Here is a 144,179-nt window from a genome sequence, read left to right as displayed (position 1 = left end):
AGACATACAGCGAGAAAGTATCTTAAGTAAAAACAGAGAACAAAGGCTGGCATTGAAAGAGGAACGTGGTAGGGGAGTTGGGAAAGATAAGGAATGTGTGAAGGACAGCGGAGATGGGTACGGAGGCACAGAGATTGGAATGCAAGAAAGGGGGGAGGGCAGGAGCCAGAACGGAGCCCGGAGTAAGGGGCGGAGGGAAAGGTGGGATGGAGGCGGAGTGGAACCAGGGGGGAGGGAACAGCCTGCCCACAGAGGGGTAGGAAGAGCCGGAGCCCAAGAAAAATTCAACCAGCCGGTTTTGACTTTGACGGACCACGAGCGGTTCATCACCCCACCCCCCCACCCCCCCCCCGCATCCCACCCCACTCCCTCTCTGGGAAGAAGCGCTGGGATAATACCGAGTTTGTTACAAAGTCATGATAACAACGCTGTTGCCATGACAACCACCGGTGAAACAAATAACAACAACTTCAGTGAAACCGCAGAAACCAAAGCAACAAAGCAAAAGAAAAACAACAAAAAGCTGGACATTTTAGAGACACATAAAAAAGAGAGAATTTTAATTGGACAATTCAAAAAATTAGAAGCTTTATAAATTGTATTGTTTGTAAATCAGCAAATTGTTGTAATTAAAATTGAGATTTAAAAATAAGTTTCTATTGAATGAAGTGCCTTTAAAAATAGATTAAAAAGTTTAAATGTTGTATTTCTGTATCCCAAGAAACTTAAAAGATTTTTGTTTTGTTTTAGTAATCATATATTACCCATTTGCTGAGTTTTTGACAGTTTTAATAAAGAAATTTTAATGTGAATTTTTTTTGTTATATAAAACACATATAACTGCATATATATCAATTTAAATTTTGGATTTTAGTTTAAAAATTAGACTTGATATTTTTGAAAAGCGCTGCAAAAGCTAAATGACAACTTGCCCAATCTTGTGTTGTTGTGGCTTTTTTAAAAGAAGCTGCATTTTGAAATTTTAACTAATTTGAACATATACTAGGCAAATTCTTGTGAATGAGTGTTTTTGGTAACCTTTGTAGTTATTGTGAGTTATTCTCAAAGCTAGATAACATGGAATTGTGATGTATTTGTTCCATTTTAATAATTTTTATAGTGAATCCATGTTACTGTTGACTTAAATGTTTTTTAGTTAAGCTGTATAACTTAGATATTCTCTTAAAGTTAAGTTTTGTTATTTTTTTTGTTATAAATGATTATTGTTAAGTTTAAATGTTGTTTAATTTGAATTGTTTTATGTTTTATTGGAAACATTTGTTTAAATTGCAAAATATAGTTATTTTTCTAGAGATATGAAGACAGCTACAACTGAAACAACTGTGATAAGACACTGATGAACACCTGCTTGTGGACAGAAATTAATGCAGTCTGTGACACCCTAGACTTCATTGAGAGTTCTATTCAGTTGTTGCAATTTTTGCAGTTTCGTTTGCTATAACTTTCTTATTTTTCAGTATTTCCAGAATTTTAATAAGATGTACCATTGCTAAGGATTAGCTGCCATTGAAGAAGCTTCAAATTAAACCAACTACTGAATGATTTAATTAGTCTGGTACCTAAAGTTTTTAATTATTTGCTTTGTACAAATACATTTTAACAGTTTGCTGTGCTGTAAGCATCTCATAGCTGTTGCTATTGAAAACCTTGTTCTAAAAAAAAGTTAAGAGGCATCTTTCCAGTTTAAAGTCTAAGACCCTGGCCAAGTCTTAACTTTACCTGGACAGAATGTTTATCAATAGATCCAGATGTTCTTGTACCAAATCAGTATTTGAGTCGCTTTTTAACTCAACAATTTGACCCTATTAATATGACAGCAGGATCAATTTTGAAGTGAGCTTGGAGAATCATTTCCGGACTGATTGTCCAATCCTTCACTGATAATTTTTGGTTTTGTTTGTTTATTAACTATGAGATGCTGGTGCAGTGTTTTAATAATTAACAGTACTTTTATATTAATTGATTTTCAACTGTTATAGGTTCTTATTAATTGTATATAAAGTTTGTATTAATGTTGAACAGAAATACATCTCATTTTTATTTTTTTTAAGAAAAGGGGGGAAATTGATACCCTAAAAGCAATTTGATTAGTGTAATTCATTAACCTCAAAGAGAGAAGTGCCTGTATTTTATTAGCAGGTTCAGAAAGGTCACCTGTTCTTCTGACCAGACTGTCTGCCTCTGAACACATGAGATGCAGTGAACAAAAAAGTCATCACACAGCCGTGGTACTCCAGACATGGATCAGAAGTGGACCTGTCAAGACACAGTTGTGTCCGAACACTACACAGACAGTTGCCAACAGAAATTTTATGTTGTTATTATGATGTGGTGTCTCTATCAATTTTTCAGTTATTCTTTGTTTTAAGACTTAGAAGGGTTTGAAGAACAACATGAACATCAAAGCCCTCAGTCACCGATCAGCTGCCAGCTGACATCACGGGAGCAGTGAACATTCCAGGACTGAATCGTGTTGGAGAAATTCTGTAGAAGATTTGGGAAATGTAGAGACTCCATCTAACTATATACAAAGCAAATTGTAATTGTGTGTTTATCTTTTTAGCAAATTGCTTTCACGCTTAAACTACATATATACCAGAACACATGTGTTAAAAGTAGTTAGATAATAGTTTAAGGTAAAGTGTTTAGTTTGTGTAGTAATTGTTATGTTAGTATAAAATATAAGTATTTTCCCTTTAAGAAGCAGTGTAAGTATCTTTAGAAGTTCATTTAACGTTAAAGTTTTAGCTATGAGTTTGCAAGTATAGTGTTATTTACATGGTAAGCTGCTTATAGTAATTGTGCTGTTTATAGTCATAACACCTGAAGCAGTGAGCCCCAACCTTGTGGTACAAGCTGAGAACCCATGATTTAATAGTCTAGCCCTTGCATTTATACCCAAAGCTTTAACTCCTCTGTTGACTTTTGTGTATTAGCTATTATCATTCCCAGAGTCCTATACCACCTGGATGAAGAGTTGAGCCTGCAAGTGGAGAGACTCACCCGACTTCAGAAAAGAGAAGTGGTGACAAGTGTAACCATAGCGATGCTGCTTAACATGAGAGCAACTGGTTCTGCCACAGGTGTCTCTGTCATTGTGACGCAAAAACAGAGACTGTTTTAGCTATAGATGACTGTAAATAAAGATCTACAGAGAACTGAGAAATCCATATCCTTTCTAGAAAAATCAGTCTCCTCACTCTCTGAAGTTGTTTTGCAAAATAGGCGGGGTCTCGACCTTCTATTCATGCAACAAGGAGGCCTCTGCATCGCCCTGAAAGAAGAGTGCTGCTTCTACGCTGACCACACCGGAGTAGTGAGAGACACCATGGCAGAGCTACGAGACAAGCTGTCTCAACGGAGGGCAGAGAGCTCAGCAAAACTGGTTCCAATCCTGGTTCGATCAATCTCCATGGCTAACCACCCTGATGTCTACCCTGATTGGACCAGTTGTGATGATTTTACTCGTGCTAATCTTTGGACACTATTGAGTATGAAAACATATTTTTGTAAAAATTTTTTTACTGTGAAGTCCAGAAAGATAATTTTAACAGCTGAAAATTCTGTTAGAGTCAATCAAATTTTAATTTGTTTTATAAACTAGAATTGTTAAAAATCAGCATACCTGTACTACATATTGACAGGTGGCATGCAATACTCCTATAGCAACTGTTGCTTTATGATATTCAACTAACTCAACTAATACTGAAATATCAGCCATTGCTGCACGACTGGTTTCTTCTTTATTTAGATAAAATGTTTTTGTTTATATTTTAATAAATGAGAAAATGTATTACATCACATCATAAAAGTAGTAGATTTGTAGATAAATGTTTTAGATGAATGAAATAGTGTAGTTAAAGGGAAAAGTAGAAGGGTTCAGAGTCAGGGAGTATAAAGGTAACTGCTACCCTTTATTCACAACTGCCAGCTTGATTTTTTTCTTGATGCACCTTCCAGTTAAACCAATGATTCAGATCTCCAATTTGAAAGCAAAAATGCAGTGCTAATACAAAGGGGTTAGTGATTTGTCTTTTGAAAGTTTATTTTACAGAATGTGAATCTCAAAAGCTAAGGTTCACTTAAAGTATGTAAGTATGTGAGAAAACAATTTTGCAGAACTCGGTTAATAAACATGCCGGTCTGTTCTCATGTCGCAGCTTGCTTTCTTGCAATTAACAGAAAAAAATTTTGTAAATCAAGTAAAAATTTGGTTATAAATATGTCTCAGAATTTAATTTTTACTGAAAAATTACAAATATTGGAAAAAATGCAAATATTTGGTAAAAACCTTTTAGCTGTATACCCTGCATTTTATTTAATGTATTTCTCTTGGTGATGCGCTTCAGTGTTTGAGTAACTATAAAATGGTGTGTTTGGCAAATCAAATTCAAAGGAAAAAAATGCACTCCTAAAGTAAAAGCATTTTTAATATATATTTTTCTCAGTATTCTTCCATTGTGATCTCAAACTACATTATTTTATTTTTATGTCATTCTACATGATTTCGTTCATACATATTATCATTCTACATTATTTTATAATTCCATCATTCTGCAATGCTTATGGCATTAAGACATCTTAGCATTCTCTTGTATCAGTTGAAGGAGAAAGATATGTAATGCTGGGCTGTACCATAAAATGGGTGTTTGCTCTTCATCTGTGAATAAACAATAACAACATGTTGGACATCACTGTATGTGATTTGTATTTGAACATGTAACATATCACTTTATTTGCAACGACCACACAACAGTCTAGAGGAATGAAACTTTTATCACTTTTATCGTCACTTTCAGGAGGACAGCTAGAAACTAAAAATTGTTTTTTATGAAGTTGCTATCAACAGAGACTTGAAGATTGCTCTGTGTGAGAGCAAATTATTTTCAGTTTGTAGGTTAAAAAATAACAATGTTGTCCAATTTGTAATATATTTAAATCTCTTTTTTTCATTTGGGAATGCAGGAAATAGGGTGGCTATTTTGTGGGAAAAGGATACAAGAAAAAGTTAATGATAATATTGCTGTTAATGGGGAAGTGTGGGTTTTTCGTATTTTTTGTCAAACAGGCACAGAGTGAACCAAACAGTGAACAGAATGGTTTATGTCTCTGTTGTGTTCAATTCACAGTTGCTTGCTATGAAATGTAGCTCTAAATCCCACTGGTAATGACTGAAATTTGGATTTTCCTCAACCCAGACCTGTCCTGATGCCTTTTGAGGAGCAAATAAACCTTTCTCTGAATAAACATACACTTCAGACCCCCTCAAATTATGCAGCAGAATTCCTTTCTTTTGGGTGTCTCTTACATTTATAATTCATTTTTTTTCATGGTGGAAAGTTATAGTCATCACTATTTGCATCTATTACGTATGTTTCAGGTAGATTATGACAGGGAAGATATTTGTCTTTTTATTAGAGTCAAAGACCTAGGCTTTGGTCCTTATGTGATAAAATCTTCTTGAAAATACTGTTGAGGTAAAGAAAAGATTGACTAACTGGCACTATCTGATTGGATAAATGGTCTTTGTTCTGGACAGCAAAGAAGCAGTAGACAAACTTTTTCACCTAGCCATTGTGAACTTTGCTCTTCCTCAAGGTATCTGAGGTAGGAGACCAGGAGGTGACAGAAACCTTGGTGAGAGCATCTAGCTGGCATTAGATGGGAAGAGAGTCACAGAGACTGGCCAAGAGCCACATTATCAGTATATGCCTGCTGCCTAACATCCAGTGTGATAGCTAGCAAAAGCAATAGCTCACTAGCAACACACATCCACAGGCATCCAACGCTCTGCTGGGGTGGAGCCAAGAGAGCACAGATGTTGGCAATGCAGCCAGATGCAATACGCTAGTGATTAGCATGAGTGTCCTGCTCCTGGGACTCTAGGGCTGTGTCTGGGTTGGTCACAGCCACTGGGCCTTGGCTTGTGTGAATGTGATGTCTGGGAACTGGCTGTGGAATAGAAATACTAGAAAAGAAACTGCAGTTTACCTGGTGTGAGTGTCCTGCTCAGAAAATTAATGTTTCATCACGTCTCTGAGCAAGCAGTGGTGTTCTGTTCCTACAGTTGTACCACCAACACTCTGAACCATCAAAAAAATATTAGAGACAGACAAAACAGTCTGCTCCTCAAATATGATCAGTTGGTCAATATTTATACTAGAGGTAAATCACACTTATATGAAATGTTTTTCTAATTTTTCTATTACTTGTGTGATTTTTTTTTTTTTAATATTATCATTAAACAATATAAGACAAAGCTGTCTTCTCTGTTCCCTTTTACCAGGTATCTGTAGACACCAGTAAGGGCCCTCCACAATATTATTCCTTCCCAGAATGAACAGACACAGTTCTGGAGCCTCTTATGACCCACACTTGTTCTGGGGTCCACATCCCATTTTGGTGGTCTCCTTGGAAGTCTCTACAGTAGGTCACATGCAAAGGAGCCTTAGGTTGGATACGGCACCCAGGTCTCAGACAGCAGAGCAGGATGTTTCCCAAGATCTGCTGTCTGGTAACTTGGTAGTCCAGCCTGTGATGTGACTGTGGCTTCATTGCTGCCTTGGGGTCTTGCTCCCTGAAGGCCACCCTGCCCTCCCTTCAGTGTTTTCTGCTGCTCCAAAGCTGTTGTGCATGACCTGTTCTGCTCCTATACTTTATCCATTGCAGGGGCTGAGCTTTACATTCACTTTTGTTGAATACTTCCATTAACCCTTTGGGAAATTTAGAAATTAGTGTTTAAGTAGGAAACTGCTGATAAAGCATCATGGAACAGCATAGTTCAGAAAAGAGCCCTAAGTTCACCAAGTCCAACTGTTAGCACTGCCAGGTCCTCAATTAAACTAGCTCCCTAAGCACCACATCTACCCATCTTAGCTACCTTCAGGGATGGTGATTCCATCACTTCACTGAGAAGCCATTTATAATGCTTGACAAGCCTTTCCATGAAAATTTGTTTCCCAATATCAAGTCTAACCTTCCCTGATGAAACTTGAGGCCATTTTGTCTTCTCCTATCACTTGTTACTTGGGAGAAGAGACCAAGTGCCATGCTTCTACAGCTTCCTTTCAGGCATTTGTTTCCTTTCATTTACAGGACAATAAGTTCTTCCCTCAGCATCCTTTTCTGAAGGCCAAACAATATTCGCTTCCCCAGCCCCTACTCATAGGAGTTGTGAACCAGTTTCATTATCCTCTGGACATACTCCTTCACCTCAATGTCTTTCCTGCAGTGAGAGGCCCAAAACTGAGTGTGGCATTTGAGGTTCCACCAGTTCCAAGTACCAGGAGAAGATCACTGCTCTAGTCAGACTGCTGTTGAGACAAGCCAGGATGTCATTGATCTTTTGTGGCTTTTTGTCCACCTGGGCAGACACTGGCTCGTCATCAGCTACTGTCACCACTCTCAAGTCCTTTTCGCTCTGGACTACTCTGCCCCAGCCTGTGGCACTGCCTGGGGCTGTTGTGACCCAAGGGCAGGACCCAGCTCTGGGCCTTGTTGAACCTCACAGCACGGCCTTGGCCCATGATCCAGCCTGTCCAGATCCCCCTGCAGAGCCTGCCTGCCCTCCAGCAGATCAACACTCCCACACAGCTTGGTGTCATCTGCAAACAGATTAAGGCTGCACTCAATTTCCTCATCCAGATCACCAAAAAAAATATTAAACAGGACTGGTCATGATTCTATGTACCTCTTATATTTGATCACCTTATCATTTAAATACCATTCATTACATCTCATAACAGTACTTTACGGATCGTTTCATTTTGTTAAAATTCACCAGCTATCCAACAATAAGTGATGTTCCTTTGTTTTATATCATTCATTTAATTTACTAACTTTCCACTTTTCTAAACCTTTATTAAAACCTTGAATGTTTTCTTTTATTGTTTTCAGACCTAACAGAATTAAATATTAAAGTTTTGTTAAGAGGTAAAGAAAAATAATCCTCATTCTATGTAAAAGGATTATGCAGTCTTCAGATTTTCTGTGGCTCCTGAGAGTAGGGATTCCAATTTTGTTATCTGTAGAAATTTTACCAGCCTTGACTTTAAAATTTGAAATTTAGATGCAAGCTTTTTCCCAGATAATACATTCCAAGGGAATGTGAATCCTAAAGCAAATAGTTGTCTCAGAATACATTCTCCAGCACTATACCATAAGTATTAATGATCAAATGGAAAATAGGTTTATTTTAAAAAGTATTATATATGTAGTTTTTGATATATATTCTTAGAGAGAACAATTGACAGAAAAAGTGGCAAATCCTGTGCTTTTGTCTTTTATGTCAAAACACACATAGAAATCAGTGAAATAAATATGTCTACACTTCAGTTTCATGATTTAGTAATATCTTCATCTGAAGATAGATGAAACCAACAACAGATGTCTGAAAAGTATTTCACACTATCAATCCACAAGTTCTATTGTACCTGTCAAGGAAATATATGGTAATAAACCTTGTATTTGTGTGTGAGCAAGGGTGGGTGGTGACAAAAGAAAGAGAGTGCAGTTACAACACAGTACAACATTACCGTTCACTGGAGGCCAAGACAGCAACTTTTCCATCATAACCCCACAACTAAGTAATGCCAAATCATTCCTAGGTCAAAAGTCAAAGAAAGAATTCAGCGTTCCTGGGGGTCAATAAGGCAAAGCTACTTTGGAATTCTTTCTAGAAATTGTTTGTATACCCCTTTGTTTCCCAGAAATCTTCTAACTCACTTGAAATGCATTTAGGAAAAATGCCTGGAAAGATGGTTCATGATGCTTAACTTGCACCCCTTTTATACACATCGTGTGCCAACTTTGGAGTTATTTATTTTTGAGATTACATAAAAGGAAAAATGCTTCTAAATGTGAACAACAGTGCTCTAAATCTGATTCTGCTGTTTCTGATGCACTGGGTTGTCTGATAGAATTACTTAAAATTTGTACACCAAGCTTCTGACGGATTTACTTTCAGCAGGTAAACAAAAAAATAGTGTGAGTTTTTTCATCAATGAAGTAAAATATTTAAATATCAGTGGGGGCTAATGATGCTAGAATTTGACCATGTCTGAAGTTAGCAGTATGTTCTATTTTAAAATGAACATACTTGTTTTTAATTACAAAAATACTTTTATTTCTTTGTTGAAGTGCTTCAATTAATTTACTCCTTGATATTCTGATAAGAGGGGCAATATGTTCCTGTTATTACAAAACAGGAGAATTGTTCATTTAAATAATTCAAATAATGGTTTTGTCTGTCAGTCTCCTCATTGTCAAACTGGGATTAATGCCTGTTCTGTCACTTCAAAGATGAAGAGCTGTGACATGGTTTCTGTTTATAAGCATTATAAGCATTACAATTATATTTTATTAAATCTGATACATTTTTCCTTCCAAGTTATCTTCATTAGCAAAGGAATAAAAAAAAAAAATCCCCAGACAGTTTAAAGAATAATTTTACATATTTCTGTTGCTCTCGGTTTTGTAGAGAAAGCCCTTAATAAAAAGGTAATGACATGCATGTCTGTCAGCCCACATCATTTTCAGATGGGATAAAGAGACCATGAAGTCTGTCATGGATTACAAATTTGAGACTACAAGTAGTACAACCCTAAGAAAGAAAAGGTAACCTTCTTAGAGGTAACCATAAGAAGAGGCTATAGAAGATGCCAATTTTTTTTTTCTGTGCAGTTGTTTATTAATCTACTGTAACATATTTGTGTAACAAACAGATTCAATCACACAAATTTAGGGCACTTTATGTCTTCTTAATTAAGAGATAGGTCAGTAAAGATAAAGCAAAACAACTGAATATCATACAGAATGCTGCAAGTGGATGAGTCATCATAATCTCAAGAGACAAATATTTATAAAAATACTTAAGATCTTAATTGAATCAAGTACAAGAAAAAAAAAAAAAGAAGAAAATATAATATGTAGAACATGCACATATTAATACTATCCCATCATGCAGGTGAAAAGATTTCTGTAAATATGCTCATTTGACTTCACACAAATGGTACTTGTACAAGTGAAAATGAAAGTTGTCTAATAGAGTTTCAAAACCTACTACTTCTTTTCTTTTTTTTTTTCGTCATAACATTCCACATTTTTACAATAATGAGGTATTTCTCCTGAGTTCACTGTTTAGTAATTCTTTCATTCAACCTGGTTTTGGACATTTTAGTTATATACCTTTAGAATTGCCTATGTTGATTAATTAATAATGATAAATTAATAGATCAGGTCTTCAGACACAACACTTCTTTCATCATGTTTTCCACCACTGACAGGTGTTTCATGAAGTTCCGAATTATTAGTTCCACTACAATTTTTTCAGGAAATGCCACAACATGGAAGATTATAGATGGTCATCTCATTTTAAGTATCAAAGATTCTCTTACCATTTCATCTGATCCTTTCTCAAAATCTTAACCAATTTGGCAAACATTAATTTGTTTGAAGGCTTTCGTTAAGTGAGGGGATTTGGATGTTGCAATTTTTGGGTGAGATAATTTAAATACATAGTTTGTGTATCACATGTTTAGATTTTTACATGGTCTTTCATGTGGTTTTGGCATGCTTTTTTTTTTTTTTTTTTTTGCTTATTGTCAAGCTATTGTAGTGAGATCTCATGTGCATCTCTGCCACCTTTCAAGTTTCCAGAGTATGTCATTTGAATTTTCAAAATTTTTTTAAAACCTTAATTTCTAAAGTAATTCTGAAAATTGGTATAGCCTAAAATGCAAAGTGCCTGCAAAGAGAAACTGTAATACAACATTTTACTTTTTCTCAGGTCTTCTGAATTCCCCTTAATGATGCCCCAGCCCAGAATTCATTTCCTATCCTGTTTAAATGTTGTGCATCAATATTTTTTAGGTATTTGATAAAAACTGATGAAGTTTTTATCTAAGACATAGATGAAGTTTTAAACTAAGACATAACAGCTGGGAATTGAACCCCAGAAAAGCTAAATATAGGAAATTACTGTGTGTGAATTCAAAACCCTGTGATATCAGAGTCACATAAATATAGGTTAACAATTACAACTCAGCCTTTAAAACTAGGTATATGTAGAAGCAGTATCAGACATAAAATCATGGTATCAAAGCACTTCTGTTAGGAACATGAAGAATCACCTGCTTCACAGTATATATCCTGTGCCTTATTTTAATTTATTTTAGGTACTAGGTACACGGACATATATTACTTTTAATGTGTCTTCAAAACATAGAGAAAAGCCCTCCCTTTTTGTGTGTGTTTTTCATCTACAGAGCTGTATTAGAAATATTAACACAACATTAAACAATAAATTCACTTTCAAAGACTTCTGTAACTCTCCTTTTGGACATGAGGCTTAACAACACCAAGTGTGAGGTGCTGCACTTGGCTCACGGCAATCCCCGGTATCAGGGGATTATAATACAGGCTGGGGGATAAATAAATCAAGGACTTAGGGGTAATGGTGGATGAGAAGTTAAACATGACCCAGCGATGCATGCTTGCAGCCTAGAAAGCCAATCATATATTGAGCAGCATCACAAGCAGGGAAGAGTGGAGTGAGAGCAATGAGAGGAACAACTCTGCAGACATCAAGGTAAGTAGAGAAGGAGGGGGAGGAGGTGATCCAGGTGTTGGAGCCCACATTCCCCTGAAGCCCATGGTGCAGTCCATAATGAAACAGCTCTGCCCCTGCAGCCCGTGGAAGACCACAGGGATGCAGAGATCCACCTGCAATCCGTGGAGAAGACCTATGCTGGAGCAGGTGAATGCCTGAAAGAGCTGTGAGCCCGTGGGAAGCCCACACTGGATCAGGCTCCTGGCAGGGACTTGCAGAGCTATGGAGAGATCAGCCCAGGCTGGAGCAGGTTTTCTGGTAGGAATTGCAACCCTTTGTAGGACCCACACTGGAGCAGGCTGTGTCTGAAGAAGTGTAGTGTGAGGATTGAGGACACAGATTGGAGCAGTTTCTGGAGAACCATTCCCTGTGGGATGCACTCACACTGAAGAAGTATGTGCAGGATGGAAAAGATACCACATTGGAGCAGAGGAAGAACTCTCCCTGAGCAGCAACAGAAAAATGTAACCTTGTCTCCCTGAGCTGGAGAAGGGGAAGGAATGGCTTGGGAAGGACTAAGCAGTGGGGGAAAGATGTTCTTAAGATTTATTTTCTTCTCACTCCCCTGCTCTGATTTTGTAAAATTCAAGTTATTAAATTTAATCAATATCCTAAGTTGAGTGTGGTTTGTCTGTGACACTAATTGGTCAGTGACATCTCCCTGTCCTTATCTCAGTGCATGAGCCCATCATTATATTTTTTTCCCTCTCCAGCTGCAAAGGAAAATGATACAGCAGATTTAGTGAGTGCCTGCATCCAGCCATGGTCAACCCATTCCATTCACTCTGCTTCCTGCTGTCTCACACCATTGCTCCTAACGGTACTCCGGTATCACAACTCCTTACTCAGGCCCAAATAAGTAGCAGGACTCCTGAAAATGATGTCAAGCACAAATTGGCAGGTACTTTATTAGTACAAAATTTTGACTAAGAATTAGATTATGCTGTTCAAGTGGAAACTATATGTCGATAGGAGTTCACCTAAAAAATATCACTTTCTGTCCCTCTTCTGCCTCCTTTGTCTGGTTTAAGAAGCAGAGCCTGAGACATATTTCCATATTGTCCTCACATACCTGTTTGCGGTGATCTCTTTCACAACGTGAAAAAAATTTCTTGGAGTTCAACCAGCTGGTTTCATTTTTGCATGGGATATAGTGGATACTTGTATCATATTAAAAAAATAAACACCCAAGAACAATAATGAAAAGTTAGTGGAACTGAAAGCCACAGTTGTGGCACTGGACTGTGTTTTCAGTAGTGAAAGATATTTTAACTAGAATATTATTTTGTTATTAAATTTTACAATTATATTAAATAATTACTCTGCCTACTTCTGTCTTCTATCTAGGGGCTAAATTAGTATAGTATAGTATAGTATAGAACATAATCTAGTATTTTATAAAAATAATACTAATTTTTTTAGCATTATTTTAGGAATTCCTCATATTTCTTCAAGCTTCTTCTATGCACTCCATTTATATAAGAGGTACAATATGAAAAGTGTTTTGCTTTTTTTCTGGAAGGAAGTCAAAGGTTATAGTTAATACACAAGAATGGTTGCTCTTCTCACCCCATCACAGTAATTCCATATATCACTAGTGACTTTTTGCACATTTTCCTTGGAACGGAAAAATGCATGCTGTATGATTGATTTCCAGTTCTCTCAGATGATACAGTGACAAATAAGAAGCCGGAGCAATTTAGTCTGAGGTGTCTGTTAAATATCACAAGATCTAACTTGTTAGAGAATCAGCCCATTCCCACTCGTCTAATACCTAAATTTATCTTCATACAGTATTTGCATGAATAGCAAACAACATGCCACAAATGTGCATTAGCAATTAATAAATGAAGATTCTTTGCATTTTTAGTATCACAGCAAAGCAATATTGTACTGGAATTTTCATTATTATTCATGAACTATATTCTTTACATTTGATAAAGCAGAACTTGGTTGAAATTTCCATTCTTGAGACACTGAATAACAGCATTTCAATCAATAAATATTTCACTGTTTATAAGTAACAGCTTTTTTCTCAATTAAATTCTGTTAATGCAAGTTCTCTTCTCCAGGCTGAGCAGACTAAGAGACCTGAGCCACTCCTCATGGGGATTCTTCTCAAGGCTCTTCTCCACCTTTGTTTCCCTCCTTTGTATGCTTTTCTAATAGCTTAATATCTTTCTTATATTGTGGGGACCAAAACTGCACTCAATACTCAGGGTGACGCTGCCCCAGTGCAGAGCAGCTTTTTATCTAGACTTAAGTGAAGCCTTTGACACCATTTCCTATAGCATTCTCCTGGAGAGGATGGGATGGCTTGGATGGGCACAATATTTTACTGGGTAAAAGACAGACTGGTGGGCAGGCCCAAGGAGTGGTGGTTAATGGGAATATGTCTATTTTGTGGTCAGTCATAAGTGGTGTTCCCCAGGGCTCACTACTGGGGTCAGCCATGTTTGATAACTTTGCCAATGACCTGGATGAGGGCATCAGGTTTCACCTCTGTCAGTTTGCAGAGGGCACTGGGGGGAAGTGATGATGTGCTGGAGGTGACAAGGCTCTGCAGAGGGATCTAGTTGGGCTGGATCAATGGGCTAAGGCCACTGGTTGTACCAGGGTAGGTTTAGACTGAACGATATGAACCACATCTTTACCAAGAGGGAAATCAATCACTGGAACAGGCTTCTAAGAGTGGTGGCCAATGCCCCGAGCCTGTCAATATTTAAGAGGTTTTTGGACAATGCCCTTAGTAATGTGCTTTAACTTCTAGGGATCCCTGAACTGGTCAAATATTTGGATGAGCTGATACTTATAGATCCCTTCCAACTCTGAAATATTTTCTCTTTTCTTTTCTTTTACTTCTCATTTCTTGTTTGCTGGCTATTTTCAGAAAATACTTAATGCTTCTTGACACTTACTGGAATATTCTAGTGTCCTAGTTTAGGGCAAATTAGGGAGGAAAACTCTAAATGGGGATTTCTTCAGGGAAATACCCCCTCCCCACCCCTGGTCCAGAAAAGGGAAGAAAAAAAAAACTAAAAAAAAAAAAAAAACCAAAAAAAAACCCTAAAAAAAAAAATAAGTTCTTGGAGAGAAGTGGAAAAAGCTGTTCATTTAACAGAAATTGAATAATATTAAATAATAAAACCTCTTGCTGTTTGATGGGATGGCAAGTCTAGGAAGAAAAGTCCTTTTCATGTGGTGTAGCTCGGCTCGCTCAGGTTCTTATCAGTCCTTTCGGCACTAGAAAGTGCCGAGGCCCAGGCCCCGGTGGGCCACAGGCGTGAGCTCCCGGGGTTTGGCTGGGTGTTCAGTCCAGAGCAGGCTTGCACAGATCCAAGAGGAAAAAAAGGAGGGAAAAAAACCCAAAGGCCCAGGGAACTCCTCTACCTCAGCTAGCTAGAACTAACTAAAAGCCAGAGAGAAGCTCTGTCCCGCTGTCTGTCCGTGCTGCAGACACCACAGTCCAGGAGCGAGATGTGTGGGAGTGATGTTTTTCTTTAACACAAACTGCACGCTTCTTCTTCCCCCTCTCTTGCTCTCAAAGCCAGTCTTAAAGGTGCAGAACTTAATATATAACATAAACCAGACGATTGGGGATACTAGTATCATAAAGTCACCCCAGGACATCTAGTTTGTGTTTTTCATCTTTTGCTGTGCTGCAGGTGTTAGACTGTCATTCAGTGACCACTGTTGCACATTTTGTCTCACCATACCTAACCTGTTCTACAGTTTTGTTTCCAGAGTTCTAAGATTTTGGGTTTAAGGTTTTGTTTATGCCTCACTAGCATTTCTCATGTGTCTTGTCTCCTGTTTCAACTATCAATTGTTTATTGTCTAGTGTAGAAAATTGTTAATGTTTATTCTTCATGCTCACACTCTAAATTTTTTGGGCAAGTTTACTGAACTCTTCAAAACAAAGAGTGGAAGTCTGTTAGAATAGGGTAATTCAACTTCATATGCTTATCATCTCTCAGTTTAAATATTTAATTACTTAATGCATCAACATTATCATCATCTACAATGTGAAAGACTACTTGCCGGTTTTCACACGAAATTTCAATGTCATTTTAGTCACTAGGCACCACTGAGAGGAGTTTGCTTTGATACTCTTTTTTCTAATTGATATGTTATGGAATTTGCCTGAGTTTTGACTTCACTAGACTAAACTTTCCAATCTTTCTTAGACTCTCTTCATATATCATATACTCCAGTAGCTTAATCATCTTTTTGTCTCTTCACTGGACTTTTTCTAGTATGTCCTGGGAGCCCAGCACTGGACAGAGCACTTAGATATTTTATTTCAGGGCTGAAAATACAGGAAGAATCATCTCCCTTGAGCTGTAGGCAGTGCTCTAACTCAGCACAAGGGGTGTACTTTGCCCCAGAAGCATGTTTCTGGCTTGTGTTCAACTTAGATTCACCTGAGCCCTCCTGTCTGTCTCCACAGATCTGCTTACAGCTCATCAGCCCCTCACCTGAACTGATGCCTGCAGTTATTGTTCCCCAAGGCCAGGGTTTGGCATTTACTCCTTAGTGGAACTTTAAAGGTCACTCAGGGACTATTTCTCCAGTCTGTCCAACTGCCTCTGAATGACACACACCCATCTGTCTTATCAGCCACTCCTCCCATTTGGTATCTTCTGCAAACTTGATGAAGGTACACTCTGTCCCATAGGACAGGTCATTAATGAAGATGTTTAACATCTATCTATTTGGTAAAAGGAGGGATTGTCTCAAAACAAAAGGGGTGGGAAGTCTGCTTGAGTAGAACATTTTAAGATTAATGTGTTTACTTTGTATTTTACTTGATTTAGATGTTAGAGTGCACATCTAGAATAATAACAACTTTACTGTAAATTCAGGATGGTTAAACATCTGATGGTGAGCATGCAAAAATTGTCATACCACAAGAAGTACTATTCTGTTCTGATGGCTAATAGATTAATTAATATCTTTATTATCTAGTATGAATACATATACTCCTGAAAGAGACACTCAAATAGAAATAGTTTTTCTCAAAAACATAAAGTCTCATGGAAAACTATGCAAAAGAGTTAGGATTATAAATACAGTGTTTTATGACTCAAAGAGGATACCAATATACTAAGTAATTCTATCCCAGTAATATAATCTTTTAAGGTTGTAGAAATTGCTATCATATAGCAGAAGCAAGAACATTTAGTAAAGTTAAACATAGAAGAAGCCAAGAAATACTCACAAATATGAAAACTGGTAAGTAAACTTTGCTATTTTCACTAAGTTGAAAACCATCAAATTTATACTAGTTCATCCTTTTAGGTGTTAAATGTATAAATATTATTTTTTTCCTTTCTCTGTATTTCTGGGGTGAAAAAAGGTCAGATTTTCCAAAAGCATTAGTTTGTTCTGGCAATATTTCCAAGCACTATGACAGCAAAAGTGAATCTTACAAGTGGATTTTTTTACATTTTTTCATTTGAACCTGTTTCTCTTATTTTTTCAGCTAAAAGTCTTCTCATTAGGCAAAGAAAATTAAGCTAAGTTTTACCCACCACCCAACATCATACAACATTTGTGGTCATGGGCTGAGTTTCCTCGATTGTGAGTATCGACTTATTTATTTGATTTATTTATACTACTATATTAATAGTAAATATGATTAACTATGGCAGGCTTTTTATCCTACTGAAAATAAAAGAAAACTTGTTTCTGGTCTATTATTGTAATAGGAAAGCAATATAATCACACCCTCTATTTTTAATTTATCATTGTGACACCACCATATGAAGTATCCTTAACATGCAAAGGCAGTCTTCTAAATATGGAGAAACTAAAACTATTTTCTCCACAATGGCACTGTCAGAACCTGAACCCAGGCTCCAGGAAATGTGGCGGAACCTATGCTGAACTTATTTTATAAACGTGATCTGAAGGAAAGAGGAAGGAAAAGAGCATCTCTTAGAAAAAGATTTGGAAGCTGTCATCCTGAATGATGAATCACAATACTTTTAGGAGAGAAAAATCTCTCCCATCATCAGCTTGGCAGGGATGCTGAAACAAATCTAACCCAATATTAATCTTTAATATGTAACTCCTACATGAAATTCCCCTCTCGGTAATTTCAATGGAAATTTGTAACCCCCACGAACATCAAGTTTAGGGCTTTTTTGTGTCACCAGGTCTCCCTCATTTTTCTGCATACATGTATTGGAGTGTACTTGTATTCTTGTTTTGATTTGAGGAGGCACACTATGCTTTGAGACAATGACATCTCATTAAAAATAAGAAATACTTCACTCCTCGGTAGTCTGATAACTTCTCTGTCATTTCACAGCTCTTCCTCTGAACTTTATATGCTGATTATGCTGTTCCAAAATGACTGTCAACAGGGGAAAGGAGTAAGTATTTTGGGATTTGAGCTACCAGCCTTTCTGTTTGAACTTAAATCTGTTGGCAAGGCAACTGGAGGAAAGTTGGAAATTATTTTTTTAAAGAAAACAACAATGATAAGATGGTGACATATATTTTAATTGCATGCATTTCTTTGTAGCACGTTGAAAATGCAAAAATAATCTCTGCTATAACAGCCTTCCTCATGCTGCAAAACAGCAAAATTGTACAACTCAAATGTCCCCGTAATTATTTTTGATTCTTTCCTGCTGTGAGAGGCAGCTTTCCTTAGTCCTTGGCCTGGAGGTCTGTCAGCAGCAGTTCACAGCCTACAAATCAGAAAGTTAAAAGTTCTATACCATTGGCCAGTTGGTTCATGAGGTTGAAATACTCTTAAAAAGGGAGAATATTTTCTCCTTGTCTTTATGTTTCACAGTTTAATTCATAATTTTTTGTTTATTAGTATCTTGTAAACAGTCACCTCATAATTAATCTAGTTCCCTGTCGACTGTTAAATCACAGATATACTGATGATTTGTTGTACACAGTTTCTATGTTGAAACAAAAAAATAATAATTTGATATGAAGAAATAATATTTTTCAGCTAAAAAAGCTGAAGGGGAATTTTTTATATTTTATGATTTCTTATGTTTAGAGATTGCAACTTTTTTCATCTCTATTTGCCGTCTCATTCTTAGCACTGCCTATTCCATTCCTGGTTTTGTTCAAGCAACATAATGCAGATGGTTAGACTAATGTGTCCCCTTTTTCTCATGGATTTCAAAAAATTCAGGAAAAATAAGAAAGAAAATTTTGCTCTTCATTCCTGCATATATCATCCCAGATACTGATAGTTTCCACATCCCTGAAGTATATGGCTTTTGAATGAGGTTGAAAATAGTGAAATTATCTTCATAAAGACTGCTGTAAACTCATGGACACCTCTGGAGATTAAAATAACATCTTTGAATTGCACAAAGAAGCTGAAGGGGAATAAATAAAGGACACAGGCCATATTCTTGGAAGTAAATTTGATATCTAATAATGGGAAAGGAAATTACTTATGATATCGATATTTGAGATTATCTCATTTTGACCACTGTCATGACAAAAAAGACTGAAGAATAATATATATTAGCACCAGTAATACAAAATCAGCCAATGGTTGATAGGGGGAAAAAACCCAAAAACAACATGAAGCTTTTTCCTTTCCTAGGAAGTACTAACAGCTGTCATGGAAGTTTGATTTCTTGCTTAGAGCTTTTTCTAATATTTCTGCCATTGTCATTGCTTTCTAACTTTCTTCACCAAATTAAATTAAAAGGATCTTCCTAGTAGGAGTAACATGAGAAAATTAGAAATATGATAAATAAGTTTTGCTGGTATAATTAATAAAAAAGAAGGATTTCCTTCATTTAATTTCACTGATCAGTTAAGACAGAGATATAAATTACATGTATCTACCTTCATATTTCATTAAGTTTAAATTACAGAACAGCATGCCAATCTGCCTCCTATTCTGTGGACAAAGGGAGATCATTGAACATTTTGTGCTTTTATTTTTCAAAATGTTTGTCATGATGTCCCATAATATCCTTATAGCTACTTTGGTGAAATATGGATTAGAAGGGGAAAAAAGAGTGGCTGGAAAATTAGCAGGCCAAAATCGTTGTGGTGAACCCCACTGTAGACCAATTAGTAGTGTTGTATTTGAAGGTTTGATTCTAAAGGCAAATACTGCTTATTGTCCATCAGTTACATGAATCATAGTGCACTTTCAGCAGTTTCGAGGTTACAGAGTGCAGTGGGTATTCCATGTGTGGATATATTCATGCTAATCAGAAGCAAAGGCTAGAGATGCAAGCAGAGAGGAGTTTCATGACTCTTAGCAAAACTGAACACAGAATCTGGATCCCAGGCTGCACAAAGACCTGTAGTAGAACTCAGACTGTCTATTTCTTCAATTCCTTCAATTGGAAGTATAAAAAAGAATATAACGTGACCCAATTTCTCTTACTGCCATTCCTCATATCCTCTTTGACCATCCTCAGACTATGGGTGGCCACTTCATTGCCCCCTACATGGAAAATCACTAATAGGAAGAAGTTTGAGGGCCACACCAGGCTAGTAAGTTTCCTGTTGATATTCTCAGCTCCAGGAAGGGAGCAAACCTCCCTGTTGATTGGGATTGATTGGATTGCTTTGCTTGTACATGGAGTTTTTTGCTTTACCCGTCTTTACCTCAACCCACATGCTTTCTTACTATTACCCATTCAGTTGCCTTCTCTGTCCTACTGTGGGTGAGTGAGTGAGTAGCTGTGTGGGGCTTAGCTGCCAACTGTGCTTTTATGCAGCAGCATAAAAATTTTTGATGGTTCTGTGATCAACAAAGGTTTTGCACTTTTAAGCTCCGTATCATTTTATGAAATTAAAGATTTTTAAATATATGGCAAGTTGATTTTTCTTTTATTCAGAGAAAAAAATAAATTTCATGTGATTTTTAGGCTTTTTAAATTCCGAACTATAACTTTTTTCTTGCAGTCTCTACCTTTTCACACTTGGAAACTTGTGTATGTTTCTAATCCTCTGCTGAAGTTTCTTCTCTAAACAGTTTCCAGGCAGATTACTTTTAAATTTTGTGAAATGTGGCCAACGCTTCAGATGAACTGCAGTTATTCATATATTACCATTAAGTTCATTCTCAGATGCTTATAGGGTAATTCAGGCTGCTAAGCACCTGGAGATGTCTCCAGCCCTAGCCTGGGCCTCTTTGCAGAGTAGGCTCAGATGTGAGATTAGATTTTACAAGGCCTCACCCAGTCAAGGCAGGAAACCCCCTAAGAAAGAGATGGCCCAAACTCACTGGGCCTTGACTCCATGACTGATCTCTCCATATAGGAAGAAGACTTCTGATTATCTTACTCCAGTCTAACTGTCTCATGTTTCAGCTTGTACTACTGCCTTTTGCTCTCCTATCATGTATCACTGTGAAGAGCCCACCCTCGTTTCTTCCATTCCTCCTTTTGATGCTGGGGATGCTGATGGGTATACACAAAACATTTCCTTCTCCCAGCAAAACATATCCTGGCACTGAATCCTTTCCTCTCAGGGAGATTGTCTAAAGCCCTTCTTGGTAGTTTCTGCTAATTTAATTCTGATTCATCTAGGCCCAGAGCTGGACACCATATCTAGGTGGGACATAACAAATGCTGGTTTTAGGTTTGGCTAGTGGTCTAGCTGGACTTCACAAGTCTCACTTGTGACCTCTTCTAGCTACCCAAGTCCACAGAAGCCCATCTGGCCTTCAAGTTTTCCCCTTTCTGTAATCAGCAAACCTCAGAAGGGTCCTCACATTTTCTCCTTCAGGTCACTGAGAGAGATGTTCTGTAGGGAAAGTCCCAGAATTGACCCTGTACTACTGCACTGGTTGCCAGCCTCCAGGTAATTTGGTAACAGCCAAATTAAACATGGTCCTGTGAGCCTTACCATCCAACTTGTTATTTACTGGTAGTTTTCACATCCCTGCTGTAGTGAAACTGCAAGTTTTCACCTCTGCTCTCCTAATGTGGATTCAGGAGCATTTCAGGAGACAGGGTCATAAAACTTGCTATATCCAGGGTAAATGCCACCTGTGTCCACAGATTTTTATTTTACCGCCAGGGGCAGTCAGATAAAAAATCCCTGTTGGCTGCTACTGATCACTTCCTTCCTGAGTCCTGAAAGGGGATCCCAGGGAACTCTATGATTCTTCTTGGCACCTAAATGAAGGCAGCTCCTGTCTGTAGCTTCTGTAATTGCTCCTGTTGAAATTCATAGATGCGTGCAACATTTTCTTTCCTGCAGTGGTTGAATATTTCACCCAGTCTCTTTGACTCGGAAACAAACACGTTTGTGATAGTTATTTCAAGAAGGTTTTCTCCTCTTTGCTGCTCCGATCAGTGGCCTGGAGAGCACTCCTGCCACAATATTATGCTTAGTGGCCTATCCTCTGTCCCTGAAACACAGTCCCTCATCCTGTCTTTGGTAAACCACAGAGATGAGCTTTAGGCGCCCAAGCTGCTCCCTCACATACTGCAACATTGATAAAGTATTGCAGTTGTACATGGAGCTCTAGTCTGTTCTATTTGCTTCCAGGAATTTGTGTTACCTGCATTTGAGACAGGTGTCTCTTTGTCCTGTTTCCTCACTCCTGAAGTCTCCCTTGTTCCTGTCATCCTGCACTCTCCTTTATGCAACCCAGCTGGATTTTCTTCCTGGACCGTGGGTAATAGTCTTCCTTCCTGATCTCAGTAGTTTGAAGTAATTTTCATCAGTTCAGGCAATTGTACTCTTAACACATTTTATCAGGTGTATCTCGTCCTCCCTTTGCAGTCCTTCATTCTCAGCATAGGTTTTGCTGTGAAACCTGCATTCCTGCCATCAGCACGTGCCATGAAAGCAACTACTGACCCACAAGATTCATGCACTGCTCCCCAGACCCTTCCCCCATCATTTGCAGAACAACAGGGACAATATCCCCCTTCATATCCTGTAGCATAAATCTGGTTTCACTTGCAGCATCAGGTCTTGCTAATGTGCAGGACCACCCTGACACCAGCAAAAGTCCTTCCCAGTAGCAGAGCTGAGAGACTGCTGCACAAACAGTTGCTTGACTTGCACATGGAACAGCAGGAACTGTCTGCTGGAAACAGCTTCTTGTCTCTACATGTGTACATGATGTATGCAGAACAGAGTCACTACTGTCTGCATAAAACACCTCCACTATGAAGTCTAGCCAGCTTCTATGTCTGGATATTTCTTAGGCAGTAATTATTTTTGATTATTGCTAAAAAATAATCCTGTAAAGTTCTGATGTAATAAAAGTAACTCACACTGATAGGGCACCAGGTCTTACTAGTAAATTTTCAGATAGACTGAAGAATGACCAAAAATGTGTCTAATCTCTTGCCTACAATGATATAAAGTGTTCAAAACACTGGAAGTGAAAACATTTTAACACTTCACAAAGAAATAGGAACCTTACATTTACATTTTCTCTTAATAATTGGAGACAGTAGCTTCTTACCTACAGCATCATGGCCTTTATCAGGAAGAGTGTGGTCAGCAGGAGCAGGGAGGTCATTCTCCCCCTGTACTGGGCACTGGTGAGGCCACACCTGGAGTGCTGTGTCCAGTTCTGGGCCCTCAGTTTGGGAAGGACGTTGAGACACTTGAGCACATCCAGAGGAGGCAACGAGGCTGCTGAGGGGCTGGGAACACAAAGCCTGTGAGGAACGGCTGAGGGAGCTGGGGTTGTTTAGCCTGGAGAAAAGGAGACTCAGAGGAGACCTGACCACTCTCTACAGCTCCCTGAAAGGTGTTTGTAGGCAGGTGGGGTTGGTCTCTTTCACCAGGCAGCAACTGACAGAACAAGAGGACACAGTCTCAAGCTGCACCAAGGGAAATATAGGTTGGATATTAGGGACCAGTTCTTCATGTAAAGAGTGATAAAATACTGGAATGGTCTGCCTGGGGAGGTGGTGGAGTCACCATTTTTTGTAGACACAGACCCACACCGATCGATCGATCGATCGATCGATCGATCTGTCTGTCTGTCTGTCTATATATCATCTAGATATCTATATATCTATATATATATCTATATCTATACATCAATCTCACAGAAACACAGAATGTTGGGATTTGAAAGAGACCTCTGGAGATCATTGCAGTTTTGAATATCACCAGAAGGGGAAAGGGAGATTCCACGAACTCTGTGGGCAATCTATTCTAGTGCTCTGTTGCCTGTATAGTAAATAAGTTTTCTTGATATTCAGATGGAATTTCCTGTGTTTCCTATGCCATTTGCCTGTTGTCCTATCACTGGCCACCACTGAAGACAGTCTGGTCCCATCCTCTTGACCCCTGCCCTTAGGATCTTTGTATACATTGATAAGGTGCCCTGTCATACACTTTATATACATATATATTTATATATATAAGAATACATTAATAAATATATAATATATAATAAGAAATATATTTATAAATTTGTATAATTTATATAATAAAGATAATTATAATATAATAAATATATTAATATATTTAATATTATAAAGAAACCCTCAATTGTTGGGTTGTTTTATTAATTTAAAAATAAATTGTTATTTTAGCTTACTAGAAAAAAAAACTCCCTTTGCCTAATTTTATTGGTGGCTGTTCTTAATTTATTCTCACTTTGTTTTTATCCTATGAAAACAGAAACATAACTAGCAGACTAGTGACAGCAATATAAAAAAAGCAACTGACAGAGTAAAATTATATGACCTTGAAAAAGAGACTAGACTAACAATTTCATTTGGGGTTAGAAAAACTGACATCACACAGATAGATTTTCACCACATAGACTTGCAAAGATATGCAATCTGGACAATTTTAGGACAAGTTCTGAGGAAGAAATAGAAGGATGGATATCTCCTTCCTTGTGTAAACCCAATATTCATCATTTTTGAGCTAACCCTGATGTTTCAGCACTTGTAACCTTTTGCTGCATTAGGCCACCTGCAGGTACACCAAACAGCATAATTCCCTGACTAGCCCAGCCTCTTTCAATTTGCTGGCAGAATTCAATTTCAGTGTAGAAACTTCAATCCTGACCAAGATGGAAGCATTAGAAGTAAGAAGATATAAAATTAAATGAAACAACTATTTGAATCAGTCACCTGCAGCTCTACTTGGACAGAATATTTTTGCTATGTACCCTTCAGACTGACGTTCTATAAACTGAAAAATTAATTCTTCTTCCTGTTAAAAGTCAGATATAAATAAGCACTATATTACCCGCTTTTATTCATACGGAGAATCAGTTCTTACACTTACTATTAAATAGCAGCTGTGTAATTATTTCTGCAGATAAACATTTTCAAAAGACTATGAGGAACGGTGTGTGTGGCACTGGATATATTTCAGTAACTTTTTTTTTGCCTTTTAGGGATAAGTAGCATCAGAAGACTGGAGATCAGAATGAGATGCAGACAGCCTCATTAATGGGCCTTGGGTTCAACTCTTCTCTAGGCCAAACATAACTGGAAATTTACACCTGATGGCAGTCACCAAGAAGTGTGAATTTTATTAATTGCCAGTCAATAAGGAGGTTTCAAGATTAAGAAAAAAGTTTGTAAAATTACAGCCACTCGGCAATCTAAAGTACTGTTTGATTATCCTGATGTTTTTTTCCCACAATCTCTCAGATCATCTCACTGAAGACAGATAACAGAAAATTGGTATGGCAGTTTACTTGAATACTACAAAGTTATCCTTTTATGTCTAAGAATTAACAGGCTCATTTTCATCTATTTGAAAGTCTTTCCATCAGTACTGGTTTTAAACATTGTGACGGAGAGATACAAATTTTCAGTATGTACCACTGAATGAAAAGAATTCACAGCTCATAGCTAGATCTCAGAAGTTGTGAGTGTTGCCAAACAAGTTCTATTTATTTAAGAAGAAGTGGGGGAAGATATTGGAAATTATTTTCAGCTTTACTACAGTAGTGTATGATCCCTATATTGATGGTTAGCACTCAGTTTTGTACAGTGTTTAGTACAGGTGCCAGACATTAATGTAGTCACAGATCCCTAGGTCTGTGACTAATAAGTCTTCTGCCAGCTAATTCTTCCATATTTATTTATATCAGTTTTTAATGTATCTTAGCAGAAATCTTACTTTTGAAAACAGGATTGTGTGTCAAGCAAAGAACAATAAGTGAAGTAAATTACAATGTGACTATATATTTCAGATTGTCTCAATGAGAAAAGATTTACTAGACATTCATGCTTTAAGGAGAAATCCCCATGTATCCAGTGCTCCTAATAAAGTAATGTCAGCATTCCAACCTAGTAAGTTGGTTGGAGAACTTATTTCCTGGTGAAAAGAGCACAAACACTCTTTAGTAACTTCAAAAGTAATATAAGTACATTTATTTTTTCACTTGGAAATATAAAATGCTGTAGTTCTATAAAACTGTGGACTTCTATATTTTTGCACAATCCCCAAGAGAACAAAAAATTGTTACAGATATTTAGGGAATGAGTAAAATTTTCCCCTGCTTTCACTTGTCAATCAGCTGTATTAATAGAGAAATGGAAATCTCAGCAGAAAAATATGCTTCTATTGTCCAAACCAGAATTTCCCGTTTATGTTTAAAAATTCATTTGGATTAATATTGAAGTCACTAGAAATGTGAAACATACAGAATTCTGTAGGAAGACACTTATAAAAAACAGGCAAGAGCAAAGTGCATGCTACACTATACTTTTAATAGGATTTAGGTGTAAAATGAAATGTGCGTTAAAAGTGATGTAATTTTTTATATAGCAGACACTATTGACAGCTTAGGGTGGCCTGTCATGACATGATGGAAATGTTGTGTGCATAGCCCAGAGTTTTCTGGGTAGTAATGTTTTTAAAAAACACTATGTTTCTCTTGAGGGTATTGTTAAAATGAGGTTTCAAAAGCCTTTTAGATGAGTTTCTCAAACCCATGATTTTACTTGTATGAAGCAATGCTATAAGCAAAATTCTCTATGACTCTCTAGGATGAAGAGATAGTGGGTGCTGCGGCAGGGCTTGAAATCTTTGAATTATTACTGTTAGGTCTGCTGTATCAAGTTTAATTTCACCTGTTTAGTTCTCATTAAATCCATCATTCAGAGCTACTTTCTGACAAGATAAATATGTTCATTTTCCGTTCTTTATATTTTGTTACAAGAAGATATATATACCACAAAATGAAATAGTATTTTTAAAGTATGTCTCTGGAGATAAAATATTGCAATCTGCATATATCTCTACAAGCCTCATCTGGATCAGTTTTCAGAAGGACTACAGAAGTATAGAGGTCTTACTCACACCATTTTTTTCTTTTACTAAGCAAACTTAGTTTGCTATGAGGAAATAAATATGTTAGAGTCAAGTAAAATATAAAAATTTTCAAAGTTTTAATTTTTTTTTGTTGCATTTTTTTGCTGGGAATAAAGCAGCATTAATGAAATCCCATTGAAGAGCATAGCATGACCATGGTGTGCTGTCAGGTGGGTCTTTGAAAGAAGACTGAAGGAGTGTTTTTTCTCTCTCTTTCTATACTCTACCATATGATCTAAAAGAGATTCAAAAAACTGTGTTTCAGTCATCACAGGTGCAATCATAATATACAATCAGATTAAATATTATCATTTTGTCTGTGGTAAATATGATGTACACATGTTTATTTTACTAGACAGAATATTAGAAGTATTAATAGAAGTGCTTTTTAGGTTTCAATGACTATGAGGTAGAGCAACTTAAACTCTACTTTTTCATAGTGTGGTCTCTTTTCCTCCTGAAAATGGGATATTCCTCACAATCTCCGTGCTTGGAGATATTCAAAAGTCATCTGCCCTTGCTGAACCTGCCTGAGCAGTGTGATTGTACAAGATAACCTTCCAAAGTCCCTTTCAACCTCAGCCACCCTATGGTCCTGTAGAAAAGTATTGACACATTGCCAGTGCAAGGATAGGTACTCTGTCCTAACATTCACTGTTTACTGTTTCTCCCAAAAGAGAAAATGTGATGAAAAAGACAGGAATCTAGGCTAGAAGAAATTTATAGAAAATGAGTAGAACGTGTACATTTCTGTTTCCGACAGCCCCTCACAGGTCTCTTGTGTATGACTTCACAAAAAATTATTTTTAAATCCCTCTTTCTTTTGTCTGAAATCCATGGTTTTCTATGGTAATGAACTGATGACATATCACAGGTTATCTTGAAAAATATCAGTGCAAAACTGATAGTGTTTCCTGAAGCACACTATGAAAATCCTGAATGTTCACACTCTGTAAGAGGTGGTAACTCTTGAGGAAAGTTACCATCATAAAACACTTGATTTATCTTGAGATGTTCAAGAGCTTCAGGAAAATTGACTACCATGCTAGCTGTCACCAAAATAACATTTTGGAAGTTAAGTGCTTTAACATATTGCCTGTACTCTGTCACAAAGCTGAAAGATTTGTTTGCTTCTGGTCCTAAAAGAATAGGTTTAGGCCTCATAGTTCTGAATATTATTGTATTTCAGATCAAGTAAGGGTTCAATTTTGATGGTGTAGATACAGAAATTGTTCCAGGTGGACAGGTACTAGATCCATTTATCAACTGAAATGTAAGAAAATTTGAGACAAATTATTAAAGAAACCCATCAAACATATATTTTGTATTAATACGATGTTTTAAATTTAAATACCTAATGTCAAAAAGTTTGCTTTCATTTTTGATACAAAAAATAGTTTTACTTCTTTCAGTACAACCTTTACTTTTTATTCTAAAATAATGTCTTTTTTAATATGTAACTTTGTTCTTTCTTTGGATATTCTATCCCCCTTTTCTCTTTTTCAGACACTGCCTTAAAGCAGAGGTCTTCATCTTTTTTCTTTTGCTTCATTATCAGTAACTTTGGTAGCTTCTGTCTTAGGGTGCAAACTGTAGATTGAGATCTCTACAGTGACGTTTATTTTGCTCAGGTCTAAGGGCAGATGGTTTGGGAAAGGGCAGACAGTTAAGGGGAAAAAGGTAAGTATTTTAGTTGATTTAAGTCAAGCTCTATATAGGATTGTTGAAGAAACCAGGATGCCCCAAGGAGCCAGAGGGCTCCTAGATAAATGGAAAATTTTTTAGAAGTCATTTTTTGAAGGCTGATAAAAGAGATGTCAAGTATTATGATGAAAATTCTACTGAAAAACTTTGGTGGGCTTAGTTTCTGAATTAATTCTTTCCTTAATTTAATAAACCTTTACAATAATTTACTTTCCCCCCTTAGCAAAAAAACTCTTCAACCAACCAACCAACCAACCAACCATTCAGCCAACCAACCAACCAACCATCCAAATTACCAACCCAAACAAACAAACAGTTAAAACCAATTTAAAAACAAACAAACCATGAACTGTATAAAATAGTCATTGCTTGTAAGTATTTTATATGTCAATAAATTACATGGCTTTCAGCACAAAGAGTGGATGAAAGCAGCTAGGGTTTAAGCCTGTGCTTGAATTATGTACTGAAACCCACAACTAGACTTGTCAATACATAGAATTCAGTCAGAAGGACACAGTCATGCAATTTTAATTGAGCCATAGTGGTTGGAGGTGTATTTCAGTGAGCTCAGTGTTCTACGCTATGTCCACAAATGATTGAGAAATCCCCAAAACTTGATGAAAAGTAATTTTTTATTAAATACCTTCTCCATTTACACTTTCCCAAATATTTTCTGCTTACGTGTCCTCCAGAAGCAATTCATAACATTTTTATATTTATGCCATCCATTTTTTTTCAGGAAACTAGCCATCTGCTTGGTTCTACATAGCTACTGAACACCAATGGCTGCAGACAGCCATTAAAGACAGACAGACAGACACGCACACACACACTCCCCCATGCACCCATCTCCAGCCTCTGGCAGTGCTCAGGTCTCCCTTGAGGGCTTTGCTTTCCACATTCCCTCTGTGGTGAGACTTAGCTACCCTATTTTCTCTTCCTTTTCTCTCCAAGCAAATTTAGTAGTAATGTCACAACAAAGGCAAACAGAAGAAGTGGTTGAAAAGAGTGAGGGAGGGAGCCCCCATCACTCAAACTCAGTGGTGACTTTGTGCAGCCAAGACTTTATTTGAGAGATTTACCCACAAATTTCACAGTTCTTATGCTCATGAGTTCAAAACCCCACAGACCTACACACAAGTTCCAATTTTGAAACAAATTTTGAAACACCCTTTTAATTTTATTAGTCTTGGGTATTATGTTGACCTTTTATTCCTTTTTACTCAAGCTACAATCTAATACTAGGACAGTATTCAGTCTAAGAAGGGTAAGAGGCTGAAAAGAAAGGAGGGGGTGAAACAGACATGAAAAAAAGCATTTTTAGGAAGGACAGAACCAATTTTATTACAGAGGAGTGCAAGGGGTCAGACTTCAGACTGACATTTTAATCTTGGAGCAATTCTGAGTTTATGGCAACATAGGGATTAAAGGGATTCTAAAATTTATTCACTTTTCTTGTCCATTGAGGACTCTTTCCTGGCAAAATATATGGTAACAGCTTGATATCATTCACACCTCATAAGCAACAACAGTCTCATGGTCTCTTATTATTATTCTCTCTCCATATGCCTTTCCCACTCCCTATCAAATAACAAAAATAGAGGGATGGAACATGTGGCACTATGACTATACAAGAACTAAGGCTCTGGATTTGAGTCTCAAAGAATGTCAGTATTTTTTTTAGTGCTTCATTATACAGGTTTCACTTCTAGAAGACTGTCTCACTTCAGCTATTTGTATTACATATTTTTTAACTAAATTAACTCAGACAGCATCCTGGAATATAACTAATGACAACACAGTAGCTTGATTTTGCCATTTCAAAATTATACTGAAAAGCCATACAATGGAAATACAGCCCCACTCTGCCATGACTCATCCACTCATGCAGTGAAGAAGAATGAGGCTTTAGAACACTTGCAGTACATTGACGCATAATTGTACAGGGGAACATGACAGAGGAAGGTTTTGAGAAAGGAGAGAAGATAATCCAAATCCTCCTAAAGACCAGTTTTGCCATAAAACAAAGTAAGTTTAAGGGACCTGTCCAGGAAAATCAGGTTTTAAGAGCAAAATGGCAGGATGGATATTGACAGACTCCAATGGATGTGGTCAACAAAACAGCAGTTATGTCTCCCCCATCCATCATGAAGGAAACTCAGGCTTTCCTGGGAGCTGTGGGATTTGGGAGGATGTATGTTCCAGATTACAGTCAGACTGTGAGCCCTCTCTATCATGTGACACAGAAGAAGAATGGTTTCATGTGGAGTCTTGAACAACAATATATTGAACAAATTCAACAGGAGGTTGTCTATGCAGCAGCCTGTGAGCCAGTCAAGAGAGGAAAAGATGTGAAAAATGTTCTCTATGCTGCAGCCAGTTTCCTGGAATCTCAAGAGCTTCTCAGGAAAAAGTACCTTGGAAGACTTGAGAATGACCCCTGAATGTTGTGAGGTGTCTCAGGGAGGCAGAGATTCAGTTTCAGATAAGCATTTTTAAAGTGAGAGGCGTGGCTGTAAACTCCGCTGGTGTGAATTCTGAACTTCTGCTTTGGGAGCTGGACCCTGTGAGCCCTGGAAGAGCTGCCCCACTCCAGAGCCCTCGTGGGGTGTCAGCCCAGGAGTTCTGGTTGGATTTGAGCCCCTGGGGTTTCTCCCTTGCTGTGTTCCTAGTGGTCCCTGACCCTGAACTCCACCCTGGTTCTGTTCCTCAAAACCCATCACCCTGCCTCCGCTCAGGGCTCTCTGTCTCTGGATCTGAGTTTGTTCCTGTGCTGAATAAATGGTTTCATGAACAGAAGCTCATCTTGTTTGTGTCCCATGCTGGTTCCTGGTAACTGTAGCTTCTCTAGACATGATCCTGCGGCTGTGAACGAAACACCCGAGGATCTGGAGTGAGGAGTACAAAGGATCTCTGGCTCGCTACCCCACCTGAAAAAGAGATGCTGGCAGCTTATGAAGGGGTTTGAACTGCCTCAGAAGTGAGTGGCACTGATGCACAGCTTCTTCTGGCACCCCAACTGTTGGTGCTGGGCTGGATGTTCAAAGTCCCTTGCATATATCACACCACTGATGCTTTGTGGAGTAAATGGATCATGCTAAACATACAGCGAGATTGAACTGGAAACCCCAATCACTCAAGATCTTGGAATTCATCTTGAATGACATGTCCCAAAGGTGAAAATTTTAGCCTATCTTCAAGGAGGAGGAGGAGAAAATTGTAGGCACATATTGGGGAGGGCCCATCCTTTAATCAACTGACAGAAAATGAAAAATAATGCTCTCTCAGTAGATGGTTCAACCACATTGAAAGCAATGGGCAGTGGGACCTTCAAACATCAGATTTAATTTTCCTAAGGCAACCTCATTAGTTAAAACTATAGGCTCTACCTGTCAAGCTGGCCCCTAATCAAAACCTCTATGTACTGTAGAAGAGGATATGAATGGTGCATATGAGTAATGTTTTATTGAAGACATTTGGATTAGTCCTGCCTCAACCGAAGGCAAACCCATCTGTGGGATCCTCTTTGCTCAAGCACCTGGGTATGCTTGGTGGGTAATGCAGAAAGATGGGAAAAAACAAAGCACCTTCCTCAAGAGGATTTGATTTCTGTGTGAGAGCAGCCTGCAATGCTGAATTGTATGTTGTTTGTTACTGAATGACACTGCCACTGTATGCCATGAACACTGCCACTGCATAATTACCATGGACAATGAGGATGGACTGCTCAGGTACACCAGCCATGAGCACCTGATGCAGCTCTCAACCACCCAACAGCAAACCAGCCCTCCTGCCCTGGAAGACATCTAGGATGAATAGAACTCACAGTTATGGGTTTAATGGTTTCAAGACACCTCTTGAGGGGATGGACACTGACTAGGGAAATGAGACCTGTGCTTGTCTATATTTATATCTATTTATCTATCTATCTATCTATCTATCTATCTATCTATCTATCTATCTAATCTAATCTAATCTATCTATCTATCATCTGTCTATCTCTATATCTACTTATATATCTATATCATCTATATCTGCATCTATATCTGTATCTATATCTAACTATATGTATACATTTGGGAGGTGTAGGGTCTGGGCATAAGGTAAATGGTTTAGAATAAGGGATGAATAATGTCCTGGTTCTTGCCAGTACAGGGTTAATTTTTTCCAGTAGCCCAGGCAGGGGCTGTGGACAGGAACCTGTCCTAATATCTAATACCACCTTACCTCACTGAAAGGAGTGGTGAAAAGGGGCTCTGTCCTTTCTGAAGAGAATGGGTTTTTTTGGGTTGAAAAAATGTGGTGGAGGAGAGACAGTCAGTATTTGTTTATCATTATGGCCTTTCCCTGTGAACTGTGTCTTTGTCTTAAACCTTTGGTTATTAATATTGTTGCTGTATTGTTTATCCTCTTATCTAATTGCTGTTTTCACAAAATTGTTCTTATCTCAACCTGTGATCTTTGCCTTCTGTCCTTCCAGCTGGAGCACGAGGAGGGCATGATGACTGATGTGGGCTTTAGTTGGACTTCTAAATTGGATAATGCTATTCCTAAACCACAACAATATTACAGCAAATTCCACATGCAAAGGTACCCTTTACAATTCAAAAGTTCTGTAGGAATGTCTGAAAAATATTTTCTACATAAGCTACTCATGCATGTACTTTATTTAATAGCGTCATACTTAAAATTTCTTTCACACCACAAAATCACTGCAACAACTTGCTTTGTCTTCTTGTCTAGCTAAATGGCATGCTATTTTATTTTCTTTCATAGAATAATTGTCTTACACATAAAAAAATATGTTGTTTTTCCACACCTTTCTGCTCAGACTAAATGAAGTATGACACTATCTGCCACACCCTGCACATAAATGTGGGTCAGCTTAGCTGTTGCTGATTTCAAGAACAGGTGCTGCAGAGGCACTTAACAGAAATTGGCATGCTGTGGCTAATTTTACAGTGTGAAGCACCTTAAGTACTTTAATATACTTTTCTTCTTTAGCTGTATTCATAGAAGAATGGGAGTATCTGAAGAAATTTCAATCAAACTGAAGAGGTCTACTTCTTCAGAAAATGAACCAAACATATTCTTCATTTTATGAATGTCTTGCTTCTATTTGGAGTGCCACTTTGGGTATCTGGCATAAAAAATTATTTTACTTGTGATTCACTAATGCAGATACTATCTTAAATATTAGCATTTCAGGAAATAAATGAACTGAATACTACTTGTGAAAATGTCTTTATTTTCAGCAGTCATATTAAGGAATTAGTTTGGCAACAGTCTTTCCGATTTTAGGTCTCTAGAAGTGCAAAATTTCTATCTGGCCCACAATTGAGTTTTGGTGGAAACTTTACCAGTTCAGATTTTCTATGAAAATAACTGAAAGCAACATTTACACTCAAAAGTTTTACTAATTTTGTATAGAATATCATGTTCTGCAGATAGTATAAACTTTATGTTCTTTGTTCTGAACACTCTTATCAATTGATTCCATCAAAATGTGGTTCTGCCATTTGTTTCATATTATGTTTGGGATTGCATAGGTCACATACTAATACTGAAGAAATCACAGTCTTGCAGAAAATGACAAATTTCACAAAACAAATTTAACAAAAAGTTAAAAACGTTATTTAAAAAGAAATCTGGTATGAATGCTATCTCCATTACTTGTCCTTTTCCCAGCCTTATTTTTCCTTGTAATCCCCCAAAAAGTCTGGATAACCATTCATCATCTGATTTGCTTCCAAATAATTTTCTCCCTCCTTCTCTTTCTTATGCCAGACATCTCAATGTATTCCTGCTTTCCAAACACAAGGGGCCTTTTTATCCCTCTTCCTTGTGACTTGATGCTGTCTAGAAGAGCAAAACAAACGTAAAGAAGCAACACAGCGAAGTAAAAATATGCCAAGAATCAAGGTGCATGAGGCATTTATAGGCATAAGGAAATCACGTAAACAGGGGTAACAAAAGTGTCATCTTCATTTAGCACAACATTTGTAGTTTCAGAGGAAATTTCTTGTTTGGTAGTTTCTCATATGAGAATATATCTCTAACACAACTTGCTGATCAATGAGGAGGGATCAAGAAGTTATAAAATTTGCTTGAGAAATAAGCATGGGTCACACTTCATCAAATTGCAGTAATTAAAACTTTTGAGGACAAAATATGAGTTCTAGGATTCCTTCTGTCTTAACAGCAAGTCACTGGATGAGAGCTGTGAAAGATATTTAGAGAAGAAACTGAAACACTTACTTAAGATGATGCAACATGGTGGCTTTCTTTTTTATTCTGACTCCTAGGGATTTTAAATCACTTGATATGTTTCTTTTCTTGGGAGTCCTTTTGTGCAGAAGCATTGTTTCCACAAAAGAATGCTTTCACTTGACATTACACTTGTATTTGGAACCTGGGCCTTCTCATTTGAAATAAAGAGTCTTATATCACAAGCAAATGATCTAATAATTGGGTTGTTATGTAAAAGTGACAGTAGTTAGTCTCTAACTGAAAGAATATAAAAATTATTATTATTTTTACTGCACCTGCTGATTGTTTATCTTGTCATTCTATTGTCACATGTTGTAAGTGATGTCTTCCTGCTAAATGATAAAATTCCATTATGGTCTGTATTCACAAAATTGTAAAACTTGGACTGCAAAATATATTTGAAACCTTATCCTACAGAATATGTGTAAAACTTGGACTGCAAAATATATTTGAAACCTTATCCTACAGAATATGGACTAAGTTTTAAACTTAGTAAGATTTAAATGTTGTCTTGACAGCACACACATTCATCAGTTTGCATATAAGGCAGTCCTAACTGAAGAAATGAGTTAATTAATTTAGGGGGTCCTAAATTTGAAATATAAAAGACTAAGGTCAAAGAATTCAAATTTTCAAACAACTAGTTTATGACTATTATCAGAATTTGTGCTGTACAAAGTTCTTTACCTTCTGGTAAACGTGTTCCCAGGAGAGGCAATTTAAAACGCACAGTCTACACATAACAGATAGTTCAGGGATAGTGAAGGGGTGGCATAACTCCTTCACCAGCGAGTGGAACTAAAGGTAATCAAAAAAATACTTCCTGTCAGAGGTGTTCAGACATAACCAAAGAAAGTAGTCCTTGTAAAATTATAAAAATAAAAAACTGAAGTTTCTGTTCAGAAATATATCCTGGTTTGTGTTTCTGCAACAGCTGCACTTTCACCCTCTTGAGCGACAAATGTGTTATTTGGTCTCAATGATACATCTGACACTGTAGTTTTAAATATTTTTTAACAACTGAAGCTTGGTTTCATATCCATATTCAAATGATATAAAAGACAGTTTTTTCTCCTTCTATCAGCTCAACAAAAAATTTCCTTGACTGAGCTATAATCTTTTAATTATCAGTTTAAAATATTTTGACATCAGGACAATAGCAAATCTGATAGAATAACTTAATCTGAATATTGAGGGTTTATATCATCTTTCTCTTTATGCTATTTTTCTTTGAAAAACAGGTATGTATTCACATCTCTACTGCTTCTACCCATAGCAGAAGCAATGATGTAGTGTTTATAAAAACATCACTCTGTTGCTATGGAAACCATCGTGAAACCAGAACTCAAGAATGATAGTGTCAGAAAAATCTCTTGCACATACATATTTGTTTTCTGAAGAAGTTATTGGCTGGAATATTAGAAGAATTAGATTAATGTCTCATAAGGATGAACTCTTTTTCGAACAATAGTAAAGTTAAACATCAGACATCAAAGTTTACATTTTCTCTGTTCTGAAACTATTTCTAATTTTATAACTAACAATGGAACAACCTACAAAGTAATATAGTTTTTTTCCTCTGTGCAATTTAATGAATAATTGTTGTAGTGTATCTAAAAATCTTGGTACCTCCCAAGGGTAAAACTCACCTCTGGTTTGTGTAATGTGAGTTCCTACCTGAGAACCTTCTTTCCCTTCCCCCTTCCCATTGGCTGTGACCTCCCTGCATCCCCTAATCACCCCTGCCCCTGGTATAAGAGATGACACCCAGAGCATTTCGGTCTCTCTCTTGCCCCGGATGGACGACAGACAATAAACCCAGGATTACTCCAGCAAGTTTGAGCCTCCTGTGTCTAGATACTTTGAGTCCGTGTTGTATCCACTCCAGGACCCCCTCGGCCGCCTGTGCCTTGAGACGAGCAGGCTCTCACCACGGGGGGTGGAACGGAGGGGGTCCCATCGGGGAGAAGGATTACAACAGAGTGGCGCCGGACCGTAGGGGCTATACAAGCCCACGTTTAAAGGCTTGTCGGAGCCAGGGTGAACCGTTCTTTGGAGACTTTGGATGCAGTTTAAAAAATACAGCAAAAAAAGTTTCTGAAAAGGAGTCGAAAATCCTCCAGCACCAGGGGATCGATTCCAGGGCAATAAGTATCTTTCCACTGCCAGAAAACGGCAGAAAAAGGTAAGATTGAACTCCGACACTGGGCTGGGAGGGGTGGAGAGTGAAACAGGCCCCAGGGGACTGTGTTCTGTGTAACTCCTTCCCAGAGGCAGCGCCCCAAGCGTGTGGGGTTCCCCCAGCCGTGGGCAGAGACGGGGTGGGGGGGGAGAGGGAATTCTCCCTGCTGTCTGTAGAGTGTGAGTTTAATTGTAATCCTTTTGGTGCAACTTTGTTTTCTGTGGTAGGGAAAATAGACAGATTGTGTGCAGAGCTGCTGTGACCTCCAAAATGGGAGCCCGGCTATGCACACAAGAAAGGAGTCATACACAAAAAGTATAGAATTTTTTAAAAACCGCAAACGTAAAAATTTCAAAACATAAGATAAAACAGTTTGTATCATATTTGACTCAGCAAAGTAAACAGATCGAATTGTTGAAATTAGATTCAGTAACTGCCTGGGATGAAATTGGAAATTTATTAACCTTAAAAATAGAAAGAGGAGACAAATCGGCCCTGAAATTCCTCCCGGTTTTTCTTTTAATTCGAAAAGAATTAGTTAACAGAGAAATAAAAACGGAAGACAAACGAACACCGCAGTATCCACCTAACTTTCCTAACTTTTCCCCCAAAACCTCTGTTCCCCCAATGAAAGATACCCGAGACAAACAATACAAGTTCTAGTCCGGTGCGTCTCTCTCAGCCACCCAGTCCTGCCTCACAAGCCATAAAGGCTCCCTCCCTATACCCCTGCAGTGTTAAAGAAAATGTATCTTCCTATCCCCACACGGCTAAGAGCCAAGATGGCACTGGCCACGTGTTACCTGGCCACATGGCGAATTCCCCTGTGTATCCCCTTTCTCCTACCCATGATCCCTCCCACCCACCGGTTCCCACCCATAACCCTTATCACAACCCCTTTGTTCCCCCTGACATTCCACCCTGCACCACCCCCCAGCCCTGCCTGGCCCCACCCTATGACCCTGTCCCCTGAGGCTGTAACCCTATCCCCTATCCCTCCGGCCCCTGTCCCGCGGGGAGGAGGAGGGGGGAGGGAGATAGTTACACCCCTTGCTCCTGCAGAGGGGCAGGGGGAGGGGTGTCCCGGCACTGCTGCCCGATGGGGGGGTGCCTGCCTACCGGGCCTGGAGTGGTGGGGCGTGGGCCCTGTGCCAGCTCCTGCGGGGGTGGGGCTGGGTCTCTCCACAGGCCCGGTGAGGGAATAGGAACCCCGGGGCCCGGCGTGAGGGGGGGCCGCCCCCTGCCCGGCTCCTGCGGGGGAACAGGCACCCTGGAGCCGGGCGTGGGAGTGTGCGGGGCCCCGGGGCCCGGCGTGGGGGGGGGGGTGGAACCCCAGAACCCGGCGTGGGGAGGGGCGGCCCACCGCCCGGCTCCTGCGGGGCAGGAGCTGTGTCTCTCCACAGGTGTGGGGAAAGAACAGGCACCCCGGAGCCCGGCATGGGCGGCGGTGGGCTGAGGAGCCCGGGGAATGCCAGCCCTGGAGAAGATGAAGTTATGCTGACAGCAGCTCCTGTAGTATACAGTAACAGCAGAAGAGCAATGCGATTACAACATCAGCCTTTCAATTATCAAGTAATTAAAGATATTTGTAAAATTAAAAATGATTTTGGTCGTGATAGTGAAGTCTTAAGGGGAATAATAAGAACTACATTGAAATCACAGGATTTAATTCCTGCAGATATTAAAGATTTATTTTGGTGTTTGCTAACTCCCTCTGAATATGATCTTTGGGAAAGCTTATGGAAAAGATCGTTAACAAAACTCCTAGCTGAACTCAAACAAAGTAATCAAAATGCACATGATACAGAGAACAATGAAATCACTTTAGAACATTTATGTGGGGAGGGAAATTGGATTAATCCTGCTGATCAAGTGAGAGTGTTAACAAAGTTTGTTGCAGATAAAGTTTGTGATGTGGCTGAAAACATTTTTAACCAATTACCAACCAGCTGATATTCAAGTCAGTTATGTTAATATTAACCAGTTCCCATGTGAGAGTTTCTTACAGTTTGTAGATCGTCTGAGACTACAGCTACAGAGACAAGTTAAAGAACCCGTGGCCCAGACGGAACTGCTTAAAGAAATGGCCCAAAGAAATGCCAACGAGGCTTGTCGTAGAATAATTCAGAGTCTTCCTATCAACCCTCCACCCACCATAGCAGATATGATTGAAGCGTGTGCCCAGAAAGCAGACTTGTACAGTGTACACGACAAGAAACCAGACAACCCAAGGACAGTAGCAGCAGTGACACCAGGAATGAACAAGCCACAGATGTCACCAGGACAGCTGCAGCACATTGTCTGTTTCCAGTGCAAGAGGCCAGGGCGTTTTGCAAGGAACTGTCCTCAAACCCAGCAACAAGGGAAACAGCAGAAAAAAGACTCTGTTTTAATGGGAAAAGGGGAGGAAAGGGAGCGGGGTGAAAAACTGCAAAAATATAATTGTGAGGAATGTTTGCCTAATAAGGTCTGGCAACCGCAAAAGCGATTCAGACTTGTAACTTCTAAAGCCTTTTGTTTCAGATCTGACCGCTGGACTGTCGTGGGAGTAGATTTGCAGGATAATTCACAAGACCTGGCTGGACTGGACAGTAGGTATTTTGTTATTGGAGACACAGCACACACACCAATAGAGATTGAGGTGGCTCCCATGACAATCACGGGAGACCTAACACACCTCATCCTCTTAGCTAGGTGCCCCCAACCACCTTTCTATGTAGATAAAGGGCAGGTAATAGCCCAGGTAATCCCTGTTCCAACAGAAGTCCCAGTAGATGACAAAGCACCAGGAGTCTACTGGGCAGAAGTAGTGGGTGAAAACAAGCCCATTGTGGGATGCAATTTAACACATAAATCAGAACATCTCCATGTAGAAGGGTTAATTGACACTGGGGCAGATGTGACCATCATACCAGAAAAGGTGTGGCCCTCACATTGGGAACTACAACCAGTGGCAGGGAAAATACAGGTTGTTGGAGGAATGAAACTGGCAAAAATTGCTAAAGATATCGTCCAGATTGAAGGTCCGGACGGTAGGATAGCTAGTGTCCGACCTTTTGTTATTGACTACAAGTGCCCCTTGTGGGGGAGAGATACCATGTCACAGTGGGGGGTAAAACTAACAATCCCTGAGACACCTCAGGATTTTTGATAGAGGCCACTGTAGAGCGTCCTGTCCAAAAATTATCTTGGCTAGATAATGATCCAATTTGGGTGAACCAGTGGCCTCTCAGCAAACAAAAACTTGGGGCGCTAGAAAAATTAGTGGAAGAAGAATTGGCTAAAGGACACATAGTAGAAACAACCAGCCCTTGGAATTCCCCGGTGTTTGTAATAAAAAAGCCAGGGAAAGATAAATGGCGTCTCCTTCAAGATTTAAGAGAAATAAACAAAAACATACAGGACATGGGATCTCTCCAACCAGGAATGCCATCTCCAACCATACTACCGCAAGATTGGCTACTAGCAGTAGTAGATATTAAAGATTGTTTTTTTCAAATTCCCCTGCATCCAGAGGATGCACCAAGGTTTGCCTTTTCCATTCCCACAATTAACCGGGAAGCTCCAATGAAACGGTACCACTGGACAGTTCTACCTCAGGGGATGAAAGCCAGCCCCTTCATCTGCCAGTGGTATGTGGGGTCTTTGCTGTCCTCAGTGCGTGCTGAAAAGAGAGAGGCTATCATTTTGCATTATATGGACGATATTTTAATATGCTATCCCAATAACAACATACTGAAAGACACCCTTGACCTAGTGGTTAAAGTTTTAACCTCTGCTGGATTCCAGTTGCAGGAAGACAAAGTTCAAAGGATGCCACCTTGGAAATACCTGGGCCTGGAAATTACTGCACGGACTGTTGTTCCACAAAAATTGGAAATTATTGGTAATCCTAAAACTCTAGCAGATCTTCATTCTCTATGCGGGTCACTAAACTGGGTCAGACCATGGCTAGGTCTCACAAATGAGGACCTGAGCCCCCTACTCAATTTATTGAAAGGGAAGAGAGAATTACTATCTCCCAGGGATCTGACTCCAGAAGCAAAAACTGTAATAGAAAATGCACAAAAGGCCTTGACAGAAAGACAGGCACACCGCTTCAAACCTGAGCTGCCTTTCAAATTTATTGTCCTGGGGAAATTGCCACACCTGCATGGGTTAATATTCCAATGGGCCGAGGGGCAGAGAGATTCACTCTTAATCATAGAGCGGGTCTTCCTCTCCCATCAAAGACCCAAAACTATCACCAAGCCACAAGAGCTGATGGCTCAGCTGATTCAAAAGGCCAGGGTAAGGCTGCGGGAACTGGCAGGCTGTGATTTTATGTGTATTCACCTCCCAGTCAGGCTCTCTGGAGAAGGCAAAAACTCCCCTGAGAGACTGACCAAAGAGATGTTTGAGCATCTGCTGCAGAGCAATGCTAACCTCCAGTTAGCTCTGGACAGCTATAGTGGGCAAATTTCAGTTCATGCACCATCACACAAATTGTTTCATGAGGAATTCCATCTCATTCCTCGTGAGAAAAGGAGCCGAAGGCCACTCAAAGCGCTCACAGTGTTCACTGATGCATCTGGGACATCCCACAAGTCGGTGATGACTTGGAGAAATCCACAGACTCAGCTTTGGGAAGCTGATGTTGAGTTTGTGGAGGGGTCACCCCAGATAGCTGAACTAGCTGCAGTTGTGAGAGCCTTTGAGAAATTTTCAGAACCAATTAATTTAGTTACTGACTCAGCCTACGTAGCAGGAGTGGTGTCCAGAGCGGAACAGACAGTTCTCAAGGACATTGAGAACAAGCATCTCTTTAGATTGCTTTCAAAACTGATTGATTTGGTTTCAAATCGAGAACAACCTTTCTATGTGATGCACATAAGATCGCACACCCCGTTGCCAGGTGAAATCGCTGAGGGGAACCGGAAGGCTGATTCCCTTACTGTCCCAGCTGAAAACGTATGTCTCCCAGATGTGTTTCAGCAGGCAAAAATAAGTCACCAGCAATACCATCAAAATGTGCCAGGACTGATTCGTCAGTTCCAGCTGACACGGGATCAGGCTAAAGCCATCGTGGCTACCTGTCCCAATTGTCAGCTCCAGGCAGTGCCATCATTGGGCATCGGAGTTAATCCCCGAGGCCTCAAGAGCTGTGAGGTGTGGCAAACAGATATCACTCACATCCCCAGTTTTGGCCGCCTTAAGTATGTACATGTGAGTATTGATACATACTCAGGAGCAGTGTATGCCTCTGCTCATGCAGGAGAATAGTCTGTACATGCTAAACAACACTTAGTGCAGGCCTTTTCCGTCTTGGGAATCCCTAAAGAAATTAAAACAGATAATGGCCTAGCGTATAAATCCAAGGAGTTCCTGGGATTCGTCTAGCAGTGGGGAGTGGAACATAAAACTCCCACTCCCCCACAGGTCAGGCTGTAATCGAGCGTACACACCAGACGCTCAAACAAGTCCTAGCCCGGCAAGGTAGCGAAGCAGTGTGGATGTCTCCCCAACAGAAACTATGTAAAGCTCTGTTTACCATTAACTTCCTAAATTGCTCATTTGAAAACATGAATCCTCCTGTAACTCGGCATTTTAACAGTGGTGATCAGTTTAAATTGTCACAGCATCCACCGGTGTTAATCAGGGACCCTGAAACTTGGCAAACCAAGGGTCCCTATGAACTTGTCACCTGGGGGTGTGGCTACGCGTGTGTATCCACCCCTTCAGGCCCCCGATGGATTCCTCAGAAATGGGTAAAACCTTTTGTTCCAAAGAATCCAGGACCAGCAAGAAGAGAAGAGAAGCAAGTGGCTGTTGCTTCCAAGAGAAGACACCGCTGAAGAGAGCAAGAAGAAACCTCTCTAGCCTCTGACCTGCATACTGTAACTGTGAATATGTTTTAAAAAAAAAAAAAATTTCTGTTTCCTTTTTTTAGAAATAACCTACCTCTTACTCAAATCCATGTTTCTCATTTTTTTATAACAGAAAAGGGTGAGGTGTTGTAGTGTATCTAAAAATCTTGGTACCTCCCAAGGGTAAAACTCACCTCTGGTTTGTGTAATGTGAGTTCCTACCTGAGAACCTTCTTTCCCTTCCCCCTTCCCATTGGCTGTGACCTCCCTGCATCCCCTAATCACCCCTGCCCCCTGGTATAAGAGATGACACCCAGAGCATTTCGGTCTCTCTCTTGCCCCGGATGGACGACAGACAATAAACCCAGGATTACTCCAGCAAGTTTGAGCCTCCTGTGTCTAGATACTTTGAGTCCGTGTTGTATCCACTCCAGGACCCCCTCGGCCGCCTGTGCCTTGAGACGAGCAGGCTCTCACCACGGGGGGTGGAACAAAGGGGTCCCATCGGGGAGAAGGATTACAACAAATAATAAGGGAAGATCAGGCATTTTTAAAGTGCATGAAAAGTAGTATATTACTTACACAGACTTTTTGCACTACTTACTAAATATTGACAGAGAAATAGGACCAGCTTGTGTTGTTAGACAGTTATTTCCTTATTTTGACTGTTGCAGTTTTACGTTTTCTAGGACTCCAAATATTCATCCACAGTACTTATCAAATTGATTGATACACACATGGAAGGAATATAGTATTCTTTCCTACCTGCTAAACTGGAATTGATTTTTTTTCTTGATCATTATAGGAAATAACTATTTTTTTTGCATATGAAATCACTGCCCTATTTTTTTACACAATGTAGATTTCAGTATGAGAGGATGTTGTCAATTTATTTGTGCTATTATTTAATTTTATAGAAGCCAATTGGCTTAAGTTCAAGAAAGCAGCCTAATCTGAGTCCTAAAATTGGCTGACCTGACTACAATAAATGTAGTGCTGTTTTTAATGTCTGACAAAACATTTTTGTGAGGACAAATTTAAACACAGTACCTTCAGCAAAATGATAGATGCTTCTCTTTCAGATAACATGGTTAATATATAAAGAGGAAAAGGAGTTGCAGTGTCATCGCTAAGCTGCTGATGTTACTGAGAAAAATACAGCTTATTGAGTTGTTTTTGTTTTATAAAAATCATGACAGCCAGGAGTCTTGGAAAGAAAATATGAGGTAAAAAGGATGCAGTGAATATGTTTCTCATCACCTGAAAATCTTTAATTGTAATTGCAGTATATAATGGTGTAATTAGTTGCCTAAGTGACAGGATAGGCTTGAATCTTTCCAATTGCATTGTAAAACGACCATTTAGCTCACAGAAATCTTTCTTTAGACTACATGCGTGACAGTGAAAGATTAAAGGAGGTTTTTTTAATCCTGAAGTGTCTAAAGTAAAGTAGGGACTTTACTTCATGGTACCTCTAGAAAAGCTGTGAAGACACAATGAGTTATATAACAGTACTTGCTTACCAAAATATTTCAAAAATGTAGTGAGAAACATTAATTTGTATCAAGAAAAGTAACACAAAAAAAGGAGTATGTGAGTATATTTGTGGGAAGCAGCAGTGAGGAGGTGTTTGGAAATTGATCTCTGATACTTAGGAGTAGACAAGACTGATTAATCTTGACTGTCATGGGTATATGTTCAGAAATATGATCCATACTGAGGATATTGAAGGGGGGTATTTTTCTTTAAATTTATTTAAGGAGCAAATAAATACCACTGATTCATTTAGAAATGTACTGCTGTAGTGACAATGTAGCTTCAGCCAGTTTTCTGCCCTCTGAATTTAAATTTAGGGTTCAGTCAGACATATTGATGTGTCTCAAAAACAGAAAAAGGATTTATCCTTTACTATATAGTTCTTCATTTAATTGAAGAGTAAGTAATCCAAGTGGGACATTCATCAGAACTTCCACTTCCCCATTCACTGTAAATCCATTGCCCTCTTTCAGATGGATTTCAGGAAGAACTGAAGAGAAGAATGGGACAAAAACCATGGCTGAAATTTTTGCAAAACAAGCAAGATCTGTGTGTAATTTATTGTTGCTGCTGCTTATTTAGGAAACTTCCTGAGAAATCATTGAAAATTTAAGAATGGCATCTCTGTGGGTATCACACACATACATAAAATGATAGGCTTTGCAGCATGTAGCATGAAGGCACATCAATATCTGTAGGGTATTAACATTTAGTTTTATAAAATAGCAAATGAACCTCTGCATACAATTAAAAACCTTGAAGAAAGGGAGTCAAGCTTTTGTATGTATTGAACAGTGTTTAACATAAAAAGCTATGCATTTTAGAGCTGTAGAAAAATGTTTAATTAGAACATTTCCTTAGTCCTAGCTTACTGCACTTCTAAATCAAAGTCAGAATTTTAATTTCTTAATTAGAATTTGGCTAGCAGCTTTATTGTTGTGTTGTCACACTTTCCACCAACTGCCTTTGAGATAATTTTCATATCATATTATAGGTTATAGCAGAGATAAAAAAAACCTCCAAAAACATTATCCGTACAAACAAAGTGTGAAATTTCCAAGTTATACTAAATCCAGAATGTAACTTCTTCCTCTGGCCTTCTCTTTTTGTACAAGCAGAAAATTAGTATCGGTCTCAACATATTTTGGCAGGTACTCATTGAAAGAACAGTTCTGGAAACAAATCCTCTCTTCAACAATTAATAGCTCAAAAGTCTTAGCAAACCATTTTCATTTATTTCATAATATTGTATTTCACATATGCACGACTTCAAATTTCTGTATTTTCCAATATTTCCTAATTAGATTAGAAGTTAAGAAATAAGCATACTACTATTTTAAAAAATAAATATTTTTAGCTAATACATTTCCTTTTTAATAAGAAAATTATGTCTGAATATAATATTATTCCATATTCAGAAACTAACATTTTTTTGCATATACTGCTAGAAGGGTTAACCTCTAGAAGGTTGTGGCAAAAGTCTTTAATAGATATACTTGTATGTCACAAAAAAATTATTTTTAAAGTTTCCTTTCATAGGGCTTTTTTCCCTTCTTGATAGTAGAAACACAGTTTTAACTATATATTTTAAACTTCTATTTTGGTTATTGAATATCATTAAGGATAATTGCACCTTATTTCTCTCTCTGTTGGGGAAGATTTGCTGTAATATTTTGAAACCTTTCACCTAACTAGTTACCTGCTAATTTTTTCATTGTTTTATAATGGTATATGAGCAAGGATTAAGTTTAAATTTCTCTTTAAGTACTCCATTTCAATACTCATTCCTGAAAATAACAAAGTGACAAAAAATTTTAAAGGTTTTAAAGAAGATTAGGCAATTTTTATGTCAAAGGTTTTTGATGCAAAAAGAAGGTACCCTTAGATGATTACTATTGTACTATTTAAATGTAAAGGCTGAATGTGAACCCCAATTTCCAATAAATAGAGGAAATATATAATATATGCATATATAACTATGAATGTATATATGGATAACTATTTCAGAGTCTGGTATTTACATATCCTTTGTAACAAAACTTGTAGTATAGGGATGTTCTTTTCCATCTTTCAAAAATCCAGGCCCTTAAATTGCATAAAAGATAGCAGTTTTACCAGATGATTAATCTGTTTAGTAAAAAAAAAAAATCAGACTGTCATTTTGTGAATAAAAAGCCAAATTCACATTTACCTAATTTCTCTCCAGGAACAATTCTTCATTTTTCTTCTCACCCAAGAGTTCTTCTTTGTGCATTAGGTATACTGATACAACTTTATCATTGGTATCAGCTAAATCTCTCTTGAAAAATGTACCATATACTGCATTTCAGGAAATTCTATAGACATAAAGAAAATTCCTATAGCTAGTTTTGTGCAAAACTGGGAGATACAAAATTGCTTTTCTGAAATCTGCTCCAGAGAAAACCTATTCTCAATCAGTTACTAGTGCTTTCCATATGAAGTGTAATTGCAGCTGTTCTGCACTATTTGCATATTGCATTACACCACTGCTTAGAAAAAAGTGGTCTGCTGACCAGTAGTTGACAAAGGTAAGGCTGGGAATAAGAAAATGGAGACTAAACTGAAAGGATGAGCTAATAATTGTAACGACACTTCCTTGTATAGTTTCAAAAATTAAAAAACCCTGTTTACCTCATTTGGGAGTCTCTCAATAACTTCTTTCAAAACAAGTTAAAATCTTAGAAGTTGTTCAGAAATGAACTGAAAATATATCTATGAATGTGCATAAAACTTTGGAGGCAAATACCTTATTATAATTTTTGCAACAGTCTGATACTTGTTATTCAAGTTTTCTCCAAAAGGAAAAATAAATAACCATTGTATTGAAGCTCAGGTTTATTTTCCAGTAACAGAATACTAAGCTTGTGTCAACACAAGAGTTGCAACTATAGCTGCTACTGTCCAGTTATTTCAGATTCAGCTGAAATGTCAAGCTAACTTGAATGACCCTGTACTACAATATGAAACTATCTAGCTCTTCCTTTGTCCCTGATGTAGTAATTCCCCCATAGAAGGCCAATAGGTTGATTAAACAGGACTTGCCCTTGGTGTAGCTGTGCTGGCTGTCTCAAATCAACTTTCTTTTGTATACCTTAGCATGGCTTCTAGGAGGATCTGCTCCATGATATTCCCAGACAGAGAGGTGGGGCTGACAGGTTGGCACTTCCCAGGGTCCTCCTTTCTTCACATTTTAAAAACAGACACTATGCTTTCTTTTTTCCAGTCACTGTGGATCTCACATGACTGCCAGGACTTTTCAAATGTCATGGAAAGAGACTTCAGTAATTTCCCTCAGGACTACATACCAAGAGAGATGTGATGAGAGATGGGGGTTTGCAAAGCCAGTGCCAAGAGCTCACCTGGAGCACTGCCTGTCCCCACTACAAACACAAAAAATCCAAGCCTAAAAGCCTGAACCAAGACAAGCAAAAAACCAGGCTGCAAGGTGCTTTGAGCAACCTAGTCTAGTGAATGAACTGAAACTGTTCTATGGTTCTATGGCAATGCTATAAACCTTGTCAGGTCCCATAGACTCATCTACATTCAAGCTCCTCAGATTGACATGAACCTGATCTTCCTCCAGTTCCTGCCTTGAGGTTAATCTATTCAAGAGATTAAAAAAGAAAATTGACAAAAGAAAATTTGTGAAAACTAAGGCAAAAAAAAAAAACTAAGGCTACTGTTGAGTAGCTCAGCTTTCCCCTTGTTTATTATCCAAGCTGGTATACCTGTAGAAGTGTTCTTGTTATTCCTTACATCCCTTGCCAAGTTCAGCTCCAGATATACCTCGGCCTTTCTGACCCCATCCCTACATAACTGGGTAGTGTCCCTATGCTCTCCCCAGGATACTTGTCCCTCCTTTCACTTTGTAGTCATTGCATTTCATTCTTTCCTTTTACTTTGATTAGCAGGTCTCAACTCAGCAATGCCAGTACTCTCTCATTCCTTTCCTGATTTCTTACATATATGGATTGAAAGCTCTTGAGCTCCACGGAAAATGTTGCAAAGACCTGCCAGCTCTGTTCTTGCTTCCTTGGTCCTGAGGAGAGTTTCCAAGAGGGTTCTCTGGACTATTTGGGTATCTTGGAGTTCACTTTCCCAAAATTCAGGGCCTTCTCTTTACTTATTGCCTGGCCCATTTGCCATAGGACTGCAGGTTATTTAATCCTGTGACAGGGCTCTCTCTAAATTGGCTCCAGATATTTTACTTCATGCTCTCCACGAGTCTCCTGGACCACCTGCAGCTCTCTGTGGTACTTTTCCAGCAGGTGTTGGGGTTGTTGAAGTCCCCCAGCAGGACAAGAGCCTGACAGAGTGATGCCTCCTGCAGCTGGAGGAGGAAAGCTTCATCATAGACTACCCTTGATCAGGCTCTAAACACCAACCACAAAGTTCCCTTTGCTTCCTCATCTCTTATTCTTAACCATAAATCTCTTGAGCATTCTGTGTTAGGTCATTTTCATATTGGTTTGACAAAAACAAAAAATAAAGGAAAAAAACCAATAAAAATAATTTAGAAAATGTAATATCAAAATAATTTGGATAAATTCTACCTGAAAATACAAATTGAATGAAACATTTCCTATAATAGAAACTTATAGAATAGGTGAGGTTGGCAGTCATGTCTGGAGCTTGCCTAACTTCAATCACGCTGAAGCAGAATCAGCTACAGCAGGCTACCCATAGCTGTGACCAGAAAATTTTGATTTTTATATCTGCAAGTGAAAAGCTTCAACAATCTTTCTGAAAACCTTTTTCATTGTCAAAGCGCCAGTACCTCCTAAAAAAGGAGGGTAGAAAATCCCTTACAGGTGAAGAAAACCCCAAACCACCTGTAATTATTCTTATTCTTATTCTTATTCTTATTCTTATTCTTATTCTTATTCTTATTCTTATTCTTATTCTTATTCTTATTCTTATTCTTATTCTTATTCTTATTCTTATTCTTATTCTTATTCTTATTCTTATTCTTATCCTTAATAATGTTAATATTATTCTAACGGTCAGTAATTATTCTCCTGTTCTTGAATCAAAGCCAAAGTCTTATTCTCCAATAATTGAGTTTCTCATGTGACTGGGTCATATCTGAATCATCAAGTGTTCTGGGCAGAAATAGGGTAGGCAAAGGAGCCACAAGTGTGCATTGGATTATTTTTCTTATGCATGTTACTGAAGGGAACAAAGAAATTCACCATGCAGATGTTTGTTCCAAATTCCTTATTTCTTCAAATGCTCTTTAAAGGACCATGATATGTTTGAATATGCAGGATTTAGACAAGAAGTTCAAAAAATTTCTCTTCAATTTGCCTTTCAGTGTCTTCATATTTCTAGACATGGACCAGCTAGCTCACACCCACATGCCACTTTTTATATCACATCTCCCAGGTCCATGAATACCTTAGATATCCCAAGATGTCCAAAGCTGCACTAAGAATTTATGATTGAGCAAATGAATTCAAATCTATTCCATATGATAATCAATTTATGATTCAAGAAAAACTCTAAGCCAGATCTAGAGAGATATGGACAGTAATGACTTCTGAAAGATCAAAGCAGCAGCTTTGTAGATTTCTGTAGGGTTATGCCTCCCTGGCATGGTAGGGCCTTGAAGAATATGAGATGAGAAACTGCAGGTCTCTTGCTACAGAAAGGTAATGTTTCAAAATATAATTTTATGTTTTCATTTCAAACCTTGGTGTTATGTTTGGGAACTTTGAATACTGTTTTTATGCAACAAGGAAATCAATTTAAGACATAAGACATAGGGCTCTCTTCTGGTATAAAAAGGAATAAGTACCTGCATGGTCATTGGCTGATTAGGCACATGGCTGGGCAGATAAGGTAACATTTAGAAGATATTTGGGAAGATTCCTAACTACTGAAAAGGTACAGTAAAATATCTGAATAAAAGCACCTTCCTACAGTATGGAATGGAGTGTTTGAATGGGTCTATTTAGGATTTACTTTAGGGTTACAGGACTGATACCTGTAATATTTTTCTCCTGACCTAGAAATCTTGTGACTAAAATGGTAAAAATCACTATCATCATGATAACATATTCAATGGCCACAGTTTGTGTGAAATACGACCTTTCCTCATAATTCATTCAGGCAGGAAAGTTTGGTAACCCACCTTTAAATTCTGGGTTTGGGAAGGTTTCTGAAGACTGGAACTAACAATGTGGGTTATTTATTCTGATCTGTCCCTTGGTGCTAAAAAATTTTCTAAGTAACTTGTTTTTTATCAGCATGATAATTCTGCATTTTCTCATGATTCATGTAAAGCACTGTCAAAACCCAAACAAAACTGTGTCACTACTCTTGGTCTTACACTATCAATACTGAGGCTAGATTTGAAAACTACTTTTAATAAAAAAATATAGTGAATTGTGCGTAAGTTTTTATTTTTTTCATGCAAAGGAAATCATAAAATCAGAACACTTATTGAATTACTATCTCAACCGCAATCAATTAAATTTTATGAGAAACTAATCCTGTACATCTGTCTTTGTTACATTTTACAATCACAATTGAGATTTCATATTGCCACAGAATATTTATGCATTTCCAAGCTTACAGTGAATTAGGATGCTTATTACTAATGATTATTCATTTTCTCCCATGTAAAATTACAAAAGGATAAATGGGTTATGATAAAAATTATATTTGAGACTGGTTTGTATCTAACTGAAAGAAGGATTGATATCCACATCTAGATGCTATGCTACTGCTAAATTTATGAAGAATAAAAACATGTAATTAGAGAGTAGCAATGGTTCAGTCATTGAGATGATGACCTTAAGCGCCCACATAAAAGATGTTATCTATGTTTGTAGTAGCTTTTCTCCTTGCACTAGCTAATGGTGTAAATTATATAAACAGGGGAAAAGAGTAGCACAAACCATTTCTTTTATGAAATCTTGATTAATGAAAATGCAATTTATCAGAAAACAAAATGTTCTTTTAGAAAATGGCTCACGTACTTTCAAAGACTTCAATCCTGGCTGAGAGAGTTTTAAGTCTATATTTTTCTTTGGATTATACATCTTTCAGCTTCCCCAAAAAATTCCTGACTTACACAAGAGATTACCACACAAGCTTTGCTGATAATTTTCTCTTAACTTTTTCCAGATTCCCTGGTAATATGGTTCATATACTTCTTCCAAAAGAACCAAAACACAATAAATTTAATTCTTCTTGCACTTTTGCTGATAAATAACCTTGGATAATCTTCTCACTTCTTCCTTTCATGATCGGAACAGACAAGAATGCAGTTCTTTGACTGTTCTGTGGTTTCAGTCAGAAGTATTACATCTTCTATTCTTGTCCTTTCTCTCGAACCTGTCACTTTAAATTATGTTTTCCCTTTTCTTTTTTTTTTGTTGTTTGTTTGTTTGTTTATTAATCATTCTTTATTTCCTCTTTGTTACACTTTCTTCCAATCAAGGTTCTTTTTTTTTTAAGCCCAAAAGGCTGAAAAGCCTTTCTCTTCCTCATTTCAGATATTGCAAACTGGTTAAGCAGCAGGGAATATTTGGGTTTATTTTCTGTTTTCAGCATGGTTAGGTTTCTTGCTAAACAAGCCTGGTTTTCTAAATCAGTGCCAGCCATTCCTTTTTCATCTTCTGTTCTTTCTTCTTTACCTCCATTTTTTCTTCACCAAAGGACTGCTTAACTTACTTCAAGAAAACAAATGAAAAAGTACAGAACTATATTGTTATTTCCTTAATGTGATTTATTTTTCCATAAGTCTCTCCTTTTCTCCTCTTCTCCTTCTCCTTCTCCTTCTCCTTCTCCTTCTCCTTCTCCTTCTCCTTCTCCTTCTCCTTCTCCTTCTCCTTCTCCTTCTCCTTCTCCTTCTCCTTCTCCTTCTCTTCCTTCTAATTTTTTTCTATTTCTTTTTGCTATTTCCTTGTACATAGATAGGTTCTTCAGACTAAAGAATGTCTTTCTTTTAACCCCATTTAATGTTCCACCTACCATCTCTTTTGTTTCCTTTTTATGCTCTTGTTTTTGACAACATGTGAGTCCCCCCAAGAAGATCTCATAGTCTCATTAAACACTTCTGTATCCAAATCTGAGAGACAGGATGACACTCTTGTCTTCTTTATCTAATACTTTATCTAATACTTATCTAATACTTTATCAGAATAGACAGGCAAGTCCTTTTTTTCCTTTTTCCCCCTATTTTTTCAATGAATTTTTTTTAATTTTCTTTTTTTTTCTTTTTTTTTTTTTTTAATTTTCTTTTCCTCTGAGAATTTTTCTCAGTCTTTCTGTTCACAGCAGTTCCAAAATGCTTTCCAAGCCTGGTTAAGCTCTTTTTTCCCAACTTTTAATTTAGATAATTTTACCCAAAATTCAACTATTTTAGGCAAAAAAAGCATAAATTTATTTCTATATTTCAGACCTCTCTAATCAGGCCCAAATGCAATCTTCTAGCCCACAGAAAATAACTATCACATCATGCTAACAGAATGTAAGGTTCAACCATCTAGTGTATGGTTAACAGACACATCTTGGTTTCTTGCTGTAATTGAGCCCTGCAGATGCCTCATTTTCTCATGTACTGTGAATACCAGTATTATGCCTATTGATCCTTCCTTACCTCACATACTCAAACATTTTAACCTGTAAGTTTTTACCTATAAGATCTCCTTTCCATTTATACGCAAGTGCTTTGATCCAGGTTCTCATAATCTCGTGTTCTGTATTACCCTTTATCTTGAATGTTTCTAAAGTCTCCTCTTTATTTTCATCATACCAAAAATTAACGACTTGCCGTCACTTTCAAAATTCCAAACTTATGTTTATGTCTGTGTAGTATCAAGAGGACTTGGGAAATTCTATGTAAATATCTTCAAACCTGTTCCTTTGTCTGTTTTTAAATTCATCATTAAAACTCTACTTATCTAACTAAAATTTAGAGAAGTAGACTAAAACTACTTGTAGAAATGCTTATGCTCTTGAAGGTCTGTATGCCATCTGTCATGGTGCCTCATTGCTTCCTTGAGTTTTCCAGTATATCTTTATTCATGTTGTCCTTTTTTTAATGGCAAATGCTCTAAAATGCACTTCCCACCTTCTGGTTCTGTTCTTGCACAAGTCCTGCTGTCATGGCATTTTGAGACAATATTTGCTTTCTGGTGATTAATAAATATTTGGTAAGTATTCACTGAACAAAAACAAGAAAACAAGAAAATTAGCGAAGTTAATTGTCATCTACTTATACACAAGGAGCATGATAGAACCCTGCACTCATTCCAAGAAATATCTAATGATGTACAGGGATAGTAAGTGTGAACAAATGGAATTAATTTTTTTTACTCCATCTAAAATAAATTCATTTTTAGTTTTTAAATTTCATAGAATATGAGAACTTACTTCTCTTTTTTTTGTAGGAAAAAGGCTTCTTAAGTGTTTTGATAAAGTTGTCTGATTTTATCAGGAACTTCTGTGGGATTTTAAAAATATCTTAATAATTCATGTTTTAAAAAATAGCCACTTATTACCTGATAATATTTATTTTGCTAAAGCTTTAATATGCTCTTTTACTATTTTTCCACTCGTATATTTTTTCTCCCTACTAAGAAATGCCGTATTCAAGTACCCCAGGAACAGAGATGTAATATGGGTTTTAAGACTAAATATACTGTTATATTGTGGATTTAACTTTGTGCTATTGGATTTTTATAATGAAAATACAACTTTCATTGTTGAAATTGGAAGTCCAAGCCATTTTTGCGTTTTTTTTTTTTAAATTTCTGAATTTGAGCAAGTAATATGAAACTTATATCCCTCCTTTTTATGGAAATAAGTATTACACTTGACTATATTTAGGATGTGTTGTTCAGAGATCTTAGGATGTCATTGTTCATAGATATTTTTGATTAAAAAAAACCTGTCCTCCTATAAACCAGCATAGCTTAACATGGAAGAAAGAAAATACAAAAATATATTTTCTTCTTTAAATACCATTGTATTGTAATTAATATATTGTAATTAAAAAGTACAAATTTTCACAATGACCAAAATCATTCATGCAACTTGGAATAATGTTCACTTGTAGAATTTGAAATTAAGAGGTTAATTTACTCTGATGCATGTACATTTCTATAAACACATGACAACAGAAGAATCCTCTGCTAGATGTAGTGAAACATAAACCAAATTTTATGTAGTGTGTAGGGTGCAGATATGGAATTTTTATGACAGATCCTAGAATATGATATTTTTCACCAGATTCTCTTTGTTATATTCAAGCTTTCATCAAAGGGAAACTACTTGCTTCCATAGCAGCTATAAAATTCTCTCTGAGGGTGTTGCATTTCCACTGTCTGTCTTGCTCTACTGAGATTCCTCTTCGTTTTGACTCACCCTTGTTCATGCAAAGGGCACCTATTTATAGCCTGATTTTAAAAACCCATTTCTCATGAAATTATGATGTGTTTCTAATTCTGCTTTCTAATTCCATATTTTAAAAATAAGGATTTTTAAGTATTTCCATTTCTTTAATGTAAAGGTGGTCTATTTTAAAAAAATAAACCTCCTCTATTTTATCTTCCTTCAAAGCAGGGCAAGTTATACCATATTTTTTTACAAATAGCTGTAGTGCAGAAGCTTATGTGGAGCACACAGATGTTGTTAGCACTATGCTCTAACTATAAAAACATTCCTCAAATTACCACTGTTTTTTAGACTTCAAATCCAAACATCAAGAGCTATTTTAGTGCCACACAACATTAAAAATGTTTCAATAAATATTTTTTTAGAAGCCAAAGTAATTTAGAAAACTACATACAAAATTAATATAAAAGCAAAATAAAGTTTTCCTTTAAAATCCCCATACTTTTGTCTAGCATATAACTCATTTCATAAAGAGATTAATTAGGTATAGAAAATATATTGGCTTTGCCTTTCATTCCATAGTTAGCATTTAATTCAGATGTAATCAACCACCAGATCTACCATTTTCTCAAAGAGTTATAATTTCATGGGAACACATAATGTCTATTCTATTATAAAACCTTCCTCTGTCCATCAAGTGACTTTTTTTAAAGCAGTAGCTTAAAATAAACACAAGTCTAGAAGCTGCTCTTTCTCCTAATAGATGGATTATTATTTTAAGACAGAAACTTGATGCAGTGAAGTTAGAAATATTTTTTTTTGTCTTCTTTGGTATATATTTTATATATTGATGGTTTTTCAATATTAGTGCTTCAGTTGTCATTCTATACGAAAAATATTTTCAGAGAGGTATAGTATAGTATAGTCATAGGTTATCTCATCTTGGATTCATCATTTTGCAATGAAATTCAGCAAATTACTTTCAGTAGAGCCAAAGGACCAAAATGGACAAAAGTCTTTAATTCCTTCTTCTGACCAGATCTCACTTAGCTCATAAATCCTGGGCAAGTGATATTTCACATATTTGCAAAATATTCTTGGTTAGGATGTTGTTAAGTAGTTTATTTTAACTTTCACTGTTTATAATCTAAATAAATATGAAAGGTAAAAGAGTCTTTATTTAGCACTGGAAGAATTTTAATCTAGTGAGCACAGCAACAGCTTCCCTGAATTATTCCTTATTAAAGATACAGAGGAAGATGTGCTTTTTCAGAGGACCAGTGATCATAGTGTTCAGTGTTCACAGCTTTTATAATAATAATTCCAACAACATACAGAAGTGAACAAGGAATGGGAAAAGAGATGCTTGCCCTATACAATTAGCATTCTACCCAATTCATTGACCAAAGCGATTGAATTGCAACAATTACTTCTTTAAAATTGTGTTTTAATCTCCATCATCATCTTGGTCAAGTACCTTAAGAAAAATCATAGAATATACTGATTAAGGGTCATCATGCAAATTAGTAGAGATTGATGTCCAGAATTATAATGGTTAATTAAAAATTCATAAATATTTTATATGTTGATTTTGATTTTGAAATTTTCCATCTTTGTGTGGATGTGTTGACAGAGAGAAGAAAATCTTTTTACAGACTACCTTACAGTATTTTCCAATATTAGGATTGGAGTTGCTACTTCTAAGGATGGAAAGTATTTCCCTAATTATTATTTAGAATTACATTTTGGTGTTCAAATGTAGTAATCTTTCCCTCAAAATATAAGTTTTGAAGGCAGTAACTTTTTTTTTGTTCCTTTTTGCATATTTTTCTCAGTTATAATTAGATGTACAGTCTTCCCATTCTCCAACTTCTGGAATAGCGGACATATTTGAGTATAGGTATGTGAAGGTAAATATTTAATATATTACAGCAAAGCAAGGGAATGAATCAAAAAAATAAATTTTGCACCTTAATTAATCTAAATAAACAAGACAAGTACATATCACCAAATTCTGAGACCATCGCTTCTTTTTTCCTTCTCCTCTCTGTGTCTTAAATAAAACAGAAAACTGGCCAGCATGAACAGTCAGGGTATCTTACTCATGATGACAGCTCACAGTGAGAGCTGCACTCCTTTCACTATCGCCTTGAATTTATTGCTGCTTTTACTGTCAACATCTCCTGCCACCTGCACCAGAAAATTGCCTACCCTCTGGGACAAAGAAAATTTTTATTTCATAGGATTACAGAACTGAGTGATCCATGTTACCCAGCAGAAATCTCTGACTAAATGGTCCCAAGCTTCACATTTCAAACTTTTAAGATTTACTCACTTATGTCTGTACTACAAAATTTTTATTTTGTACTACAATTTTTATTTCTGTACTACAAAATCTTTATTTTGGTCCTGATTTCATTCAAACCTAAGGTTTAGTGGCAAAGTTATAATCTCATGTTTCATAGATTATCACTGGACGCCTATCTCTAAATGGTTGTCAATCAGTCATGATACCATTTGCACTAAATTGGAATCCAAACCATGTTTGCAGAATTAATAAGAAAATTCAAAGTGGACTTTCCTTCATGGTATTTGTCATATATCAGTAGAACTGTGCTAGGTCTGAATAATGAAGGAGTTAGACATACAACATACTGCAATCAACTCCTATGGGTCTCAGTGTACATTTCAGGAGAAACTTACATGCTGTAGGAGGATGCCTTTTACATTTTTTCAAACAAAAATTGTTTTTAACATGCATCTAAACTATAATCTCTGCCAGTTCAATTCAGTAAACAACATCATTGAACACTTTAACTAAAATTTTGGCAATTTATTTTACTGAGGAGACAACTAAACAGTAAAACACAAAAATGTATTCATAAGGCACAGTCTTGTCACTGGAACGGTCAGCGGTAAAACAGACTCTCCTGTTCAACAGGTCTTGCAGTTCGTTACCTAAATTGATTAAAACCAAGAAAACAATTAAATATTTAAATTTATTTTCTCAGTGTAGTACTTAATGCAATTATTTACATGTTTATTCCTAGTAGAACGGGTTTAAAATTAAATTTAATTGATTAATCAGTCTTTCTGAATTTCTTCTACTTCCCTGGTCTTTTTCTAAGTGTTCTTATATATAGCTAGTCAGAAATATAGGAACTTTTGCTACAATAAATCAAGTTATTTTCATAATTTTATCAAATCCTCTTACTCTTTTGGAAATTTCCAAGCAGGACCTTAAAAGAAGAAATTAATTTTCATTCTTCCTCCTTTGTCCAGTTGCTTGGGAAACAGGGAGAACATATGTAATGTGTAAATATGTAGCATTTGGAAAATAATATGAATTATTATTGACATTTTATTCTTTAATAGAGATTTTATGTGTGTTCACAGAATCAGAGAACATGTTGAGCTGGAAGAGATCCACAAGGACTATCAAATCTAACTCCTGGCCCAGTACAGGACCACTCCCAAGAATTACACCATGTGCCTGAGAGATTTGTCCAAATGCTTCTCAAACTCTGTCAGGCTGGTGCTGTGACCACTTTCCTGGGGAACTGTGATAGATTAACATTTAAGAAAACAAAGGAAAACAGCTAAAGAAGTTAAAACTGCCGGAGGCTGATGGGAGTTTTTCTCCTAGCCAACAGCTGGCTGTTTCTAAGAATTGACAGCAGTTTTAACCACTGAAAAGTGAGATCAACCTGTGAACACCACCTTAAGACCTAAGCCTGGGAATTTCTTTGTCTCTTTGTTTCCTGGCTGTGAAAGGTAACAGAGCTCCAGCTGGCCTCCCGTTCCCTGCCAGGCCATGCGGCCCGGGCTGGGGCTGGGCTGGGCCCAGCGGCTCCCGGCCGGGAGATGGGGCCTGCGGGGCTTGCCCCGGGCTCTGGCCGGGCCAGGCTGGTCCCTGGCTCGGCTGCAGTTTTTGCTGTGACTGAATTCACCAGAGACTGCCGAGTAAAGAAAGGAAAAAAAAGCTCTTGACCTGCGGTGGGCTGAGACAGTGACCACACTCTCCAGGGCATGAAGAATCTTCCATCGTGGACAACTCCAGCTCCTGCTCCGGCAGAGATCACAGAACCATCTACAAAAGCCTGGGCAAGATTTTAACCTTTTCATTACCCAGGTGAGACTTGAAGATTAATCCTTTTATCCAGAGAGAGAAAAAGAGAGTAATCAACATGTAAAGAGACTTTATAAACTATCAGAGACAGTAAAGAAAAGAATTAAGCTTCAGAAAAGGTAGAGAATAAGGAGGTGCTTTATAAGCTGAAATATTTTTCTGTTAAAGCTATGGAGATGGACAATAAGGTCTTGAAAAAACTCCTTTAATTCATGTCAGAGTATATATGGAGGAATGGACTGTTCAAAGTTTGGATTTTGAGCAAAAGGTAGAGTAATTATGATACAGTGAGGTGCTGGAACAGAAGGAGAGAAGTAATAGTTGAAGATTTGGGGCCGCTTGAGGCAAAGAGAAAACTTCTGTTTTCCAGCAAAGCTCACAGAGACAGATGAAGAGAACTTTTGCCTTTGAATAACTCATCCTCAAAATGACATCCCTAATCTCATTGACCTATACACACCTCAGAGTGATGTGAAATGGGAGGAGTGAACTGATGACAAGAGTTCTGGGTAACTGGCATCAGAGAAATAGAAAGCTATAACAGAAATAGTTTTCTTGTGAGAAACTCCATAGATTAGCAGAAGAAGACTTCTGTTTCTCTACAAAGACTGATGAAAAGACTCTAGCAGGAATTGGGACTGTTTTAAACACCAAAGTTCCAAAGCTTTTTGTCTCTATGTTGTCATGTGAACGAGAGAATGGTTAAGTAGTGGGGGATAAAGGGGTTTTCTGGAGGTTTATTCTGGTGTTCTTATTCTTGTAGTTTTGTTAATAAACTTTCTTTATTCCTTTAAAGTTTTAAGCCTGTTTTGCTCTTGTTCTAATCCATATCTCACAGCAAGAAATAAGTAAGTTTTCTAGTAATTTTTTTAGTTACTGCTTTAAAACCACAACAGGAACCCATTCCTGTGCCAAGCCACCCTCTGGGGATAGAATCTTTTTCTAATATCCAACCTGACACAGCTTCAGGGCCCTTTCCTCTGCTCCTGTCACTGTCACCAGAGAGGAGAGATGAATGCCTGCCCCTCCTCTTCCCCTTGTGATGAAGTTATAATTGCAGTGACGAAGTTATAACTGCAGTGACGTCTCTCCTCCGTCTCTTCCTCTCCAGGCTGAACAGAACAAGAGCTGCTCCTCATAAGTCTTTCCCTCAAGTCCCTTCACCTCTTTGGGTGCTACCCAATAGCTTAATATCTTATGTTGGAGTCACTAAGACTGCGCACAGTTTGGGGGAAAAGGACTCTCTTCTGGGAAGAAGGGGTTCCTGCTGGTCAGGAAAACATGATGAAGGAAGCCATACAGATTGTTCATTGTTGTAGGATCCATGGTGAGCATTTTTGCATATAGATTTCCCTCTCTTGCATACCTTTTGTTATTAATATTGCTGTTGCTACTATTCCTTTTCTTATCATTGTTTCCAGTAAATTGTTCTTACATTACCCTGTGATCTTCACCATTTGTGCCTCTGACTGGAGGAGAGGGAGGCAGAGCAAATATGTGTGTGGTTTTTTTGGTGAGCATACTTAATTGGAGAATACCATTCCTAAGCCCTGAGAGGCCATGACCTGCATTTCAAGACATGGCTTTGATAAGAAAACCTCTCATTGCTATAAATGGCACATTAGCAAAAATTTTTTTTTTCTGTCACATATAGATATCACTGTTATTTCATGAATGGAAATTAAAAAATTCTGTGCCTCAGAACTCAATGAGTAATGTGTGTTCCATTAGGTTTCCTAAAAATGTAAGAAAGTAACTTCCAATTAATTTACTTATCATGGTTCAGAAGTACCAAAAAATATTAGTTCCTTTACAAGCTGAAATTCTCCCCAGCATAACATCTACTACACCTGAAAGGAGTAGTCACCTAAGCAATCAATAAAACAAAAGAGATGACTAATAAAGATGTCTGCTTGCTTTAATAGAGTGTATGGAATCAAACAGTCATAAGGTCTCTTCTGAAATGCAACATGTTAACTTCAAAATCAGTCCTTGAACTTGGAGTTTTTCTGGGTTTTTTTGTGAAAGAAATCACATTTCCTTTTGATCTGAAGAATTCCAAAACTACTCAGTCTTTGGAAACATGAAAAATTTAGTAAAATATTGAGAAATATCAGATTCTTGTCTCATTTAAAGACATGGATTCCTTTTTATACTATAAGCAATCTTCAACTGTATGACCACGGTTAATCTTTCATCACAACTTTTCTAGTTAAATTTTGGAAAGATACATTCAATGACAAACAAAATCAAATAGATCAGACTATAACAAATTCTACACTGAGATTTTTTTTTAATCTCTCCTTTCACAAGCATCATTAAATATCTGTTCCAGTGTTTTTAGTGAAATTAAGTGATAAAAGCCATGGACCTTCAAAAGCTCAAATACGTTATTTTATTCATTATCATTCAAAATCCCTTAAGTGCAAGGTCATCACAACAAATTCAGGATCAGTAAGAAAATGTTAAAGTAGTTTCAACAAGTCTCTAGAAATAAAATCAATCTGTTCATCTTCATGTATTTGTGTGGAATAAACAACATAAATTAGTAAACTATTTTAAACTCCATAATACATAATTATTTTGAATAAACGTGATAATAAATTTAAGAAGTTAATACCATAAAATCTGACAAGCTAGATTTATATTTGTGCATGTAAATGATAACTCTTTTTATTGTCCTGTCTCTTCAAGGATGATACACTATTAAGCAATATTTAGAAATTTTAGACCTCCATGAGAGTAGTTCTTTATTCCCTTAGGTCTTTATTACCTATAATATCAATCTCCTGAAGTGAAGGATTCTGATGAATCTGTGCTTTTATTCTAGAGAGTTTAGTGGAAGTCCAGGAGCTGTAATTACAGGCAGAGTGCAGTGTTTTTCATAATTTTGTTTCTTGTGGAAAATGTAATTTAGAGAGTCACAATTTAAAAACTTTTAAACTTTTGTTGTTTTGCTTGGAAACTAACTCTTGATTGTAGCAACAGATATTTTAGGGGAGCAGTGTACAGGAAAAGAGAACTATAATGTTGTTTTGTGTTAATCTATGCTGTATGTATATAAGAGCTTCTGTCAGTGAGCCGTTTTGTACAGAATTGAAACATCTCACCCTATTTCCACTTCATGATTTTAATAATCCCTTAAATAACATTTGCAAATTTCAGTTTGGAAATGTGCCAGACTTCATCAAGACAATTTTAGGCCATGGTTCCAATACCTCTTTGAGATTTATTTCCTCACATTCAGGTCTAGTATTGCCATGATTATTTTGTCGCTGGAAGCTTACTTGAGTTAAATTAGAATAAAATCAGTAATCTTCAAGATAAAAGAACATATCCTTAGACAAGGATATCTACAAGAAATACTAATTTTTATCAGCAAAGCAAGACCAAGATTTCTATCATTATGATCAAGAACCAGATCACTTTATCTCTGCTGAAAGAGATTTATACATTTCTCAAGAAATTGTAGTCTTTAAGTAAAGCGTGTTCATTACTACGGTAGTTAAAAACTGTAACCTTATGCAACTCCTAACAAATAATTATAATAAAATAAACAAAATTATGGTGTGACCATGAGTAAGTAGGCAATACCTTCATCTATAACTTCTCATCTGTATATTTGGAAAACTTCAGAGCCCAACTGCCTTTTCCAGCAGTAGTCAAAAATGTTTTGCAGTGTATCTGAAATCTGAACTTGGGTTCTGGTTATTCATGAGGTGAATTTTCACTGTGCATGCTGGCCAAATGTATGTGTACACATGTACATGTAAACATAGATAAATACTTATAAAAATATACTCAGAAGTATCATGCATCAGTGTGTACATAAACCCCCAAGACAAAATCACTGTTAATGCTGTATTACTGCAAAACCTGTTGGCTTCTATTGGAACTGTGCAGTTTCATAGAAGGCAGACAAAAGTAATGACTAATATAAGTTGGCATTTTAAAGCACAATAAACTAAAACCATAATAATTTACATTACTATGTAATGTAATAATTACATTACTATGCCTACTTTTACTGGGAGTGAAAAGGAGATAGTTATGACACTGAAGGTTAATTTCATCACGCCATATGAAACTAACATCTGAAATGTCTATGTGTCTGTTTGTGACAAGAAATATGTGTTCTTGTCTAACAACAATCTGAAATGTCAGAAAGATTGTTTCCTCTACAGGTGTAACATATTGCTAACTTTTATGCTCTAGCTGATACATTGGAAGGCTTGATTTTTTTTTTTTTTAATTTATTTCCATCATTTTCTTTTGTTAATCTGTTTTTTTCCTAACACCACAAGCAGTGAAAATGAGGAGACAAAGAAGAACCAGTTGAAAAGTCATGCTGAACTGCCGTATTGAATAAAGATAATAAAGAGAAGAATAAGTATTTAAAAAGTGTGCGAGATCATTTGACTTTAAGGAAACATGTCATCTTGTACCAATAAAGAATCAGTTCCAATCATTTTACTGTTTTATATTGCCTTTCATTTCACAGGCTGCCCAGTGCTGTGCAAACTTCAGAATGGTACTTACATTATCTTTTGTAGTAAAATACAGAGGAATGTTAAGATTTTGATTTTGAACTGATGATAAGTAGATTGCATGAAAAAAGAAAAACCTCTTTTCATAGACAACTACTGCATAATTATGCAAGAGTTAGTAAAAGTTGCTTAAGTGGTCTAATACGTTTCATACATGATGAAAATGTGTAAATCATACATAAACAAGTCAATCTGAATTGTCATTACTTTCAGTCACGTGCCTAATAAAATACACAGATTTCAGTGTTAATTTTAATAGACAGTTATATGTACTTGTACTCAAGGAACTCACAATATCAGTCAAAAACTCCCTAGCACTAACACAAAAATTATTTGATTTTGAAATTTTAATTAGAGAGAAGGCAGAATCCAAACAAAAAAAAGGGAACCAATGGTCACAGAAAGCAAGTAGAGTTTTTAAAATTTATCAGTAAAAACAATAATTACCAAATCTACGGTAATCTGGCAAAAATGTTAAAAGTCAATCATATTGAAAATTCACATGGAAAAAAAGAATAAAATTGATCAGCTGAATTCTGACTCTTTTGTTTTGTAAAGTCAGTGCTAATCTGCTTAACAATATTTCCTTGTTGTGTATACAAGCTTTCATGCAGCATAGCTGATAAAATCATAATTTTTATAGCTAAAAAGTAAAAGAGTTAACTCAGAAGATCAAATTTTTATCTCATGGTAGATAAACTTAAACAGGGATCTTTTTTTTTCTTTTTTCTCTGATGGCTTTGTTTCACAGTGTTTGAACATTGTAGATATCTGTAGGTTGCAAACAAAAAAACAATAAACTGAAAAATGCTTACTGCTTGGAATTGCAACTCCAGAAGAAAGAATTTGGGTTATCATGTATCCTGTAACATAGTCTACCCAGGAAAGAAAGAGACTCTCTCTTTGACAGATTTTTTAATCCCTCTGTATGAGAGGAGATTGCCATACAAGGTAGTGAGTGTTTGCTTTTCCCTCTTTTCAGGGAAAAAGTTTAGTTTCAGAGGAAACTAATAATTTCTGTGTTATCCTTGGGTGAAAAAAGTTACCTTAATAACAGAAGATACATGTCGAGTTTAACAGCTAATGTAGCAGTTAATTATAAAGGTGTTCACAAGAGGGTTGGTTTTTCTCAGCTGTATGGGGTTCAATGCTGAAATAATTGGCACACAACAGCCAGCAGAGGGAAGCCAGTGGGCGGTGTTAGCTGTACTATGAGGCACAGAGAAAAAGATTTATAATTTTCACACAGAGGTTGTTCATATTCACACTTATTTGATATTAGCATTCTACACCTTAGCAAAGACATCACCTTGAACTTTCTTCCTGATGATTATCCATTTTCTGTACTTGACAATTGACAAGCTTGACAGACTCATTCAGCTGCTGAATTTGTAATTTATAGAGAACCTTCCTCAATAGCACCTGCGTAACAGCAAAAAGTGCTATAATGTGAACCTAGAATGCATTTTAATGCAAATCTTATCTTAAGCCAACTTCTGGCATAGTAACTGAGTTTTTTTCACCAGTTACAGAATAAAAATAATGTAACAAGACACAAGAAATTCCTGTACTGTGATTCCGATGCCTTTTAAAACTTTTAAAAACTTTTGTTTTAAAATTCTGTAAATTAACAAAAGATAATAAAACCTTCAACCTTAACACAGAGTCATGGAAACACAGAATGGGTAAGGTTGGAAGGCACCAGAGCCGATATTCTGGTCCAACCTTCTTCAACCTTCAGAGTCGTCCCAGAGCACATTGCACAGTAATGTGTCCAGACAGTTCTTGAATATCTCCAGTGAGGGGGACTCCACAACCTCTCTGGGAAATCTGTTCCAGGGCTCAGTCACCTGCACAGTAAAGAAGTTCTTCCTCATGTTCAGGTGGAACTTTCTGTGTATCAGTTTCTGCCCCTTGCCTCTTGTCTTATTGCTTGGCATCAAGGAGAAGAGACTTCCCCTTTATACTTCCTCTTTATACCCTCCCTGCAGATATTTACAAACATTGATGAGGTCTTCTCTCTGTGGTCTCTTCTCCAGGCTGAACAGGGCAAGTTCCCTCACCCTTTCCTCATACTTTCCTCATAAGAGAGATGCTCCAGTCCCTTAATCACCTTTTTTTCCCCTTCCCTGGACCTATTCCAGCAGCTCCTTGACTCTGGTGTCCTGAGGAGCCCAGAACTGGACACAGCACCCCAGATGTGGCCTCATCAGAGCTGAGCAGAAGGACAGGATCACCTCCCTAGAGCTGCTGTCCATGGTCTTCCTGTTGCACTGCAGGATACCATTGGAAATGCCAGGAGTGCTCAGAATGCTCTTCCTAAAGCATCTCAGAATATCCTCTTGGCCACAACGGTACACTTCTGGCTTGGACAGCTTTTTTTCCACTTTCATCCTGAATGCTGAGCCCTGGCCTCCTCATCTGTATGAACTCTGTTCTTATATGTTCATGGTTACAGTTAAGAGTTTAAATTAAAATTAATACACGAGTCAACCTGATCCCCTTATCAGTGTTATTGTTAGAATTTTATATAGGTTGCAGGCAAAAAAAATATGTGTTCTTGGCTAAAAACACCACTATTTTAACAATTCTTCAAAATCCACATAGGGAAGTTTTTCAAAGATTGTCCTCTCTTATGCAGCAGTGCTGCATGTAAAGATTGAGAATTTGAGGGATAGGGACTTATAATTCAGGTGGAAAACAAATCATACTGGAATTGCATTTTTCTTGTGCTAATTTCTCCAATATATAATTTAAATACTTCACAGTGCATCTTTTAATATCATGATGCTTTTAGTGTTATTGATTTCCAAAAAGGAAAGTATGAGTAAACACAAGATCCAGTATTAATATGTTGACATGATTAGTGTAATTTGGCATATAATTGCATCTTTTCCACAAAAAAGGAAAGTAACCAACAGTCTAAAGAAATTGCAAATTGCATGTGATTGACATGCAGGTGTTGTTTCTGGAACTTATCCACCAGACAGTAAAAAGATTACCCTGGGCATGAGAAAGCAACACAACCGGAGAAAAAAAGAAAATAAAGTCAAAGTAATTTCCTACATCAAATTTTCACAAATACAAACCCTGTTTTCTCCATTTGCTAACCAATTCTATATATTCCACACTCTTGGAACACAGAGGTTGAAAAGTAATAGAAATAACTATTGAAACCAAAAAGATGCAGATAAATTAAAAAAACTTTCAGGGCCTCAACATTTTTTTTAGTGACTCTCTGTATGCATCATTTTGATTTGTTTTCATAAGGCACACTCTAATTAATTTGAGGCCACAACTTCTTTTTCTTGCCAGAGTTGTAGGTTGCAGAACCTGAATGCAACCTTGACCAGAGGGCCATGTTCATGTCTGTTTCATGATAGAAAGGATATAATTAGGGAATATCAAACAAATGCTGAAGTTCAAAAAGGATACAAGAGGATAAAGGGGCACAGTAACTATTCACAAAGATTACCATTTTAAAGCTTTAATATTAATATTCATATCCATAAGGACACATTGCCCATGAACACAAGCCAGGCCTGATCTGCAAGTTACAGATGGAGTACTCCAGCTTTTTAGACATTTCCTTTGATTATAATGACACATGTTAGTAAGGGCAGAGGTGATCAACTTTAACGTTGCTGAATTCAATATATGAACATTTAAAATGACAGGAAGTGTCTCTGCTTTGTAGGTTAATGGGAGCATAATAGACCTCAATAAACCTGTTTTCCTCTTCTTCCCGTCAGCAAAGGCCAAGCTTACTAATGCAGCACATGAATCAAGTTAGCAGGAGCTTGACTTAACCAAAGTTGGACAGGCTAAAGTCATCTCTGTTGTGCCAATGAAAAGCTAGAATATTTATGATTTTTAGAGGTTAAAGATTGCAGGCTCTTTTCTAAACAGCTTAACTTGTTCAGTGGCCAAATCTACAGGTAACTAAATTGTTGAAATATGATCTATTTTGATAGCTCTATAATGCACTATTTAAAACTGTATTTCACAAAGCAATACTTTAAAATTAATCACTACATTTTCATTGCAGCTCTAAAGTCGTAGTCCATAGAATAAGTCTCCTTAACAATAGTAAAGTGTGATTGCAGCCTGCTAATGATATTCTTATACAAGTTCAGTCTACCTGATCAAGGCAGATTGACTCTGTGATAAGCTGAGCTCTAGCACAATGTAGAACCATGGCCTTTTCACCAGATGGAGTGTTCTTTTCCTTGCAAAGGTTGGAATGTAATAACAATTTTGTCACTGCAATGTTCCTGCTGATTTTATGCTTTCCAGGGGACTGCAGTAAGCATGTTGCAATAACATTTCTGTTTTGCATTGAAGGCTCACACCCAGGCTACAACTGTCTGACTGGAGACCAGAGCACAAAATGTGCATGTTGGGAGTTAGTGCCAATGTAAAGTGATAAAAACAGCCTGTCAGTTAATGCAGTAAGCCTGTCTACCTATAGAAACTGCAAATCAGAAAGAAAATTTGAGAAATTAATCTGAAAATATTTGCACAAAGGCTGAAAGATACAGAAAAGGTATTGGAAATATCAGCTTCAAAATTTGCTTGTAATTGGGGGAGTTTGTAACAAGAATGACTCATGAATTGTCAAAGATAAGATGTTACACATATTTACAGTTTTGGGGGGAACTGCATATTTATAAAAAGAATAGATAAAAATCTGAAAAAGGCACCTTTCAGAATCAGTTAGTTACTTTTGCATTTGTGGGGTTTTTTTATGTTTTGTTGTTTTGGGTTTTTTTGCAAATAGTTCACCAATATAATCCTGTACACTTAAAATAATTCTAAAAAACCCATGAGGTCTTAACAACTTTTCTAGCTGTGTTTCTAGTAACAGTTTCAAGTAATCCTCATCTCTAAGAATGGAAATTTAATTGTAATCTACTTTCTGTTTTATCTTGTAACTATGTATGAAATTTGGATAACTTTATTAAAAAACACTTCAATAGTCATCCACTTCTTCTATCATTTCTGCATGATCTCTGACCTCTTCTCTGACCTCTTCTACTTCATGAATATTATTTAATGTACCATAAAGTACTTGTGTAATTATTTTTTCAAAAAAAATTATTTCATATTTGTCTTTTTACTGCCATGACTCTTGCAACAATACCTACTTTTATAAACCAATATTCTTCTGTAATCCATTTTTTCTTCATTATTCATAGCATGAGTAGAAGAGCTTCTATAAAAGAACCATACCCAGTGTTCACACAATCACTGAAATGACATAGCAAAGCGATGGATTCTCCATGTTTTTATCTCAAAATTTTCACACCAAGATTTTATGGATCTTTGACAGGAATTAATTAGTCAAAATCACTACCTAAATACTATTTATAGAACTGTGTTTTTGTATTACATAGTGACAAGGTATAAATAATCAAATTATGTAAAAAATCTTATGCCCTGAATAATGTCAACTAGTCTTATATGAGACAGTTTTAAAATAATATAGTCTTACACTAAAGACAAGTTTTGTATAATTTTAATCATGATCATTACTACATACATTGCCTAACATTCTTATTTCAGAGATCCTATGAAATTTTGTATTTTACAAAAACACCCCAGCCAAAAGCCAACCAACAGGAACCAAAAAAACCAAACCAAAAAACAACCCGAAACAATTACAATTTCCATTTCTAACACAAAAAAGGTCATAAAACCAAAGCCTCTATTTACCAACAACCATGTTTCCTCTACTCCTTGAACACCAAGGAACAATTAATGTTGCAGCAGTAAAAAATTATCCATTAATTAGAGCTGGAAGCAAGCACCCATGAAATACAGGTGATAACCATAAATCAGAACAATTAGTCTGTCTAAAAAAGCAACATGATCAAATCAGAAACTCTCTACCACCTGCTCATTTAATCTTAGGTTGCAGTGTTTTTTTCTGTTCTGAGGAGACAAATCTGTACAGAATGAAGTGAGATTTTACAGCTATGCATCCCTCAAGGTTATTCTTTGAAAGAAATTCTCTGCAGCTAAGATTTTTTGCATTTAATCATCTTGAAAACTGCCAGTAGTTTCAAAAAGGCATGAATAAATTAGGAAGAAATATGAATGAAATTAGGTATGTCTTTGTAAGTTTGAGTGAAATAAGTTGATACAGTCCACTTCCCAAAATCATTTCAATACATATCAGTATTAAATGCTGTGATGAAATCTATTATAATCATTAGAAAGAATTGAGTGAAAGCTACAAATCCTGCCATATTAATGCAAAAGAGAAAGAAAAAAAGAAAAAGACACCTTATGTAGACCTTCAATACTCCTGCAGGGACTTGGAGAGAAACATAAACAGGTAGAGACAAAACTAAAGAGGCAAAGAGACATATGTCATTTTTCTCTTCACCCTAAGTGCTCTGCCTACTATGCAAGGACAATTAGTGGTGTGACTCAGATTCTATTGGCTCATAAATTTTATTAAATATAATTTCAGCTTTATTTCAGAGTAATTAATTATTTTGGGTCTCCTAAATAATAAAGATCTTCAAGGAATATGAAAATATGTCTTTGCTTCCCAGGAGGGGAAAAAAAAAGAAAAGCAGCAAGGACAAACAGGAATTTCTCACAAAAAATGGAAAATATGCTTGGTCATGGAGGCCTTTGGGGTGTACATTTATTATTTCAAGACAAGAAAGAACACATGTTTATTTGGGTAACAGTTTTTCTAATTAATACCATGACAAATTTTGTTACTCTGCTCTCACTAATTTGTATGGGTTTCACAGCAGTTCAGTGAAAAAGAGAGATGTTATGCCAGACCACAACAGTTGCTGCTATAGCCCACACGCATTAGTGTTTTCTCTCCAATCCTTAGCAAAGTAAGAATGATTGAAGACAAACTTCTGTTGTGTGTAAGAAACCAGAAGGACACTGCAATCGCTATTCATTAGAAGTGCTCTGAAATGAAAAATAACAACACTAAGTGGGTGGGTTTTTTTTTCTCTCAGCAAGACTCCATGGTAACAATACTGCAGAATAGCCACTGGCCAACACACTGCTAAGACATTATTAGTCAGGGTTACTAGAAACTGTTCCTGAAAGGAGTAAGAAATGATCAAAAAATTCTAGATGGTGAAATTAGCAACTGTAAACCTACTCAAATTATATAAGCTTACAGAAAGGTGTAAACATGAAAAATTCAGTATGATTTGGATAGAAACAGTAAGAAAGTAATTGAGAAAAGCTGTGATTTGATGACTGTAATTTTCTTCACCCTCTTTATAAGGTGGGACACCATCGCAGCTAAAAATATCCCCTTCTACAACCATATTCCAGTCTTCAACTGTAAAATTACAATTGAAATAATCCTTTTTTTTATTGTGATGAGACCAATTGTTTCTTTCAGCTACTTCTGTTCAAACAGCAGAATGTCAAATCATTGCTAGTAATGAGATTAGTTTTTGACACCAAAATGAAGAAACCTGAAAGTCATCTATCAGAAGATCAAAAATACTTAACTATTCTTTATCTGGAAACAGAAATGTAAATACAGTCAACACATTCACACTAAAATTGTACCAATATCTGCATTTCTTCTGGTTTGCTTTATTAATAGATCATACACAAGAATGTTATGCCACATACTTTAAAAGTATGTTACTCAAAAGCAAAAGCTTTTCAAAGAAGGCACGTTGAAATCACAGTAATGAAATGGGATCTGTGAATACAGAAGGACAATAAATAGAGACAGAAAATTCTAAATAATGGTTTTCTACTGCTTTTTTTTTTGTTGTTTTTTTCTTCTCCTAGGAATGAGCCTGAACATCTATTTTTCATGCTACAGAGAGACCTTGTAAAAAGCTGGAAATCCATCTTACATATACAGCTGTAACTTAGGTCAAGTACTGCTCAGTAAACATCCACAGAATTACATATGACAGGTAATATGTCATAATGGCTTCTTCACTCCTAAGCTGCCCATTCCTTAATGCTGGACTACCATAACTGAATTAATATTCAGCTGGAATTGGAAATGTATCATTAACTCTTTTCTATAAAAATTAATTTAATTATGGGAGGAATTGAGTAGATGAGCCTAGGTTTGGAAGTTCATGCTTTAAATTGAAGAGAAAGGTATAATTAGAGATTATTTCAGAAAAAGCAATGCAGTCCTGTTATATTTCTCCCACATTCCCAGTTCTAGAATGTGCTTCAGTTTTAATATTGCCATCAGTACACATGATGCTGTTCAGTAGCTGATTACTTGTTGTGCCATACAAATAATAGCTCTCTACATGTAGCAATCAGAGTCCCAAAGTGATATAATTTGCTACAGTAAATCTCAAATTATGTGTTCCTTTTCAGGAGAAGGGAACACAATGCAACCTGAGTATCGTGGCTTGCATAGCACATGGTAACACAATACACTTGATTCTGTATTACAGCTACACGTTGTACCATCACTTACCGCTGAGAAAACAGAGGTATCAAATGCTGCCAGACCATAAGTGTAGCTTTTTCCAACTACTTTGTAGGAAAAATGATACATAGGGTGCAATTGTGGTAATCAAGTTCATGATTACTTTTCATTGCAGGAAACTATTGTGGGAAGTGAACAGTTACTCAGGGTGTAGTTTCAGGATAAATTTCAGTCAGAGAGAAAGCAGTTTAAGAAGCTCCTCTGAAATGGAGGCAGCCTTCTGTACTGAACCAAAACTATTGCTTTCAGGGCAAGACTTCATTGGTAGCACCAATACATGAATGCAAGAAGGGTTAGAAAAAGGAACCACTGGTTTTTACTCCAATCATGTGAGCTTTCTGGTTTACATCACAGTCTCACATAAATCTCTGTTGTACTAATGTAGGAAGAAGCAAACAATTGTGGAAATTAAAGCTGATAAACAGAAGAAGAAGAAGAAGAAGAAGAAGGAGAAACACACTGAAAAAGATCTACTCTCTACTCAGCTGCAAAATCATTAACATGGACGCATCAGGGTCAGCGATAAAACTCAGGTTAAGTGTCCTTGTGAATCATGATCTCATATTTTTCCTAGCAGAATCCTTTTAGCAATTTAAGACTTGTCTAATGGAAAATACTAAAATAATGTGTCTAATATAAGAATGAGGTGTAATAAAGCAGATGTATCAGATATTCTAAAGTAAGGCAGTAATAGTCCATAATTTTCACCATGCAAAATCAGGCACATCAATTCTTGCCACTTAAAAATAAGATAACTAGTGAAAAACCATTTTTTTCTGATGTTTGCAAATATTACAGATTTTCTAATCTGTCCCTGAAAAAAATGTATTTTCTTAGAGCTTTCCAATATGCTTTGGGCTAGAAATATAAGATAGAGAGGAAAAAAATCCTTGATTAAAAATGGATGTGGTTAACAGCTTTGTTTTACTATATAATCTAAAGCAGAATATAGATAAAGTTTCAGTCACATGATTTCTTATATTCTGATCTGAAATTTTTAAGTTGAGGACACATGCAAAAAGAAAAAAGAGGAAGGGAAAGGAACACTAAATGAGAAGGCATCTTTAAAGAACAAACAGAAGTGCTGACTAAAGACTTTTTCCCTATCTATTTTTGTCAGTGATTTCACAAGGAGTTTCAAATTTCACAGTGTAATGCAATTTAAAATGGAGGTTTCAGTCTTTGACCATTCTTGCCTTTTCCTTGATCTCTTCAAATGAGCACATTCAAATGAGCACCCAATACAGAAAAAACATTTCGTGATTATTTTTAACCTCCTTATAATGGATCTAATACTAGATTGTAGTTTCCATGTAGTGATCATTTTTCATTCTTCCTAGAATAAAATACACATCTACAAGCATGTAAGTGTGGGTAAAATTAAGCAAAAAATATGACCTTGAAAAAAAATTTTCCAAAGAAATTACATGATGAAAGCATTCATTTGGTGATCATCTTTTATCCCTGTTGCTGAACTGGTAGTATTTCCTAGATTAATCTTTCACTAATAAACAATATAAATTTAATTTTCTGTTTTTTAAAGAAATCTAAATCCTCTGTACAAATGGAAAAAAATGAAATCCAGAACTATGGCACATACCTCAGCAAAGTAATCTGGAAATATTTCCAGACATAAATCTCTGATTTATTTAAAATTACAGTGAAGTATTCAAAGAATAAATCTAAAGTTGCAGAGTACTGCTACAAAAAGAATACCATTAATCTCTGTCTATACTACACTCTATAGACAATCACTTTCTCTCCAAAAATACAGACAGTCCAAAGATTCAGATAATCCAAGCAGTTAATTTATTTCTAAATTAATTGTTATGATTGTCATGCAAAATTCACCTCCCAACCATATTTTTCCATTGGCAATAATTTACAAAATATCATTGCATTTAGAAGTCCTTAGCTTCTCTTACAGTTAGCTTATGTTATTCATAGGGTATAACACTTAGTGTTTCAATGTTTAAGTCCCTTTGCTTGACTAGGTGATATATGGTGAGCAAATGAAGATTAATTTTCTTTTTTTTTTTTCCTGTTAATAGACATTTTTAATATTATTAAGATAGGATTAAAAACCAAATTTAGTACTGGAGTATCCTTGTAATTTAAATTGTAACAATCATTATATAACTTTTGCACCTTGTCTTGACACATATAAATATAGGAACCTGTATAAATTAAACACAGAGCAGCATGGATATAAAGCTTGACTAGCTGTCTAAACCACACTGCAATTCTATTACAAGTCTTTGATAAAAAAGTGAGTTTTTTCTCATGGGAAAACCCCTAAATTGTCATGCATCATTTGTTACTATAAGAATGAAGCTCATTCCTATATGGAAATCTGACACCAACAGTGTATTAAATGTATTATTGAAACAACCAAAGAGCAAACAGGAATTAAATGTACAAAATATTACTGCCTATAAATGTATGCATATATATCTGCCTGAAGACATATATATTTTAAAAAACTAAAGCCAACAGAAGCAAAATAAAACAAAGTAGCAGCAACAAGAACAGCAACAAAAAATGGCACTTCCAAAACCCAGAAAAACTTTTTGAATTATGATTTTCCTTTAGGAAAATTGTACCTCTTATTATTTTTTGAGTTTTGATTTTTTTTTGATTTTTGACTTGCACCTACCAAAAACAATGCTATCCTGGAAATTTTCAAGTTTTCTCCACCTATTTTTTCCAAAGAGATTTTAGAAGCTTTGCTTTTAATTTTTTATTATTTTTTTTAAAAATTCAATTTTTTGGTTTTAATATTTTTGGTTTTTTATTGTAATATTTTTCATATTAAAAATAATCTGGAAATTAAGTGATTGTTTAAGCCATTTTCTGGAGGCAACATTCTCACTAGGGCTACTGAGGAATGCTTTTGCTTGTATAAGCCTGCTGTCATGAAGGAGAGAAGGACATACATTTAGAAATATTGCTTTGATTTGTAGAGAAAATTTTTTATACCAAAAATTTTGAAGTGTAAAAAGATAAGCAATATAACCTAGATATGGAACAGCAAAAAATAAAACCAAAACTCAAAAATTACTGTAAACTAAAGGAACTTATCCTGAATTATTTTGATTTATGGTCTCTATTTTCACTTTACAAAAGTAATCTATATTAATACAAACAGAAAGCTTCGCCTCTGCTCTATTAAGTAGTACATGTCACATTTCATGCCTTTAAAAATGGAAAAAAGTAACAATATTTGGTTAATGTAGCAAATCATTTGCTTAAGACTAGCACAAGGTGAAACATAATGACTTTCAAGGAGGGAGATATACCACTATTTTTTCTCCACCCTATTTAGCCTTGGCTTGAGTGTTCTGATGTTGAAAATTCTAGCAGAGAGGTATAACTGGTAGTCTTATAAATATGACATAAAACAGCTATTATTTTCTAACCTGTAGATAATAAGCAAAGTAAAAATTTCAGATAGATTATATCAGAATAAATAAATGTGGCTTTGTGTTGACTAAGGTCTTTGAGCTGAGTGTACAGAGCAGTTCAATTTTTACTTTGAGAGTTCAGCTTTATTTGATTGTGTAAAGAATATGTTACATGCATAAAATATTCTTTCCAGGTGGAAAGAATGGCTGAAGATTATTTGTTCACTGTGGTTTAATAAGCCACTTTTATTCCAGAGAGTGCTGATCTCTCAGTGAGGCAATTGGCTGAATTCTTTTAAGATAAGGTTCAATTAGGCCTGCTCTAATGCCTACACACTGAAGAGAGCTAGGCAGAGAAAGCCAGGGGCCCTAAATATAAGAGATGCTGGCTAGCACAAACCCAGAGAAGACAAGAGAAGGACCAAAATGCTCTCTCACAAACTAGCACACAAGGATGTCAAAGTAGAACAATTCAGTTGTTAAGAAGAAACAGAAAAATCCAAAGCTATATAAAATAAGAAAGAAACTTATTTTTAGGAACTGTGTAGGCTACCCATCTCATCATATATTCACCCCTATAAAATAAAATCAGTATCTGAATGCAAAATGTCATTTGTGATAAACCCTGCATAACCATGAGTTATGTAAAGACTATTAAACTTTGGGGATATGTGTACCCAAATCACCAAATGAGAGAGACACCAGCACAGTACATTAATAAATGTTGAACATGTCTTTATGAAGCTGGTGGTGACTTAATTGAAGTCTTCCTAGAGGGTAAAAAAAAAAAGGTCATATCTTTGACTTAGTAAAGATTTCCAAACTGAATTAAAATAGCATCTACGGCATGGGAAAGGGGGAGATATCTTAGAAAAACTAACATATAAGTTTAGAGAAGATTTTTGTAATTGTCTGCTCATTCAGTTTCTAGCATAGAAAAAATACATTTTGTACACAGATGTATTTTCATTTGTGTGTGTGTTATTTGTTTATTTTCTAACTAAAAAAACAAACAAAAAACATCAAACTGAGAAACATGTGAAAAAATAAACCATTGTTTTAGAAATTAAAACTAAGACATATGTGGGTTAGACCATTAAAAATGGACGGAGAATCCTACTTACAGAGGATGCTGAGAAGGCAGAGTTATTGAATACCTTCCTTTCATCTTTCATCTTTTACTAACCAGACCACACCCCAGGAACCTCTGGTCCAGGAGACCAGGGTAAAGGAATGTTGGAAGGAAGATTTTCCCTTGGTCCAGGAGAATTGGGTTAGAAACAGGAAAATTTGATACCCACAAATTCATGAGGCCTGAGGGGATGAGTAGTGAGAGAGATGGCATAGATGTGCTTCTCTTTGAAAGGTTGTGGCTGTCAGGAGAGGTGCCTGAGGACTGGAAGATAGCAAATGTCACCTTGGTCTTCTAAAAGGCAAGAAGGACCCAGAAAACTACTGGCCAGTCATCCCCACATCAATCCCTGAAAAGGCAATGGAGTGCCACTTTGTGAAGGTCATCTCTATCCATTGTCTATCATAAGATGATCAGGAGTAGTCAGCATGGATTCAATAAATGTAAGTCATGTTTGAACAACCTGATTGTTTTCCATGATGCAGCAATTACCTGGATACATCTTTCTCTCCAGGGAGAGCAGTGGATATTGTCTACCTTGATTTCAGCAAGGCTTTTAACACTGTCTCTCACAACATCCTCATAGACAAACTCAGCAAGTGTGGATTAGATGAGTGGACAGTGAGGTGGATTGAGAACTGGCTGAATGGGAGATCCCAGGGGGTTGTAATCAGTAACACAGGGTCTTGCTGGAGGCCTATCATTTTTTTTTTATTGGAAAAAGTCCTAAAAAAATTATTATTAGGATAGTATTTCATTAGGGACATAAAGCGGCCAGTTTCTTGTATTGAATGATACTTCAGAATCTGTATTTTTATATGTATTTTTTAAAGTACTTTCTTATCTTTAAATCCAGTTCAATGTTCAGTAGTACTGTAGGGAACACAATGGTTTTCAAGGTATTTCATTAGAAGATGTGAGGGCAGTGCTTATTACTAACATTCTCAGAACTCACAATATTGCCCATACGCAGAAGACCAAATTATGGCATTCCTTTAGTCTAGATACCTATCATCAGAGCTTGCAACGAAAAGTCAAATACTTCACTTCCATGTATATACTAAACAAATATCACCAGCATAAGTCTGAATAATATGGTCATTAAATTCCTTAAAGTGAATTGCAGTACAAAAACATAGCTGAAAAGAGCCGAGCACTGCAGTCAACTCTTTGTCCATACTTCAAATAGTAGTTTAGCATTGTCTCTAAAGCATCTAAAGTGTCTAGAAAGGATATTTTAACAAACTTGAAAAACTAATCTTACTAAATATTATACTTGAAGAATGTAAGGAATCAATAAATGACTTTTCAGTAGCTGTCAAAAACATGGGAGCTAAGAATGAAATACCCAAAATAGCTATAGAGGACTAAATCCATGGCTGTGTTTCTCTTTTGGAAATGTGAGACAGTATTCTTGTTGTTGTGGTGGTTTTGATTTGGCTTTGTTTTGGTTTTTTGTTTGTTTGTTTAACTTTCTTTTCCCCTGTAAGCTACAACCAAAATTCACAGAATGATTATTGGTTTGGATTTGCAGCATTAATTTAGAGGTATACCACTTCTTTTATAGCTGTATTTGCTGATGGGGTTGTTGTTATTCTTGTAACCTCTCCATTCTATATCAGAATACTCAATACTTTCCCTGAACAGAAATAATTTGAATTAGTATTTAGGGAAGTGAATCAAAATTCTTCCTTTGTTAGCTCATTAATTATAACAGTCCTGGAAATTGGCCTTGTCAGCAGATTGGCTTCAGAAATCTTGTACTTGGAGACAAATAAGATCTCTAGTCACCATGCATCAACATGAAAGATTTTACAATGCCATTCACTTCTGCTCATGAGATGATGTGTGACACATATAGAAATGGATTACTTCTGAGCTTCCTAATTTCTAACAAGTACATCATAGAGGAAAACTTATTGATTCAGATGCATAAAATATTGGAAACTAATTCTAACTCATTATGTTATAGTAGCATCAATCTGCTTGTATAGAAAATTAATTACTGAAGGTTGCTCAATGCTCTCAGCTCCCTCAATACACTCAGGTGAATCCCACCCAGAACCATTGACTTGTGTCTGTCTAAGTGGTGTAGCAGGCCACTGACCATTTCCTTAAGGATTATTGGGGCTTCATTCTGGCCATTATCCCTGTCTTCCAGCTCAGGGGGCTGGGTACCCCCAGAGCAACTCACCTGACTATGAAAGAGTACAGTAAAAATGGCATTAGGTACCTCTGTCTTTTCCATAGCCTTTGTCAGTATGTTTCTCACATGTCAAGTAATGGATGGAGGATCTCTTTGACCCTTTTTTTGTTGCTAATGTATTTATAGAAGCATTTTTAATTATCTTTCACAGCAGAAGTCATATGAAGTTCTACTTGGGCTTTAGCTCTTCTAATTTGCTCCTTTAATAATCTCATGACATTCTTGCAGTCCTCCTGAGATACCTGCCACTCCTTCCAAAGGTCATACACTCTCTTTTTCTCCCCTGACCTCCAGGTAAAGCTCTTTGTTAGACCCAGGTTGGTCTTCCTCCCCACCTAACTTGTCTTTTGGTATATGGGGATGACCTTCTCCTGCATCTTTAGGATTGTTTCTTGAAACATGTCCAGCCTTCCTGGACTCAGGACTGCCTCATAACGGATTCTGTCAGCCAGTATGCTAAACAGGCTAAAGGCAAGCTCTCGGAGAGTCTAAGGTAGCAGCAGACTATACCCATGACACACATCATGCCATTTATGTTGTATTGTTTAAGTAGGAAATACATGTGGCCAGCTTAGAGGTTTTTATTTTTACAATTCAAAATCTTTACACAGGAATTTTTGGTGATTTGGCATTTCAGGATCCTTTCCTTCAGTTTGTCTCTAGCTGGCTCTATGTAAGCAAAGAAAGAAAATATATCACTTAGGTACAGCAAATTGATGTGCTTAGTAGAAAGCAATTTGATATTTTGCAGCATTTTAAAAAGACAGTGCAACTAGCATCCTGAGTGAAGAAAGAACCACCAAGCATAACATATATACAAGCAGTGTAAATCTACAAGTCAATCAATCTAAGATTCATACTGTGTGGAAGGTAAGTCTTAAATTGCAAGTCTGAAAATATTTCCAAGATTTTATTTTCCAAAGGCTGCACTCCACTGCCACTGGTAACTATCATATTTGATGTGGATATTCTGTATAACAGTATATTGTATATAATATTAAAAATATTAAAATGCTCAAATATTTAAAGGATTTATATAAAGCATAATACTATTTTAGAATGATCTAGTAAAATCTCTATTCCTCATAACTAAATGTACTGTTATTTTGCTGATTTTATATGTCTCCTAAGATATAATTATGCCTATACATATGATTGTTACATGTAAATGTATTGCTGTTTTGTCAATTCTGTGTATTATGTGTATATAACGTAATATTTAGTCATATTCTTATTTATTTATTTATTTATTTATTTATTAAAAAATTTAAATAGTTTGCATGTGTAAGTATGTCTTCATCAATACTGTTAGCTGAAGGAGGAATGGAGGACACTATAGGTGTGTACAGCTTTTGACAGATAATTACATACAAGAGCAAAGATTCTCTTATTTGGATAGAAAGTAGGTACAATTACGTAAAAATCTTTTGGCTTTGCAAGCAACTGGAAATCTAGTAGATCATTACGAGAACAAGACTGTTTGCCCTACAGTACATGGAAACAATTATTTTTAAAATTATGAACCATTTCTTTTGAATTATCAGATGTTTCATTTAAAAGAAAGAGATGAGAACACAAGTACTGCTTGATATTGTCATCTGTAACACTCCCAGATAAGAGAATGCATATTCCAGGATACACACAAAAAACCCCCAAAGTTAATGGTAGGAGCACCATTTATTGAAGAGTAAAAGCTTGGGTTTGTTTGGTTTGGATTTCAGCTGCTCCTGTAGATGAATCTTCAATTGTCATGGAAAGCTTCACAAACTGCAGCTTTATGAAGACAAAATGAAGAAAAAAAAATTCATTTATTCTGAATTTCAGTACTCCTTTCAGTCTGTGTGCTTCTATGAAATTAGTATCTTCCACAAACATATTCATTTTAAGCCTTGTGTAAAAGTTAGATAGTGATAAGAGACAGACACCTATGAATATTAATTAACTACAATCTGAAAATAGATTCTGAGACAAAAGGATATCTTCTCTGTACTAGGAACAGGTGTTATAATCCAGATTCCACATAAGGCAAATTCAGTGAAACCTATTAAAAATATCAAACCTTGTATTTGGCAATTTCCTACTTGCTGTGATCAAAGGAATTTTGCTATATTTAACCTAGAAAACACAGCACACACAAAAGGGATAAAGAAAACTTTATAGTATCCTGTATTAATATAAAAAATAAATTTAATCTGGGTAAAATATCAGAAATGTTACCATTCCATTTTGGTATGTTATTCATCTAGTGCAATTGTACGTGATAATACATAGAAATGCCAGAGCTAGGCAATGCATCAGGTCCTTAAGCTGCTTTATGCTATGTGCCTGTCTCCCTTGGAGTGTTATATTCATACTCATGGCGCATCCAGCTTTTGTATCTGGGCAGTCCCGGACTTCAGAATCTTTATCTCTGTTTGTCAGCTTAGAGTCCACCAATGCACAAAATCAGAAATAAACACTGACTGTTTCATCACAGCACTAACTTGAGAGATGATTTTATGAACTTTAAGCACCAGGAGTCAAGAATTGGCAGTACAGCAACATCACTATAATCCTGCTGTGACAGAAGAGCTGAGTCTCAAATCCTTTCACATGCTATGTCTGCAAATATGGATGTGTGAAACAGAGGTCAAAAATACTACATAAATTCTATTTCCTTTTACTGAAGATCCAAAAGCATTTTTTACTCAAAAGGTAGTACTGAGATACTCAGTATGTAATTAAGTGGTGTATTATAGATCTGTATTTCTTTTAAAAGTAGAACAAAGGAAGAATAGTCTACATTTCTGTGATGTGAAATTTTAGAGGGTTTTGAAGCACAAAAGCAGCAGGTGATAGAAACCAAAATTCTAAAGCAAGGTATATGTGAAGCCACAGGCTTCTACATTGGCTCTAATTAAGATCTTGAGAATAAAATCAGTATAACCTTTGAATTACTCCAAGTACAGTGATACAATTCACCAGCATTTAATTTATATATGCTTGACATTTTCACTCACTCAAAAAAAAAATCATACTATCTTCAGTCATTAGCTGAACAGAGTTAGATGTTTGGTGTCCAGACTACTTATGACTGATTGTAACAGACTGCACTAAGGCATGGCCTCTTAAGGCACAGTTACCTCAGCACTTCTGGTAGCAAAACTGGTCTAAAGAACTTCCTTTCAAGCCTACACAGATTATTATTACTGCCTCTATGACATGAGGCATCTACTGTTTTGACACAAATGTTTTTAACCATTGGACAAACAGATTTACAGAAATTATACTATTCAGAAGAAATGGGCATTTCTGCTGTCAGAGCTTCCACTAACCAGTAGTTATTCTCTATGTAATCTTGGCAGAACCAGAAGATCTCATAAAATCTGATTAACTACTGTTTTGAAATTGTTAACTGAATGGGAAAGAAGTGGGGAGATGATGCAGGAGTTAAAAGAAAAGGCTGAATTAAGTGACAGAAAGGACATACTGTAGGGACTAAGGCCCATGCTGATAGTTTGCAGTTTCCTTCATTGCACCATTGTTGACTTGCTGGTCAGTTAAAAGTCTCTATCCCATGACTGGAAATAGATACCAGGGTTATACCTGAAATACACCTCAAATTGTGAATAACAGGTATCTTGCTGTATAGCTGCTTACCATTTGCAAATACATGGACACACTCATCCAGACCTGCTTGGGTGCTGTGCAAATCCCATTACAGCTGAGGCTTTCAGGGGCCTTAACAGTTTTATGTAGACTGTGCAAGATGTTTAAAAACTTGACTACAGTCACTCATTCAGGAATCTTGCAGGCATAATGAAAAAATGTCTGTACCAGAGGCCCAGCAGTTGAGCTACTTTTCAGGAAGCCCCCTGCACTGGAGTTTTTAATTCCTAGGGCTACTTAGCACAAAAATGGACACAAACTCAAAGAGAACCATATATGATATAATTGACTAATATTATAAACTCTGATGTTCATTTCCAAATTATCCATTACCAACAAATGTCAGAGAGATGGAAATTAAAAACACCCAAACAACTTTTGTTGTAGAGGGTTGGCTTGGTAGTCTTGACCTTTTTTTGTTATCTGTCTTTTTGGTTTTTTCCTTTGTTTCTTTATCTCAGTGGATTTCAGTGCTCCATTTTTAGTATTTTTCTTAATGATTTTCTGACTAAACAAACTCCTTAATCCAAAACCAAAAAAATCAAAGACCTTCAGAATCTTTCAGTGTCAAATTTCCTGGGGCTTCAGCTAGCCAGAAGCAGAAACACCCTGCAGCAACTTCTTTGAGTGTATGGTGTGTATAAAAGGGGGCTAATATTTCTGAGTAAAATGGGCTATAATGGAGGAGAAATCATAAAGTTGAAGAACTTGCTGATAATCTTCAAAATTTTTGCACTGAATTTTGGTATAGCCTTTTAAAGTTCTACTCCTTGCTTCTGTGATTCTTGCTTACTTAGAAACACATAAATATGAAGGTAAATATTTTTGGGTTTTTTTGTGATAAGAGCTCCAGGAGTACTGGCCTTCACTTGCTACAGTATTAATTGGGGTAGTATAAGAAGTTAAAAGCACAGTTAAGAGCACCACTGTCTCTTCTATCAAGAATATGGACAATTATTTTAAACATATTATTTTCTTGTAGATTTTTTGGTATTTTATTTTGTTTCCTTGAGACAGCTTTCTTAGACACCTGCTCTACGTGTGCCTATAAACAATGTAGTATAAGACTGTACCTGTTTAACTGGTAGCTTCTAACTGGAAGTAGATCGAATCTCAGAGGTCAATGACTCATTTTAATTTTTAGCAACTTTTCTTCAGCTGCCCTCCATTCCATGTGATTGCACCCACCTCAATTATGTCAAATCAATTACTTTTCTAGTTTTTGGACATTTTGTGGTTTTGGTTTAGTAGTGTTTTCTATGTTTTTGGTGTTTAACATTTCACAAAATCACTTCCAGTTTACTTTTTAAATTTTAAGTTAATTAAATAAATTATACATTTCAAGAAAATAAATGGAAAAAAGGGTGTTCCTATCTAAAGACATCTCTAAAGACTGATAAACAAGCAATTCACAGGAGCTGCTAGTGACATGAAAGTGGAATGTTGTGGAGAATATATTTTTTGTATTTATTGTTATCACAGCTCAATTTTTTTGTTATCATTCCTAATACAGAATTTCATCATGTAACATCTTAATCCAAAAGGGTAGAGTATTCTGAGCAGTGTAACAAGTGGTGAAATGCGCCCTGGCAGCCATGAGGACCAGTGATATCCTGTGGTGCATCAGGCACAACAGCACCAGCCAGTCAGCCTCTCTCTGTGATGTAGCAATTAAGTGTTTTAATGCATGATAAACAATTAGAATTATCAGGCTTTTGCCATGTTTTTGTCCTGCAGCTAGGGAATACTAACTGCAGCAATGTCTCAATAGGCAAGGGTAAATTTATGTGATAGTATCGGTTGGACTGGGAACAAATAAAAGATGAATCAGTCCCTTGTGATAGTAAGTGAGGATATGTCAAAAATAATTACATGCTGCACAGCACAACATATCAATAGCAGCTATTAATGTAAGTATTTCTGAGAGTATGCATATTCTTTTTCCATCACCCATACTTAGCACATATGCACAAACAAGATACATTAAGTCTAACCAGACAGAATGAATCATGATTGCCCCGTCAATAGCATTAGGAGATATAACAGAAATCAGAAATAAACATGAGGACAATTAAAAGTGGACCAGCATGAGCAAGACCAATATACTTCTGGGAGCCTTTAGCTTCTAAAAACACCCTCTTGATTACTTTGAAGAGTGTGAGTATAATCTTCAGGCTAATACAAGCGAAAAAAAAGTGATAATCACTTCATTTCTTCCAAAATATTTCTCCCAAACTAGTAGACTAGTAGTACTGGTGTGCAAGTGCACCCTTTTACACTTAGAATAGTCTAAAGGCATTGCTGTGGTTGTGAGTTTTCAGACAGTTCTCAAAAAGTGTAAAATTTTGTCTCAAGAAAGAGGTAATCCTAGTAACTCTTCCAGACTGCATAAAACTTCCAGACTGTAAAAATATTAATTCTTTTTACTCTTCAAAATCTAATCTTAATTTCTTAGCCAATACTCTCTTTGTTCACTGAAAATGTCCTCCTCTTCCTTTGGTAACCAAGTTTGTATCTTTTATTCTGAAAGGTTTCCTTCATGCCAGTGCAAATATTTACATGCAAAAACTATAGAAAATCATCTAAGTAGAAGATCTTTACAGTATATTGCTCTTAAATAACATCAAGGAGGAAATAAGCTAGTGTTTTGACATGAAAATGGGCAATTGACCATCTTCATCTTTCTTCCAGGAGTGCTGTTATATTGTGTCACACTCCAAAGAACGACAAAGTTGGTCAGAGATATTCTACCTTGTGAGTGGCAACATTCATTTATTGACACAAAGTGTTCTGGTATTCCAGTGCCTTTGAAGTAGATCTTCAAACTATGACTGATGCAGAAACAGGGCTCCTGTCTGTAACTTTGTCAGCAATACTATTTCTTAGGGACTGAGTTATCTATCTATTAATTTCAAGGAGGCATTCTAGAACAAGACTAGGATTTATGTTTTCAAAACTGAATAACCTGACCAAAAAGTTGTATGTACTCAAGCTGGCTTAATAACCTATGATCACTAAAATATCATATGACTTTTAATGCAATTTCAATGCAATTACAAGACACTTTTAGGAAATTATTGTTTTCTTTTAAGTGGAACAGCAAAGCCTTTCTCATAACAAATCAATGAAAATGAAGTTGCCTAAATCAAGGTGAACCGTGAAAATATGTCTGGAAAGGAACCCCATAGAAAGTTCATGCCTCCCTCAATTTCCATCTTGTTCTGTTATCCCAAACAAATGTTTTAGATTTAGACCAGATATTTCTCCATTTCAATAGCTTGACCTGCATGAGAGTAAGCTATTAGAAAATTCCAGAGAACAGTAGAGTCATAGAATGGTTTGTATAGTTAGGGATCTTAAAGACCATCTAAAGAAGTTTGATTTCTACTTTCAAACCCAAGATTATAACCTAAGGTGAAAAAAAAGTAAAATAATTCACATCACAGGAAGTAAAATATTTAGAAATGATGCAACTTAAGAGAAACGAAGTTAAAAAGATCTTTAGTATGGTGTGATATCCAAACTTTGGACAATTTTTTAAAATCCTTATAACATTTTTAATGGACTATATATTTCCTGGGAAAACTGAGTCTGTCTTTTAAAGCCTTAATTACAAATAATTTAAGAAAGAGGGAAAAGTGGTACAGCAACATAGTGACAGAACGTTTTAGATGATAAAACTGAGATCTCAGAAATTTTAAAATAATAGTAGAGAGAATATTTTGTATCAGCATGACAAATATATACCTGTTAAGATAATTTTTACATTCAGAACATACTTTCCATTCTATTCCAAAGAAATATTTCTGGCTCCTTGTTTGGTTATGATTTTACTTTTAATGTAAAATAAAGGCTTTATTAAGTTCTGACAGTCTTGTGCAAGCAGGAAAATTATTAATTGTATATTTCACTAAAAGAAAAGTTTTTCTTCAGGCCTTAAACCTTGTAGTATAAACTGTGCAAACATAAAAACATACAATCTGAAAATTATTTCCTGGGAAACAAATTCATACAGCAAAAAAAATCATATTGTGAGATTACTAAAGCTGTGCATTATTTCTTAAACAATGTTTAGTTGAATTTGCCTTCTGGCCCCCTAGCTGCATAGGATTAGATAATGGTAATTGACATAATCAGCAATGAAAAATTTATACATTAATCCCTATTCCTAATACTCTACATTTAATGCAATGATCTGGGTTTTTTTTGTGAAAGTTTCCCAGTGTGTTATATTGTCCCTGACATTTAGTTCTTCCGTATTTTATCACTAGATTATTATCTAATGAGGGCAATGTCCTGTTGTAGTGTAATATTACACCTAACACCCTTCATTTCATGTCCAGAGTTATTCATATATTTTGCTCATTGTTGTCCTCTGAAAATTCTTTATGTTGCAGCTGTTTGAAGAAATACGGCATATTACATCAACCACAAGATTTCCTCCACTGCTCTGAGAAATCTAATGTTGTAGCTCTTGGGCATTTGAGTCATTAAGGGAATTTTCATGTTCAGTGCCCTGCGACAGATTCAGCCTTGCATAATTCAAAACAACTTCACACCACTTACAGTAAATGGTCCATGCAGGAATGTTTGCTTTTCTTATCTGTCCTTTCCCCTTCCTCACAGATAATTTTTAAACCATTTTTTAATTATCTTTCCTCAATTAATGGCAAAAAGTTAAAATTACATCAACTGACTATCGAAAAAATGACAAATTGTTAGAAACTGAAAAGTACAGAAAATTAAATTTATCTGCCAGTGTTCTGCAAATAACTGATTTCCATGCTATCACCTCCATTCTTCACAAACATTCAAGTAGGAAATCCTCTTACACCAAGTGAAGTCCCACCACAATCAGTTTGGGAGTCCTGAATCAGAAGATGTAGATTTTGTCCTTGATCATATAGAGCGAAAAAAATTCTGAATACTCTTTGTATTAAGATTTATTGGAAGAGTTGAAATGAAAACTTTAGTCTGATTAGTAAAAGTATTGCTAAAAGGGCATCCAAAAGGGAAGGAGGATATGAGACATCTCAAAACAGGAAATTAAATACAGTGATAAAAGGTGTAACATGAAGTATAGATTAGCTGAACTATGCACAGCTTTAAAAAAACAAGTCAATAACAAATCAGAGTTTGTTTAGAATTAAAGTTATTTTAAAGAAATTAATTAAATCTGTTACTGCTCAGTAATGCCATTACTCATAGTAATGCAGGGACTAGTATGCACTGAATCATACTGAAGAATGTAATTCAGCAAGGCTTTTCTTTATCTAACAGCATGTGGCTCTAAAGAAAACTTAGAAGTTAGACTTTCCTTTTGTTCACTCATTCTCTCCTTTATATTTCCTTAAATTTCACTTTGAAATAAAAACAATTTAAAGACAATAAAAAATATAGTGGTTCAGAAATGAATGCAGCTATTAATTGAGCAAATAAAATAATCAACCATGTCAATTTTCCACTTTCATTCATTTATATTTTTACTTAGACCTAAAAAAAAAAATTTAAATAAATTTCATGCACAATCCTTTACACAAACACAAGTGCTAGATCAGAAATAATGTTATAAAGGTTGTTGTAACTATAGATAAATCTGCAGACAATACTACAATACCTCCCCCAGTTTACAGGCTGAATTAAGCAGACGAAATATCTTATTAAATATTCTCTATTTTGTCTCTGAATTTTGATTTATCTCAAGTTTCTACACCTTAATTCCACTGCTACTTCTAGCATAAATATCTGAAAAGTGGAAGATTTTCTAGATCTGAGTTATCATTATGAAGGAACAAAAAGGAAAATAAGATTAAAACCAGGAAATTCCAAACCAATTGGTGAATCATTATCTGTAAGAAAGACTTGGAAATGTTCTAAAAGGCTCAGAAAAACACCTGAAAAAACATAGTTTTCCACAGGATTTCTACACAGTTAGGGAAACCATGCTTAATTACACAGCATACTTTGAAAGTATTTCTGGTTCTATAGATAAGAAAAATCCACCAGATTCTGTAAAGTTACTCTTTTAAAATGCATCTGAAAAAATTTCATGCACCAAATGAACAGTTAACACAAATATTACTGCATGTGGGAAAATGAACAGAAAGAGTATATATTCTAGTGTATGTACCATCATTTTTAAAAATTCCTTTAATATAAGATTATATAACATAAAACAATAAACTGTGTATTCTCTTCTACTCAGTTACTACTCTCCATTGTTGAACAGTTTAAAAGTGAAGGTAATATTCTAGGAGGAACTTACATTTTTAATTGGTTAGAAAAGGGAAAATGCTCTCTTTGAGTTAAAAAAAAAAAAAAATAAACCAAATCTTCCATTTCATTAACTATTTCCTCAAGTAAGATATGAGTGATCACATTCCATTACATTGTCTCGTATTTCTGTATTTTATAGTGAACTCCAGTGAGTGAACTCTCCAGTATTTATTTCTTCAAAGTTTGCTATGTTTCTGTAAATATATAAACATAGAGCCTCCATTTCATGTGTCCTTTTGTAGTGTGGAGGAAAAGGCAGATGAGGGGTTGCCATGTTAAGGAAATTTTGCTGCTCAGCCACCCAGGACCTGCTCTGGCAGTCTCTCTCACACCACTGTAGCTGAGACTAGACCCCTTTACAGCATCACCCCACACCTTGCACAGTCCATTTCAAAACCAGCTCAACCCCAGATTTCCTATAGCAGAGTATCTGGTGTCCAGATCCTTAAAATAATGTAATCATGGTACAATAACAAAATAGCAGCTTGAGCTGGGGGCCTCCTGGGAGGGACTCTAAGAAAAGGAATCCCTGGGCTTTTATACCCTCAGTCTGTGCATTAAAGGTCTCGCTCTTCCAGCTGAGTGTCCAGTCACCTGGCTGGTGCCAGAAGTCCCTGCACACCTTTTTCTGCAAAGGTTCAGTGGTTCACCTGCTCTTGCCTGGGGCTCCCAGCCCCCAGAGCTGAACCTGCAGCTCACTCAGCAGCTTGCAAACCGAGCTACCTACACCAAATGTATTCCTCAGCAGCTCTCTAATGCTGACCTGAACTAGTCCTTAATATTCTGCTTCATATAGTGGCAATCTAAATTAGGTTTCTCAGATTTGTATACGATCCAGAATGGTAGTGGTTTATTCCTTAAATATAGATGTTACTGTTTATGGCAGAGGAAATCTTAAAATAGTTACCTTACATTTGACTATTTTACATTTTACATTTTAAGATCTCCACATTGTCCTTTATAATGGTAAGAAAATAATATTTTAATGATATTTCAAGTTATTTTCTATAAGGTGAGTATTAGCATAATCCTGTAAAATGCAGGAAAGTCATGATGCATCATTCTGCTAGTGTGGTTAGAATTATAAACCCTTCTTCACAGAAGTTGAATAGGAATTTATAAGAAAAAACAAAGAATTTCCTGAGAGGCAAAAAATGCATTTATATTAATAATTCAGTTTTTAAAAAATATAATTAATTTCTGTAAGTCATAACCAGTTTTGTTTTTGAGTTTGGACTTTTCATTTTCCCCTCATTCTTCTCAAAGCTCAGCTCCCTGAGAGGATGGCAACAATGCTTATAATCAATGAAAAAACCCGCTGTTCTTAGGCCCCTAAGAACAGAACCTTAAGCAGAAACAGTCAGAATCTGGACTAGCACAGAGGAATCCACCAGACACAGCATCTTGGTGGGCTGCTTGGTGAGAAGAATTTAACTGCGAACTTTAGCCGTGTGGAATTTATGGGACAGCGCTGCAGGTCTATAGTTCAGTAGAAAACAGATAAAAGCATTGTGAAAAGGACACAGGTTTCATTTATCAAAGATTCCTAGAGTGAATGACAAATAAGTGAAAAGGTGGATACACTTCGATTCAGCTGTCAGAGGGGCCGAGTTCTGAGGAGATTCTTATCTGCTCTGGGAAAATAAGAGTGGGAAGAAAAAATCTGCTGACATCCTTTTCATTTAGTATCCAAGAGAGTTGTGGTAAACCAGAGAGGATGGAAGAAAGATCCTTACAAATCTTCCCTTTCAGAAATTAAGAGAAAACGAATGCTTATCAGTTCAAAAATACAGAGCATATAATCCTGATTCTCAAAATACATCTTCTTAGACCCTGAATTCCAGTATTGACTTAAAAGATTTTTTTTCCATTTTAATTTTGCATTATCCTTACATTAAGGTGTACTATTGAATTAAAAACATTCCCTAAATGCAAACAAACATCAAAAGAACAACAATTTATAAGTATCTTTCTAATGACTCTCTTTCTGAACACCATTTTGATTTAGTTCCGAAATTCCCTGTGTTTTTCCAAAATCTAGAATCTACAAAGGAAGGATCTACATTTTTCACCTACCTGTGGGGCTTCACAAAGAAACAATATCAGGTAAGTATCATTTCTTTATATCTTAATTTTCACTTTCAAAATGAAATCCTCAACTGATTTTTCTTCATCAGATTAGGTCTTACTAAACACAATATTTTGTGGTTTCATAGCACACTATGGTCTCTGTGGGATTAGATGTTGAAAAATAGAAATACTAGAAAATACCTGCCTTTTATTTATTCGGGGCAACAAAAGAAGAAAATAAAACCAAACATGGCACAGCTCATGCTTTTAGTTCTTTCAGTGATACAAACCACATTTATATGTTTTTGTCTTTTTCTTCCCTCTTAAAAGGTGCAGTAGTCCTCAGCTTTACTGGGATTTATCTCCCATAAGTAAATTAAAAGTAGGTATTATAATGACACAAATAAAAAAGGTTTTAATTTCCCAAACTTATTAAAAATCTGTCTCTAAAAAAAAAAAATGTTTGAAGTTCAAATGAAAGACAATATCTGAATAAAACTAATCCCCAGGAGAATCCATGGCACCTGCCAGACACTGCAAAGGTTTTATAAATGTTGTCTTCTGCAAAGTCGACTGCAAACATCATAAGGCCTTTGGTAAATATGTATACCAGCCTTTTTGTTTGAGCAGAAATATTGAGCTTCCTACCATTATGATTATAAAACAGAGAAGATTATTTCAGATTTTTTTTTTCATATTTTATTAGTGGTGTCTCTCTTTTTTCTTGGGATGTAGTTTCAAATAACCCACAGAGTGAAGTGTTTGAAAACAGTCTTCCTTAGTAATACAAGACTGGCAAGACAAACCATTTAAAAGTCATTCATGAGTAAACATATAGAAACACTAATGCTGGAAAAAAACAAAAATTGGCTGTCTGATTCACAATAACAGAATGACAAGGAAAAATTCTGCACTACAGGAAAATAATACTGTTTATATTGCATAATGTAAAATATTTATCTCTTTGGCAGAGGCAAAATACCACATTTTGTGTGTCTCCAATTATCTACTGATAACTGCATCAAATTAATTTTATCTGATGATGTCTTCAAGTATTGTGTTCCTAGTGCTTCCTTTTTTTAAAAAAGAACTCCACAATAAGATAAAAAAAATCTAATAAAAACCTGCAAAACAGCACAGAACTTGAAATAAGCATAGTTAGCTTCCTTGAGATCTACTAAAGCATATAATATGGTGCTTATGCAAACATCATCAGTAAGACAGAACTTTCTACACTTACTTCATTTTGCCTTGCTGTTGTTACCATGTTACTGTTTGGACAAAAACTATATTGTCTTTTCTTCATAATACATTGCTAATTATTAATCTTTTAATGTGCTTTGAACGTGGGTACTCAGCTTATGACCTTCAAGTACTTCAGGGAAAGATTTTTTCCAGATAAAAGCGTTTAAATTCTTCGTTTGACCTCCTCATATCCAAACTTCACAGAGACATTTCCATCAGTATAAAATGTACAGAATTGGAGTTTTGGCCCTAACTAACATTAGGACTGTCAGAAAACATTTCAGTAACAACATTCTGAATATTAAGAAAAGAAAGGAGTGAGGGGACAGTAAGAATTTTGCTGCAGATTACACTTGCACTTGACTGCTGGCCTTAAGAACCAGACAATCTCTGCTACATCTCTCTCCCAGACATGACACAGAAGCCATCTGAGGGTAGCTCCTTCATCTCTCATTCACTGACCTCAGACATGAATTACATACAAGAGGATAAAAATATTCTGTCATGTTTTTTCTCTTTGTTTGCCTTGACACTATAAAAATGAAAATGCTAATTACATTAAATGCCAATAGTTTCAGTTTGTTAATCCAGAAATTTACCTTTGGTACCAACTGTTGATCCATACAGAATTACACATTACTGCCATCAAACTATCAATCCTCTGCAATGTGGTAAAAGTAAATAATGAAACAATTAACAGAAACTGTGAAGCCATCATAACCTTAAAAGCTGAGATTAATCTTATTGACAAGCTTATAACTTTGCCTTAAGTTGCAAAACTAGAGAAAGCTGAAACCCAAATGCAGTAATTTTTATTATTTTTACAAAGTGAATGGGTCATAAAGGCTGCGAAGTGAAAATAGCCTTTTAAGAAAGAGGCATAAGACTTTTTGACAATAGACGGATTTTTATGCAGTTGAAACATGATATGTATAATGAATCTAGTTGCACTTGACATGTCAGTTTAGTAGATATTCTTGAGCTACTTTCACTCCTAACATTTCATCTCTGCTGACAAAATAAAGAAATCGGTGCATTGATTGATTTGAAAGATGACTGGGATTCTTATGTGGACATCAGCAGACCACATGCAAAAGGAAGCTGTGCAGGAGATACATTGTTCATGATGATATCATAAAATGTCATATTGGAGAGCAGTGGTAACTGTCTATAGGCCTCTAAGCATTTTACATTTACATTTTACATTTTACAAAAGTACCACAATGTTAAAACCTTGTGCTGAGTTTCCTGACATATATTACAAGGCATTTAGGTACTTGTCCCAGATAGTTAATGCACTGAAAGACTTCTCTCTGTCTTTTCAGAAAGGGAGGTCTCCACCCTCCAGCTGAAAATATTGTTTATTTCCACTCTAAGTACCTGGGTTTTATTGTTTGCATCTGGCCTCTGGGAGATTTACTTCTTTTCAGAAAATATAAGTGGCCTGATTATCTTATATTTTGTTTTATTTATCCTGTGCTATTTTATGTAAAAAAAAAGTGAGGTTATCCACTGAGATCCCTAGGGGTGTGAAACCTTTTCTATTTTGAAAAACTAACAAACTTTTGTCATTGCAATGAACACACATTAAAGTACATAAAAGAAAAGCCTTGATAATTTCTCAGGATCTTGATACAATAGAGATAAAGGCCTAGTATTTCTTAGTGACTTTTAAACACTCAAGGAGAAAAATAAGTGGTTCAAAGACAAGAACAAGTATGTAGACTAGTGTTTTTCTACCTGTTTTTTTGGGGTTTTTTTTGGGCACTTATTTAAACCTTATGCTGCATAGTCATTTTATGAGACTATAAAACTTTCCTCAGTTTGTATACATGCAATTTTATTTTTTCTTTATTATTTGGGTGGGACGTAGATCTGTTTCGCTCAGTCTTTAGCACATTTCAAGCTGAAATGTTCTCTTGTATCTTTTGCTTTGTCTTAGAAATATAATTTACAGCTTTCTACTAGTTTGACTAAAATAAAGAGAAAGTACTCAAAATATTATCAAATTCTAATATTAGCATATTATTTATTAATATTTTAATATTAGCAAATTATAGAACATTTAATATATAAAACAATGAAAGAATCCATAAATTTATGAACAGAATATTTGAAAATCTGCTGTATGGAGAGACAGATGAACTGAAAAATACCTCTAAAGACTCAAAGATCACATAATTTGCTCCATTCATTGCTTGTGTGTACATACCCTGAACCTCATATCAGAATAGAGCAGCTGAAGTAGAGGATTGTAAGAATTTTGCTGGAAATCATATGAGCATTAAGATCTCATTGCATATTAACACAGGAATACAATTTTTTATCTTGTTAAGATACGGATTCTGAAGAATGATGACACAAAAAGTGCTGTCATATGATTTAATTTACAATAATAATAATAATAATAATAATCTGTTCAACTTTTTTTTTATGAGTAATGCAGATTTAGTTAGAGTGTTTCAGTCTAAAAAAATAATCTTTTCATATCATTGTGTCAAAATTGTGAGGTCTTCAGCACTTCTAACTTCTTTACATATGAACCATTTTTTGTGTAATAGACTTCTTTTTAGTTTATTTTCTTAATTCTAATTATTTTTCTTCAAGTTTATTTTAATATGCAAGTCATTTCAAAAAATATCCATCTGAAAGTCATCAATATAACATTATTTTTATTATGTTTCTTTGGAGCAGGCAGTGTATCATAAAGACATCCATAAAAACAGTAATCTTCAAATGATTACTTACCTTACAAAATTTTGATTATATATATATATTTTTAAATTTATTTTTCCTTAACTGCATTACTGCATAATAAAATTTACATTGACAACTTCAAACTTGCAAATAAAGAACATAATTGTTCTCTCTTGCAACCACACTTCTGCTCACAATTCAGAAGAAAAGAAATGGCCGAGGAGGTTTCCTAATCTAGATTTTTTTAAATGCTTAATTGACTTTAGTCAATGATTTAGTTCTATCATAAGAGTAATAAAGTTGAGAGGGAGAATTTTCTGTCTATTTGCACATATTACACTTCTAGGGATCTCTTAGTACTAATATTTTTAGAGATCTAGATTGATTTCATTATAAAAAACAGATTTTGTCCATTTAGTCAAGGAGTAAGCTTTAGAACAGACCAACAATTAGAATTTTTTCAGCATCTACAAATTTCTGAAAACTGATTTAAAGCAATAAACAAAATAATTTTATAATTGGTAATTAATCTTTTTCCAGACACTATGATTTAGACATTTTTCAAAGATATGCATTATTTGCTAGACAATTTTTAAGGGATATTAGTATTAGTCTGACAGGTTAAGAAATATTCAGTCAATGTTAAACATTTGTCATTTGACAGAACAGTACAGAATCAATTGAAAAATAAATTTCAGTTCCTTCATTTTTATTTCTCCAGAAAAAGACAAGGCTTGGTTTTTATAAGTTCATCACTGTGTTCTCTAATATTCTAAAGGTATTTTATTTACATTCATCCTTGCAAATATTAAAGAATTCATATAGACTTAATTAAAAACACCTTTTAGTTTGTTAGTGTGCTTTGCATTTAAGTGCTGTCCAGGATTAACATGGTGAGGTACAAGTTTGCAAAAAATATCATGCAACTTCTGTCAAAATAATGTTAGCTTAGTTCTGTAATCTCAATTTGGTCTGAACAGATATTTGTTCTAGTGACACCTCTGCTGCCATGAAACAGAAATCTGTGAAGTTTAGTGAATCTGTTTTCACCTGGTAGTATCAATAAACATGATGCTTAGGGACATGGTTTTGTGGTGGACTTGCAGTGCTAGGTCAACCATCTTAAGACTTTAGCATTTCTAACCTAAATGTTTGTATGATTCTATTCTATAATTCTAAGAACACAGCTGCAGTTTGTTGTCTTGAATGGGTAAAATATTTTACTGCCTTTTGAATCAAAATACTTTAATTTTAGGGCATAATACTCATGTCTTCCTCTTCAATATCCATTTTTCCTCCTATTTTGTTAGAAGTATATTGCTAGTGTTGCTTGCAACCACATGAAGTAAACTGCATGCAGTTTTCTGTCCAAAAATATGTTAATTTAGGATAACATCAGATCTACATTTGACCTCTAAATATATTGTTCCTTTTTGGAACATAACAACTTTAAGGTAAGAAAATGGCATTTTTCCTTCTTATCTTGTTTCCTCCCATTAAAATATTTCTGACCACCTAGTGATCTTGGTGTATTATCAGGATACAACTTGGAGTACTAAAGAACAGCTCCAGAACAAAAAGACATTTATTCATTGAGTGTGACACAAAGAACTCAGTAGGCCTGAAAGCAGCATAGCTACAATATTGAGGATTGCATGCCAAATGACTCATAGAGTGCCCTGAAAATGTGACTGAATGTATACTGCATTCTCACAAAACACATCAAAGGAAAGGAAAAATGAAACTCATTAATTGATGTAATAAAGATTTATGTTCAGGCAGTGAGGTGATGAAAATTAATGCCAGTGTGCTGAATGGAATGGAACTGTGACAATTGAAATGAATTGAAGATATACCTCAAGTGATTTCACTGGCTTTAGGAGATTGCTTTTAAACTTGGGAAAAGGAAAAACGATTCTCCCAGGAGCCAGCGTAGATGATCTTTTCCCGGTATTGCTCATTCCTTTGCCCCCTTGCATCTTTTTCTGTGTGTGCAGTGAAACAAGACTCATTTTCCTGTCTAGAGAACTGTTTCTTTAGGGACTGGGATTAGTCTTTGTTCTAAAATCCAAGTCCTAATCTCGCTTAACCAAAGGCAAAATTCCAGGTGTGCTCATCTTGTCTTTTATAACTGCAGGATTATAGTAACTTTATTTTTTCCAAAAAGACTTTATGATATCTTTAACATATAGAAATAAGGATTAGCAGACAACATCGTAATGCAGCACCACACCACTTGGTAGTCCGTATTACTAACATTGCACTACTCCTAATAACAGTATGATGGGTCCTTTACTTAAAAAAATACTTTGCTGTTAATTGTTCCCTCAATTTCAAGAGCTAACAGATGCATTTCTGCTCAAGCTATGCCACTGAGTCACTGGTATTTGAACCTGTTTTTATTGGGATAAAGCAAAACTCTACAAATCAAAATAATAAAAAGTAAAACAATACAAAAATTGGATAGGAAAATTTCTCCATTTAAAGCTCACTAAGTATGGGTGTCTGAGAGAGATATAAATTGTATTTTAGGTCTATGTAATTTTTTTTCACAACTTTGTGAAAAAAAGCACTTTGCTAAAAAGCAGCTTTCCAAGCACTACAGAGTTGACAACTATTTCAGGCAGGGATAAAGGAGAAGTTCAGTGATTAATAGGTAGCTTAACACATACAATTTGTTTTTTCAAGAATAACTTATTCTTTCAGTTGTCTTTTCTAGAGGAAAGTTAGCTGAAGGAACAAAGTAATCTAGGAGTGTTTTCTGTTGCTGCTTAAATATTTGAGGGTAATTTACTAAAAAGTCTTAAGGCTTAAGTTCAATGTACTCAATAAAAGGTACTTCTGAAAAAAAACCTTGTGAAAAAGTTACTTACTTAAATCAAGGTTAAGTCTGTATAAACAGTGCAGTGGGAGTGGCTAAGTATTTTAAAAATAAATGCATAAGAGATTTATTCTATTGACACTCAATGTACGGTAACCAGTTGTTATTATTACAAAGAAAATATACCAAAGACAAAGAATTATTTAACTTACTCTTCTCCAAGGCACATCCTGTTGTTTTGTCTCAGGACAGAGATCTAAAAAAGATTAAGAAACATTTGATATTACTGGTTGTAACAGTCGCTGTCAAATACCATGGTTTCCTTTATACACATATTTTTATTTGTGTATTTTTATTATTTGATAGGTACAGTCAGAAAGAATTATTATTTTGCAACACTTCATACATATCTTAAAGGAACAATTAGCAAATAAAAATATAGATGCAGTTCTATTTTTTCTTCCATTAAATATGTTTCTGAATTTTCCTACAGATCTCATTATCATAAAATCATACATTGATTTGGGTTGGCAGTCACCTTAAAGTTCTTCTAGTCCCAGCTCCCTCACCGTGGGCCACCTTCTACCAGCCCAGGTAGTTGAGAGCCCAATCCAGCCTGGCCTTGAACTCTTTGAAGGATGGGGCAGTCACAGCTCCTCTGGGTAAATTGTTCCAGTGCATCACCACTCTTACTGCAAAGGATTTCACTTTAGATGATATCAGAGTGCATTTTTAATTGCAATTTTCATAAATGAATGTTTAAATTATCTCAGAAATGCAAGTATACAATGTATACTTTCAACACATTGTATACAATTCAATATTTGTACTATGGGTCACCATTTCCAAATATATACCTTTGTAGTTCTTGAAACATATTTTCAGGCTTGAATCGGTTTGCAGATATTAATGACATTTAAAAATTAGCACAAATAAAAGCTCTATAATGCAAAACACTTAAATTCACTGGTTTTGAGCCTGTATGAAACATTCTATTAAAATTTTTTAAGAGTTTGGAGTTTTTTATTATCTATTTTTGGTAAAGTAGGACTCAAGTAATAGTAATTAGATAACAATAATCAGGGTAGGTTATGAACCTTAATCCTAGTGTTCCTTCAAAGAACATCAAAGACTCATCTGAGTCTTTGATATTGTTGCCACAAAAAACTCACCTGTAGAATTTTGGCATGCCATTATGTAATTTTTGAAATATTCATAATAAAGGATGAAAGTTTAATCAAATTGATCTGAAAATTTGCATTACATTCACATGGGATTTGACTTTATGTAATACCTATACTAACATTTCTAATGTGCATATCTTGAGATATTAGTTTTTTGAAGAGGAAAAAGTTCAAAAGCCGTTTTCAATTTTTCCCACCAATTTTTCTGTCAATATGCATCCCTAGTATATGCACCCCCAGTATTAAAACTATATAGGCAATGTTCACGTAAGTATTCAAAATGCTTCTCTTCATAAAATCTTATGGTGGTTGCAAGTATGAAGGGCTGTAAAGTTTAAGAGTAACAACAGATATATTTAAGAGGCTGAAATTTACCATGTCTTGGGTTTAATCCTGCAATAATTAGAAATTATGAATCTTAACTGTCCAAACAGGAGAAGATTGATTGTTTCCAGGAAGAACATATCAGTTTGTGGAGCTAGAGGAAGAAACCAGTCTTAAGAAATTTGACTGTATGAGTAAAGAATACTTGAAACTCTTCTGGGATCAAGACTTTTCAAATATAATTTTGAGAATATGGATACCTGAACAGAAATGTAAATATAAAAATTACAGGATTTGTATAGAAATGGCATATAGTGAGTGCATTACATGACTGACTATATAGCCCATCTCTGCTCTGTACATGTAATTCCCCTGCCAAAAACAAACAAAAAAACCCCAAACAAAACAACAAAAGCATGCAAGAAAGCAAACAAACCAACAAAAAAATGACCAGCTATAACCAATCTAAATGCACAAATGCACATATTTTACTCTGTGTTAAAATCAGTTTGAATTTCCTTGTTTCAGAACTCACTCTGGTGAGTTATTCAAACTTTTAAACTTTGCAAGGCTAATGTTGTAATTAGCAGTGACCTTAATGTAAATTATTAATTTACTCCTTTTGAAACTAATGGAATAATCTGAAAATTGTAACTGTCTTCCACAGCTCAGCTTTAAGAGCAGTGACTAATCTTGTCACTCGTCAGATTTGTTTAAATATTTTAAGCAGTTTACTGATAAATATCTATATGGAGGACATGAGAAAAAGTGCATCATATTCTGGAATAATTCCTTCATTTTCTTTAGGGGCAGAGCATATCTTTGAAGTCAAAGGAAAGGTCACTGAATTTTTTAGATTCAGAAGTGCATTTCTTTAATGTTAAACATCAGTGAAAACAAGTAGGTCTATTTCAAAGTGTGTAATACACAACATCTTTAAAAACCAAATTTGTAATCAGAAGAGTTTCTTTCATATGGCAAATTCCTAATTTCAGGATGTCATTCCCAAGATAATAAATATGCAAAAACACCAAACACTTATTCTTAAATGTGGTCAAACCAGTCACATCCTGTGATGGCTCATCACCAAGGTGAAGTCTATTTTGCTGCCAAGTCACATGTTTCTTTGTGAAACAGGTACTCCCTTCTGCCACCCTTCTTAATCCACTCCCCAAAATACCAATTTTTCTCTGAAATCAGAGGTACTGGACAACAGTCCTTCAAGACTTAGTCACTGGCTTCTGGTAAGAGTTCAACCTTCCATACCATAAGTGTCAGTTTACCCTAGACCTGAAGATGATTTATGTTTTACTTGAAGAACTAATGTTTGCAAAAAGAAAATAAAGAGTTAGTGTTAAGAGGACTGACAGGAACCAATAAAAAAAATGCTATGCACTGAACCTAAACTGACCTCAAAGGTGTGTTTTTATAAATGTGTTAAAAACACAAATAGTTTCTTGGACAGGAATATTAGGCCACTGTGAATTAATCATTTCTTACTTTATTTACATTAATATCAATTGAAAACAAGGTCACTGAAAGTTATATGATAAAATGATAAACTGTGAATGAAGACGATGTTGGGATGTCCACCTTCTTAGTACCTCAACAGAAAAGAATCATACTTCTGATTTCACCTGAAAAAGGACTAGACTGTGAATGAGCTACTTCATACTTCTGCTCCTTTCATGTTGTCTCAAACCAAAAAACTCCAGAAGGGCATAGCAGCTTTGTTCTTTAAAGCTTTGTTCTTTAAAATACTGTCAGTATTTTTGATGATCAGTATTTTGTGGTAAGAAAAATATTTTCTTTGAATAGCACGTTTGTCATCCTCTGAACTCCAAGGCTTGCAACTTTTTCACTGTATGTCCATGATGTATTTCATTGTAGAAAAGGAAAAAAAAAAAGCACAAAAACAACTCTTCTGGACAGTATAGTGCTGTTGTCAAGAAAATTTTTTCTGTTTTTTTTTAATGTATTTTCTTGATTATGTTATTAAAGATGCCTAAGCCCTAAGACTTGTGAAAAGCATTTCTGTATGTTGAAGATAGGTGTAGATTTTCCAAAACACTTAGTCATCTAAATCTCATCAATGTGATTTCTCAAAGGACCTATAGGTTAGATGTTCAGGTATTTGCCCAAGCAGCTAATCCCTTCTAAAATTCATTCTGCAAGTCTTATCTCAGAGTTCAAAATTAAAGAGGTGATTCAAAGCTTAGACAGATTCTAATGACATCAACAGTTATTCTGAGATTATTATGGAGGCGTTTTAACCAATAGCATTTGATCGCTTTTGGACTAGGACTGATGGGAGACATGGGGTATCTGCCATTGCAACTATGATGACATATGTGTGACTATTACTCCTGTGGATATAAAACCACTGTGTAAAAATTAACTTTATTTAAGGAATATTTCTTATTAAAGTTGCAGCTAGAGGCCTTTAATCTGGCTTTGACTGTTGTGTCAACCCTAAAGTGTTAGTAGTATGAAATATTTACTATTTGAGACAAAGAGGAAACAAACAGTGATAAAATAGAAAAATATTAATCTATCAAAATTAAACCTCTCTTGAAAATACATTCAATTACTGTCAAAGGACATGTAGTATTTAATCTTTAATATAAGAATATTTGCTTTGTATTGCTTTATTGGGAATTTCACACTAAGAAATGTGTGGTAGTTAATTTCCTTGATCTCCTTCAAGAATCTTCTTTGCAAAGGCCAGCCAACTAGAGAATATCTAATTGCTTGCAATAGCTTGTCAATTATAGGTTAATAGACAAACTGGAAAAGTAAGAGCATTAAGAACGGGAAAGTAAATAAAATAATTATTTTTATACCAAGTTCCTTCTATAAGGGAAGAAGTAAGCAGTATTCATTTTATGCTGTTGCTAAATAGTAATATAAATGATGTTATTTCAGCATAAATTTGGACATGTGTTCCTCAAATATGATAGTACAGGGGTGAGTAAGCCCACCGGAGCATGCAGTTTGGGCCCAAATCATTGAGATTATGTACTTTTCTTTAAGTTTATGAAGAATTCTTTTACCATAAGGAAGCAGAAAATTTAAGCAACAGCGAATCTGCATGCTCATGCTATACTTGACTCCCATTCTGCTTTTATCTATATGATACAGTTATTCTTAATCATCGTACTGGTAATGACCTAATAAATGCAATAACTCCTCATCGTATACATTTTACATCATGCTTTGTAGAAATGCATCTTAACATTATTCTTTCAAAATTACTCTTATGACTACCAAAAATAGTACTTTTACTAATGTCTTAATTAGCTAAACAGCACTAACAGATATCAATTCAATCTAGTAAACCCCAATCAGATCCGTGACTATCTCAAACCCTTTGAGCTTCACTTTGGGTGTCTAAAGAGGACTGTCATAGTATAACTCAAGTCAACAACTAAGCTCCACACAGCCACTTGCTCTCTCCCCTAGCAATGGAGAGAGAACCTGAAAGGTAAAAGGTAATTAAGTAGGGAATTAGTTCACTGCTACTCGTGGGCATGCAGGTTTCAGTTATCTCCAGGGGAACAGGGTCCATCATGTGCAGCGGTTACTTGAATAGACAAATATCATCATTCCAAGTGTTCCACTCTCCCTCTTCCTTCCCCCCACTTTATATACTGACATGATGCCCCATGGTCTGGAATATCCCTTTGGTTGATGCGGTGACCTGTCCCAGCTGTGTCTCATCCCAGCCTCCCAAGAACCCTCAGTTTCCTCACCAGCATGGCAGTACAAGAAGCAGAAAATGTCTTGGTTCTGTGTACATCTTGCTCAGCAAACAACAAAAAGATCTTTATTTTTTGCACTGTGTTCAGTGCAATGCAAAACCTGCCCAATTCTATTCACAATTGCACCATATTATCAGACTGCAACTCTGACATCAACATGTCACACCATTATACTATTACATGGATGGGAAGATAATATTAGTCTTTGATTCCTTCTTAAATTTTACCAGATAAAATATTTTCTGTGCAGTACCTGCAACACTGAATAACATAGGAGTGATATTTCTACAGATATCTCATTAATATTTATGCATCCTCTTTATGCATCTGCTTTGTAATTTTTCTCTATTACACTTATTTTATACTTTTTCTTATGTAAACTTGCTGTATAGACTCAACAAAAATATGTGCAGCATGTTCAGACATCATTGTTTATCCAGTAAAAAAATTCAAGCTATATGATTTGTCCTCTGCCTTTCACCATGGTAAACTCTTTTCTAAGTTCTATTACTGTTTTGAATTCCTCTCTTTTTAAGTCTGGATCTCAGATCATAATGTCTCCAAGAGCTGCACAACATACTAACTTCTGGCACAGGACCAGCAAAAATATCCCCATCTGTTACAAACTTGTTTATCTCACTTGTAGATTTTTGTAAAACCTGTCTCAAATAAATAGCTAATCTTACCTAAGGAAGGTTGTTAATTAGTGCTAAAACTGACAAAAAAATCCAAACCAAGCCAAGCCTAGCAAACTGAACAATCCAACCAACCAACCTACCAAGGAAGAAAATCAATGTGTAAACGCTCCCATCTTCCTCTTAGTTTTACCATTTTCTGTATGTGTAGAAGATATGCCATTCACAAGATACTCCATCTGATTCAAACATGCATGCTAGTCACGTCTTTGTATTTACATGACTTTGTCCTCTTAAAAAATATCCCCATCACACAAAGCTTCACTTCCATGCTTCTCTCCTCTGCCCCTCTGCTCCTGTCATAACCAGTTAGGTTTTCTGTCTTTCTCCAGTCTCCCAAATTTCATAAAATAGCTATGTAACTATCCAATATCTTCACCACCAAAAGCATGGCCCTTTTTTATAATTGCATCTTCTTGGCTTATGTACTTTTACTTTTTCCCTGACTAACTTGACAGGAATTATTTCATTCAAATACAGTTTAGATTCTATTTGAAACTCTTCTGGCAGTGTACAGATCATTAAAAAGCTTTTCCTGATGCCCAGTTATCTTTTCTGCTTTCTGACGAAGTGTCTCAGGGGCCACAGTCTCAGTCCTCTAAAGGAAATGGAATTTTCTTCCCCATATCTTGGCTGCAAATGGTTCCCTTCCCTTAGAATTGTAGATTGAAGCTGATAATTTTCAAGGGATGTTTTTTGAAACCTGAATCTTGAGGCATTACTAATATCAGTGGGATAGGAAGTTTGTCATTTGACACAGTATATACAAAGGAGAGGAACCTTCTACAAAAAAGATGAAATAAAGTTAATTTTTTATAATAATGAAGTTAAAAAATGCATTAAGAAACTTTTTTACTTGAAGGAACATATAGTAAAGAGCTGGCTAAAAGAAGTTTGCTTCAACAAACCTATAAGTGGTAACATGAGTAAATGACAAAGGGACAAAAAGGCTTTCAAAATATGTCCTCTCCCACACACAGCATAATAGCCTCTTGTTGCAAGGAAAGAATAACCTTCTATCAATGCTTGCTTTTTATGCCCTATCATTTTGCAAAACTACTCTTTAAGAGATGTGTTTTTAAGCCGGCAGACTGACTTGGAGTTCATGAGTCATGCAGAGCCCAATTTACAAGACCCAAAAGGACAGCTATTCTTTTTGCTGTTGTTAAATTCTGAGCAAAATGGGACAGTTTGTATAGGGAAGAATGAGTGGAATCTCAGTGCACAGTAATCAACATTTTTTTCTCTCCCACTGAAAACAAACCAGATATTCTTACAAGTTTAATTAGAAGTCAACAGAGAGTTGGGAGAACTTCGTTGTATCAGGAATAAATATTCTCTACCTAGATATAACTGGAGTGGCATGGAAGTGCAATTGTCATTGCTAGCTGTTAGAATGAAAAATTACTGTAACTAGGAGAAACATCTCAAGAATTTTTTGGGAGAAAGCTCAAAGTTAAAAAACTGAAGATACTAATCTACATCAGCTGGAAAGAAATAAAAACATCAGAGAAAATCCAGTGTAAAAATACATTTATTCTTATCACTACTTATAGTACAGTTAAAGGTAATTTCTTAGTGTAGCATTCATGAATTTCCCTGCTTAGTTCTCCACACAAATATACTGAGCATATAAAAGAAGTCTTCATATATTCTAGAGCCAGATTTAAGCATTCAAAATCCAAATTCACCAGCTGAAAAATGGTACAACGAAAGCATATTAAGAGTCATGTGGTAAAACATCGACGTAGTCCCCAGCCTGTGCTAGGGCCCAGCATCCAAATTTTGCATGGTTCAAGCTTTTAACTGAAATTAGCTCCTGTCTGTCACTCAGTATTTAGTGCTTACTAAAAGTTGTATTATATTGTGTGCATTTCTGAAGGAGATCTTTCACTTCAGTTTCATCCAGAAAGCATTTTTTTTGTAGGACACTAAGTGAACTGAAGCCTGGTCAGTGGAAGAAGATTAACTTTAAAAGCCTGGCCCAAACTCTAATAAATGTGTCAACATGGTGTTTTTAAAACATAGTTTTTCTGTAATCCACTTTAGTTGCAAACCTAAAAGCAAACAAAGACAACTTTACATTTGCAGATGATGCAAATAAAAATGAAAGACAGATAGAGGACTTATTGAATCCAAAATCTAGTTGCTTGAGCAAATAATATTTCTAGACTGCCACTATTTCTGAAATGTTCAGTTGTATATACTTTTAAAAACATCTGCATATAAAGCAAGTTGTAAAACTGTCTGTGATGTTTGTGGTGTCAATAGATGATGTAATATAGCATATTAATACAGCAAACTGTCAACAACAGGTGGATTTTTAGAGACCTTCATGAATTTTTTAGCAAGATAAGAAAACATTAATTGTCATTTTTCTTAAAACTAAATTATGTTAAAAGAAATGTAAATACATTATAATCTCCCAGTTTTAATCACCACTTAGCAGTATGCTTCTCCACTTCGGTGGACTCATTTCTCTTTTTTACTTTTTAGCTCTAAAGGAATTACAGGATACTAATGACAGAAACTATTTAAACTTGTTAACATGCACCCAGACATTTCTTAGAGAAGTTTGAGATATACAGAATTTCTGAGTTTATTAACCTATCTGGCCAAGTCTACTTTTGACCTTTGTTACCCATTTATAATAAAATCAGAAAATATTTACATGTTGTACAGTACCAACCACCATAGTTGAATTAAATTCTCTTTATCAAGGAATTAAATACTTGTGTATATTTTTTTCCTTTTCAGATCTTATATGATACAGTAAAATATATATCTGAAGACCAGTATTTCCTGTCCTATGTGATACAAGTACTCTTGTATATAGAATTTATTCCATAATATGTTCCATAAGGTTGAAATCTTCATTATTTTTACTAATCAGTTCACCTTTCAGCAAGCCTTGTTAGATCACTGAATCATGACAAATGATTCTGTACATATTAGGACACTCAGTTCACACTGATGAAGTAACAAATTAAAATGTAATATAAAATGATGACACTGAGGGACAGTCCTTTTGATGTCAGGAAAAAATTCATCGTTAGGCTAAAATTTGCCCTTTAATTAAACATTATCACAATGATAATGGTAAATGAAATGCAGTTTTGAGGAATTCAGTGAAATAACACAAAAATGACAGAAGTTGTCCTGAAGCAGCCATATTTCATTACACATAACTGAATGTTAGAAAGCAATCTAGTGTGTTTTGCCATCCTTGTCTCAGGCTAAGGTAATTATTAGTCTGAGAGTTTCTCTCTTTCTCTACCCCCCGCCTTTCTTTTTTAACTGTGCTTACTCAAGAGGAAAATGAACCATGGTACTTATCAGCATAATGCATACATCAGTGATACCAAAGGCAACTTTCCATGGCTGAAGCCATAGGTTAGTAGCAAATCCATTAGTGATTAAAAAGAAAAAAAATTAAAAAAAATAAAATAAAAAAAAAAATCTGTGAATCTAGGCTATAGCTGAGTGATAAGTGCGGAAAAGTCACAAAACATGACAATGTAATTTGCATTAGTAATGGATCAGAAAGGCTGTTAAAAGACCAAGCAACAGAGGTGAAAAAATTATCCAAAGGGGACTGAAAACAAACTTCCTAAAAGAATAGTAATAATAATGCTATAAATTCTTTGGTCATATAGTTATTTGCACTCAAGTCTTGAAAAAAATATTTGACTAAAAGGGTTTGTTTTTTCTGCACAATAGGATCATAAATATCAGATTATAAAAACAATGCAATAATTAAGAGACCCTTAAGATCTTAAAGACAATGACCTTAGACTAAAGAGACACTATTTCAGATTATCAAAGATGACACATTCACTTTTAAAAAAGAATTATGAAGTTTCTGGATTTGTTTTGTTTTGTTATCTCTGCTTTAATTTCAAATTGTGCAAGTTAGATTTTAGTAATTCTCTTTTCAGCTTTATATCTTTCAAAGATACCTCCATATGACAAAGGTTATTTTTTACTTTTTTATTTTAGCTATCAATACTCTATAATCTCTTCTAAGTTTCATGAAATTTCATATATAAAATATGTCTACAATCACTGGGGAAGAAAACCTAACATGTTACATACAAAAAAATCCAGTGTAAATTTGACAAACTTCCTTCTCTGGTAAAAAAAGCTTCAGAACAAAGAAACATCATTAAATATGCAGATATTCTTGAAAATAACAAGTTTACCTAGCAATCATATTTCCAGACAGACAGATGGTGTTTATATTATCTATAATTTATTAATTGAAATTAAAATATGTTTGCTATCTGTGTCTTTTATCAAGTCTTAATTTTATCAGAAAAATAATTTTCAGTCATTGTATCCATGGGTTAATATGACAGGTATAACTGAGGCTCACATGTTGGGCTTTTTGCTGACTTCACTGAGTTATCAGTTGTTCTTTATATTCCTGAAAGATGGAAGACTCTTTTTGTACATAAAAGCAACCTAGGTTAAAGCATGATTTCATGAAATAATTTTGTTTCTGTTAATTTATCCATGCTCACAATTTATACTGTTTACTATGAAATACAGTAAATTTGAGGTTGAATGCACAACATATTATTGTAATTAATTGCATAATTTATTAGTTACATCAAATATGTTACTTAAAACCTAGCTATCCAAACTACAGAATGATAAAATTTTATAAATAGAATTAAAAATTCAAAAGGAAGGTATTAAATCTCTTCCTAAATTTAATTATGAAAAAGGGAAATCATGGGGTTTAGTACCAGTAACTGTTGTTTCTACCAGAGAAAAGCTAGAGATTTTTAAACAGAATAGATATTAGAGACATTCATATGTTTCTACATCATCATCTTTTGTCTGAACAGGTGGGAGAATTTTATTCCTATGACTACTTAAAAAAATGTCACGAATATAAACATTTGGATGTCAATATCTTGCATATGCACAACTTCAATTTAAATACTATCTTCGCTGTTATTTTAAGATTATTTTCTAATTGTGGAAATGTCTTTACCTCTCCTCTACATTTCCAAATATATACTAATATTTAGATAGGGTTTGGTCCATCCTTTTTTTTTAATGAAATATGATGCTACAGTATAATTGCATTCTTAGCTGCTTAAAATGTGAAAAATTCAAATCCAAAGACAGATCTTCTGGACCAGACTCACTTTTTGTGATATAACTCCTTCTCATGTTAAGTTTTTACAATGTTTTGACATTCCAGTGATGTTTGTATGAAGGGCCATTTGGGAGAAATCACACACAGAACAGAATGCACCATTTCAGATGCGTTCATTATTAAGGACAAACCCATGGCTTTTATCTGTGTGTGTGCCTGTGCCCATGTGTCCATGTACATCTTCTGTCTGTATGTCAGACTTTTTGCCCAGTTTTAAGCATATGGTTACAACCTGCTTCTTTACTTGCTGCAAAAGATGGCCTGATTAATTTTGTGTGGCTTGGTCACTCATTTCCACAAACTCGTAACTCCTGAGTTTAAGATGGATACCTAAATTAAGGTTAAAATAGATTTATAGCTAGAGTACAATGGACAGTCTGACTATATTCAAAGGCACTGCAAAGCTGAGGATGAGTGTAAGAATGATGTTGGTTGTTTCTGCTATAGTTATCAAGCCATTGACTAATTTAGGGTGGAAAACACCTCTGGAGGTAAACCAGGATAACAATCTCTGTGAGTGGTCCACCTGTAATAGCCAGTGTGCTTGGCTCAATAAAGTAGATGCAAGTAGTATGTGAACAGTACAGGACCATAAGAACATTAATACCGGTACTGTAAGTTAAATATTTGATTGGTTTGGTTTGTTTTAGATTTTGTTTTTTTGGGGGGGATTTTGTTTCTTTTGGTTTTTTTTTTTGTTTGTTTGTTTGTTTTTTTGTTGACTTTTTTGAGGGAGGTTGTTTGCTCTGTTTTGTTTTCTATAGGGATAAAATTAAGTCTTGTATTTTTAATATGTAAACATTGGTTTCTTCTGGAAATACTTATGTTAATCAGAATCTTACTGAACTTTTTTTCTCATTTAAAAATGATGAAGACAGAGCAAGGCCACCTCTAGTCTTTATATATGCCAGTATGATTCAAGTTCCACCTAAAACTGCAATTTGTATGTACTCTGACTATAGGCCTTGCTATATCCATCTGTTGCTTTTCTTCTTCATTTTCAATAAACCTGCTTCTGTGGAGATGCATTCTTATTCTGTGATATTGCTCAAGCAGTTCAGAAGCTACAGAATCCTGACTGCCAGGAGAACCACCCAGGAAATCCACTTCCAGCTAGTTGTTGATGTGCTTAATCCCTGGTGAGCTTTGCAGAGAGTCTACAGAGAGAACACAGCTGCTGAACGTTGTGTAAGAGAAGCAGGACACTGGAGAAGGAGGATCTGTTGGACAAGGTCAACGTAGAGCCAAAATGCAAAGAATATCCATTTTAGAAGTCAGAAAGAGCAACCAGTGTCAAGTCTGGCTTCCTAAGAATGGAAAGAATACCAGTTTTTTGGTGGGTAAGAGGTGTCAGTAGCTGTGTCTGCTGCACCTGCATTCATAACAGAACAGCTGATTTAGGAATTCTGTGAATACATGATTCTGCAGTCTACTGCATTCCCCAGAAAGAGGCGGTGTTGCAAATGAGAACCTCTAGCTGAAAGTGAAGAAAGTCTTGCTCTTGTTAAAGAAGGCAGATGATTAGAGAAGGCAGTAGGTTTTCTAGAAACAGGGTTCCTAAGCCTGGATATTTTTCAAAGTCCTTCCTTTTTTGTATTGGGATGAAATTTAGTCATGACACCTGTACTTATAAGGTGTTTTTCCTAGACTCCAAGCAAAGTAGTTATTTCTTGATTTTTTATCAGTGCTTTTTAAAACTTGAATTCTTAAAGGTTACTTTGTCTATACCCTAAATTTATTTTCCCTCTGGAAGAATAATGAGTTTTCTGTCTCTTTCTTTTGAATATGACTTCACAGCAGTTAGAAGTTTGCAGTGAATAAAATCTAACCCTAAGCTAATACAAGTTTGACCAGATGCCAACAGACAGGCTTCTGAGAGGAAAGTCATGGAGATGACCCTCAAACACCTGACAGGCTGAGAGAGTTGAGTTTGTTGAACATGTTGAGGAGAAGGTTCTGGGTAGATGTTCTAGAGGCCTGGATTTAGGAGCCCTTTATTTAGGGAGTGTAGTGGCACAATGAGGGGTAATGGTTTTAAACCAAAAGAGGAGAAATTCTGATAGATACTGAGAATTAATTTGTTACCATGAAGATAGTGGGACAAGTGAGATAGTGAACTTGCCCAGAAAAGCTGTAAGTGTCCCATCCCTGAAGCGTTCAAGGCCAGACTGGATGCCAGCTTTGAGCATCCTGGTCTGCTGAAAGGTTTCCCTGCCCATGGCAGTGGGATTGGGAAGTAGATACCTAGAAAAAAACTTCAAATCCAAACCATTCCATGATCACTTCATGATTTTAAGATTCTACAATTCTATGATTGGTGTGGTTTAACCCTGTCTGGTAGCTATGTACCACACAATTGTGATTATGTGCCCTAGAGGGAGAATGAGTTGAAAGGCTGAAAGTGCAAAAATTCATGGGTTGAGATGAACAAATTTTAACAAATAGAACCAAGGTATACCTGCAAGTGAAGCAAAACAAGGAATTCATTGCCTACTTCCTATCATCAGGCAAGTCTTCAGCCATTTCCAGGAAAGCAGGGTTACTTCAGGCACAACTTTACTTGGGAATGTCATAATTCAGAATGTTCCTCACTTCCTCCTTCTTCATTCTTCCTTCCTTTTTCCTTCTTCCTTCTTCCCTCTTCTTCTTCCTCTTCCTCTTCCTCTTGTATTGATAAGTGTGTTGTGATATGGTATGGAATATCCCTGTAGTCATTTAGGGTCAGTTTTCCAGGATGTATCACTTCCAACTGCTTGTGAACCCCCAGCCTCCTCATTGATGGTGTAGTATGAGAAACAGAAAGTGCCTTGAGACTCTGTAAATGTTGCTCAGCAAAAACTAAATCATCCCAGTTGTTATTAACACTTTTTTCATCACAAATCCAAAACATACAAGCTATAAAAGAATTTATTCTAGGCAAGACCAGTATACTTGATGCCTCTTATACAAGCATCTCCTGTTTCTGAAGCCCTGTCTGTTTGAGCAGATTTGAAAATGCTGATTACTAGAACATTGGCTCTACAGGTTCTGTTGCTGTTTTGTCCAGGAATGGTCAAGAACCAAAGAAGGATGCCCACTCTGCAACCAGTATTTCTTGTCTATTTTCCACAGAATCGGTGATGCAGATGACTTTAAGGAATACTCAGACCTTCAGGAAAAGGCTCTTCTGTCATTCTTGACAGCTCTAGATTTTCTTAACAAAACACCTCTAACAGGGAAGCTCCGTATTTCAGTTGAATTTGTCAATCTTGCACTGTCTCCTTTTAACTGAGAAGCACATGATGAGCATGACAAGTGTGACTCTCCAACTCTACTGTATGTTGAAGAGAGATGTTGAGATTCATCCATTATTATAGCACCTCCATACGAGGCAGCTTTTCAAGAACTAAATCACATTCCATCTCTGGGTGGTATTGATCAATCCCCCTGGAGCAATGTAAGTCCAGGATATCATGTTCCATTTCAGAAGAGATAGGTTCATGTAAGTTCTCCTCTAGAGATTTCAGAATGTTCTGGTGAAGATTTTTCTGTGAACAAGTGAAGCCAGTTACACATTAATGCTGTCTTAAAGGATAGTGAGTGTTCCTAGGACAAATGTGTTACTGTCAAGTATATCAAGCCACCAGCTGAGAGGATACCAGAACTGTTTGAGCTGTCTTTGGACACTGAGGAGCTGACCGGGGAGGAGAATATATGAAGACATAGTAGCCAAGTCAGCCTCACAGCTGAGGTTGCAGTGAACAAAGCAGAAGTCACTTGCCATACTCTCTCATACATTCAGAGAATGTAGGAAGGTGGGAAAGCTCTCATCCCCTACAGTCAAGAAGAAAGATGATAAAAACAAAGGTAAAGGATCAGTCTTCACAGGACTTTATTTAGATCCCCTCTTCAGGAAGAGATGTCATGTTCTGTCCTTGTACAGTCTCTCTGATTCCACAGAAAAGTGAGGTCCACAAGCTCACAATAGTATTGAAAACAGTAAATCCTATTGACTAGGCAGTCAAGGCAGACATGATGTAGGACTAGGAAGAATTATCATGGCAAAGGTCTGTTTAAAGGAGACCATCAAGAAACAGAGATAGTAGTATACACAGAAAAGAGAAATAAGAGAACCTGGATAATACGCATAATTCATAACTTCTCACACATTACTGCAATAAATGGCTGCTGTTTCTAACGCACTGAATGCTCTTCCACTTGATACTCACAGTTTTGCCACGTATTAGCAGTCTATCAAATAATTGCACTAAGTCCAGGAAGAAACAGCTGGCTTGTGATGTTAAGGTTCCATGGAGAACCATTGTTTTTCTTCCTGTTCCCACTCCCTCCGGCCAATAATTCAGTGGTAGACTTAGGAATTAACGAAGAGCTAAGAGGTATTTGCCATTATCCATAACCATTTCTAACAAATCACATTTTGATACCAGGTTTTTTTCTTCTAGTCTCTCCTTTTAAAATATTGTGAAGGATATCTACACTGCAATGAGTTTAATACATCCAATCCAAAAGGTTCAGAAATGCATTTTAGAGTATTGTGATATTACAATACCAAGACTGCCACATGAACAAAGAGTTTTGTTTTGTGATATTTCTGTTCTCATTGTTCTGCGATTGTCATGAAGATGGATTCTATACAGTTTCCTGCTTTATTTTTGCAGTCTTTGTTATGAATATGGTCTGATTTTGTGCCAACCTTTGTCACTAGAATGAAAATGAGAATACATTATGAAAACTAAAATGTAATCAGCATTAAAATTCTGTGATAGCTCATTCTTGTGACAAAGAGATCACTGGGAAAGAATGGCACAAAATTAATCAATTATAGTGACAGTCTCACGATTGTAATAAGAATAGAAAGTGGCACTACATTTTGTGCATTTACATAACTGAGGGATGGTTAAAATTAACTCATTCATATCTGCATATTCACTCCTTTTCCTGGAAAACCAGAACTGCTACACTTTGACTAATGACCATAGATAGTGAGAATGTTCAAGATGTAAAAAAAAAAAACTCAGATTCTGCTTACTTTTGAGTAATTCTAGACATTTTCATAATGTCTTTCTAATTTATTTTTTTTTCTGCCAGAATGTGAAAAGTCTCATCATCAGGTCCTAATGCATAGCTATATATCTGAATATATAGTTCAGTGAAGGAAAGTCCCTGCAATTCTGCTCTTTGGATTATTTTGTTATGTTTCTTTTTCTTTTTCTTTTCTTATCTGGATTAAAAAGGACACATTAAAACAAAACAAAAAAAATATTTTTCAGGAATACCAGAAGAATACAAATATAAGTGTGTTCAGAAAACTGTTCTGTCTAGTCATTGGTTTTTGATTTTCTTGGTTATGAGGCAGAATTATCAAACTCCATCAAGTGCCCAGGCATGTCGACCAAGGGCTGAGGTCTCATGGTAGACTAATTTGGCTATATACTCCCTGTAGGCAGATTTCTGCTGACAGGAATAAACTACAGTGCCATTCACAAATCAGTGGGAGCTCTAGAAAACTTAATCTGGGAGAAAGTGAGTGGAAACACCCAGAGTTGTCCTTGCTATAACTGGATCCTGGTAAATCCCAAGGCAACTTAGACCATGGCAAATTTCAAAAAAAACCTCTGAGACGCATACAAACTCATTCAACAATGGACAGAAGCAACCTGAAGCTAAGAAGGAACTATCCTATATGCAGACATGAAAGACAGTTGGCATGGAAGACTAAAGTTTGGTCAGGATTTTTTTGGGCTACTTTTCTCAATATCTTGCATTTAGCATTTAACAAAGACAAAATGAACAGAAAGGAACAGCTGATTTGATTTGATTGGTCAGTATGGTTTTGATAATATTATAAACACTGTCTTTACTCAGATATGGTTCATTAACATATGGCTTTGGTTACTTAAAGGTTATTTAACCACTGCTCTTCCTGGGCCTGTCTACATGTTTATAAAAATTGAAGAAAAGAAAATGTTCCCTGGTTCCCGTGACCCTGCTACTTCATAAGATTTGTGACTATGCAACTGGAAAATGATACAGAACTTTGTATGTTAGCTGGATACCTAACAAAAAAAAAAAAAAAATATATAAAAAATTGTGTTCTGGAGATTTCACTCCTATTGTTTGAATTCTTTCCGTCATAGTACATTTTCATAGAGCTGAAGGTGGGATCTGATATTAAGCAGCCCTCTTTATAGATAAATGTGGCTGTCAAGTTATTACACTGGTATATTTTCTCTTCATTACAGTTGTCTTACAGTGAGCAAATCATACAAAGTAGGGCTTCTGATACACTAAAGCATACTTAACCACTAGGAAATTCTTTTTCTCCTTCCTGCCAAAGCTCACTGCTGAGATACACAAGTAAATTACTGTTCACTGCTTGATATCCAGAAATGCTGGATATCAAGAAAATGTGCATAAGATGATTTTTGGGACATATTTTTAATAGTATTGAGTTATAAAGAAAGAAAAATTATTTATTCCACAATTTGTGTTTTACTGTTAAATGATATTCAAAAATGTATAAAAAATAATCAATAATGGAGTGTACAAAATTTCCACATAATCATCAAAGCTAATATGGCTTTTACTTATTTTAACTTAAGAATTTTCACAAGCAATTGTCATGTTAGTATTGTTGCTAAATCTACTTTTAATAGGCTATATATTTTAATAGGCTGGGGTTGAGTTAATTTTATTTCCTAGTAGCTGGTGCAGTGCTGTGTTTTGGTCTTAGTATGAGAATTTTGATAGCACACTGATGTTTTCGTTCTTGCTATGTTGTGTTTTTCCTGAGTCAAGGACTTTGTGACACGTTTTCTGCTACTGAGGAGCTGTACAGGAATCTTGGATGGAGCATGGCCAGGACAGGTGATCCGTACTGGCCAAAGGACTATTCCATGACACAGAACAAACATCATGTATAGTGTACAAACAAGAAGGAGTTGACAAGGAACAGCTGATTATTGCTTGAGGATAGGCTGCAAATTGGTCAGAAGTAATAAGCTGTAATGTGTGCTGTTTGTTTCTCTTTTAGGTTTTATTCTTCTCTCCCTACGTTTTATATTAATAGCAATAATAATAACAATGATTATTATTAGTATCATCATCATTGGGTTTTCATGACAAGGTTTTGGAAGCAGAGGTCTACAGGAGTGTTTTTTCTGAGAAGATGCAAGAAGCTTCTCCAATGTCTGATGGAGCCAGTGCCACCTAGCTCCAAGATGGAGCTGCAGTTGGTCAGGGCTGATCCCTTAGGGAACAGCAGTAGTGCCGTTGGGAAAACAGACTTGAGACGGGGAGAAGTGTTACTGCACTGGGGCAACAGCAACCAGAGAAGTGAGTGAGAATATGTGAGAGAAAGAGCTCTGCAAACCCCAGGATCAGTAGAGAGGAAGGGGAAAATGTGCTCCAGGCACTGGAGCAGAGGTACCTCTGCAGCCTCTAGTGAAGACCATGATGAGGCAGCTGGGTCCCAACACTCCACAGGGGTCCACAGGGCAGAGGTTCACCTGCTGCACCTGCAGGATCCCATGCTGGAGCAGGGGAATGCCCAAAGAGTGGGAAATTCATGCCAGTGCATGCTCTTGGTTGGACCTGTGGAGGTCCAGTGGAGACAGGATTTTGTGCTTGAGTAGGTTTGCTAACAAAATTTGTGCCCTCAGGGAAGGGACCCAGGCTGGAGCAGTTAATGAAGAAATGATAATGAAAAAATAATCTGTGGAAAAGTAGAATAAAACAATCAAGATCAAGAAAGATCAAGAAAGAATACCCTTTGTCAGTCTGGAACCTGAAAATCCTTTTGCTGAAAGATACCCAGACAAGAAATCAATACCACATAGCATTTTTTTAAAAAAGAAGAGGAAACGTTTTAAAACTTATGGTAAATAAGATGATGGTTCTTAGACTATATTACTAAAATTAATTTAAGATTGTAAGAGAAATTCCTTGAAATGTAAGATACAAGTAATTATTTAAAGGATTCCTTTCTAATTCAAATTAATATAGTGCTAAGCTCCCTATAAGTATACTGCATAAACACTTAATTGGTTCAGTGTCAAACTTGCAAGTCCATCCAATGATCTTTTCCACAAATATCAGAATTTATTTTTTTGTTTGAAGGAGCTGAAATGTGATTCACTGTATATTACTTCTATCTGATCCCACCATAGTTTATTAGGTTCTCAAGGATCCACACAGATAAACACTTAATCTTAATTTGCCCTTGGGAAATAATATGCTCAATAATAGTATCATCCGATTAAGTCTTTTCAGGCAAAACATGTGCTTTGTGGCCATAAAATTCCAAATTAACATCCCCCAACAAAATTAAAATTCAGTGTGATTACCTCAGATGCTGATAACAGGCTCACAGCACGTAGCCCACTCAAGCATAATATGATGTCCTGATCATAAAAGTAAGCTACTTGTCAAGATGGTTTTCACTGGTTTCTTGTTTTTACATTTTATACCCTTTCAATATATAGAAAAGAATATGTGAAAACACCAAAATAATAGAAATCTTGTAAACTTTTGAAGCACTTTTTGCAATTCATTTACACAGGCTGAAAGCTCTCACTTTGATATATCAGTAGTTAGCAAAACTAGGTAAGTGTCTTGCAGGTAAAGACTCATAGCTTTTTCACATTTTGGATGGTGAGAGGTAGTTCACATATTTTGGACTAGCATGGTTCAGATTCACTAAGGAATTTTTAATGTATAATGGCCTTCAGATTTGCTATCAATTATTTTAAGGCATCTCTCTTTCCTCTTTCTTTACAATTAAAAGTAAAGTTTTTCTCCTACTGACATTGGTAGAAATTTGTGCCACTCTTGATCTTTACATTTCACTCTCTGAAACACTAAGAACTCATAGTTACTCTGCAGAAATTCTGACTGAATACCTCCCTTAGGGGAGAAGTGCATGTGTGCCCCATCTTGCAGCAATGAAAATAGGGCCTGGCAAATACCAGTTATTAATCAGCAGCTTAGAAGGCTCCTTAAAGATTGACTTAGGCAAAAATACGTGTGTGGTTAGATTTTCTCTTGAATCAACTCTGGGACTGAAAATGGAGTAGAAGAGCTTTCCTGCAAAAAACAGTAACAGACTCGCTTCCTATACTGGAAATGGCATAATAATTACTGGGAATGAGGAGATCTGCAATCTTCCCTGCAGATGTTTAATTTTTTTTTTTTTTTTTTTTCATGACTGGTGGTGTCATGTCACATACAGGTAGAAATATTATAAAAGAAAGGCCTTATAAAATCAGGCCTTGCTTTGATGAATTACCAGCTAGCCTTTAAGTTCCCAGAAGAAAGAATAAAAGGAATGAAAAGTCAGTTAACACAACAACCTATTCTACTAAAAAAAATAAGTTTGCACCTGCATAAACAATAGATCCATCCCACGAGAATGAGTGAAGAAGATATGTAAACAATCCAAAAATAGGGAGATTTGATAGACAGTCAGAATGTCAACTACTAACCAATGAATTGAGTAGCAAGAAAACTACTAGCCAATTGGAGTAAAATATGAGGTCTGTGAAAACTGTATAAAAATTACTTATGTGAATAAGAACGGCCTTTTTCCTGCATGAAGAAACTGAGTCCCATCTGCTTATTGATGCTACAGTGTCATGAAGAATCTGAGTTGGAAATGGTTGTCAATTCTTTGTCACACATTTGAAAGTCAACTCTAGCTAAAAAAAAATTTCTTAAAAAAAATGTTTTGCAGAAACAAAGACTTAGAAGCAGAGGGAAGGAGCAAAGGATACAGAGTAAATTAACAACTGATCACTAAATAGCCTAGGATATTTTAATTCTGCCATACTATGAATAAAATAAAACCCCAGATGTTTAAATGGTCTTATTGGTGATTGGCACATAGCATACTCAGGACTGAACAACTTCCATAAAGCAAGAAGCTAATTGGATTTGCGTAGGGCTAGTTCTCTCCATGCTGTATTTTGGGAGATGAACACAGAATAACTTTCCAAACAGATTACTAAACTCTACACTAAGAGTTTGTTTCTTTCTTCTTAACTGGGAAGACAAGAAGGCCAGCAAAGGGTCTGAAAGGAAGTATTTTCTGAAAAGGATAGAAATAGTCTGAGACCATTATTCAAACTGATGTATTTTTGTATTCCTATTCCTTTCTTCACCATACTAAGTTTGAGAATTTTTTGCTTGTTTTCTTATGGTATGTTTTAAACAATGCTCTTGTCTGTAAGACTGTGTAATAGCAAAAAGAGACAGGGTCTAATTTATGGTTCTCAGCTTTACTAATATCTTACATAGTTTAAACAAAATCAGTGTCATGAAATCTAGACTGGAAAGGCTCTAGACACTTCAAATATTAGAATTCTTCTTGCTCACATGACAATAGCTGAGGAAAAGGATTTATTTTATTACTAATGTGCTGAGTAGACAAAAGAGGAAAAAGTGAAAGATCATATCCTGGAAACTTTTGTTTAATTGCTTTCGTCATGGCTCACTTTTCACCTATTATCATCTCTGTGTTCTGAGATACACTTGTCCCCAGAATACATGGTGCTATAAAAAGTCTTATGCTTTGGCTCTGTTTTCTGTGATGTGAGAAAGCAAAAAATACTCTTGCCAACAGTGTTTTCTTTTAGCTTTGGCTGAGATGGAAAGAGAAATAAAACAGGGTACCTATGAATCCACAGAGGGAGAACAGAACTTACAGAGATGAATTTCTAAGAGATTAAGCACAAAAGATCCCCAAGGCTAGGCCAAAGAAAGCACCATTGTTCACTGCCATTCAATCCTCTTGTGAACCCTTGCAAGAAAACTCAGTTTTGCTCCTTCTTTCCCCCCACCCACCCCCCATAACTTTCTTTTACATAATGACCATCTCTTGCTTTTTCTTTTTTTGTGTAGGTAGTGTAGGTTGTCAGTGGGAAAGTGAGCTTCTATATAAGGTGGTACAAGACAGAAGATAAGTGTGGAAAGATCTGACATGGTATAAGGAATATAGAAGATTGCAAGAGATGTGGATGATATGGAAAGGAAAAGATTGAAGCCAAAAATGACTAAGAAATATTATGTTCCTATATAGACTTAGAGGATGACACAGTGCTGCTTAAATAGGTCATGCTGCACAAGGACCTGGGACACATGCCTCTACCTTCAGGTAGAATGAAGAAAGAGAGGCAAAAGAAAGGATTAAACTAATGAAAAATTGTTAAAGCAAACGGACCAGTAGTAGTGATGGTTTTAGGCTTTGTTTGAGAAGCCTGCTGTGTTGTTAAGCCTTGGCAAGTAGTCAAGGTTTGCCCAGCTGCTCATTTACCATCCCTCCTCTGCAGGACAGGAGAAGGAAATAAGATGAAAAAAGCTCATGAGTCAAGGACAAGGCAGGAAGATCACTCACTAATTACTCTTATTGACAAAAGAGACTCAGTTGGGGGAGAACAAGTTTAATTTATTGCCCAATGAAATATATTAATATAGTGAGAAATAAATACAAATACTAAAACAACACATTTCATCACTTAGGCTAAATGTCAGTTTTTATTCCTGATTACTCTAGATGCCCCAGGCAATACATTGGAAAGGTATATTTGTAGGGGGATGGTATGGTCAGGACACAGTGACTTGTCTCTGGCGTGTCTTCTTCTTTTTCCCTGCACCACTGTGTGCATCTCTCCACTGGCTACAGGGAAATACCTACAGATGGCACCTGGAGTAGCTCCTCCCTTTCCCTCTCTGCCCTTAATATTCATCCTCATGTCTCCCATTACCTTTTCCCCTCTAACTGTACAGCATCTTTGCCTTTTTTGGAAAGCATTTTCCCACGAACTCATTCCCCCAGGCAGCATGATCTTTCCAGAGGGTCTTAGCTCTGTCGTTTGGTGGGTGCACCAGAGGTGGCTGTAACCAGCTGTGTCCAGCACAGGGCAGCCCCTCAGCCTCTTTCCACAGAGGCCACTCCTGCAGCACTCTCGGCCCGCACCTGGGCACCTGCACGGGGTGAAGAGCTGCTCACGACTGAGGCGTGCAGAAATGCAAGCAGCCTTGCAGCAAGCTGAACAGCTCAGGGGCTGCACAAGGAGGGTCCATTCTTGGGGTGGGGTGACACACTTCAGGATATTTATGGTCTGGGGACCTGCTTCTTTAAGGAGGCTGCCACTTGCCTCCACCTGTAATTTGTAGGGTTCAAGAGAGAAGTGCTCCAGTGAAAAAACCCCAGTGCAAACTTGTTAAAACCCTGAGCACAGAGAATTTCAAGCTTTCTGTGCTAACAGGCATTAACTGATGAAAAAGCACTATATTTAACCTAAGACCACGAAAAAAGTTTCCAAAATGAAATGATAAAGCTAAAAATGTAAATTTATAGTTTAAATAAAAGTGTATTATATCATATAATAGGAAAAAATAAGGTTTTGAGATATAATAATATATATGTAGCAAAATAGAAGTCTTAAGACATAAGCTTGTCTTACTTTTTCACCTTCTTCATAAGTTTAAGTAATATTATGTAATTAAGTAGAAAAGACCACAGTACAAAACACAAGTGTTTAGTTATTAAGTTAAAAATAGAAATAAATTAATTAACATTTTAAAATTAAGTAATTGACACTTAGAAAGCCTTGCAAAAAGAAATCTAAAGCTTCATTTTTAGTTTGTTAGCTCAATGGACTAAAGAACCCACAATCTGTAAAAATGTAACATAGATTAAAAATAATAAACATCTCTATGTGCAAACAAAAATACTGTCTCTCACTTAGTAATCCCAACCCTAAAAAAGCCCCTCAAAACATTTTACACAAACCTAAGGGTCAAATGGTTTATTTTTCAACAGTTTATTCAGACACCTAAAGCACTGTGTAGCTTATGCAATACTTCATTACTGGTGATGTTTTTTGATTGAATTTATTTCTCATCAGTTCTAATGCTACATGTGCAAAAAAGCAGCTGTTTAGTTGGTTGATTGGTTTTAAGTTTGGGTTTTTTGGTTTTTTTTGGTGGGGTTTGGAGGTAGAATAGGTGGTTGGTGGTTTCTTAATCTCATTTTAAAATATTTTTTCCCTGAGCTGCTTTACTGATACCTAAGTAGTTTCAAAAATGTTCTGCATACCACTTAGTGGTTGAAAAAAATAATTTTTATTTACTAAAACTATACCAGTATTCTATAGGTGAAACAACTGGATGTCTTTCATCTAACACTTGTCAGATAAAAAATTGTCACTCTAAGAGTTTGAAACAACACTAATACATCCTTGGGAATATGCACATTCTGTAATTTTTCCTCTGGTAGAACATGAATATTTTCGTTTCCTTTTTTCATCTGCTAGTTTTGTTGCTTTTTTTCTGTTTTTTTGTTTATTTTTTTTTTTAAGTAATTGCAAAGTTTGTATGTTTGAAAATAATTACAGTTTTATATTGCCAGTTAGGAAAAAACCTATATATATATGACATATATATGACAAGAAATTCATATATATGACAAGAATGTCTGAAGAAGTCACAAATTTTTAGCAGCCTTGTTGACTTAAAAAACAGTCTATTCTGCTGGCCTTTATATACTTTAATTACAGTGCTTAAATACAGTCAAATGTCTGGTTTTCGTTGTTTTTTTGTAACTGTCTGGTTTGTAGAGATCAGTTGTACAAGAAAACTGCTAATCCAAAGGATAAAAAGCAAAAAATCAAATGTGGGACTGGAACTTGGTTTTAGGCATGATAGTTTCACTTAAAACAGTAAAGTCAGTGATTATTACTAATTTGTTTTAGAGAATGAATAAAAAAAGCATTTAATTCTGAACATTAAATTACTCTCTTTTTTCTTTCTCCTAATTTATTTTCAATTAACATATTTGAATTTAACTTTAATTTAAGAGACTTTTTTTGTTGAAATTCTATGAGCTTTGTAAGGCATGCCTTTATAGAAAATATTTTTTATAAGGAAAAAACTTCAAATGACTACATGGTCTGTATCTAACTTGCATATTTGGTATTGATCCAGATTTTTTATTATCCATCTGCGTGCTCAGAATTAAGTGGGAATGGACAAATGCTTTCTATATGTGTGCTTCTACTGCAGAAATGAGATCGAGATGACTGAAATCATCTGAGGAAAAAAGGCATGGAGTACACCTCCATATGTATTTTTGGTGATATATTTAATATTTTTACAAGATTTCTTTTTGACAAGTTTCTGGGATGATTCATAATTTAGTGAAGAATCCATGACACAATCTCAGTTCTCTTTTGTCTAATCTTCAGCGTTTACCTAGGAAAGATGCTTAAGAGATGTAGGAGAAGGAAAGCACAGGGAGGGTGAATTTACAAGTTCTGTTTGTTTGAATGTATTTTATTTCCATGTTTGAGTGTATCTATACACTATATGTGTATGCACACAATTGCTCTCCTAATGTTTTAATGAACTGCTATTTCTCTAAGAAAAGAATGAACTTCGTTTAAGGAATGTGTATAAAAACATATTCATAACTGCATGTCTCATCCTGAGTTGGATTAATATACTGTATACTATATATTTAACATATTTTTACATATTTCCACTATAGCTTGCCAGAAGTCAAGTATTAGCAAATGAGATTCACTCCTAGGAATTTCTGTCTTTCAGCTACCTAAGTTATTTCAGGTATATACATCTAAAGAAGAAAATAAAAAGAAAAGGGGAAAAAAAAGGCAAAAAAAGAAGGGGAAGGGGAAGGGGAAGGGGAAGGGGAAGGGGAAGGGGAAGGGGAGGGGGAAGGGGGAGGGGAAGGGGAAGGGGAAGGAGAAGGGGAAGGGGAAGGGGAAGGGGAAGGGGAAGGGGAAGGAGAAGGGATCTCCTAAACGCCAAAACGGTGGCTGTGTTATTTTTTTATATACCTCGAAAAATAGACTAAAAGCGTCAGTTCTCTGTTTTCCCACTTCAGTTAAAAATAGTTGCCACACTGCCACCTTACGGCTAATACGTATTTTAAAAGTAAAAAGATTCCCACTGACTTGTTTTGACAATTTGGCATTTTATGTGGTTTCCATTGTGTTAGTAAAGGATTAAATTTTAACTCACTCCATAAAGAAAATTAGCCTTAAGTTTAAACTGCATCATCATTACCTGTTTTTTTCTCTCAAGTTGCAAGGACAAGAGTACAAGGCAGTGCACCCATGAGAATTAACACTAATCTATGTTCACATACATGTAAAACTGTGTGGAAGTCTTTGATCAGCATCTGCTTTCCTTACTGTGTTCAAGTCTGTATACTATACAGGACTTGTGAATGAAAAAAACCAATAACTAAATGGAACCTGCATCCAAATACATTTTTTCTTTTTCCAGTGGATCTATCAGCAGAGAGAAATGGAATTACGGCACACAATTAACCAAATGTATGTGCAAGCCAGAGAAGTATTTTGATTAAATGAAAACATAAATGTAATCCATTGTTCTCTGCGATAGAATGTGTAATTCCAAAAACTCAACTCTGAGAAAAAAGTCTAAAAATAAAATTCTGCAACACTCTGTTATTTAAACAATTAAAAACCCCACAATGCCTGACAAGTTCGTAACTGGAAGCGAGCAATTTACCTTTATCAAAAGCATTAAGAACTGTATCAGATCATCCTTAAGTAAAATAATAACAAACTCAAACAAATTACCCAATATTTTTGTTCTTTAATTCTCCAAATAAAATTCTTTCAGACAAGTTCTTGGCAATGAAAACATCCTGTATGAAAAAGTGAGAAAATACAAATGACAGAAGTACGCTGAAGATACTGAATAACATGAGTTTTAATAATACTTTTCAGCAATACAGTGTTTGATGAAAAAGCACCTAAGTGTTGTCTATATCTATATATCTATTTACCTAAGTTATTTTTCAGTTGTCTATTTTGTAAAACTTCTTAAGGGCAAATGAAAATAGAATCTCAGAACACGTAAATGGCTTTATTTTACTTCAATGATACAAATAATTTTTTTATAAAATAAGTAATCCTTATTTGCAATGATTATCAACATATAGTTGAGCGTTAAATCATTATGACTGAACTGAATTACTTCATCTTATTGTTTATGTGACTGAAAAGCTTTGTATAAGTCATTATATATGATTTTTCACAATTTCTCATCTGGAATTCACTGTTAGTCAATATTCTCCAGCATTTTGGAGAATGTTGTCAATATTCTACAACATTAGATTGTATTCTCTTGGAAGCAGATGTGTAAACAAGTGTATTTTCTTAAACAATGTGGAAGAGAATCCAAAAGGAATTTTTAACAGAGATAAGTGGTGGTTTGGTTTTAGTTCATATTTGGGTTTTGTTTTTCTTCTTTTTCCTTCAGTATTGATTCAGATGTAGTCAGAAGTGTATGAGCATGCCAGAAAAAAGTCAGCAGCAAAACCAATCTTTTTCTCTGATACTAATTAAAAAAAACCAACCAAACAAAAAATCCCAACATATAGAAAAAAACCCAACCAAAAAAACAAATCAAAACCAACCAACCAAACAACCACCCAAACAAAAACAGCAAAAACCCAAACAAAAAACTACAAAAACCCCCAAAAATCCAGAAACTCCCCCAAAATCCAACCCAAACCAGCAGCTGAATATAATATGAAAAAAAGACATAATTCTTTATGTGAAAAGTAATTTTTGAACAAATAGAGTAAAGAATAGGGAGGATAAATAAGAGGAGAAAACTTCCTGCAAGCAAATCTGTTAGTTTCACACCCCTTCCACTTCATTGATACAATAAATGGAGGCCAGCAGAGAAGACCAACTTTATACCGGTTGTACAGACCTAGAAAATTCACTCACATGAACAGAATGCTGAAATCAGTTGTTTTTTGTTTTTTTTCTTGAAAGGGAATCTTACCACAAAATTGTCTAAACTGCTCATGAAGAATAATCCCTTAGTAGCATTTGTTCTTATATTCTTAGGATAGGGACCATTATTGCTTTTTTTTTTGCATAATGTTGGAAACAATATGTACACAACTACTTAAATCTAAAGAAAAGGAAATGAAATGAGTTAAACTGTCTTTGTGCTATCATTGAAGTTATAATTTGAATATTTATTTTGATTTTCACATTATTATGAGGCACCAGATTACATTTGTATAACTGGAAGAAAAATCAATTAATGAACTAAATCTTTTAGGATGAATTGGTGGAAAACATTCCATGAAAAACCTGAACATTTGTCTCCAATCAAACTCAGCTCCTTTATGATGAATTTCATAAACTTACCTCCAAATACTACAATTTCTATATGCAGTTGTTCTCCAAGGCCCAAAACGTACCTTCCTATGTGTTTGCATAATATAATTTGTTGTTTTGTATACACCCAGCATATTACAAAAGCCCAGACAACTGTGTACTTTGAGCAGAAGTGTATTAACTATTTATTTTGGATGTATTTTTATTATGCAGACCTCTGCAATGTTCTGCATGTCCCATTCAGTTTTTGGAGTAAGATGAAAATTATTTTTTACCAGATTACCTTATTAATTTACTCTTAATACCCCTTATCATATCATGTTTTCACCAAAAATCAATTTATGCTCCTCAAACTGAAATACAGGTAACTACTACTGCCTTTCAGACTTTGGAAACGGAGAACACATAACAGTGTAAAAATATTTAATAATTTGGGAAATCTAGCATAAAACATGGAGAATGGGATTTTTTTTTAGAGTGCATGTTTCTGTTCCAGTAAAATATCTCTTGGTTTTCAGTGTAATCAACAGAGATGTTACAACAAAATTAAAAATTAAAAGGGGATGGACTTTTCTATTTTCCATATGAAGATCCAAGAGTTCTTAAAATCACATACCACGTCAGGTACCCAAAACACACATTAAATGCAATACATTCCCATAAACACAGGAAAGTATCATTCCACTATACGCATGATTTTATAAATAATGAAGTCAACTTTTCCCTTACAAATGGAGATTTTAGGAGTACAGGAACATGTAAAATGGTGTGAATAATCAGAAAGTTTAGATTAAGACTGAAGTAGATACTCTTGCGTGTAGCTGATGTGGGCAGAACACAAGAACATTTTGGGTTTTTTCCTAAAATATAGCAGATTGGAACAAATGGGAAAAACTTTTCTTCCCAATACAGTGTTCCTTGACACTTCAGTGTTATGTTGTGGAAGACCCATAAGAGGGACTGCTTATAAGGTCTTTACTGATAGGACAAGGGAGATTGGAGCCATGCTGAAGCTCAGATTTGATATTAGATTTGATATTAGATTAAATATCAGATTTGATATTAGAAAGAAATTCCTTACTCTGAGGATGGTGAGGTGCTGCAACAGGTTTTCCAGACAGGTTGCGAGCTCCGGTTCATGGGGATGGTAAAGGCCTGTGTGGATGGGGCTTTGGGTAAGCTGGTTTAGTGAAAAGATCCCTGGTACAGGGAGAAATTGGATGTTCATTCAGGTCCTTTCCTGTCAACCTATTCTATTATTCTATGATAATAGGTTTTTTTAAATCAAGAAAATATATACTTTCAAGGTAGAACTTTATTCTAAGTAGTAGCCTGGAAAAATATTATCAAATCATTAAAAGTTTTTACTGTCAATTTTCTCAATACTAAACTCAATAGCTAAACTCTCAAACTCAGCATATCCTCAAGCTAATTTGTAGGAATTTAAATACCAAATATCTTTGCTGACCACTTCATTTTGGTTGTGTTCTCCTGTGTTCTAAGTGTGACTAACTTCAATGGCTTCCCCAGACCAACTAATTCCCCATTTATAGATTCCTTTTATTTTACTAAATTTTTAGTAGGATTTAACATTTTCTCTAATAATATGTATCACATTAACAAAAAAGCACAACAAAATTAATTACTGCATCTTGTATCACTTTTAATGGGTTTGGAACAAAGTGCCTCTGTTGACCTGGGGAAAAAAAAATGGTGGTATTATTTTCCAAAATTGCTTTCTAGACAAACATGAACTACCTTATACACAAACACAATCAGTAAGTTCAACAATGTGTTCAATGAGTGGATTGAATTTAAGAGTTAATTGAGGCTCATTAAAAGTACCTGCTAGACTTTATGACATTTGCATGGATGAATGTATATTGTGTAAATCCCATCTGTAAAAATAAAAATAGTACTGAAAAGGCAATGTCACCAAATGTAGCAATCTCCTCCTTGAATGCTCAGGATTCTGGCATCTCTTGTCACCATTTCAGTGTTACCACTGCTACACCCATTACTCAGCTTATGGTGCGTGCTACAAATATACAACTTTCCTATCTTTTGTTTTGCCTGGTCGTGTGTGTGTGCCAATGGGGTGATTTCATCTATTTATGAGAATTTTAGTTTATTGAGGGGTAGAGTTTTATCTGAGCAGTTACATTTCAGAATGATCAGGAGATAGTGAAGACTGCAAAAGTACTGATTTTTTGTTTCCCGTAAGAAAGAGAGGTATGTGGGCAGGCAATTCTTGAACAAATACCCCAGGTATAATAGATGCAGTAATTTAATTTAGAAAATTATAAAAAGCATTCATGATAACAATCACTCTTGGGAAGAAAATAAAGGGAACCCAGTGTATAATAGTTTCAATCCACAACTAAGTAATTCAGAACTATGTATACAATTGCCGTCTAACTAATTATTTCCTCTTTATAGCAACATATCTGAACATTGCATGAACAGAAGAAAACAGGAGAGGGTGTCACAAGATGAGTATTGGAAACAGAAAAAAGCAAAAGGAAGTTTCATCTCTCTGCAGCTGGAGTAATCAAAAGGGAACAAGGGCCCTTCAGCTGAAGGTTATTAATTTGTATCTACTATATTTGAAGATTTAATATGGAAGCTGTAAATAAGCAAATTACCAGCTGTCAGAAAAATTTTCACTATTAATTTAAATGAACATCCTTTAGGCAAGCTAACATTTTGTTAACCTCCAGGCTAATTCTAGAATAGGAAAATGCATAAATAAACAGTTAATTAATTTCAAAGTTCATTTTCCATGTTTTCACTAATATGAAAATAAAACTTTTATTGCCAAAGCACTTTGTTTGTAAGAATAAATATAATGATGAGTAGTCTCTCTGTAGGATACACGATTTAAAAAATTCTTGTTATTCTGTTTGTCCTGTTTCTTTCTTTAAAGGTGACTTTTATATTATGAAATTTGGTTAGAACATATGTGTCTTGTGAAGGTCAAACTGTAAAGCTTTTTATCATGAATATGAGGCAGATAAAAGCTACTCTTGATTTATGTTTGTATACTGTACAAGATGTCAACTCTGAGAAGTAACCTTGGTCAATTCCTCAAAAAAAATCTGTCTGAGAGACGACCTTAGTGACTGAAACCACAGTTTGTCCTCTGTAAGTCATAAGAGGTTCTGCTAGAAGTGTTTTACTGCCCTGAAAAGGAACACCCTCTAAATGTACCTGTTTACATTATGCCCTTTTGAGGATGTCTGCAGAGTCAAATGAGAGCAGAGAGAAGACACTGCTGTTAACACCTATTAAGCTTCTAAGTCCATGTAGGGAAATGCTGCGCTGCACAAAGACCTAAGGCAAGTCAAAAAAAGGAGGACTTTATTCTCTGTTAATTGTCACTATGCTGTTATATTTTGTCTACAATTCAGTAAACTGTCTGGAGACAAAAACCCCTGTATTTTCACAAAATATTAAAAATATTTTAGATTCTATTTTATAAAAACAGAGTTTTATATACAAAATAAAAAAGTTACATGATTCACATGCAGTTGACTTGTATCATTCCATAAACTTTTGGAAAAATAAAAATTGGAGAAAAAGTATATGAAAGAATATATCAAAAATATATGAAAGTACAAACTTCGTGTGAACAAAATGCCATGAGCTTATCAGTGTCATGATCTTTAATTTTAATGAACTGCCATATTTTAAAAATACTGCAGAATACATGTAAGAAAGTTAAAGCAGTCCAAAAGAGAAGTTTCTTTTAGTTACACATGAGTTCTTTAACTTTACAAACATAACGTGTGGGATTTTATAAACGAAAAGCTTTATATTCCTGATTTTTCTGACAGTGGATATTGTCATTTTTCAGGTGGGAGAAAAAGAAGAATAAGTGTAATTTGTCCTTTTTCACTCCATACCAACAGTAATATTCCAGTACTAGGTAAGGTATTAGAAATAAAATTATTATTGTGCTAATGAGGATGCACCAAATGCTTCTACACTGCAAACTATTCCAGGAAATACCAGTCATGTCCAGTTTTCATGACCATTGGTCAGCTTCCAGGCAGTCAATAAAATATTTCTTATCTAACTAATAATTGTTGGAATGGCATTTTTCTGAGATGCAGATAACCAAAAAATAATGGTTCTGAGAGTGAGTAAATAATTGAAAAATCAAAGCTTTAGTGGAAAGAAAGCTGTAAGGAGTGCAGTAAGAGAGACAATATTTGACAAAGCTTGAAGCAAGCTTTGGGTTGCTCCACTTTCATACTTCAGTCAACAGCACAAGTCATAACTTCACTAGAATTGTATTTTCTGGAAGGATATTCCAACTCTGGTCTCTGGGCTTGCTCTGTGTATTATTGTTCTTTTGGAGAATAGTAGTGCAAAGGACTAAAATGCTGATTTGTACTATGAATTTATACACTGATTCTTCTCTGAAGGAAGATCTCAGAAAATAGTTTGCAGTGGCTTATGAAGAAGTGTAGTTATGATATACCCTAAACAAATTTGCAGTCTACATGAAGATTTGTGCATGAAATACGAATTTTTGTTCCTCTGCTACAGGATATTTGCAGTATAGAGTTGTATTTTGGCAAATATATTATTTATTTAATTATTAAATGCTACAGAATTAAGGCAACAATGTTTATCATTTTTAGCACACACTAGATTTTCACACTAGTTTTCCGTTGAAAATAATTGAAAATATTCTATCCCTCTGGATAGTTTTGTAAAAATAAATAAATTCCTGAATCTCATTAAAATAATAATAAAATAGAAGCTTTTTTTCATATTTTCTACTAGGCAAATGACCAAAGAGAAACAAAAATAGCATTATAAAAAAGAGATATCTCTCAATAAAGCAAACATTAGTAACATTTTGCTTCTGGTGATTATACCTGATTATAATGTTTATTTACAGTACAAAATAATACAGCTTACTGATCTCTGCACATAAAAATGTGGTAAACAAAAACATGCAGCCAAATAAGTTAAGTCAGGGCTTATCCAGAGGCTATTAAGCATTTATAATAAACTATGTGAAAGATTTACAAAGCCACAAGCTTATCTGGGGCTGCTGTGAAACACAGCTCTCTCCACTGGGTTTAATGCAGAATCATGTGATATTCTCAAAGGGTAAACTGAAAGCCTGTTTGTTAACCATATCTTAAAAACACATAGTTTTACATTTTTGGGATAAAGAACATGGAATTCTGCTTCATGTTTAATACTCTATGTTTTGCAGTTAATACTCTATGAAATCACACAAAATTTCTTTTTCTGCATTATTTATATGAAATGATAAGGGCTGAAGCAGTTACTGTATAGTTATTTGAAAAATAGAGGATCTCAGAATTTATTTCCTGTATGTGGATGAGTCTTCAAGTATTATCCCTTTGAATTATTTTGCAGCATGCATTATTATGTTATCTCACTTAAAAATACATTAAACAAGTTTTAAATGCTATAGTAATTATTTTTTAAAAAATAATTTCAGTTAGGGAATAGGATTAAAATTCACGTCCTTAAAATTGCACTACGTTGACATAAATACTCACATGACAATAACATAAACAGATCATATCCATGAACTGACAAACATAGAGACCAGCCAGTCATAGGTCTTTTCAAAAACTTACTTATTCTTTGAAAAAGTTGGGGGAAAAAAAGAGGAAATAAAGATTGCAAGTAAGTGTTCTCACAGTTATCTAGGATTACTAGGATTATTAGTTTAAACAGTACATTATTTTAATTTATTTTTTAAAATTTATTTGCCTAATTCTAAAAAGATCTTTAAATGCAAAGGAAAGACAGAAAAGCATCAGCCCTTTTCACAAATTATCCAGAAATATGTCTTCAGGGAGAAATTTTACAATAATTCCCTTCCTCAAGCAAAAGCCTTTGAATGTTCTATTTCCTATCAGGAAAGTAAAGTTAATATAAGAAGGGGAAAAAGCAGCAATTTTTAGTTATATGAGAAAGAAATAGTTTCCAATACACAAAAGAAAATAGACTTTTTGAAGAACAATTAATAAACCTCTCACAAAGACGGTGTTTATGTTTGAAGATTTATTTAGTGTCTTGTGGAGAAGCATTGTAGGCATTTATGGAGCTGGATTGTTATCAACACATTTTAGGAATGATCTACAAGCACTGGCAGGAAGGGGCCAGTAAGAACATGCAGGAGATCTACTTTGGAGAGTGATGCCATGTAGAATTAAAACACAGGGAAGAGGATTTTGGAGAAATATTGGTGGCTGCTCATTGGAACAGAGTATAGTTTAATGTGACACTGAAATAAACCCAGCATTATCCACCTAAGAAATCTGCCTTTCAGTGAAGCCTGAATCAATGAAAGCAGCATGGCTTAGTGATGAGTATCTTCTCAGACCAGCTTTCTGATCGTAATTTTGGGTGGTAACAACAGCAAAAGCAAAGAACATCAAAGACAACATGAAAGACATCTATTAGTTGTAGATTTGTACATTGGTTTTGCTAATTTTCAAGTTTCTGTGGATAAGAACCAGATCATTCCATGTGTTTCCCTGCTGCAGCAATTTCTTTGCTTGAGAAATTTAATGGTGTAACATAACAATAACTGTTTTATAATATATTAGGATTTCTTTTTTTTTTTTTCTTTCTCAGGTAATCATTATTGGGTGAAGCTTCATAATGATGGTATAATCATTCTATATTGTATATCTTAAAGATAGAATAATAACTTCTGTTTGAAGAATATTGTTCTTTAGTGAGAAAGCAACATAGTCTAACAGCCAATGCTTAAAAAATTCAGATGCTTGAGTCTGCATTGTTACACTATTCTATTTCAGGCTATGCCACACTGCACCATGACACACAGTACACTAGATTAACCCATACAATGCTATACTATATTATGTTAATTGCATTATGTCAATGAATGTTTGCAGATAGAATTCTAAACAAACAGTTATGTTATAGCACAGTAAAACATGAATGCAGCACGTACTCAGGGCAGACATAGCAGGCAATTGGACAATGCTGAGTAAGATTAATGTTCACCACAAGAGAGAACAGAATTCAGTTGAAAGGACAAAGTAGGAATAAAAGCCTGAAAGGTCCAACCAGATAGATTATCATTTCCTGGGCATTATCATTAGATTTAAACTACAATTGCATACAATTTGAGCAAATGGTTATCAGTATCATACTGTCATGAGCAGCTCAGTCAGCTGTTGCCATGAAATATCAAAATACTTGAACCTCAAACTGAAAGAAAACTTTCCTAAGCATCAACAAACTCAGAGGAAATTTAACTTCTTTCTATTATGAAAGCAAAACTTTCATATGCTTTGTGAAAGCATAAGTTAGGATATGAGAATTCATAAACATAAGACTGTATTTTTTACAGCTCTCTATATGAGATGCATGCAATTAAAACACTTTTGTCCCTTCCCTATTAATAACCAAGTAAGCAGAATGTGAAGGGCATTTTCACTACTTAATCTGTAGAGAAGCTGAGACAATAAAATAGCATAGTTATACAACAGTAAGCATATAGCTAGGAAAAATAATAGTAAGTAGGACAGTCAGGGGACAATTCAAGTCATACCAATCATAGCAAAATGATTCATTAGTTAAAGAAGCCAGTAAACACAAATGCCAAAAGTAAGGCTCAGCCTGATGGATGAGGAGATGCAGGAGGTTAACATAGTGTAACAATTGACTCAAGGTGGGTCAGGTGTCCTGGTGGGGACTTTTAATTAGAGCTTTTTGGACTGGACGTGGAATGCATCCCCATAGGAGTTCCTTTATAGTTGACTAACAGGACTAGCATTATTAGCGCCCATGGAGTTGAAGGTACATTTTGCCTGCTAAGGGAAAGGGGGAATTCTGCAGGTATAGTCAGAGGGAGAATTTATATGGCATGACAGTTCTGTGATGTGTGAAAATAGCAAAGACTATAACACAGTAAAAGTAATAAAAGTAAAATATATTTAGTAAAGTCCATGATGGAATTCAGAAAGAACATACCACCAATAATCATGTCAGCCATTCTTCAAATTTCATTCTTTAAGACTTAGCTTTTCTTGACACTTTTCTCTTTGCAATTTATGTACTTCAAGCTCCTTTTTGTTTCTAAATATTGATAAAAAACACCCCCTGATTAAATTTGAAACATGTATTTTAATATACTCTACAGTTTTCTTTCCATTTCTTTCCCTGATAAGTTGACGCATAATCTTATTTTCCTTTTCTATAATCACTTTATAAGTCACTTTTTTAAAGATTATACATAAAGTGGTCACTTACTATGGCTTTGTTAATATTGGTCTAAACAGACAAAAATAAGAGAAGAAACACCGTCAACATGCATTTTTTTCATTTGTAATAGTATACAGTTTATTTAAGCTTTTTTTTTCCTTCCTCCTTGAGCACCATCTGCAGTATTTCAACCATGTAAAATGCTGTTTAGTGCCACAGGGAGACTTATATAATTTGTGTCAAGTTTCGCTGAGAGTGGTACAAATGGTTTGTTATGACACATTTGATCAACTTCTACTATCTCATAAGAGTAACATCAAAGACAGTAAAAAAAATTCTAGTCTTGTTATAAATTCAATGAATTTGAAAGAAAAGACCTCTAATGCAAAAAACAAAACCAACCACAAAAACCAAAAACCCCCAAAAAAGAAAAACAACAAAAGAGTCCCATACAACAACAAACACACCCACCCAAAATAAAAACAACCAAAAAAACCCCAAACAAAACAAAAAAGCCCAAAATATTCTTTCCCACACCAAAATAAACCTGGCAAAAGTCACAAGCAAAATAACCCCACTTTTGGACCAACAGATCTACCAAAAAAACTGAATACTGAGTAAATCAATTGACACTGACAGCTTGTCTGCCTGTGGGAGCTACTACACAATAAGCTAGAATATGAATTTATTGGATAAAAGTTACTCAGGATTGACTTCTCATGCAGAAGTGTCCTCACAGCAGTTAATAAGACTGCGCTAGAATCACCCGTCTCTGCAATCAACATTACCTCTCTTTTACAATAAGCTTTTGTGAATTATCTTGCAGCTTTTGAAAGACTGAAAATCTTTCAGTGTATTCTGAATAAACTGACAGACACTGATGTGGTACATACTACTGGGGATTTTTTCATCACCAAAGACATTACTTTTCATTAATTTCTTCTTATCTCTTGAGAGACACCAGCTCTGAAGAAAATATTTCTATCCATTTAAACAAGATAACCTGACATATTCCAGCAACACCTTTGTACTATCAACAGCAGGCCATGACGTTACCTCCTAAACAGTCAGTGCTCTGTATCATAGTATGGTGGAACTACAGATAAATGTAGTTATTACGTACATTTTATGTTATATTATTTAATGGATATGTTAAAGTTCTGCATCATGCTTATGAGGGCTATGCTTAGCTGGCAAGAGCTTCTCATACTTTTGGTATTGAAAATTGTCTAGAACAGAGCCCACAATATGTTTTAATGAACTATGCAATGCAATGTGGAAAATTAATATTTATTATTTTCTTGCTTTTGGGGTTTACTTTTTTAAAGTTCATCTTTCTTCTGATCCTGGAAACTTTCTCTTGCCATAACTAAGTACTAGCCTGTACTTTCAAGAATAGAATTTTCTTAACCCAAATCTTAAAGACTAAGCTTTTCACTGAGATGTAAATTTAAGCTGCTGTTTCATCTGTATTGTTTGATAATATGTATTAGATGTCTTAGGTGTTTTCCAGTGTATTGTTTTTCAACACACAGAAGATATTAAGCATTTTTTATGACACTTACTGCATTTGGTAAGCCTGACCAATAATTTGGTAAAGACTGACCAATAATAACTGTGATTCTCTAGTTAACACAAGTTCTCCATATATGCATCTATATGTTCACAGTATAATGCAGTTCTAGAAATGCATCATGAAAAGAGCATGACTGCGTATTTAAATCCTATCATCTCACTTCCTCATTACAGACTTAGGCATTAAATAATTAAGTGATATATCAGCAAGCTCGACAACAAATACTTTTGCTGATAACCTAGAAATACATTCATACTGATTAGAAAGGGGACTCTTGGAAGTTTTAGTGTAAATTCTTAGAAAATGAGAGAACAACTGTTTTAAAAAACACTTAGGGTTTGCTCTTGAGAATGGCTTCTTCAGTTTCAAGCCACGTAGGATCTTTTATTCTCACATTCTTCAACTTAGTAAGCATCTTATACTGAGCTACACGTTCATGTCCCTATTTCTCCATCAGAAAAAACTGTTCTGGAGAGCTCTTTCCCAGCATGTACTTTTAAAAATCATATGCTCCCATGGAAGGTTTCAGATTCCATGATTCACAAATTCACTCTGCAATCTATCTAAACCTCAGATAATAATACATAGCTTACATTTTATGAAAGTTCTAGTTAAAAAATTCCACATAAGCTAAGAATTGACCAAATCAGCTTGCATATTCTTTTTGAAAGTAAGGTAAATGCTTTCCAGTTTATCTCTGATGGCTTTATTCCTCTGCCTGTAGCTATAATTGCACCCTGCAGCTATGAATGCACAGAAGATTTCAAAACTGCTATCTCACAGTATGAGAGCATTCTGATAAAATAGTAACATGAAATAAATATTAGAGAGAGATTATGAACTGAATTTTTTTAAAAAGTGAAAAATTCTTTTTGCATACATTATACCAAGTTTGTCTGAAAATCCAGTAGGGCAGCATTTAAAGATCTTTTGGGTTTTGTTTTTCACTTAAAATCAAAACTTCCTAAAAACAGTTATTTCAAGGGAAATGTTTCTGCTACCATTAAATAGAGTTGTTGTCAAAGAAAACAGCTGTTGAATGTAGTGTAATTATATGCATGCTATGCGTGGTAACTTACACATTTAAATACTTTTTTTTAAAATCAAAACAATAATCCAATTTTAACTTTAATAAAGAGTTTATGACTGAAATCTACCCAAAAGATTATATGAATTGACCTAATAATATATGACTTTTTAATTCAAACACTAGCCACATTGTTCTGGGTTTTGTCTTTAATGTACTAAATCTTTCATCTGCTGTAATAGAGGACAAGATTCAATCGATGTCACCTGTGTTTCCAATTGCAAGATAAGTGATGCATCTTTTACTTAGATTCTATTAAACCTGTTTTGCAAAGGCATGAACAAGGCTCCAGTGACAATGTGTTGCAGTTAAAACACATCTGTGTCTGCTTTGCTGGAATTCATAGCACAGGCTATTACATCAGTCAGGAAAAATGAGCTCTTGTCCAAGAGGGAGAGAAAAGAAGAAGAAATGTGTGCTAATGATAACATTTTAAATTTAAAATACAGACAAAGTTAAAAAAAACTTGTAGCTGAAAAAATGAAAAGACACATTCTGGAGCCCTGTACTAGTACTAGGTTGTGCTATTTCATCAAAAGCATTCTTATCATGACCCCTAATGACCATTTTCAACAAAAGTGTAAGAAATATATCTTCTCAATTCTTATTCCTTTGCACTGAGTAGAACTTCTCACTGTTACAGCTACTTCTTTGTTTTGTTTCATTTTGGTTTGGTTTGATTGTTTGGTTTTTTGGTAGGTTGGTTGGTTGGTTTTTTTGCTTACAGAGATTCTGTTTTAAATAAATTACTTTGTTCTTAGGTCTAATGCTAGAATTAATGGCATGTATTCCTTTCCATCTTATTTAATGAATAATGATTAATTTCTTTTGTGGGCATAAAATCTTCCTCACATTTTTTTCATGAATGATATTTTAATATTTCATATATTTAAATCAGGGAAAATCAAGACATATTCAATGAAACACAAAATTTGAAAATTTATTTCAATAGAGAGAATTACCAGTGCAACATTTCCATTTTGCATGTTTCATCTCTCTGTCTTAAAATGAAGATGTGGCACATTCTGAAAATTTTTGTGATTTATGAGGAATCTTGACTTATGTGGGAGGAGAGGTGAATTGGGTACATGAAATTCAGGTTTCCATTTAGACCTATCTGTGACAATAAGTTTATGAAAAACTCATAAATAAGTTTATGAGCCAACTCATGCACTCATGGAGTAAGAAATGTTGTAATTATTTCTAGCAGCTATTGAACTTTAATTAATAAAGAATTAATAAAAAATAAAAATTAATAAAAATAAATAAAAAACTCTAATAAGTTTACCTTTAACTTATTTTTAGCAGTATTACCCATTAAGAACATCTTCTAATACAATTAAAACAACTTCTCCTATTTTAGAAACATCAATATAATTTTACATTCATTAACACTGACATTTACTACCTGAATAAATCAAGGACATCAAGGACAATAAAAAGGTCAGTTATATATCTGAACTCATCATGGGCTTCAAAACCTTTGAAATAGACAAAATATTCAGTAGAGAGCTGGAGTCAATCTCTTTGTTGCATCAGCACTCCTGTTAGAAGATTTCAAGACTAATTTTAAAGTAACTGTATTAACTATAATGGCTGACCAGATGCATAAAGGACAAAATTGCTGATCTCAAGACCAGTGTCTATATGACCTCATTAGTTGCAGGACCATGGATTTGTATTTTAATCTGGGGAGAAAGACATACTAGTAAACTCTTGTTGATGACTTTATCAGGGTATCTGAGATGCTTCCCATCCTGTGACACTTTAAGCCCTAACCCTGAAAACTCTTGGAAATTGTTCTTTTCACCAAAACATTGTTCTTCAATTGAGATAATTCCATTTCCTACACTTAGTAGGAAAATACTAAGTATTTACTTGGTAGGAAAATAACCATGGCAGCCTTACTGAAAGTTACTGATCCTAACTGAAAGCAGATTACCTAAGTATTTCTGTGGTTATTTAGCATTACTGTAATTTCTATTGTAAATATTCTATCTCCACAAAATTCCATAAACATTGCATTTCATGTGAAATTGAAGCAAACAGAGCATAAGTTCTAGAGTTACAAAATAAACCATACATAAAACATACACAAAATTGCTCTCCTCATCATATAGATTGATATATTCTCAATACATCAACTGTATTGAGAATTCTCAAAGATATGAATGAAATTTCCTGACACATCAGCCAGGTTGATGGCAGCTGGGTATCTGTCGCACTATATTAGGAACGGCAAGAAGTACAACACTGACTCTCTTAGCTGTGTTGTCCAAGAGAGTGAGGTTTATTATTCCAGATCTTCTTTTATAGACATGTTGAGAAGGTCTGAGAGGTAAAACTCTCATTAGTCATTAAACTTACACATCACTATTATTGGTTAAGTGGAACACCACCCCTTGACTGTTTCTACCAAGTAAACAACAAGGATCTTAAACAACACCTGCAATGATTGTTGTCCTTTACCAAGGATTGTTTAGATTCTTTCTTATGCTTTCTCAGGCCAGAGGGAGAAGCTTGTGTGACTTAGTTTCACACAGAGTCTGTGTTCCTTGCTTGCTTTTTGCATTTAGCATCCACAGGGTAGCAGACTGAATTATGAAAAGAATAATGTAAAAATAAATATATAAAATCTCAGGTTGAATAATATGTCTTCAGGCAAACTAATTCAATAAGAAATGTGCATTCATCAACCCTCAGTTAATGCTGCACCCAACACAGTGCCGAATCCCTTATTATCACATTCCATGAATTAATCCAGTTCTTCAAAAAACTCTTACCACATTTGTGACAACACACTTTTCAAAGTACTTTGTGATATGAGTTACACAGGCAACTACATGATACTCTTTCACCACACTCTGATCTGTGTCAACTACTGAGAAAGAGAGGAACTCATAAGGAGTCAGTTATCATAACAAATTAATATTTTATGCTGACATTACACATAAACATCTGCCAGCTTCTGAGAGAACTCAATATCATATTAAGAACAAAAAACCCCCAAACTATCAAAACCAGATAAAAAAAGAGGAGGAAGAGAAAAACCTTTAAAAGGCCAAATTATAAATATAATCTAAAAGTAAGGTAATATTTTTTTTTAGGCAAGCTATCTTTCATATATCAAAGTTCTATTCTTTTTCTTTAAAAAGTCTTAATTTTTAAAAATTATCAGTGTTTTCCAGTGACATTTATTTTGCGAGGTAAGAGCACATGAATACCAAAATCCAAGAATTTGTCAGCAGTCATTAGCTACAGCAATCAGTCATGTTTGTTACTAGGTTTTCTCATCTGAAAAGACAGACATGGACTGAGACGTATGTTGGCAAAATATCCTCTCAGGGCCCATCTGCCTGGATGAAATTTTATCTAGAGCTATGTGTTGTCTTGCTGCAGAGAAGTTTTAGGATGTCAGACAAAAAGACCAACCCCAGAACAAGTGTCCGGAGTCCATTTGTGTGGACACATCAGTATGGGCCAGAGCCAAAGAGGCAGAGACACAAGTGATGAATTTTGATGAACTGAAGTCTTTGCCTTGAGTATGTTCCACTGGCCACAAGGCAATGGGATCGAGTCAGAAGAATGGATGGAGATGAAATGTAAAATTTACCAACATGATTAGTCAGTGGGAAGGGCTTTTGATCAGCATTACTTTCTCCCCTTCCAGATATGAAACACACTGATTATTTCTGGATGCATGACTTAGATTTTTTTTTTTTTCCCAATGCCTAAATGTTCCTGGTGATATCAAAGGTTTACTTCTGCAACTGGATGTCTTTTCTTGTTGTTACCCTTTCACGGTATCTGAGTAAACGAAATCTGCTCCCCTTTGTGCATGTTAAGAGGTTTCACTACAGATACTAAATAAGCATACAGAGACTACTTGGCAGTGAATACCATTTCAACTTAATGTCTGTGTTGCTTGTGATACAGCTTCCGGCTAATGGACTACGAAAGCAAGTTTCATTAGGAAGCCCTAAGGAAGCACAAGACTTAGAAAGTGATGATCTACTGTCAGAATTTACAAAAAAAAAAAATAAAAAAAAAAAGGAGAAATTTAGACTCTTTTCATACACATTACATATTATCCTAAAACATTTAGATGTTTTCTGATATGTGGTCTGAGGGATACAAAGGCAGAGATAAAGAGCTCTGAGTAAGGTCCCCAGATAATCTTTCTAACTTAGTTTAAAAAAAATGCATTGTATGAAATGTGACTCAGAAAAAAATACAATAGAATTACAATAGAACTTAATGTATCTATTCTATCAGTGCTTTAATTTTCTTCTTTTCCTGTGGTTCTTACTTTCTCACACAGTTTAGATGAGGGGTAAAGAAGTTATCCTCAATATCTGTGGCCAAGAAAATGACTGAGATTTACTAAAACCAGGTTTTGTTACTGCTACCCAACATTGTCGAATTTTCTTGTATTGCCCTGCTTCTTAATTCTCTAACTAAGATGAACATCAATCCTTTTATAAAAAAATTACAGGTATTTTGCCATAAATGCTTTAAAAGTGTTTATTGAATTATCTGTTTTCATAAAAATTTACCAAGGGTAGTAATTTTTAGTATCCTAATATAAATCAGACCAGTATTTTTTTGAAGAATCAGAAGTCTTGATCCCAAAACTTCAAAAACATAATCAATCCTGGAAACTACTAATTCCTATGAGAGTTAGCTTGCATTTGAGTAGCAAACTTAGAATTATAGATACATTTAGGCTGGCAAAGATCCCTAAGAGCATTGAACTCAACCATAATCTGACACACCAAGCCCACCACTGAACCATGTCCTTAACTGCTACATTTATGGGTCATTTAAATAGTTGCTGGGATAGTGCTCAACTGCTTCCCTGGGCAGACTATTCCAATGCTTAATAACCCTTCTGGTGAAGAATTCTTTCCTAATATACAATCTAAACCTTACCTGGTGTAATTTGAGGCCATTTTCTTACATCTTTTCTCTTGATATTTGGGAGTAGAGACTAACTCTCACTTGTTGTAGCATCCTTTAAGTTACTTGCAGAAAAAAAATATGGTATCCCTTTATTCTTTGCTTCTTTAGGACACTAAAATTGTATTTTAAGCTTTCAAAATTATGTAAGCCTAAAAGATCATAAAATAAAGCAGTTCTTATGTGATTATGTCACAGCACACGTTCTTCAGTGGGATGTATATGAGATCACTGAATGTCCTATAACTCATTTCAGTGGATATTGCATCTTCTAAGCAGACATATTAGGGTTTTTTTTTAAAAAAATGTATATATGTCTCTTTATAGATATAATTTTTAAAGTAATGCCTAATACTGCATATTTAACTGTTAGGAATTTAAAAACATAAATGTAACATGAAAGTAAGATGTGAAATATAAACAAGATATTAGAGAATCAATCAAATACAAGATTCTCATGCATTGTCGTTTACAGATTTCTAAAAAGTCTTCATGGAGAAACAGAGGTGAGGTTAGCTGTTTTCAGGAATAGTTGCTGATAAGGTAAATAAAATAAGTAATTAACTAACTAAATAAAGTAACATTATATTTTGTTAAATAGGAATTGAAACTTCAAGCATGGATTTACTAGTTTGCTGAAAGAAGAGTTTTCTTCCCTTTGCATAGTGTAACCCTCAGCATCGTGGAAGACAATTATGAAGGCAGAGCAAAGCCTGTTCACATTGACAAACAGCAAATAACTTCAGGTACAACTAGTGATGAAAGTATTTTATAATAGTCAGCTAATTGCAGGTTATAGTTCATGATTCCAGGAATGAAAAAGATCAATAAAGTGAGTAGAGGCTGATATTTATTAATGTTTTGCTAGGTTTGTTGTTGTTATTTTTTTTTCTGAGATAATATCTCAGTTGAATTTATGTTTTAAGTGTGCAATACTTGCTTTAAAATGTGAAAAATTCTCTCTAATGAACAAAATAAGCAAATATAAAAATAACAGCTATTGAATTCACTTTAGTCTATCTGAAAATAAGTATTAGCAGGTACAACACATTACTTTGTCAGAACTGACTTTGAAAGAGCAACTTATCTTTGATATTTGATAATATCAAAAGTGTCTCCATCAGAAGAAGGTGTTCCATCTCATAGGAACAAGCTTCTCCATAGAGAAGCAGGCAAGTAATGTAAACCAGACAAATGGATGATGCTATCTACAGCATATAGAACTCATATTGTTCCAAAAGTTGTGCAAAATGTCTGATCACCACTAACATATGGCAATTACCTACAAACTCTGAGTATCAGTGATTTTCTTCGATGCTTTTTTAACTATGGAAACCATATTAAAAATTCATGAATTTTCATACATATTTATAAACATGTTATCTACTTCTCACAGTAATAAGTTAGACTACAAAGGTACAAATAAACTTCACAGAACTTTTCTCTCTTCAGTCTTTTCCAAATGAAAAGATGACTGAAAACCCTAGTGTCAAGCTTAATGGAGTGCACCAATATGTACAAAGCATTTTATTGCTTAAATATACTAAGCTTTACATTCATTGGAGACTGCACATTCTAGTGTCCTTCGGTCTTTACACGTATTCAAGATGTTGAAGTCATACAAGAAAAATAAAAGGTTAGAGACATCAGGGCTATAGCCTGTGCCAACCCCTTTTATTTGGGACTTAAGCTTCCTTGATATGTTATAAAATAGTGTAATCACAAAACTGACATTACCAAACATTTGTATGTAGCTGATTGTATCAAATTTAGAGAAGATTATTTACATGATTTTTCCGTGTCCTTTCTTGTGAGATACATTCTTTCATATACATAAGAACAATGATTATTACTGCAGTCCATTTCTGTGGTTGGCTATCATTTTAAGCAGATGCTATTTAGTGCTGAAACAGCTATTAAAGGCAGCCATGCATGTAAGTGTTTCTGTGGATCGATTAGCAAAAACTGCTCAGTCTACTGATGACTCAATGACCTTTACAGTGAGCTTTTTTCTTTTTTGCTTCTCTGACTTGGTGTTTGGGCTACTTTATTGACTATGCTGAGAAATCCTAGAAGTCACCAGTTGGCTGGACTTGATACCTGGTACCTCACTTTCAGTGCTAGCATTTTACTGGTGCCTACACATTGTAGCGCTTCCAGAAACAAAACAAAACAACTACAAAACAACAACAAAGCAAAACAACAACAAAAACCAAACAGAGATTGTACTTTCTTCTCATTCTACTGGAATAATTGTATGAAAATAAATTATGAAATCTCTGTACAAAACCATCCTTGACTGAATAGGTTACGAAGTCACATTTGATATCCTAGAGGGTGTCAAAATGTAGCCACATTATCTAAATTATTTAGCATTTTATTTATTTTGTTTGAAGTTATATAACTTTTATTAAGATTTTATTTAAAGTGAAATAACAGAACAGACTTACAACAGCAGCAGAACAGCATTTGAAGGGAGAAAATATAAAAAAGATAAAGTGCTTTTGAAGGTCCCAGAACACATATAGATGCACAGAATCTCTTATTTTAGA

This window comes from Pseudopodoces humilis, chromosome 4 (genome assembly GCF_049639895.1).
Source record: "Pseudopodoces humilis isolate 2021_Gansu_Grassland_sample_001 chromosome 4, ASM4963989v1, whole genome shotgun sequence".
In the NCBI taxonomy this organism is placed as follows: domain Eukaryota; kingdom Metazoa; phylum Chordata; class Aves; order Passeriformes; family Paridae; genus Pseudopodoces; species Pseudopodoces humilis.
Note: the sequence above shows the minus strand (reverse complement) of the source record.